Genomic DNA, 144179 nt, shown 5'->3' with positions numbered 1-144179 from the left:
ACTATCCTAAACAACAGTATACAAGGAATATTGACATTTGAGAGAGACATAAAGCGAGGCACAAAGCAATCACAGATGTTGATTGGGAGAGCTAGCTAAGACAAAATGATATATTGGTCTTTAGAGTATTTTGTCATTGTAACAAGATATTATCTTTGCCCATCTATGTGGATGGGTAAAGTGATGCTTTGCTATAGCCGCTGGAAAATGTTTGGGGGTGCGGGTACTGCAGCGCCCTCACTACCCCTACTTCCCGCGGCTACAGTGAGGGAAAAAAGTATTTGATCCCCTGCTGATTTTGTACGTTTGCCCACTGACAAAGAAATGATCAGTCCTATAATTTTAATGGTAGGTTTATCTGAACAGTGAGAGACAGAATAACAACAAAAAAATCCAGAAAAACCCATATCAAAAATGTTATAAATTGATTTGCATTTTAATGAGGGAAATAAGTATTTGACCCCCTCTCAATCAGAAAGATTTCTGGCTCCCAGGTGTCTTTTATACAGGTAACGAGCTGAGATTAGGAGCACACTCTTAAAGGGAGTGCACTTAATCTCAGCTTGTTACCTGTATAAAAGACACCTGTCCACAGAAGCAATCAATCAATCAGATTCCAAACTCTCCACCATGGCCAAGACCAAAGAGCTCTCCAAGGATGTCAGGGACAAGATTGTAGACCTACACAAGGCTGGAATGGGCTACAAGACCATCGCCAAGCAGCTTGGTGAGAAGGTGACAACAGTTGGTGCAATTATTCGCAAATGGAAGAAACACAAAAGAACTGTCAATCTCCCTCGGCCTGGGGCTCCATGCAAGATCTCACCTCGTGGAGTTGCAATGATCATGAGAACGGTGAGGAATCAGCCCAGAACTACACGGGAGGATCTTGTCAATGATCTCAAGGTAACACACTACGCCATGAAGGACTGAAATCCTGCCGTGCCCGCAAGGTCGCCCTGCTCAAGAAAGCACATATACATGCCCGTCTGAAGTTTGCCAATTAACATCTGAATGATTCAGAGGACAACTGGGTGAAAGTGTTGTGGTCAGATGAGACCAAAATGGAGCTCTTTGGCATCAACTCAACTCGCCGTGTTTGGAGGAGGAGGAATGCTGCCTATGACCCCAAGAACACCATCCCCACCGTCAAACATGGAGGTGGAAACATTATGCTTTGGGGGTGTTTTTCTGCTAAGGGGACAGGACAACTTCACCGCATCAAAGGGACGATGGACGGGGCCATGTACCGTCAAATCTTGGGTGAGAACCTCCTTCCCTCAGCCAGGGCATTGAAAATGGGTCATGGATGGGTATTCCATCATGACAATGACCCAAAACACACAGCCAAGGCAACAAAGGAGTGGCTCAAGAAGAAGCACATTAAGGTCCTGGAGTGGCCTAGCCAGTCTCCAGACCTTAATCCCATAGAAAATCTGTGGAGGGAGCTGAAGGTTCGAGTTGCCAAACGTCAGCCTCGAAACCTTAATGACTTGGAGAAGGTCTGCAAAGAGGAGTGGGACAAAATCCCTCCTGAGATGTGTGCAAACCTGGTGGTCAACTACAAGAAACGTCTGACCTCTGTTTTGGGGGTTTTGCCACCAAGTACTAAGTCATGTTTTGCAGAGGGGTCAAATACTTATTTCCCTCATTAAAATGCAAATCATTTTATAACATTTTTGACATGCGTTTTTCTGGATTTTTTAGTTGTTATTCTGCCTCTCACTGTTCAAATACACCTACCAATAAAATTATAGACTGATCATTTCTTTTTCAGTGGGCAAACGTACAAAATCAGCAGGGGATCAAATACTTTTTTCCCTCACTGTATGTGCTTTGCTACTAAAATGAGCAAATCATGGCCGAGGTAGACTTCTAAAGGATACATACATTTGTGATTCAATTCTATACAGGATATAGTATAAATGGTGAATATTGAATAGCGTAATCAGAACCTGCATGTACAGTATGTGCATCAGACACCCTCAACCCACCAGATGAAATACTCAGTGGCCTTTTCCACTCCTCCACATCCTTACCCCTTCAATAGGCTTGATTAGAGGGTACTGACCTTTGGGCCTCTTCCGAAGGTCAATTTGCCGCTTTCTGTATGAGGCCACTTAAATCACTTCTCCCATCTCCATCCCCATGTCCTTACTCATGGAAAAAGGTTAAATATTTCAGTCCATGTGCTGTGACCCCTCTATAATAGAGTACATATATAAGAGTAGTCCTACATATAAAAAGTACATGAGTAATGGTACTGGCTGTTCTGATGCAACATGTGTGTCTAAATGCTGTATAGTAAGAGCTCTGATACAGATATAGGATCTTCATTTGAGCCAGTTTGCTACAGCAGGAACATTTTCCTGCACCAACAGGAAATGTGAATTATTTTGTAGATTATAATTCATGGACATTTTTTGTAGGGGTTAATACATTTTTCATCCAGTGTGACATTTTAAAGTGGAAATTACAAACTTTAGAAGGCTTTTTAAACCTTGAATACACTACAAGTTTGCATTTCCTGCTGTGTACGAAAATTCACAGGCAACAAAAGAGTGATCAAATTAAGATCCTACATCTGTTTGTCAATGTACTGTATAATTATTGTTTAACTAGACTACTGTATAAGAGACCACGCTACTTAAAATTCCACTTATAGTGGAATTAATACAGAGTGGCAATAATGTATTCAACAATGATGCTGATGCAAGATGCCCAATTAAGTTGCGTAACTCTTGCATTCTAAACTTGCGCTGCATAACAGTATATTTGCTATGTAACAGAGCATTTTCATATAAGCTGCCAAAAAGTCACCCTCACTCAGCCTGAAATAACACCACTGCCAGTCCGCTGTGTGTGTGTGTGTGTGTGTGTGTGTGTGTGTGTGTGTGTGTGTGTGTGTGTGTGTGTGTGTGTGTGTGTGTGTGTGTGTGTGTGTGTGTGTGTGTGTGTGTGTGTGTGTGTGTGTGTGTGTGTGTGTGTGTGTGTGTGTGTGTGTGTGCGCATGCGCGTGTGTGCATGTGTTTGTGTGTGTAAGCACTAAACCCCTGAAGCCCTAAAGCCTAGGCCTGTGTGTGTATTATCAGTGGAGTGTTTTAAGTGGAGTGGATGTGTTGCCGGGGGATAGACTCTAGGGACTAGTCCATTTATTCACTCTGAGTGTGGACTCACTGTGCTTACGTTCCGTGAGGGGAGTCCAGGGATGTTTCTGCCATAATGTCACCATAAGGAATCTAAAGGTCTTTCCCCACACTGTACTATAGTGGAATGACATTTCACAGCCTGCCTGTAGCTACTTTTGAACATCACAACATAACATGGCCGTCATCAATAACCACAACTGTTATCCCCTATGCATGAAGAATATGATCGTTATGATTAAGAGAACAATGGGATTATATGTTTTCAGATGTGATGTGTACCTATGCGTGTGTATGTTGTGTGAGTGCTGGTCCAGTTTGTGATCTCCTCTGAAAGAATGATAGAATGCGGGGTGGCACGTATTGTATAAGTAGAGAACTGTCTGGCCTTGCAGAGTCCATATCCCAAATAATACATCACATCAGTGTTTACAGAGATGGCCCGATAAGATCATGATCTCTGTCTTTCAAACCTCTCTCTCTCTCTCTTTCCTTCAATTTCTCCTCCATCAATAACCAGCATTGTCTGTGTGATTATGACCAGTGGCCTGGAAAGACAGTGTCTGTCTTAGGGCCCCCTCAGGTAATACAAACAACATTATCACCCTCCCATTATAATCATCATCATTATCATTATCAGGGCCATAATAATTCACCTTTATAAACTGCCATAAGGGAGTACCGGAGTTCATTAAATGGCTGTCAAGAATGTCCACTGTATTCCAAATGTTCTCCTCTCCCTGGGGATAGCTAAGCTTCCCAAACAGGCACATGACCCACACCACGCTGTATCGTGGAACATGATAAACATTATGATGACAGCAGCAACACAAACTCCAGAAGCCTGCAGCTCACCTAGTTAAAAGAGCAAGAGAATTTCCCTTCACTTCTTTAGTGGCATTTTCCATACTCAATAAGGGTCTACTCAGAGAAAATGCACTGGGGTCCACTCCTGGTTGGAAAACTATAAATAGATGAAAACATTGCGGGCTACAGAAAGGCTGAGCTGAGGACGACATCAGGGCCAGCAAGCCAACTGCATCACCTGGCAAATCAAATCAAATCAAATTGGTCACATACTCATGGTTAGCAGATGTTATTGCGAGTGTAGCGAAATGCTTATGCTTCTAGATCCGACAGTGCAGCAGTATCTAACAGGTAATATCTAACAAATCCCACAACAAAACCTAATACACACAATCTAGTAAAGGAATGGGATAAGAATATATAAGTATAAAATATATGGATGAGCAGTGACAGAGCGGCTAAGATGCAATAGATAGTAAAGAATAGATAGTGAAAAATACAGTATACATTATATGTATATATGAGATGAGTGATGTGAGATATGTAAACATTCTTAAAGTGGCATTATTAAAGTGACTAGTGTTCCATTTATTAAAGTGGCCAATGATATCAAGTCTGTAGGTAGGCAGCCGCCTCTCTGTGCTAGTGGTGGCTGTTTAACAATCTGATGGCCTTGAGATATAAGCTGTTTTTCAATCTCTCTGTCCAAGCTTTGATGCACCTGTACTGACCTCGCCTTCTGGATGGTAGCGGGATGAACAGGCAGTGGCTTGGGTGGTTATTGTCCTTGATTATCTTTTTGGCCTTCCTGTGACATCGGATGGTGTAGGTGTCCTGGAGAGCAGGTAGTTTGCCCCCGGTGATGCGTTTTGCAGACCGCACCACCCTCTGGAGAGCCTTGCGGTTGTGGGCGGTGCAGTTGCCATACCAGGCGGTGATACAGCCCGACAGGATGCTCTCAATTGTGCTGCAAGCCAACTGCATCACCTGGCATCACAGGCTACAGAGAGGCCGAGGATAACATCAGAGCCGGCAAGCTAACTGCATCACCTGGCATCAAATCAAATCAAATTAGCATCACCACCATCAACCATCATCTAACTCAGTTTAGGAGCCTGAGATCCCTGATTTACTGAGGGACTCCTGGTCTATGGCTATGACAATGTTGTCCTGTCCTTTGTTCTGGTATGTGTTCTATGTGGAACCCAAGTAGGCTAAGTCTACCGTGTAGCCCAGCACTACTATATTTACGTTTGTGCATTTTATAACCATTTATTTAGAGTACCGCAATAGAACTACATTTTCAAACTTTTTTTTGTGTCATCCTTATCACGACTCAGGATATGACCCAGATGCAGACAGAGGAGGCAGATACAGTTCTCATAATATGTATTATACAAGGGGGCAGGCAGAGGTCAGTAATCCAGGGCAGAGTCAATGAGGTACAGAACGGCAGACAGGCTCAGGGCAGGCAGAATGGTCAGATCCGAGAAGACTAGAAAACAGCAACTAGGCCGACTCGAAACCGGGGAAACCACGCTGGTAAGACTTGACGGGACAAGACGAACTGGCAACAGACAAATAGAAAACACTGGTATAAATACACAGGGGATAATGGGGAGAAATGGGAGACACCTGGTGGGGGGAGGAGACAAGCACAAGACAGGTGAAACAGATCAGGGCGTGACAATCCTCGATGATTTGAAATGCTTTATCCACATGTGTGGTTGTATTGTGTTTGAAACGGTCAAATAATCTATAGGGCTAAAAGGTTTCATTGGGGTTCACAGTATGATAAAGCATTTTTATTCAAACCTTAAAGAGGTCATGTATTTTGGGAGGTGAGGTATTTTCATAATAACTGTCAAGGGAATTGAGACAGGTAACATATTTTCTCACTATAGAAACCATCCAAGGTTGCTAGGCATAAGTAGGTTCTAGTCATTGAAAATAATATTTCTATTAATACACTATAAACGATCCTGGTTTTGAAACCGAGGTCAGCGCCAAACAGACAGACATCTACAGGAACTAAGATTGCAATGACATAAAGACGTCATTAGAGTTACAAACAGTTCGTTAGATTGAGAGAAATGGCTACATTGATCTGTTCCAATAAAAGTCGATGTTGCTAGATAGACAGGGGTAGCTAGATCCTATAAATAGAAATCTACAGAGAGAAGTTCCGCTGATCAGGATCATTACTGTTGACTTGAAAGGTGGAGATACTCTCATTGATACAGACTGATGTCAAAACGTCACATCACTGTCAGTTTCCCGTTGCTGCATCCTACAGCCGACTTGTCAAGTTGTTACCCTCTTGTCTATTTACACGTTCTCTCCCCGGCTTTTTAGACTGAGGATGTCTCCCGCCGCTTCTCCCCCCCCCGTCAAATGACAGAAACAAACCAATCAGGAGCAGGTTGGTATCTGTGACCTGCTGTTATCTGTTCTACTGTTATGTTTCTGTCTCTTGAGTTGAACCGTGTTGTAATTAGTCAACTTCAGATGACTAAAAGTCCCGTTAAGCTTTAACGTGATCACCATGCAAGAGTATAGCATATTTAGAGGCTTTGTAAATTCTTTATGATAATCTCACATTTTTAGCTGTTCACTGACAGACAGCTGAGTCACCACATCAGGACCCACTAGAGTGGCCTAAGATCACATGGGTATCATACTGATTGACTATGCATTGAATACAGAATGCTCTGTTTTGAGATTGGTAGATTGATTCTACTGCATCTCACTCTAGGGGACTTGATTTCTTCTACAACTATGATCACGGATCAGCGTTCAGACTTCTTCACACCAGTGATTTGATGCATTTTGAAGCTTGCATTTACCTGACAGAGTAAATTAAATTATACACAGGGATAATGATAAGTTAGACTGCTACCAAATTGTTGTATCGTGCTTGAAATGCAATTCCTTGCTCCTGACATTCTGTAAGAGGGTGTATTATACTCAAGGCTGTCTCTATCTTTTTGGCTGTCGCTTTGTTTCTATCTCTTCATGCCTGGCAGTCCATCCGTCTGCCACTTTGTCTGCCTCCACTATCTCTCTGTCAATATGTCTGTCTGGGTTTTGGTTGTTTCTCTGTCTCCGTGTCTATTCACCTGTCTGTCTATCTGCCCGTCTACCTGCCTGCCCCCTACTCTGCTGTCTGTCTGTCTGTCTGTCTGTCTGTCTGTCTGTCTGTCTGTCTGTCTGTCTGTCTGTCTGTCTGTCTGTCTGTCTGTCTGTCTGTCTGTCTGTCTGTCTGTCTGACCCTTTTCCCTGTTTCTTTGCACATGGATGCCTGTTCATCTGTCTATAGAAATGCAGCCTTGTTGTTTCATCTAGCCATGGCCCATCCACCCTATTTTGTCATTCCTGTTTGCCCCCATTCTTCCCCTTGTCAGGACTGCTGCACTCTCACAGCGAACCCAGAAATCCACCCCCAGGCAGTGGCAGGCACACTCATATTCCACTGCTGGTGCTGTACTTTGGCTGGCTTCTATCCTCCCATTAGAATAATTTTTGTTTGTCTCATTCCTTTTTCTCTCTCCCTCTCCCTCTATCTCTCTCTCACTCTGCCATACACTTACTTTACCTCTGTGCTATTCATTATTCCCATACACCCCCTGCCTCTCTCTCTCTCTCTCTCTATCTATCCCTATCTCTTTCTCTCTCTCTCTCTCTCTCTCTCTCTCTCTCTCCCTCTCTCTCTCTCTCCATATACCTCTCTGTCTTAGGGTGCATTTTCCTGCCAGGCTGATGAGTCCAGTTGTCAGTCTGCAATGGAAAGAGGAAGGGAGTATCAGCTGGAGGGGTGGTATATATACTCTATTCTAGTCAAGGCAATCCTATTCAACTATTGCTGTACATATACATTCTATCCTACGTATTCTTCAGATATACTACATATTCTATCCACATCCTGTCCATAATGTCTATACATCCCATATACTCCAGACTCCAACATTGCTCATCTTAATATTTCTATATTTCTTAATTCCATTCTTGTACTTGTAGATTTGTGTGTATTGTTGTGTACTGTTAGATATTACTGCGCTGTTGGAGCCATGAACACAAGCATTTCACTACACTTGCAATAACATCTGCCAAATGTGTGTACAACCAATAGAATTTGATTTAATTTAATTTGATTGGGGAAGAGTGTGTGTCTGTGTTCCAGTGTGTGCCCAGCAAACTGGGTACATTCCCAGAACATTAGCTGATGGCCTTGAGACATTCCCATTAAGTTATAGTTAGGTTTTGAGCTAACATTAGGATGATAGCGTGCCACAAACATTCAAAGAATGTTTGGCAAAACATTCTAATGAAATATCCGTGGAATGTTCTCCTAACATATGCTACAATGATCATAAAATCATAAAAACTACCACAGAACATTCCCCTGAGGTTCTCATTAGGTTGCCAGGGAAAGGGAACACAATGTTCCAGCAATGTTCTCTAAACATACTGCTGCAACAAAATGTGGGAACAATAGAAGTGGTTCTGAGGAACCATTACAGGAACGTTCTGCTAATGTTGATGGATATGTTACATTTTATTAAGGTATTGCCCAAACATACAGTACCAGTCAAAAATTTGGACACCTACTCATTCCAGGGTTTTTCTTTATTTTTACTATGTTCTACGTTGTAGAATAATAGTAAAGACATCAAAACTATGAAATAACACATATGGAATCATGTAGTAACCAGAAAAGTGTTAAACAAATGTGTCACATCCTGATCTGTTTCACCTGTCTTTGTGCTTGTCTCCACCCCCCTCCAGGTGTTGCCCATTTTCCCCATTATCCCCACTATGCATTTATACCTGTGTTCTCTGTTTGATGTTGCAAGTTTGTCTTGTCTCGTCAAGCCTACCAGCGTGTTTTTTGGACTCCTGTTTCATTGAGACCCTGTTTTCTAGTTTTCCCGGTTTTGATCATTCTGCCTGCCCTGACCCTGAGCCTGCCTGCCGTTCTGTACCTTACGGATTCTGCCCTGGACTACAGACCACTGCCTGCCCTTGGCTACCTGTCCTTTGCCTACCCCCTGTTTATACAGTTGAAGTCAGAAGTTTACATACACTTAGGTTGGAGTCATTAAAACTTGTTTTCCAATCACTCCACAAATTTCTTGTTAACTTCCCTGGGCTAGGTGGGACACTTGCGTCCCTCCTAGTCAACAGCCAGTGGAATCGTGTGGTGTGAAATACAAATACCTAAAAAATGCTATAACTTCAATTTCTCAAACATATTACTATTTTACATCATTTTAAAGACAAGACTCTCGTTAATCTAACCACATTGTCCGATTTCAAAAAGGCTTTACAGCGAAAGCAAAACATTAGATTATGTCAGGAGAGTACCCTGCCAAAAGTAATCACACAGCCATTTTCAAAGCAAGCATATATGTCACAAAAACCAAAACCACAGCTAAATGCAGCACTAACCTTTGATGATCTTCACCAGATGACACTCCTAGGACATTATGTTATACAATACATGCATGTTTTGTTTAATCAAGTTCATATTTATATCAAAAACCAGCTTTTTACATTAGCATGTGATGTTCAGAACTAGCATACCCACCGCAAACTTCCGGTGAATTTACTAAATTACTCATGATTAACGTTCACAAAATACATAACAATTATTTTAAGAATTATAGATACAGAACTCCTTTATGCAATCGCGGTGTCAGATTTTAAAATAGCTTTTCGGCGAAAGTACATTTTGCAATATTCTGAGTACATAGCCCGGCCATCACGGCTAGCTAATTTGACACCCACCAAGTTTGGCCCTCACCAAACTCAGATTTACTATAAGAAAAATTGGATTACCTTTGCTGTTCTTCGTCAGAATGCACTCCCAGGACTTCTACTTCAACAACAAATGTTGTTTTGGTTCCAAATAATCCATAGTTATATCAAAATAGCTCCGTTTTGTTCGTGCGTTCAAGTCACTATCCGAAGGGTGACGCGCGAGCGCATTTCGTGACAAAAAAATTCAAAATATTCCATTACCGTACTTCGAAGCATGTCAAATGCTGTTTAAAATCAATTTTTATGCTATTTTTATTGTAAAATAGCAATAATATTCCAACCGGGCAACGTTGAATTCATTCAAAGGCTGTAAGAAAAAATTTGAGAATTCTCATGAACGCGCATCTCCAGTGTCACTGTTCCCAGCCTGACCACTCACAAAATCTCCTGCTGTTCTTCGCCCAGAGACAGGAGACACGTCATTCCACTTTCTGGCGCCTTCTGAGAGCCAATGGAAGCCTTAGAAAATGTCACGTTACAGCAGAGATGCTGTATTTTCGATAGAGATGCAACAGAAGGATAACAAATGGTCAGACAGGGCACTTCCTGTATGGAATCTTCTCAGGTTTTGGCATGCCATATGAGTTCTGTTATACTCACAGACACCATTCAAACAGTTTTAGAAACTTTAGAGTGTTTTCTATCCAAATATACTAATTATATGCATATTCTCGTTTCTGGGCAAGAGTAGTAACCAGTTTAAATCGGGTACGTTTTTTTATCCGGCCGTGTAAATACTGCCCCCTAACCCCAACAGGTTTTAACAAACTGTAGTTTTGGCAAGTCAGTTAGGACATCTACTTTGTGCATGACATAAGTCATTTTCGCAACAATTGTTTACAGACAGATCACAATTCCAGTGGGTCAGAAGTTTACATACACTAAGTTGACTGTGCTTTTAAACAGCTCAGAAAATTCCAGAAAATGATGTCATGGCTTTTGAAGTTTCTGATAAGCTAATTGACATAATTTGAGTCAATTGGAGGTGTACCTGTGGATGTATTTCAAGGCCTACCTTCAAACTCAGTGCCTCTTTGCTTGACATCATGGGAAAATCAAAAGAAATCAGCCAAGACCTCAGAAAAAAATTGTAGACCCCCACAAGTCTGGTTCATCCTTGGGAGCAATTTTCAAACGACTGAAGGGACCACGTTCATCTGTACAAACAATAGTACGCAAGTATTAACACCATAGGACCATGCAGCCGTCATACCGCTCAGGAAGGAGACGCGTTCTGTCTCCTAGAGATGAACGTACTTTGGTGCGAAAAGTGCAAATCAATCCCAGAACAACAGCAACAGACCTTGTGAAGATGCTGGAGGAAACAGGTACAAAAATATCTATATCCACAGTAAAACAAGTCCTATATCGACATAACCTGAAAGGCCGCTCAGCAAGAAAGAAGCCACTGCTCCAAAACCGCCATAGAAAATCCAGACTATGGTTTGCAACTGCACATGTGGACAAAGATCGTACTTTTTGGAGAAATGTCCTCTGGTCTGATGAAACAAAAATAGAACTGTTTGGCCACAATGACCATCGTTATGTTTGGAGGAAAAATGGGGACGCTTGCAAGCCGAAGAACACCATCCCAACCGTGAAGCACGGGGGTGGCAGCATCATGGTGTGGGGGTGCTTTGCTGCAGGAGGGCTTGGTGCACTTCACAAAATAGATGGCATCATGAGGATGGAAAATTATGTGAATATATTGAAGCAACATCTCAAGACATCAGTCAGGAAGTTAAAGCTTGCTCACAAATGGGTCTTCCAAATGGACAATGACCCCAAGCATACTTCCAAAGTTGTGGCAAAATGGCTTAAGGACAACAAAGTCAAGGTATTGGAGTGGCCATCACAAAGCCCTGACCTCAATCCTATAGAAAATTTCTGGACAGAACTGAAAAAGCGTGTGCGAGCAAGGAGGCCTACAAACCGGACTCAGTTACACCAGCTCTGTCAGGAGGAATGGGCCAAAATTCACCCAACTTATTGTGGGAAGCTTGTAGAAGGCTACCCAAAATGTTTGACCCAGGTTAAACAATTTAAAGGCAATGCTTTCAAATTCTAATTGAGTGTATGTAAACTTCTGACCCACTGAGAATGTGATGAAAGAAATAAAAGCTGAAATAAATCATTGTCTTACTATTTTTCTGACATTTCACATTCTTACAATAAAGTGGTGATCCTAACTGACCTAAAACAAGGAATTTTTTACACGGATTAAATGTCAGGAATTGTGAAAAACGGACTATGTATTTTGCTAAGGTGTATATAAACTTCCAACTTCAACTGTATTTTTACCACTACATCACTGATATTAATACAGAATCGTAAGTAATATTCTAGTAACTTATGTGAATGGGATAATACGATAATCTGTGCTCCATTGACGTCTGTTTGTGCGGAGATTGATTAGTAATCCCTAGGAATACAAATGTGAACGCTATGTAATTTCAGAAAATAGATATCTATGTAAAGAGTTGATGATTTTATGCAATTCATCATTACAAATGATTGAACAGTTGCTGATCCTACTTGTCAGTGTGATCATTTCAATTTTTTTCCCCTTTTAGGGGTATAACATTACAATTGTATAGCTAATAGGCTATGTGTTTGTAGATCGACTGAGGTGAACGATCCTAATGTTTCTAGTGGATTTGCCTTTTTACTGAAATCCATAAATTATTATCCAAACTATGGCTATATGTCTTAGTACATATGCACATCTACTGTATGTACACCTCACAGCATTCTGCCAGGCAATAATTGAACATTATTTCTGAAATCAAGATTGTAGGGAAAATAGAACTCAAAACATATCAACTTTACAGTATATAAAGAAGATTAGCGGAGTAAGAAATAATAGAGGATACTTCATTTTCTAGATTTAGTTATCATCTCTTTTGCATAGACAAAGACCACAACCTGGAAGTCAGAAGATATTTGTGTTAGTCTCATCCCAGTGGTGCAGTGGTTCAATTTCAGAGAATAACATTCCAAAGCTCCCAATTTCAATCCCCGCTTGTGACTATCAACAAAATACAGTACAACTATGTTTGTACAGTAATTGTCATGTGATTCCAAATAATTAGGGTTTCTCAGCAAAGTTATTCTTAGATATTTTTTTTCTTGATCAGGTCAAATAAGCATAGATTGTTAATTTGTTTCCAATTTGGCACACAGAAACTTGAGGCTATGAGTAACTTGGTGAAAAAGAATGGCCCCGATCGGCCTATAGGTGGCGCTGCTCTAAGCAGTCTCACTTAAACCCTCATATCCACCGCCCAGTTTGATCTAGTGACCTGAAACTATGTATGTAAAAGAGACACAGGTGAGGACAGTTGTCTTACCTCATGCTGAACAACTTGCCTCAACGACTTGCCTCAACTTGCCTCAACGACCTTCATTAATTCTGAATGGTTGATTTTCCTCCATCTTGAAAATGTTGGAAAACCTTTGGAAAACATATTCTCATGAACCATAAGTCCAAATAACAATTCTGTATGTAGGCTCATGGTACAGCTCTTAACTTAGTTTGAGAAAAGCTAGGGGTTTGGTTAAGAGATGGCTGAGTTGTTGATAAATCAGGAAATCTGATTTTACTTGTCCATTAAAATCCTTTGTAAATCCACTTCACAAGGGCCCCGCAACTTGAACAATGACATGATTAACTATGTTAAGTTTGGCATTAGTATCTTAAAAAATAAGGAAACTATTAACAATTCACTTTTTTGTAACACTTATGCTTAAAATAATTTTTAAATCTTCTCATGGACTAAAAGTCAGATTCACTCCAAATTTGGTCTTTGGACTCATCACAAGAATCCCTAAAGAGTTTGAGAAAATAACTATGATGCATTAAAAGGTGGCCACATTATACCAGTAGATACATATTAGCACATAATGCTAAAATATGCACAACAACATACTTAAAAAAAATCTTCTTCTCATGAATAATAGAACCAAATAACACAACATGTGGAATGTAGGCCCATGTTACATGTCTTAACTTAGCTTTTCTCTAACTAAGGGATTGGTCAAAAGATGGCGGAGTCCCCACAACGTTCCCATCAGACTTTTTCCATAACATAATAAAACATTCTGGAAACATTTAAAGAACAGACTAAATGTGTTCTGGGAACGTTTCAACGTCAGGCGAATGTTTCATACAATCATCAGCACAACTGGACAGTTTTTGTGTTATGAGAACATTTGTCGAAACCTAACAAATGTTCTAGGAACTTTCATCGAACCAATTTTGTTTTGCTGTGTGTGTGTGTGTATTTGAGTTGCATTTGAGTTGCATTTGAGGTTATGCTGGTGCTTTGAATATTTATCTGTGAACATGTGCGTGAGTGTGCAACAAGATCTCATGGTTTCACCAATTTGACTTCAGATTCTGACATTTTTCCACCTTTCTCCGAAACGTCAAATTTCTAAGTTGCTCTAGTGAAACATTCTTTACTGGGTTGCTCCTCCTGCTATGGCTCCCCCTTCATTAATTCTGAATGGTTAAGTTAAGGGTTAATAAGGTTTGGAATAGGGTAAAAATGTATACAAAGAACGAGTGTCTACCGCTGGGATTGAACACGCGACACTCGGAGCTGGAGCTTGCGGCTTACGTCCATCTACCATCCCCTTCCATAACGACATAGCAAAACCCAAGCCTACTTGATGGTAATAAACCTCAATCTTGCCCCTAGAGGCAGGTTTTGAAAGCATCTCCTGACGTCCTCGGGACATGCATGGACGTCCAATTTCGAAGTGAATCTTGAGTGAACTGGCTGGAATGTGACAGTTGATGGCTTATGTTTGAAAGCATGAATATGTGAGTGTGTCTACAGGTGTTGTATGTGTGAGCGTTGATGTATGTGCGAGAATTATGTGCGAGTACGTGTGCGTACGTGTGTGTGTGTGTGTGTGTGTGTGCTTATGTGTGTTTCGGAATAGAGGCTGTGGTTCCAAGCACATCCACTCAGCCTCTCTGTTTCTGATGGCTTTTAACAGAGAGCACTGACTGCACGGCACAGCACGCCATGACACATTTCCTGTGATAATCATGACTCTCTCTGATGGACGCAGTGGGCTTCGCTGGGAGCACTCTGACGTTACACTCTGTGAAATGTGTTTGGGTGGATGCGGCACATCTTTTCAACCCTAATGCAACGTTTTCATGCACACGCCCTTTCCAACAGCTCCTACTGTACTGCAGCACAAAAAAATCCTTATAGTGTATAATTTAAGAAACACAAAAAAGCTTAAGTCTTCATGTGTAACCATGGTGATGAATAAAATTGTCAGCATGTGTTTAAGGAGGTATCAAAACAATCATCTTCAATTGAAATGTGAAAATAATTTGAGGCCTGTGTTCACTACAACAACAAGAACACAGAGTGCATCATGGCATGAGGCAGCAGTATCGTGTCCATATGGTCCATATTGTGTCCACAAAGCCTTTACTCCCATGTGTATCATTTTCTGCTTCAGTCCCATTGTGACTGAAATGTTTTCAGCCTGTGTGTGTCTGTGTGTGTCTGTGTGTGTTTGTGTGTCTGTGTGTGTGTTCTGTCTCTGTGTGTGTGTGTGTGTGTGTGTGTGTGTGTGTGTGTGTGTGTGTGTGTGTGTGTGTGTGTGTGTGTGTGTGTGTGTGTGTGTGTATATAAGCTGCATTCTAAAAGACTGGCTCTGGTGCTGTGAGTGAGCAGTGCTTGTAAGGGGACATTGTCCAGAGACGCTAATCAACCCCCTTCTGTCCCAATCGTTCCTAACCTCCATCCGTCACACCCGCACAGACTTTATGGTGAGCCAGACAAAAAACAGCTGCTGTACTGGGGTTAAAAAGGCCCTGTTGTGTAGGGTAGTGGTGGGGGGTCAGGGGGTTGCTGGTGGTTGGTGGACAGTGGATGGCTCATAGTCAACAGATAGCCAGCTATCCATCTGCCTGGGAACACAAAGCCTGTTCTCAGTGTAGCCTCTCTGAGCTGGACAATGGGCAGCCCTCCATGGCCGGACCCCAGGCAGCTGCTGGTTCTTCCGGCATGTCCAGGGAAGGGACACTCTGAGTGCCTGTGGGTGGATGGGGGCCCAGATGGGGATTGGGTGGTGAAGGGGAAGGGGTTAGAGCCAGGGTTGGACAGTTCAAATGGCAGCGGTGTTGGGGAGCAGCAGCATCGTCAGTCCATTAGAACAGCTGCTGAACAGGTTGTGGGTTCTCCAGCCAGAAACAACAGGTGCCAAAACTTGGTGTGTGCGTGTGTGTGTGCACATGCCCCCTACTGCACAGCTGTGTGAATCATACAGGAGGGGAGGAGCGCTTAATCAATAATAGCATCATAAAAGGTATGGAGACTGAAAAGATTTGGCATGGGTCCTCAGATCCGCACCATCGAGAGCATCCTGACTGGTTGCATCACTGGCAACTGCTCGGCCTATGACCGCAAGGCACTACAGAGGGTAGTGCGTATGGCCCAGTACGCAGATGCAGGAATGCCCACACGCAGGAACACCCCTAATTGCGGGCCTCAATTGCACTCTTCTACTGTCAGACGTGATATACTATCATCCAGAGGTGGGACCAAGTCATTGTTTTACAAGTCACAAGTAAGTCTCAAGTCTTAGCACTCAAGTCCCAAGTCAAGTCCCAAGTCAAGACAGGCAAGTCCGAGTCAAGTATCAAGTCAAGTCTCAAGTCCTAAACTTTGAGTTTCGAGACCTAAACAAGTCATAATGTGCTCTTCATCAAATGAAATACCATTTCATATTTTGAACAAGAGTAATAGTATATTACATTTACGCAAATCATGAATGCTTTTAAAAATATCTATATATTTATTACTTTCCAAATAAACGTTATATTTCCATGGAAATACATGGGTAGCCATGAGAAAGACAGCCCCCCCCCCCCCCCCAATAGTGATCGACTATCGAGGATCACTATGGGGCCCAATCGGGCGATGTAGGCTTGTACCCAATCGCCCAACCTTAACACACACACACACACACACTCTGTGTGGTTACAGTAGGCTAACGTATGTCAATGGTTTTAGGAACAGCAGTAACATCAGGCAGGATTTAGGCTACCAACTGCCCAGCCAGTTGTAGCTCAATCTTAGGTGCAATGATCACGTCCCGCACTGACTGACTGTGTGGAGGCTCATTGATTTAACGTTACGTTAGCCTACATGATACACCAGTAAAGTAATAAAATATATAGCTGTCGGCTATATTAGCTACGACTTACCGTTCTTTGTTCAGCTTCAAATGTCGAACAAAGTTGGAAATTGTTGCGCCTCCGTCTGTAATTTTCTTCCCGCATGTTTTGCAAGTTGCAATCCGTTTTTTGTTGATACAGTGTCGTCTTTATATTCGAAAATAATAATTTGGGGTATCATGTTTCCAAGGGCTCCATCTGAATTCACCCGCCAACGTTCCTCCGCACTGCTACGCACAACTTTTTCTCAGCTGGTACAATTTGATTGGCTGCTGTCCGATTCAAACTGTAATCCGTTAAATGAAGAGTTGATGCACTGCACACTTTTTTAATAGCATCATTTTTAATATTTGGGCTTGAGGAGGGTATCAAGTCAGGTCGAGTCATAAGGCTCAAGTCCAAGTCAAGTCACGAGTCATTGGTGTTAAAGTCAAAGTCATGTTGCAAGTCATCATATTTGTGACTCGAGTCTGACTCGAGTCCAAGTCATGTGACTTGAGTCCACACCTCTGCTATCATCTGTGAGTCCTGCCACAAGTTAATATGTAGCCTTTAATGAAGACAGCAGTGTCACATTATCACACACAAACACACACATCATTAGAAACAACAGATCATTTGTTGTGGTGTCACAGGATCCAACGAAAGTGGCGCCCCTCCTCGGTCGGGCGGCGCTCGGCGGTCGTCGTCGCTGGCCTATTAGCTGCCACCGATCGTTGTTTCTGTGTCTTTTGGTTTTGTCTGTCTGTTCCGCACCTGTTTTGTGTCTGTCATTAGTGGGGCCTTATTTAATGTGTGTTTTCAGTTGGGGTTTTGTGCGGGATTGTTTATTGTCCACTCAGGACGGTGGCCGTGATTTATACATTTTTACTGACAGTTTTCGTCAGAAGATTTACCGGGCTGCGCCCCTTGCTTTTTGTGCTGTGTGAATATATTTTTTTCGTGTTTATGGGAATGTGTTTTTCCCAGGCAGACTGTATGTAGCGCCCTGTGCCTCGCGGCTTTTTGTGTGTGTCAATTTATTAAAAGACACCTCCAGCACCTGTCTCCTGCATCTGATTCCGCCTCTACACCAGTCCAAGTCAACTGTGACATGTGGAGATCGAGAGGAATGTCAGGAAAAAGAGTCAAAACAGATATTTTATTCATTATCCGCCCAAAGGCACTCATTACCTGTCCCAAACTCCCTTGTAGTAAAACAATGATTCTTCTAAGGATTCTGTTTGAGATGAGCTTATCCTCTTTAATGCCTGCACCACGTCTCATAGAAGGTCCTCCTAACCTTGAACTGACAAGTCGTGTTTGGGTTGATTTCTATGCTTGGCACCATATAAGACATATATATTTTTTTTTTCATTTAACCTTTATTTAAGCAAGGAGTAATGCTGAGACCACGGCCTCTTTCACACAACATGAAAAGCAAAACACAATCATATTAAATAAACATATTCTTCAGTATAAGGCTCTGCAACATCCACCTGAATTGCCCAATAGGCACCAACTCCACCAACTTTAAGGAGTTTTAGAAATCATTCCACGTAATAGGCGCAAAAAAACAAAAAGCAGTTGCAGATTAAAGGTATCACCAGCTTAGCCATTCCTGAGTCCGGGTCTGGTAACTTATACGTCTGAAGGTTAACAATGAGGGAAGGTATGACGGAAGTTTTTGCAAGAGGGCTTTATAGACAAAAAGAGCGCAATGCGTTGATCTACAAGACATCATAGGGGCCAGCTTACATTCTGATACAAAATGCAATGATGTGTACTGAACCTATTGCCCGTAATAAAGAAGACACCATACAAGACATCTAACAACCAGCTGAGAATGTGCAGATAAGCTAGGTTGGAGTGAAATCGAACAAGCACTTGCTTTTGAATGGCAAGAACTCCCTGTTCTATTCCAATCATTTCTAATATAATATCACAGTTTATATTATTTACTTGCATTGAATTAGCGTACGTAAACGCATGTGGTTTTAAAGTGGAAGTCACCGCAGTGTTGAGCACTCTCTGAATCCGACATCAATCAGGTATTGGTTCTCTGCCATGAGACACAACCGTAACCCATCATAGAAGTCTGACACTTTACAGTGAACAGTGCATGTTCCACTGTGTCAACTCTCCCTTCATTCTGAGAAGGATCTGACAGCTACATTCCTTTCAGACCCTGTGTGGAGACGGAAGACGTGAAGTTAAAGAAGTCTACAGTAGGACAGGAATAGTATAATATAGGCTACAGTCTGATGCTGTATATTACCTTTATTCTAAGGGAGTATGTATCAATACTATGAGTATATATACAGTATACATATATATATAAACAGAGACTCATATATATATATATATATATATAGTGTACATCTTGTCTGTGACTCAACTGGGTGATAATGTATGCTATGGAGGTTTAACTCCCAGCTAATGAGCACTGCTTCATCTCTGTAGCGATCCTGACCTTCCAGTTCATTGTCCTATCACCAACCATTTGACCTCTGACCTTCTCCGTGGCCGATGGCTGATTTAAAAAACGTTCTTGTGACGAGTTACTTGTAGCACGTGTATGATGAGAAACCTAATTTGAGCCTGGTTCTGGTGGTAGGCTATAGAAAATCAAACTTAGTTCATTCTTCTCCCTCCCTTGGTTGGCATGTGATTGTCTAACCCGGAGGGTATTGAGAGAGATGTGCACTGTTGCTAAATTTATCGGCCAGAGGAATGTGCTCCTGTTTAATCTCCTGAGACCCATGCTAGCGTGCCCGTATGTGTGTTTGTTTGTTCAAGCATGTGTTTATATTTGTGTGTACCTGCATGTGTGCCTGTTTGCGTGTGTATATAAACAAGCGTGTTTTTACACACTTACAAGAGAGATCTCATTCTCAATGTGACGTCCTGATAAAAAAAATAAGTGTGTACGTGTCATGCATACATCTGTATGTGTGTGTGTGTGTGTGGTGTGTGTGTGTGTGTGTGTGTGTGTGTGTGTGTGTGTGTGTGTGTGTGTGTGTGTGTGTGTGTGTGTGTGTGTGTGTGTGTGTGTGTGTGTGTGTGTGTGTGTGTGTAGCGCCACAGTCCTACAACACGGTTGAAGCCTAATCTCCCTGATACCACCATACATATAAGATAATGCTGGTGAGCTTGAAATGCCTCAGGGCTTATCGTCCTCACGCTTCTTTCACTCTCATTGGCCTTTTGTTGTGTCCCTCCCTCCCTCACATTCACACACACAGACGAACACACACACACGCGCGCATACACACACACACACACACACACACACACACACACACACACACACACACACACACACACACACACACACACACACACACACACACACACACACACACACACACACACACACACACACACACACACACACACACACACAGTTTTTCATTGTAGCTGTTACTTGCTGTCATATGTGTTGAGTCTCTGCGACAACAACAACCATGTATTCAGAATGACTAATGTATTCAGCAGTGCCTCAACAGGATTACTCATATGTCACTACCTGCAGGGCAGCTGTGCTGCTCTGTTCTAGTATTCGGTGTGTGTCTCACTTGTGAAGTAGAGGCAGAAGACGAGGATTACAGCTGCTGATGTGCTAAGTGATAATGGCAACGTATGTTGATCCTGTTTGATTATTTACTTATTTGCTTAGTGGATCGAAAATAATAACATGCGGGGAGGATTGGAAGTCGACAAACAAAATCACTTACTCACTTTGCACATTCTGACTTACCGAAATCCACACGCGCACACTCGCCCACACACATGCACGCACACACACACACACACACACTGTTATTATTTTGCCTCAGACACAAACTGACAGACAAGGCTGCATCTCTCCAGGCTTCCTGCTCCTCCTCTCCTCACCTTCTGACTGAATGATATACACCTGTGACCATAGAGTGGGAGCCAGGAAGAAGGATCCTGTCAACGTCTGTCAGGTAGACGTCCTGCTGTGACTAAAAGGTCACGCTTAGGTGCTTTCACGCATAAATTCCCTCAATCACTGAAACGGACTCACACACACGCACGCCCACGCATGCAAAACTACACACAAATACATACCTATGCACACATGCAACTCCAAATACACACGCACAGGTCTGCAGAAGTGCACGCAAGCATACGTTCATGAAATTCACAAGCTGCTGTATAAGGCTTGCAGACCTGGCTGCTTTTCCTCCACAATAAGCACTCAAGGATTTCGGCCCCACTTCTATTATTTCATCTTTAAATAGGATGCAGATACTAGTCACTCTTCATGTTTCATTTGGCTTCCTATGCACTGCAGCACAGGTAGAAAAGCCTTAAAGGGGAAGGATACGTTTTCTACCCTCAGCACTGACTCTGTACTGTAGTTACACTGTCTAAACCTTTTAAACATAATAATGTACATAATATACTCTGCTTCTTTTCTTCTTTTTTACAGTGCTCCTCATTAAAGGGGCAAGAGGACCTGAATCCAGACACTTTAGTGGGCCCCTAGTATTTTGAAGAGCCATCAGGAGAACATGGTTACTCCAGTCAAGACTCTGATTCATCTTGATTGGACATTTAAAAGTTTAGTGGGGCCGAAATCCTTCAGTTTTAAGATCCACTCAGGAGATGTGAACTGTGGTTTCTTAAAATGGCCTTGAGTGCAGCTTGATAATGAGATCATACAGAATTACCTTTAGTAAAATTGATTGGAGGTAATCCACAGATACTCTGACAACAGTGGGGGTGGTATGTACTCTCTTAGAGCAACCTCATATACTGTACTGTATTTGTTCAGTATTCCTGTTACTCAAGATCAAACATACAATATCTGGGTCATATCTTAGTTATAGTAAAAAAAAATGTAATAGAAATTTGAAGGGGTAGATCAGCTTTAGTATCGGAGATAGATTGTAGCTTCCGTCAGTGTATTGTCTGCATAATTTCCAATCCTCCATATATATTTTTTGTAAATATATACAGTTGAAATCTGAAGTTTACATACACTTAGGTTGGAGTCATTAAAACTTGTTTTTCAACCACTCAACAAATTTCTTGTTAACAAACTATAGTTTTGGCAAGTCGGTTAGGACATCTACTTTGTGCATGACACAAGTAATTTTTTCAACTATTGTTTACAGACAGATTATTTCATTTCACAATTCCAGTGGGTCAGAAGTTTACATACACTAAGTTGACTGTGCTTTTAAACAGCTCTGAAAAATCCAGAAAATGATGTCATGGCTTTAGAAGCTTCTGATAGGCTAATTGACATAATTTGAGTCAATTGGAGGTGTACCTGTGGATGTATTTCAAGGCCTATTTTCAATCGCAGTGCCTCTTTGCTTGACATCATGGGAAAAGCAAAATAAATCAGCCAAGACCTCAGAATTTTTTTTTTAGACCTCCAAATGTCTGGTTCATCCTTGGGAGAAATTTCCAAACGCCTGAAGGTACCACGTTCATCTGTACAAACAATAGTACGCAAGTATAAACACCATGGGACCACGCAGCCATCATGCCGCTCAGGAACGAGACGCGTTCTGTCTCCTAGAGATGAACGTACTTTGGTGCTAATAGTGCAAATCAATCCCAGAACAACAGCAACAAACCTTGTGAAGATGCTGGAGGAAACAGGTACAAAAGTATCTATATCCACAGTAAAACGAGTCCTATATCGACATAACCTGAAAGGCCGCTCAGCAAGGAAGAAGCCACTGCTCCAAAACCGACATAAAAAAGCCAGACTAAGGTTCGCAACTGCACATGGGGACAAAGATCGTACTTTTTGGAGGAATGTCCTCTGGTCTTATGAAACAAAAATAGAACTGTTTGGCCATAATGATCATTGTTATGTTTGGAAGAAAAAGGGGGAGGCCTGCAAGCCGAAGAACACCATCCCAACCGTGAAGCACAGGGGTGCCAGCATCATGTTGTGGGGGTGCTTTGCTGCAGGAGGGACTGGTGCACTTCACAAAATAGATGGCATCATGAGGATGGAAAATTATGTGGCTATATTGAAGCAACATCACGAGACATCAGTCAGGAAGTTAAAGCTTGGTCGCAAATGGGTCTTCCAAATGGACAATGACGCCAAGCATACTTCCAAAGTTGTGGCAAAATGGCTTAAGGACAACAAAGTCAAGGTATTGGAGTGGCCATCACAAAGCCCTGACCTCAAAATTTGTGGGCAGAACTGAAAAAGCGTGTATGAGCAAGGAGGCCTACAAACCTGACTCAGTTACACCAGCTCTGTCAGGAGGAATGGGCCAAAATTCACCCAACTTATTGTGGGAAGTTTGTGGAAGGCTAACCGAAACGTTTGACCCAAGTTAAACAATTTAAAGGCAATGCTATCAAATACTAATTGAGTGTATGTAAACTTCTGACCCACTGGGAATGTGATGAAAGAAATAAAAGCTGAAATAAATAATTCTCTCTACTATTATTCTGACACTTAACATTCTTACAATAAAGTGGTGATCCTAACTGACCTAAGACAGGGAATTTTTACTAGGATTAAATGTCAGAAATTGTGAAAAACTTAGTTTAAATGTATTTGGCTAAGGTGTATGTAAACCTCCGACTTCAACTGTAACTATAGGCATAAAGAGGTACTAGAAAGCTTTCTAGTGTGGTAGGAAGGAGTCCTCGTCAAAAACAAAGACGGTAACACTTTACACTAACTTGCTCTATACCTGTGTAGTAACACTGTAATTACAGTAGCAACATTGCACCAAGTTTTTCAGCTTCAAAAAGAGAGAACTGTTGTGTCATTGAGACACACATATCTTGAATACTTTCTGGTCGTGTTTCCAGATGTGCAAATGAACTCTTCAGTCCACTCATTCCTGTGGAACAAGCACGGTCAGAACAGTACACACTGCTATTTTATATTCAGGAGTAGCAAACCAAAGAAAAACCTAAAACAGAAAAATGTATTTTGAACAATTGATTACAAAACAATCAATGTGTATTCAACACAGCTGTTGCAGTGCACAGTAATTTCAATACATACAAAATAGCCCATGGGTATGGGAACCGGGAACAGTGTTAATGCACAGTGTTTTCAGATGTGGATAATGGCTGTAATACGTGCTCCTGCCTCCTGCTCCTCCCATTGGTTTTTGGGCAGAAAACAACAGTGAGTGTGAGTCTCCCTCCACTGCGCTACACTGTGGCTGGATGTTAATTACAATGATAATGGCTCCTATCTGCCAGCTGCCAAACCACAGCCTGTTTTTTATTTCAGTTTTTCATTTCGTGAAGCAGGCGTGGGAGGACAGCCTGATAGTGGCTGTTGTTGTTATTTTCCACTGCGAACAACAGTTGCATTGATAGCAATGAGTCCTAATTAAAATAATTGTATTAATCATGCAAATTGATGACGTCTCAAAAAAGACACTGCTTTCACAGACTGGCAACAGCGATGACAGCCACTCCCAGCTCCCCTCTATAGCACTGCAAGCCAGTGCTGTGATGGCAGGAGCCCATAGGCATGCCGTGATGGTGATTATGGATGCTTTGCCTGTTATTCTCTAATGCAGAGGGGAAGTTTCTTTCAGAGTGTGCCTCCAGTTCAGTCAGTGATTGCAGCAGAGGTGTTTGCTGGCTGTCTAGACTGGGGGTGTGATAATAATGGATTAACAGCATTTATAGCCAAGCGCTTTCCACTGGGTCTCCAAAGCACTTTACATCACATGGGGGAGCTGACCCCATCCACCACCTGGCTGGAATAGCTAGACAAATCATTAGTCGTAACACACCCAATACTGTCAAATGTATCCTTTATTTAACCTTTATTTAACTACTCAAGCCAGTTAAGAACAAATTCTTATTTTACAATGACAGCCTATCCAGGCCAAACCCTCCCCTAACCCAGACGACGCTGGGCCAATTGTGCACCGCTCTATGGGACTCCCGATCATGGCCGGTTGGGATCCAGGATCGAACCAAGGTCTGTAGTGACGCCTCTAGCACTGAGATGCAGTGACTTAGACCGCTGCACCACTCTGGAGCCCGAATAGAGACTCTTTGGTCTTCAACATAAGTTATTGTGTTTGTAGCAGGAAGAGAAGCAACAGTTGGCCAGTGGACTAATAGTGGTAGAACTACAGCACTGCATCAACCACACATTCAGACAATCTGTTTCAAGTTGCCTCTTCCTTCAGCCTCTCTCTGTGAAAACAGTCTTATTGAACACCCCTGAAAACTCCCACAATCCACTATCCTTCCACTCTCATATTCAACCAAGCACACTGACATCGCACTGTCCAAGGTACATTTAATTAATTAATGCCAATCTCCAACAATGGTGAATTCACCTGCCGGGACTAATGTGTCTGTGATAGATACGTATGAAGGCCTCATCTGCCCAACCAATCCGGACACAATTAAGACAGTAATTGTCCGCAGGCACAGCGAATGGAATTGCCCCACTCCGGAAATGAAGTTACTTTTGAAAGCATAAAGAAATAGAGAGAGAGGTCTTCATACGACCCTAGCTGCTATCTCCTCACAGGCAGGGAGTAATATTCCTCACCATGGCAACAAAATGGAGGCCTTTCGTCATGCTTAACCAGCCATGGTAATCAGGGGAAACTTCCGCCGCACCTTCAATAATCATAGGGAAATTCATCTTTTTGTGCCATTTTGTGCCGTCATATGACTTGTACAGGCAGGAGAGATGATTGTGTTGAGTCCTCCATGTGTAAGCTGAATGAGGCAGCTAGTCTCCTACTATCTGGTGCATTATGAGTTTGGGAACAGCCTCATTCACGACTGGGTTTTAAAGTAAAGCCCCTGCTGCTGACAGAAAGATATTGCTCAATCTGTTCCAAAAACAGGGCAGTAAATCTAATGGGACTGGAAGCTCACCAAGATCCACACAACTGTTGGGTATTGTCAGGGGCGGACTGGGACCAAAATCGGCCCTGGCATTTCTAACACATCGGCCCATTGCATTCCTTGAGGCCCCAATTATTAACCAGATAGTGATCATTTTGCACACAAAAAAGATATAGTTAGACAGGCAGACTAGGCTAAAACCGTGCCAGCACATTCGGCATTTCCTCAAAATGCCAGATGGCCAGTCCGCCACTGGGTATTGTTGTGAAGTCTGGTCTAGAAGTAGAACAAATCCCTGTCCTCAACCCAACCCCAGAGGTTTAGGCAAAATGGTTAGGTCTTACCATAAACACAGTATTTAATTAACAGCTAACACAAGCCAAAATGTTGATGTATTGTCTTTATCGTCTTTCTGTTGGACTACCACTCAGGATGTATTTACTGCAATGCATTTCATTGCACAGTTCACACAGTATCCTGTGCATATATGATGAATAAACTTTGATTTGACTGGATTTGGCTTCTTCCTCCATAACTTTTTAAACTACCAGACTACCAGAGTAGTAGCCTTGCAGGGGCACTGCACTGCTGCTGACTGTGTCCTCCAACCTCTCTGTGTGTGTGTGTGTGTGTGTGTGTGTGTGTGTGTGTGTGTGTGTGTGTGTGTGTGTGTGTGTGTGTGTGTGTGTGTGTGTGTGTGTGTGTGTGTGTGTGTGTGTGTGTGTGTGTGTGTCTCACAGGGGTTAGGATGAAGGAAAGAGACCAATCTCAGTGTCTCTGTGATAATTGAAAAAGTAATTTTCTTCTTCATTCATATCTCACATGGCCTTTCCATCACTTCCCTAACAACTATGAACTATGACCACAATTAGATGCCAACATAAGAGGAATGTACATTCCCAAGCGGATAGCTCAAAGAAAATCCTCATAACTTCACCCACACTGTCACATTTGGCATTAAAACCCCTGAAAACGAACTGAAAATGGGTTTGAACGTTCACTAAATAATGAAGTCGGACAGAGACAATATGAATGGCATAATTTGTTTTCTGAGACACTCCATCGTCCTATTGTTGGTGTTCATTTGAACCCATTATGAAGTGTGGTTTTCTCTCACCTTTCGACATCTATCTACCCTTTAAATCACTTTCTCATTTATTCAGAGAAACATGTCAAGTAGCAAAACAATCAATGTCTCAGCAGATAACTGGCAATTAAATGAGAAGGAAGTCACAAGGTCGAGCACAGTTCTTAAATGGGCACCCCAGTGTGAAATTGGTTGAGTTAATTTCCTCAATCCAAGTCACTGTCATGGGCCAACCCACACAAACACACTATATATACAAAGGTATGTGGACACCATGCAATCTCCATAGACAAACACTGGCAGTAGAATGACCTTACTGAAGAGCTCAGTGAATTTTAGTGTGGCACCGTCATAGGATGCCACATTTCCAATAAGTCAGTTTGTCAAATTTCTTCCCTGCTAGAGCTGCCCTGGTCAACTGTAAGTACTGTTATTGTGAAGGGGAAACGTCTAGGAGCAACAACGGCTCAGATGCAAAATGGTAGGCCACACAAGCTCACAGAATGGGACTGTCAAGTGCTGAAGCGTGTAATGCATAAAAATAGTTTGTCCTCGGTTGCAACACTCACTACCGAATTCCAAACTGCCTCTGGAAGCAACGTCAGCACAATAACTGTTCGTCGGGATCTTCATGAAGTGGGTTTCCATGGCCGAGCAGCCGCACACAAGCCTAAGATCACCATGCGCAATGCCAAGCGTCGGCTGCAGTGGATTAAAGCTTGCATCCATTGGACTTTGGAGCAGTGGAAATGCATTCCTTGGAGTGATGAATCAAGATTCACCATCTGGAAGTCCGACGGACAAATCTGGGTTTGGCGATGCCAGGAGAAAGCTACCTGCCCTAATGCATAGTGCCAACTGTCAAGTTTGGTGGAGTTGGAATAATGGACTGGGGCAGTTTTTCATGGTTTGGGCTAGGCCTCTTAGTTCCAGTGAAGGGAAATCTTAATGCTACAGCATTCAATGACATCCAATTTGTAAGTCGCTCTGGATAAGAGCGTCTGCTAAATGACGTAAATGTAAATGTAAATGTAGATGATTCTGTGCTTCAAACTTTGTGGCAACCATTTGGGTAAGGCCCTTTCCTGTTTCAGCATGGCAATGTCCCCATGCACAAAGCGAGGTCCATACAGAAATGGTTTGTCGTGATCGGGGTGGAAGAACTTGACTGGCCTGCACAGAGCCCTGACCTCAACCCCATCGAATTGGAACGCCGACTGCGAGCAACGCCTAATCGCCCAACATCAGTGCCGACCTCACTAATGCTCTTGTGGCTGAATGGAAGCAAGTCCCCGCAGCAATGTTCCAACATCTAGTGGAAAGCCTTCCCAGAATAGTGAATGCTGTTATAGCAGCAAAGAGGGGACCAACTCCATATTAATGCCCATGATAGGTCCCGTGTGGCTCAGTTGGTAGAGCATGGTGTTTGCAACGCCAGGGTTGTGGGTTTGATTCCCACGGGGGACCAGTACAGAAAAAAAAATGTATGAAATGTATGCATTCATGCTCTGGATAAGAGCGTCATGTAAAATGTAAATGTAATGATTTTGGAATGAGATGTTCGACGAGCAGGTGTCCATATACATTTGGTCATGTAGTATATGTTCTCAAAGATTGTGGATTTCTCTTCCAGTACACTAGCTGCAAACCTTTTATTCTTCTAATTCAACTATTCTTCTTCATATTAGCCACACGAAAGACTGTTGTCGGAAACAATGATTGATTCATGGTCATTTTGTGACTAGATCTCATACATGTGTTGTCATATTTTCAGAAATACGTCCAAATGTCATAACAGATGCCTGATAGACAAACCAAAATGGTTACTCATACGCCATGTGAAGAAGTGCCAGGTCAGGAGAGGACTGAATTCAACCTCTTAGATATAGCCGTCATAGAGAACAGAGACTTGTCACTGGAGTTTTTCTTTCACACATTCTGCCTTGTGTGGTGAGCTGGTGGTTTGTGGTCCAGTTGGTTAGGCCCTAAGTGTTTTTCAGTGTACAGTATGTTCTCTGGTCAATGAAGTGGAACACATGACAGGAACACATATATGGAGTATGAAGGTGGGTGCAGAAAGACCAGGTTAGACTGACATTGGGTGTCCCTGGCCTAAACTGACCCGTCTGACCTCTGAGCTCTCTTAACCTACGCACACTCATGCACATATACACACAACTACACAAACACTTATTTTTATTTGTTTATTTTTTTTTACCCTCTTTTTCTCCCCAATTTCCTGATATCCAATTGCGATCCAATTACAATCTTTTCTCATCGCTGCAACTCCGCAATGAGATCAGGAGAGACGAAGGTCGAGTCATGTGTCCTCCGAAACATGACCCGCCAAACCGCGCTGCTTAACACCCGCCAGCTTAACCCGGAAGCCAGCCACACCAATGCATTGAAAGAAACACCGTTCAACTGACAACCGAAGTCAGCCTGCAGGGGCCCGCCACAAGGAGTTGCTAGAGCGCGAGGAGGTAAGTAAAGCCCCCTCGCCCTATGGGACTCCCAGTCACGGCCGGTTGTGAACGAACCCGGGTCTGTAGTGACGTCTCAAGCACTGTGATGCAGTGCCTTAGACCACTGGGCTACTCGAGAAGCCCTCACACACACTTATAAGGCACATTCTGTATAAGACACACATTGATTCATTACTTTCACAACGCTTCTCTGTTGCCTCAGTGACAATCACACATCACAATCTTCAAGTGGAGAGGCTGGCTGAGTATAGGAGTTAAGAGGGATTATTTGGGCATAACTCTCTAATGAGGGCACTGAAAGTTTAATTAGATTAGATTTACATAAGAAGAGTTAAATGATATTGCCCACATGTTTCATTTGGGTGTAATTATAGTGGCAGGTTCTGGAGATGTATGGGTGATAGGAAAGCAGAAATTTTAATGTTGGCTTTTTGGCTTAGATTGAAAACAAGTAGGAATTATTACATTTGGTGAATTTCATATGAGATATTCTGTTCTTAAATTGTTCTTGAATGTCTCTTGATGATAGTTATTCCTCATGATGTATCACAATCTATTTCATAATTGCGCAGGGAGAAACATAAAGGAGAGGACATACTGAATTTAGGCTATTCCTCACTCCAGAACGAATTGAAAATTGTTACCGATATTGCGCATACTTTTCAATTACCTTGTAATAACACTCTATTTGTTGATTTAGCCAATGACCGTTTCAACGACCCGCCTATTGGGTCTCTCTTTGTGCCATGGGTGGAGACTCCACGAAATTGACGTTGTCACTGAACCGTTGCTCAACACATTCCCGACTTGCTTGGAACGTAGGGCTCCAGAACGAGCAGGCGAACACGGGGTTTAAGAAAAGTTTATACTCGGAGTGCTGCGCGCAAGAAGGTCCTGAAACCGGCGATTTAATTGCGGAAGGTAACCAACCTGTCAACACATTGGCGTTCTGGGGCGTCGCTTCAGTCGCATGCTGTAACCTACTGGAGTTTATATGAGATAATGTCATGTTTTGTACTGTTCGGGAAAGCGAATGTTCTCTGTTCCGATCAAAGATATTCGAGCAACAGTGTTTTCTCCAACAAGATGCTGTGATGTGTTGTGAATAGGTATGGTAGCCTATTGATCAGATGTAGTTTATAGCATTATCAATACCACGTGACATTCCTTGCCAGCTTCTGAGACTGATACGCTCCCTCTGTGTCGTGTTTGTCTGGCATCTTTTATTGTGTCGGTGAATGTAGCCAGCCAACCTTCCTGACATTCATTCCTATGATACGTAGCAGATGAGCGTTTCAGTCTTGCCAGATGTGGTACATTTTGTTTCTGTCGAATAGGCGACGCATTGAGCTATATAATTGTTACCAGAATTGTCTCACACTTCTGCAATATTGCTGTTGCTTTTGAATCGACATTCTTTGGCTGTGACATGGGTGTACGCAACAACCCATCGGTGTCGGTGCGAGTGACTGGGCTAGGAGAAACTTGACTGTTTATTGATAGGAACTCAGGAATAACGGTGCATGCACCTCTATCTCCAAATAGTGATGCATGCGAGTAGAATAGCCTAGGCATGACTAAGTTTGGTATAAGTAGCCTAGACTATTGTTTTAGCTCATTCTAAAACATGAAACTCACCCTGTTGTCAATTCACCAAATATTTCAGTGGTTATTGCAATATGCTCAGTCTTACCGTATGCTACACTTGTGTCCTCTCCTGTGCGTTGTGCGTGGCTACCCGGACGATGCCGTCACGGTAATTAAAATTACAGTAGAAGTTATTTTGTAGTGGTGTTCGTTGTGAAAATCGATACGTGAGTGAGTCCCATAAGTGCCACACCTATATCAAATTCTCTCACACGAGGACTCATGGTGAGCGTCAGTCATGTTTCCTAATTGTAGACTAGGCTACGTGTAAAAGGGATTGGAGTTCTTGCTGTTAGGGAAAATCAATGTTTAACTTTCTGTTTCAGAGCCAGGGTTAGCAGGTCTTAATACCATTTCTAGCCCAATGACACCTCAAAACCTGCACAAAAAGTCTGAAAACTAGCCCATTTTTCTTCAGAGCAAGATAGGAGAAGGGATATCGACGTGAATTGTAAAGACATTAGATGCAAAATTCGGTTTTCATCGAAATAAAAATTATTGCAATTGTAATTACGAATTCGATATGTTGCAAGAGAAAAGATAAGTTGCCCTTATTAGACTAGCCAGATCATTTTCCATCAATGGAAGTCGATGTAACTTGTTTGACTGCTATGATTAAGCACAATGGTGTATGGTATATGGCCAATATAACACGGCTAACAGGCTGACTACACCGCTCGCGTTGCGTGCTCTAGCGTTGCAAAATACATTTAGAAATCTATATTATTCAAATATTGCAAACTGCTTGCGGCGCCAACGAGTTTCTGCGTTGCCAAGGGCTAAAATGAAGTCAGTTCCATTTGTGATGCAGATCGCGCTGCAAGTCCTGCCTCTCCCATCTCCTCATTGGTTTATAGAAGCAGGTACTCACGTACCATCTCCTCATTGGTTATATATACGTGGGTGACTGAAAGATGAACGAGGTCAGTGGCGGTAATGCACCTAATTTATGAAAGTTGCCTATCGCAATATAAAGTCAAGCGAAGAAAAAGCCTATGAGGAGAGATGACTAGAAACAATTCGGTTGACTGTTTTATGTGTGGATTAATTGTCGAAGCAGAGGACCATGTGCATTTCAGGTAAAATAACAACTCAATGTTTATATCCCAGGACAAATTAGCTAGCAACAGCAATCTAGCTAAATAGGACAAATTAGCTAGCAAGTGCAAGCTAGCTAGCTAAATTGCCATAAATGTTTAATGCTTTTCGACCAGTCCCCAAATTAATGTAATTGGTTCAGAGTTTGTTTTGATATTTTAACCTGCGTGTCGTGATCGCATTTGGTGTAGGGGGACAAAATTAATTGATGCACGACGGCGCACGCGCACAGCACGTTTGCGTTCCGTGTAAGGGCTGTTCTTTAGCACGATGCGACGCAGAGTGCCTGGATACAGCCTTTAGCCTATCATCAGTTATAAATGTCCCATTTACGAGATTGACTTGTTGTCATTTCAATAGGCATAGGCTACAGACTAAAATCTGGGTTTATGATTGTAATTCAACTTTGCCATGGTTTGCTTAGATAGATGCAGCTAGCCTATTGCCCCTGATAGGCCTACATCTTATTTCAGATAGTTTACAGTAACCTAGGCATGATATAAGCAAGATGTAAATTGAACATTTTAGCAGCTTGCTTAGTTCAAATTAACATACTAATTTATTCAACATTAATAGCTTGATGATTTCGAAGTAAGAAGTGCTTGTGTTTCCCAATAGCCTGCTGGAATAGGCTACTGAGGATGGGGTCATAATTTCAACCACTGAATTAAATACTAATAATATGTATACGAACTGAACTGCATGTCAACAACAGACAGTATTTTTTTGAACCTGTAGCCTAATCTGACTAACTGTTACAGTCAATATAATGTGTTCTAACAACTGATAGAGCTTTTATAACTTCCAAGTTAATTAACTAAACATGGCCATTTAATAATTGCATAATAACACAAGGTTACAAAAACAATACACTGAAGTTATAGGCTATTTATTACATCTGTTTGCCAGCTCCAGGTAGGCTACACAAGTGGCAGAAATTGATTTGCAATGGTAGCCTACAGTAGCCTACAATGGCATATAAATGAATAGGCTACTTGATGGCCAACAGATGCAAATGTATCACTCTCCACATTTTATGTCAGTTTCATTGAGGACATTTCCCCATAACAGAAGCACACCAGGGAGTTCCATAACTTCCACTTCAAATTTCCACTTGCGCATAATGATAAGTTAAAGAGCCTACCTACAACTGGTAAAAAGTTGTCACAATGTGCAGGTTTGCTGCTGTCTCCTCTCACTCACATGACTCAGCCAATAGTGGACTAAGCGGCATACTGCAGTGCTCTCTCAACACACACACACACACACACACCCCTGCTTCATTGCCTGATAGTCAGCAGCAGCAGGTCACAATGAATAGATTTGTATTTTTTGAAGAGAAATGCCATGGCGGCCACCGTGCATGTAGTAGTAGCTCAAAATCCTGCAACCTACGACCAATACATTTTCACCCCCGACAGCGTTTTCAAAGTAGCCCAATTTGCTGGAATACTACGGACATGTCAACCCTGTTCGGAGCACATTGGGTGAATGGAATTTGATTGGATTTTTGGTGTATTCTGAAAACGCAACCTGGTCTAAGATCATTTCATATTATTCTGTATGTAAATCCAAGACACTCCATTTAGTTTGATGTGTTACGTTTCGTATGGTATGTTACAAATGTTACTAATTACAATTCGTATTATATGTTACGAATTTACAAAATGTACAATATATTAAGAATTAGCAAAACATATGATATGTTACGAATTCTAGCTAGGTGGCTAACTTTAGATAGCTGGCTAATGTTGACTGGGCTAGGGGTTAGCGTTAGGGGTTAGGGTTAAGGTTAGGGTTCAGTTTAGGAGTTAGGTTAAGGGGTTAAGGTTAGCGTTGAAACTATTCCTTTGAAGTTTTTCAATACATTTTAATATTTGTAGAGACTTAAGTAAATACCTGTAGTCAACTTGTGCAATACCTTGGGAGACAAAGCAGATTGCGTACTTCATTTCAGCTGTCACATTATTTTACATTATAAAGATTACGTAGATCCCCAGAACAGTTGAGCCAGTCACGTGTTCGTTTGTAAATAGCACCAGGGGAGAAAGCGGAAGCAGGTGAGTCAAGCTGTGTATTGACGGGTCGCATTTAATAATGAAAGTCAAGTGTTTTTTTTTCTCTGCAATAGAGTGATCAGGGACTTGCAACTATAGTTTTCCTTCACAGAAAATACATTAGTGCAACACATTCAGCAGAAAATAGCTTAATTTTCATCAAATGGCAGCAGAAGTGCAACACTATTTGACTGGCAGGCACACAAGTAAATGAGCTTACAAAGAAAAAGCAAGGTATTTTTTTGCAAAATCGATGCATAGCCATCATATTTCTAATGTTTATCATAGAAAGAATATAGCCAGCAACATTTCCTAATGTTTCGCTTAAAGATAATCTTGCATTTAACCGAGAAAGGTTGTCTGGCTACACTGCGAAAGTACTGGAGAAAAGTAGCTACATGTCAGTCATGGCGCTGTCTGCTGATAGAATGCCTGTTCGTGAATTCTCATCCGAGTGGAGAAGGGCAACTGAAGCAGAAAATTAGTCTGATGCCGAACAGAAATTCCAATAAGAAGCATTTTACGCCTGCATTTACAAAACCCCGCAAAATATGCATAAAAAAAAATCTGTGTGAAAAACATAGAATTTTGCATTAACCTGAACCCTATATTTAACTTGCTAGTTCATCTAAGTTTCAGAAGTCAAATCCATTTGGATTATTTATTTGTACAGCTGCCACTATCTTGATTTTCATACGTTTTTTTCTCCTCTTTGTTTTCGGCCCATCTTCTCCTCCCCCTCTTCTCTGAGCAGAGCAGGGAGGCCTGTTGCCCTAGAGACTCCAGATTCCACAAAGACACCAGGTGTACACATGCTGCTCCAGAGCCAGTACTGTTCTTCCTTCAGACAAGCATGCGTCAAAACGTTGTTAATTTGCACGTCTCTCATTCACATTCGCTTTTAAATGTCCAAACTCACCAAAAATGACATTTGGTAGCTCCTACCTATATATGTATAACTTTGGTCTTTGCAATTTGTTTATTTTCGTTTGTGCTCGTTAGCATATTTAGCGATCAGCCTCCATGGAAATTCACTATTATTTGTGCTAATTTTGTTAGGATTCTGGTAATAGACGCCCAATAGGCTTTTTTTATTTTTTTATTTGGGAGCTCCCTAAACCGGTAATACCATATATCCCAGTATAAGAGAAGGACGGTATGATGCTATGATAATCTGGATACTGCCCAATCCTAGGTTAGGGGAAGGGTTAGCGAACATGCTAAGTAGTTGCAAAGTAGCTAAAAAGTAGTAAGTAGTTGAAAAGTTGCTAATTAGCTAAAATGCTAAAGTTGTCCGTGATGAGATTCGAACTCGCAAAATTTTGCTTGCATTATACACCCACCCACCCCGGCCAACCACCCTTTTCCATCTGTTTTATGTAACCATACCAAACGTAACATATCATACTAATTTGAGGGTCCCGTAATATTTTATTTTTTTAACCTTTATTTAACTAGGCAAGTCAGTTAAGAACAAATTCTTATTTACAATGACAGCCTACCGGGGAACAGTGGGTTAACTGCCTTGTTCAGGGGAAAAACGACAGATTTTTACATTGTCAGCTCGGGATTCAATCCAGCAACCTTTCGGTTACTGGCTCAATGCTCTAACCACTAGGCTACCTGCCAATTTTCATTTACTATGTTACATCTAGTCTATGAGATTAGGCTGGAAAACGAGTTGCTAAAAGAGCTTGTGACAGTGGATGCTCTGCTTTGCTGTCTACAAGCCCCCATCAAGCACCTATCAACTGCCACCGCTCACTCCATCTCGCGCGGACCTACTACGGCCACTTTAGTCGTTAATAATTATACCCTTTATGAAAATAGAGTATGGTCATTTTCTTGTCCAAATGCTGTAAAATTGCCGTCATTCAGTTGCTCATTCAGCAGCTCTCATTTCCCTCCTCATATTATACCTGTGATATATAGGCTACAGCATTTTCCCCTCTCCAAATAGCTTTTTTCTTCTCCCCATAGACATTTCCATGTGGCAAACTATTCCTCTTCTTTGAATTACTATCATAATGGTTTTCCTCCTTTCCCCCTTATTACATCTTCACGTGCATCTTGGATGGCAGTAGCCTTTGAAGACATTAAGCCAGGTTGCTATGGGTGCTAATGAAATCTCATTTCTAACTGGTTGGTTGGCAACTGACGTCAAACTTGGGCAGATCTCAACACCCATGATAGTTTTCAGGTTATCAGGTGAATCCAGTCGTCCGTATTTCAATACCTAGATGTCTGAATGCTTATGTGAAGTGTCAAATATAGCCTACCACATCACAAGATGGATTATAGCCTAGTTATCTAGGGACAACTTGAGCCAACTGAAGCCCGGAGACAGGTTTTTACCCAGGTGACTGACATAATGTGTTTGTCAGGTGGAAAATTGAACGAACTGGAAGTTCAAACGTAAAGCTTTTAAAGCAGTCGCTGCATCTTGTTGCATTAGCTATTCCTTCCATCCTCCTGTTTCTCTCCACTTTGCTGATCAAGGCTTAATGTACTGGGAAACTATCAGAAACATGCCTATAGCCCCATCTTGCCCTCTATTAAGTGAAGTTTCATATTGCCTTCCGGCATTTCAGAGTAAATGTAGCCAGAGTCTGTGTATAACCTTGATCAGTGGTTCCCAAACTGCTTACAGCACTTTTACAGTTGCCTTGCAGTGTTTGTTGACACTGTTGTTGAAACTGGCCATCAAAATCACTTCTCTTCAGAGGGGTGTGGCGTCTTGCCCATATGCCAGAGCAGGAGGAAGTACTGCCAGGGCCCCGGGTTCACACAGGTCCACAGGACTGTCAGGGGATAATAGTTATAATAAGGTATTTGAGTGGGCAGGAGTCTCTGTGTGTGTGTGTGTGTGTGTGTGTGTGTGTGTGTGTGTGTGTGTGTGTGTGTGTGTGTGTGTGTGTGTGTGTGTGTGTGTGTGTGTGTGTGTGTGTGTGTGTGTGTGTGTGTGTGTGTGTGTGTGTGTGGGGGGGGGGACTTAAAATCCTCCAAAGTCCCCACAAGGATAGTATAACAAGGAAACTTCTCCCCATTTCCCACGTCCCCATGAGGACAAAGGTTATTTTTAGCTTCGGGGTTAGATTTAGGGTTACAATTAGGGTAAGGGGTTAGTGGTTAGGTTAGGGTTAGGAGTTAGGTTTATGTTTATGGTTTGGGTTAGGATTACGGGTTAAGGTTAGGGTTACGTTTAGGGTTAGGGGTCAGGAAAAACAGGATGTAAATACATTTTAGGTCCCCATGAGGATACAAGAACTAAACGTGTGTGTGTGTTCGTTCGTCCGTCCGTCCGTCTGGCGTGTTGGTAGTTGTCTCGTGTTGGGGGTTTAGTTTGTTAATTAGTACTCTAATTATACTGTCACGCCCTGACCGTAGAGATCCTTATTATTCTCTATGTTTGGTTAGGTCAGGTTGTGACTCGGGTGGGGAAGTCTATGTTTTCTGTTTCTTTGTTTTTGGGCCAGTGTGGTTCCCAATCAGAGGCAGCTGTCTATTGTTGTCTCTGATTGGGAATCATACTTAGGCAATGGGCAGGCGGGGGCTTCGGGTACTGTAAACCAGATGGCTATTGTCAACAACATCCCTCAAAGGTCAAGGAAGATTCACTAGGTCAGGTTCAAAGTTAAACTCAACTACAAACAACGCCAAGGCCTCTAATAAAAAAATAAAAAAACATCCCAATTAATAAATAAGCTCTTCAAAGCGAAGATAATGTCCATATGAGCACAGCTTTAGCCCTGTAAGTGCAGCTCTGTGATGGTCCTTAGGGTATTGTTCAATTTAAGGATCACTTTGCCTTTAAAGCGGCTGAATGTCAGGAGCATACTAATTGCATCAAATGGGAAGCAAAGGCACAGTGTGAGACGAGTCCTGCATGTGCCAGAACTGAAAGACTATACTTATTCAATGAAAAAAATACATTGCAGACACTTTTAAGGTAAGCCGCTATTCAAGATGAAAACGAAGGCCCCTTCCTCTTATGGTACCTCTGAAATCATGAGACCAGATTTAAAGGGAATATGTCAGTGGTTGCCATGGAGAATTTCAGCACATTCCAGCCGCAGGTGTGAGTGAATGTGATTGAAATTGGACCACTCAGAATAGCTTAGAAGTGAAACCCTTCAAACAAATTCACACACACAGCCCCCCCTTCTCTCCCCTCCTTTCACTCTCTACCTTACCTACACACATTCCAACCATCCATCCAACTGCTGCCAGCAGTGTAAGAGCGCTAGCCAACATTATCTTTCTGTTTCTTTCACCCATATCATCAGGGAAAACCTGCAGACGGAGCCTGACACGCTAAAGGCATTTCCCCTGTGGAGCCTTTCTGCTTATCCCCTACCAGCTGCTCACGTCGCGATATCACCGACTCCCTTCTCCCCCCTCCCCCCTAGTCTTCACACTCCCCTCAGCGAAGCTTCAGGGATATTGCAGCCCCACTACTGCCTGCCAACACGCCCCCCCCACCCCACCCAAGCCCTCACCTCCCTTGACAAGCCCCCAAACTCTCCAGGATTCATCAGTGGAGTGTGTCAATTCTCTCCCTGAGTGAAGCGGGTGTAATCGTGAGCGGCAGATTCATGACAGTGTCGGTTTAATAAGTGTCCTCTTGTCGTCAGGTTTGGACCATGACAGTGACAGTATGATAGGTGTTACGGTTGGTGTAAGTGGTGGTGAAAAGGAAACTGGGTTGTGTGTACGTGAGTGGAGAGTGCTTTGCTTTGCCTGGAAGATGAGGTTTATAATAGACAGGTTCTGTTAAATATGCTGGGCTAACCGTCAGGGGTGTTGGGCGAAGGTTTGACGTTCCGCAGGGCTCAGGCTGACAGCAGTGTCTGGTCCTTTCAGAGGAGACTGGTTTGAGGCAGTCAGCCTAGCTAATCTCATTCCTCCACCATAGTGGAAGTCCACACTCTCTCTTTGTCTCTCGTTCACGCCCTCTTTCCATCTCTCTATGTCTCTCTCTCTCTTCCTCACTCCATCTCTCCCCTCCAACCCATCCCTCACCATGCTGGAATTACCTACTCTCTTTTTCTTTCTTTTTCTCCCTCACACACTCTCCATCTCTCTTCCCCCTCCAACCCTGCTGCTTGTACTCTATCTGTCAGGGACCAGTGAGAGAGATGGCAGGTTACACCTGGAACAGCTAGTCCTATAGTCTCCCACTGAGAGTGAGGTCTGCTCTGGTCCTCTTCCTTGCACACAGTGTGTGTGTGTGTGTGTGTGTGTGTGTGTGTGTGCGTGCGTGTGTGTGTGTGGCCTTGTCTGTAGAGGGCACACATTTGAGGGCACACATTTGTGTGGGTACATGTGCTCTGCATGCCTGTTATTATGTGTGCATGTATTTTACGATGCATTTGTGTTTGTGTATGTGCTGATCAGTAACAGAACTGGCAGTGGATACTGGATATGACCACTGTTGGCAAAAGCAGGTGTGTTATCCCTATGGTTATGTAAGGCCCAATTATTATACAACCTGTCAGTTTGGTGTTTTTCTCTACATCCCTCCGACCAGGATTTCTCCCCCGTGCTCCGAGCAGTATTGTCCCACATCTACTGTTGTCTGAACACTACACTGCCCTCGATAGTCTGACCCAAATACTCTATGTATTCAAAGCGACACAGTTGTTCAAATACCTTGTAGAACATTCTAGTGCTGTGCATAACCACTTAACTATGCGCTTTATACACTAAAGCTAGGCCTTTTTGCAATAGTCTGAACACTCCTGATATTTTAAACATTGTCCTGCATATAGTTGAAACACTATACAAACACTATACACAGTGATTAAAGAGTGACTGAACGCACCGATTCTGCATGTTTTTCTGTTGCTCATTAAGATTTTAGTCTTGGGGGTGTGGTTCGATGTGGCAGTTACTTAAGTTTGCCCCTCATTGGACATCATAGGAACAAAGCCAGTATCACTTCCTCAAAATAGTCAGAATGAATCTAAGATAACTCAAGAAATCTGTAAGTCATTTTGATGTTTTTGCCTAGGAGCTTTTAGTTAGCAATTCTACTAGCTAAGGTGTTTGGTGCAGTATTTCTCAAGTCAAAAAATGTGTGACTCTGTTGTCTTATGGAAACAAAGTTTGATCTGCTGTGCTGCTGGCCAAGTCTGTCTCACTGTCTGTGTGCAGCTGTACGATTGGATAGACCACAATCACTGCAACTGTTTATCCCATGGTAGTCGGCAAGTGGGTATTGTCGAAATCAAAACCCAACCCTTAAGTAAGTCATGACTAACTCATGTACATAAATCTCACAAAACTCTCTTTTGAATTATACTGACTTTATGACAAAAATGTAACTATTTGCACTTTTTAGTCAATTTTGGCATTGGAATAAATGTTCCTGACTAATATTGATGTCACATATGTCATTTTCAACTAGAGAAGTTATTTGAGTTCAGTTCTGCATTAAAGAGTGCACTACATGGTCATCTTCAGAGTTAACTGTACCCTTTATTCTGAATAGCACAAGGTAGTTCTAGTGCAAAGACTTCACAGCATCATACTGAAGACATGACACTCTTGACACTCAACTTGACATCTTACAGCAGTCAAAACACTGCTACTAGTTGCGCTAGTCAAAACAACACCAAATGATTTATAAAGAAATACATGCAGTAGTGAAAATGCTGCTTTGCCCACATTAGTTAAAACATATTCTGGACTCACACACCATCAAATGGCACCCTAACAAGAGTAATTTTCAATTAATCTTTAAAGGAGAGAAGTGGTTGATTATTTCAGCCTCTGTATTTACGACACAATATACTGAGCCAATTCCCTCCCCCTGTTTCTAAGAATGCTTTTCAATTTATTTCTTTACTTCCCCTCCACCTTTCCTCCTTTGTGTTTACATATTGATTGTTTTGACATAAGCCTTCATTTATTTGAATTATAGGGGATGGCAACCTAATTGAATTGGCACATTGTGGTATAATGACGGTAGCTCAAGGAACAGAACAATGAGGCGCTCTCGTCAACGTGCATCGATTGGAACATGAAAAAATTTGAACTGACTGACTCATCCGAAATGGTTTGCAAACAATCCACTTTAGCCTTGAATGACCACATCCGTTTCTACACTTGCTATGTCAATGGGTACGTCTCCCCCGCTTGTTGCACCCCCGCTTGGTTTCTTCCTCCTCAGCTCTGGGCAGTTTGATCTGTTAAGTTACGCAGGGCTTAACGGTCCCCTGTTTCTCAATTCAATTCAAGGGGATTTATTGGCATGTTAACATTGCCAAAGCAAGTGAAGTAGATAATATACAAAAGTGAAATGAACAATACAAATGAACAGTAAACATTGCACTCACAGAAGTTCCAAAAGAATGAAGACATTACAAATGTCATATTATGTATATATACAGTGTTGTAACGATGTACAAATGGTTAACGTTCAAAAGGGAAAATAAATAAGCATAAATATGGGTTGTATTTACAATAGTGTTTGTTCTTCACTAGTTGACCTTTTCTTGTGGCAACAGGTCACAAATCCTGCTGCTGTGATGGCACACTGTGGTATTTCACCCAGTACATATAGGAGTTTATCAAAATCAGGTTTGTTTTTGAATTCTTTTTGGATCTGTGTAATCTGAGGGAAATATGTGTCTCAAATATGGTCATACATTGGGCAGGAGGTTAGGAAGCGCAGCTCAGTTTCCACCTCATTTTGTGGGCAGTGTGCACATAACCTATCTTCTCTTGAGAGCCAGGTCTCCCTATGGCGGCCTTTCTCAATAGCAAGGCTATGCTCACTGAGTCTGTACATAGTCAAAGCTTTCCTTAAGTTTGGGTCAGTCACAGTGGTCAGGTATTCTGCCACTGTGTACTCTCTGTTTAGGGCCAAATAGCATTCTAGTTTGCTCTGTTTTTTTGTTAATTCTTTCCAATGTGTCAAGTAATTATCTTTTTGTTTTCTCATGATTTGGTTGAGTGTAATTGTGTTGCTGTCCTGGGGCTCTGTGGGGTGTGTTTGGGTTTGTGAACAGAGCCCCAGGACCAGCTTGCTTAGGGGACTCTTCTCTAGGTTCATCTCTCTGTAGGTGATGGCTTTGTTATGGAAGGTTTGGGAATCGCTTCCTTTTAGGTGGTTGTAGAATTTAACTGCTCTTTTCTGGATTTTGATAATTAGCGGATATCGGCCTAATTCTGCTCTGCATGCATTATTTGTTCTACGTTGTACATGGAGGATATTTTTTCAGAATTCTGCATGCGCAGTCTCAATTTGATGTTTGTCCCATTTTGTGAATTCTTGGCTGGTGAGCGGAACCCAGACCTCACAACCATAAAGGGCAATTGGTTCAATAACTGATTCAAGTATTTTAAGCCAGATCCTAATTGGTATGTTGAATTTTATGTTCCTTTTGATGGCATAGAATGCTTTTCTTGCCTTGTCTCTGAGATCGTTCACAGCTTTGGGGAAGTTACCTGTGGTGCTGATGTTTAGGCCAAGGTATGTATAGTCTTTTGTGTGCTCTAGGGCAATGGTGTCTAGATGGAATTTGTATTTGTGATCCTGGCGACTGGACCTTTTTTGGAACACCATTATTTTGGTCTTCCTGAGATTTACTGTCAGGGCCCAGGTCTAGGTGCTGCTGTAGGCCCTCCTTGGTTGGTGACAGAAGCACCAGATAGATCATCAGCAAACAGTAGACATTTGACTTCAGATTCTAGTCGGGTGAGGCCGGGTGCTGCAGATTTTTCTAGTGTCCTTGCCAATTCGTTGATATATATGCTGAAGAGGGTGGGGCTTAAGCTGCATCCCTGTCTCACCCCACGGCCCTGTGGGAAGAAATGTGTGTGTTTTTTTACTATTTTAACTGCACACTTGTTGTTTGTGTACATGGATTTTATAATGTCGCATGTTTTTCCCCCAACACCCCTTTCCATCAATTTGTATAGCAGACCCTCGTGCCAAATTGACTCGAAGGCTCTTTTGAAATCAACAAAGCATGAGAAGACTTTGCCTTTGTTTTGGTTTGTTTGTTTGTCAATTAGGGTGTGCAGGGTGAATACGTGGTCTGTCGTACAATAATTCGGTAAAAAGCCAATTTGACATTTGCTCAGTACATTGTTTTCACTGAGGAAATGTACGAGTCTGCTGTTAATGATAATGCAGAGGATTTTCCCAAGGATGCTGTTGACATATATCCCACGGTAGTTATTGGGGTCAAATTTGTCTCCACCTTTGTGGATTGGGGTGATCAGTCCTTGGTTCCAAATATTGGGGAAGATGCCAGAGCTAAGGATGATGTTAAAGAGCTTTAGTATAGCCAATTGAAATTTGTTGTCTGTATATTTGATCATTTCATTGAGGATGCCATCAACACCACAGGCCTTTTTGGGTTGGATGGTTTTTATTTTGTCCTGTAGTTCATCCGAGGTAATTGGAGAATCCAGTGGGTTCTGGTAGTCTTTAATAGTTGATTCTATGATTTGTATTTGATCATGTATATGTTTTTGCTGTTTGTTCTTTGTTATAGAGCCAAAAAGACTGGAGAAGTGGTTTACCCATACATCTCCATTTTGGATAGATAATTCTTCGTGTTGTTGTTTGTTTAGTGTTTTCCAATTTTCCCAGAAGTGGTTAGAGTCTATGGATTCTTCAATTACATTGAGCTGATTTACAGTTCCTTCTTTTTCTGTAGTGTATTTCTGTATTGTTTTAGTGATTCACCATAGTGAAGGCTTAGACTCAGGTTTTCCGGGTCTCTATGTTTTTGGTTGGACATGTTTCTCAATTTCTTTCTTAGATTTTTGCATTCTTCATCAAACCATTTGTCATTGTTGTTCATTTTCTTCAGTTTTCTATTTGAGATTTTTAGATTTGATAGGGAAGCTGAGAGGTCAAATATACTGTTAAGATTTTCTACTGCCAAGTTTACATCTTCACTATTACAGTGGAATGTTTTGTACAGGAAGTTGTCTAAAAGGGATTGAATTTGTTGTTGCCTAATTGTTTTTTGGTAGGTTTCCAAACTACATTCCTTCTATCTATAGCATTTCTTTATATTACTGAGTTCCTTTGGCTTTGAAGCCTCATGATTGAGTATTGCTCTGTTCAGGTAGACTGTGATTTTGCTGTGGTCTGATAGTGGTGTCAGTGGGCTGACTGTGAATGCTCTGAGAGACTCTGGGTTGAGGTCAATGATAAAGTAGTCTACAGTACTACTGCCAAGAGATGAGCTATAGGTGTACCTAACATAGGAGTCCCCTCGAAGCCTACCATTGACTATGTACATACCCAGCGTGCGACAGAGCTGCAGGAGTTGTGACCCGTTTTTCTTGGTTATGTTGTCATAGTTGTGCCTAGGGGGGCATATATTGGGGAGGGAATGCTGTCTTCTCCAGGCAGGTGTTTGTCCCCATGTGTGCTGAGGGTGTCAGGTTCTTGTCCGGTTCTGGCATTTAGGTCGCCTCAGACTAGACTTAGACTTCATTAACATATGGGGATTCTAGTGGGGGGATATAGGTAGCTCACAGGAGGACATTTTTCTCTGTTAAGATAATTTCCTTTTGAATTTCAAGCCAAATGTAAAATGTTCCTGTTTTGATTAATTTAATGGAGTGAGTTAGGTCTGCTCTATACCACATTAGCATACCCCCTGAGTCCCTTCTCTGTTTCACACCTGGTAGTTTGGTGGATGGGACTACCAGCACTCTGTAACCTAGAGGGCAACCAGTGGATCTGTCTCCTCTATACCAGGTTTCTTGTAGGATGACAATGTCTGTATTTCCGATTTCTTTGATTAAGTCCAGGTTCCTGCTCTTTTGGCCAAAGGCAGATGACCTCAGGCCTTGGATATTCCAGGATGAGATAGTGAAGGCTTTGTGTTCCATAAAGTGTCCAATGTTGTTGGTCGTGTGGTTTGGCCTCAGGGCAGAAAGTGTGAGCAGAGCCTGCTGAGCATCTGGTACATGCCATGGTCTTGGGCTATTGTAAGAGTGGGGGTTGGGCCTGTTTGCCCACTCACGGCCTGGACATATGTGTGACTTCCATGTTGAGGCCCTCTTTGCAGGGGTGCGGTGCATGGGGTGGGCAGGAGGGGCATAGGTCTGAGGGGGCCTAAATGGGGTGTGGGCATGGTTGACTTGGGGGGTGGGGGTTGATTGGTTGGGGTGGGATGTGGATGTGGTCTCGGCGTGGGTCTTCTATGTGTAGGACGGGGGGTCCCGCAGGTCTGGGAGAGTGTCTCGCTGGTCTGGTCTGTTGCTCCTGTGTGAAGTTTTGGGGCTGCGTTTGAGAGCGATGTCCTTTAGGGTCCGGGCGAAGGTGGGCACTGCTGCCTTGTATAGGTGGACCTGGTCATAAAGGCTGTTCAAGTCCAGGGTGGAGTGGTGGGCCAGGTAAACATTTGGTTTTGAGGCACAGTCACAGGAAATACTTGCGTTTTCCCACTGTATGGTAGCAGGGTGGAAGTCTTTTCGTGGTAGCAGGGTGGATATAACCACTTGTGCATTGGGGAAAGTAGAAGAAGCTTTTTCAATCACTCCCTTCAGTGCTGTGGCCACCCTTTCCTGCTGTGCTCTCAGGTCATTTGTGCCTGTGTGTATTATTATGTGGCTAGGTGAACCTAGTTGGTCCTCAGACAGAAGTTGTAGGGCGCGCTGGGTGTTTGGACACCAGAGTTTAGACACATTGGGTTTGGGACAACATTTATTTTCTTGTATTTTTTTCCCATTTAAGTCCATAAGGAGTACAATCTGTGTCTTGTGTATGTCCTCAGTGGGTGTGGGGGGGTTGTCAGGAGGTCTATCAGGGTGGATGACAGGGGGGGTGCTCAGAGGGGGTGAGATCCCCTGGGCTTGGGGTTCTTCATTTGTCTGTCCCGCTGTGATGTAGACGCTATGGTCAGGGTCTGGGGTGGACTGTTCTGCTGTGATGTCGACGCTATGGTCAGGGTCTGGGGTGGACTGTTCTGCTGTGGTGTCGACGCTATGGTCAGGGTCTGGGGTGGACTGTTCTGCTGTGATGTCGACACTATGGTCAGGGTCTGGGGTGGACTGTTCTGCTGTGATGTTAACGCTATGGTCAGGGTCTGGTGTGGACTGTTCTGCTGTGATGTAGACGCTATGGTCAGGGTCTGGTGTGGACTGTTCTGCTGTGATGTAGACGCTATGGTCAGGGTCTGGGGTGGACTGTTCTGCTGTGATGTAGACGCTATGGTCAGGGTCTGGGGTGGACTGTTCTGCTGTGATGTAGACACTATGGTCAGGGTCTGGGGTGGACTGTTCTGCTGTGATGTAGACACTATGGTCAGGGTCTGGGGTGGACTGTTCTGCTGTGATGTTAACGCTATGGTCAGGGTCTGGGGTGGACTGTTCTGCTGTGATGTAGACGCTATGGTCAGGGTCTGGTGTGGACTGTTCTGCTGTGATGTAGACGCTATGGTCAGGGTCTGGGGTGGACTGTTCTGCTGTGATGTAGACGCTATGGTCAGGGTCTGGGGTGGACTGTTCTGCTGTGATGTAGACGCTATGGTCAGGGTCTGGGGTGGACTGTTCTGCTGTGATGTAGACGTGGTCAGGGTCTGGGGTGGACTGTTCTGCTGTGATGTAGACGCTATGGTCAGGGTCTTCTCTGCGGGGGTGGCCACCTCTCTTGTGGATAGTTCTCTGTCACTTCTTTGATTAGGTAAAAGTCCAGCTGAAACGGTTTGGTGTTGCCCTGTACCATTACTGTTCCAAACTTATAGAGATTTATATTAGCTGATTCAGAGTCCTCGTTGTCTAGTATCCTGAGTTTCCACCCCTCGTTAACAGCCCCTCTCTTAACAGAGGGGCAGTGTGCTAATATAGCACTGTGCCATGCCAGGGGATGGTCTGGCTAATATAGCACTGTGCCATGCCAAGGGATGGTCTGGTTAATATAGCACTGTGCCATGCCAGGGGATGGTCTGGCTAATATAGCACTGTGCCATGCCAGGGGATGGTCTGGCTAATATAGCACTGTGCCATGCCAAGGGATGGTCTGGTTAATATAGCACTGTGCCATGCCAGGGAATGGTCTGGTTAATATAGCACTGTGCCATGCCAGGGGATGGTCTGGTTAATATAGCACTGTGTCATGCCAGGGGATGATCTGGTTAATATAGCACTGTGCCATACCAGGGGATGGTCTGGTTAATATAGCACTGTGTCATGCCAGGGGATGGTCTGGTTAATATAGCACTGTGCCATGCCAGGGGATGGTCTGTGTTAATATAGCACTGTGTCATGCCAGGGGATGGTCTGGTTAATATAGCACTGTGCCATGCCAGGGGATGGTCTGGTTAATATAGCACTGTGCCATGCCAGGGGATGATCTGGTTAATATAGCACTGTGCCATGCCAGGGGATGGTCTGGTTAATATAGCACTGTGTCATGCCAGGGGATGGTCTGGTTAATATAGCACTGTGCCATGCCAGGGGATGATCTGGTTAATATAGCACTGTGCCATGCCAGGGGATGGTCTGGTTAATATAGCACTGTGCCATGCCAGGGGATGATCTGGTTAATATAGCACTGTGCCATGCCAGGGGATGGTCTGGTTAATATAGCACTGTGCCATGCCAGGGGATGGTCTGGTTAATATAGCACTGTGCCATGCCAGGGGATGGTCTGGTTAATATAGCACTGTGCCATGCCAGGGGATGGTCTGGTTAATATAGCACTGTGCCATGCCAGGGGATGGTCTGGTTAATATAGCACTGTGCCATGCCAGGGGATAGTCTGGTTAATATAGCACTGTGCCATGCCAGGGGATGATCTGGTTAATATAGCACTGTGCCATGCCAGGGGATGGTCTGGTTAATATAGCACTGTGCCATGCCAGGGGATGGTCTGGTTAATATAGCACTGTGCCATGCCAGGGGATGGTCTGGTTAATATAGCACTGTGCCATGCCAGGGGATGGTCTGTGTGGAAGATGAGGTTGCTGATGTTCCCATTTTTATTTTAGTCAGCAAAAAGTGTCTCTTGATTTTCCATAAGACGCTTCATTTTGTGCTCTTTTCTTGCGTTATCATTCTTTACATACACAGGTTACTGTATTTTAATTACCTCTGAACAGCGGGAGCTAGCTTCTAAATCCTCTCTATTTGGTTGGAGTAGACTGTGTGACTCTCCTGCCATCGTTGGGCTAAAGGGCTTTGACACCTCTCACTTGACACGTCAGTGCTAATTGAAGTCGTATCAAGCTTGGCAGCCTAAATTTAGCATTCAGTCCTTATAAAGTAATGTAATGTATTTTCTTCTTGGCTTTTGGAAATAAAATATAACTTCAGACTAAACATTACTCACCCAGTTGCAGGTTGTATGGTGTTTTTGGGTTTCTGTTGTTTTCAAGATCATTTGCTGTATAGCTTTGGAATAATTATATTTGGTAGTTGTAAGCCTTCCAGGTGATTCTGTAATTCCGTCCAAAATCAGGTTGGAGGTTTTGAGTTTTGATTTGGAGTGAAGGTTAGTTGTAGAGGGTAGCATCCTGTATATGTTCCTGACAAAAAAATCCAAGTTTATCTAACTCTAAATCTATATTTTTTTAAGAACATGGGGAAAAATGCAGGAGCTCATCTGATCATGACCTCTCTCTCTCTCTCTCTCGCTCTCTCCCTGTTTCTCTCTGTCTGTGTGTGGAGGAAGAGTTCACTCAGTGTGCAGATTATTTCTCCCATGAGGCCGAGGGGGTGAGGAGAGCCCCGTCTGTCAGATCTGCCCTACGTTGCCTTGTGGTTACCGTGCCAACCCCTTGGGTCGGAGGGAGGGAGGGAGGGAGGGAGGGAGGGAGGGAGGGAGGGAGGGAGGGAGGGAGGGAGAGTGAAGCCGGGTGTCTGCAGGCTGTCAGGTCTCTGCCAGGTCTCCCCGCGACAGACCAGACCAGACCAGCTACATCTCCACAACAGCCAGCGCCTGTTGTTTTCAGGTTAATGTCTTATTCAAATGGCCTTTGCATACACTGGTCTTGTAGTCTACGCACTCACTTCTGTTCTCGATCTGTGTGTGTGTGTGTGTGTGTGTGTGTGTGTGTGTGTGTGTGTGTGTGTGTGTGTGTGTGTGTGTGTGTGTGTGTGTGTGTGTGTGTGTGTGTCTGTGTGTGTCTGTGTGTGTCTGTGTGTGTGTGTGTGTGTGTGTGTGTGTGTGTATAGGCCTGCTGAGCCATACAGAATACAGTTGGCTCCTGTGCATAAAGTCAGGATGACTGGAGGACAAGAGGGCGTAGGAGGGCCCAGGTTTTGGCCTACAAGCTTCTCTCTCTCTCTCTCTTTCTGTCTCTCTCTCGCTGTCTCTCTATCTCTGTCTGTCTCTCTCTGTCTCTCTGTCGCTCTGTCTCTCTCTGTCTCTCTCTGTCTCTGTCTCTCTCGCACTCTCTCACTCTTTCTTCTTTATCTTACCATCTATGACCACCTTCCCCCACTGATGCACTCTCCCTGTCTCTTCCCTTTTGTCTTCCTTCCATCTCTCCCCGTCTTTTTCTCAGCCTCTCCCTCACTCTTAAAATGTTTCTCTCAGAGGTCCACTTATCTCTCTTTATCTGTACTGACCCTTAGTCTAGGAATGGCCTCTTGTCCCACTGGCTTTGTCCATATGTGACTGACCAGCTCGATGTGGTCCTATGTAGCACTCTTTTTTTTTTTTTACATTGGATAAAAGTAGAGACTTAAAGCTAGAAAGTGTATACAGTGCCTTGCAAAAGTAGAGACCAAAGATAACCCTTGAAGGAGCTGCAAAACTCCACAGCGGAGATTGGAGTATCTGTCCATCGTACACTCCACAGAGCTGGGCTTTACGGAAGAGTGGCCAGAAAAAAATAAGCAAACATGTTTGGTGTTCACAAAAATGCATGTGGGAGACTCCCCAAACATATGGAAGAAGGTACTCTGGTCAGATGAGACAAAAATGTTGCTTTTTGGCCATCAAGGAAAACGCAATGTCTGTCACAAACCCAACACCTCTCATCACCCCAAGAATACCATCCCCACAGTGAAGCATGGTGGTAGCAGCATCATGCTGTGGGGATGTTTTTCATCGGCAGGGACTTGGAAACTGGTCAGAATTGAAGGAATGATGGATGGCACTAAATACAGGGAAATTCTTGAGGGAAACCTGTTTCAGTGTTCCAGAGATTTGAGACTGGGACGAAGGTTCACCTTCCAGCAGGACAATGACCCTAAGCATACTGCTAAAGCAACACTCAAGTGGTTTAAGGGGAAACATTTAAATGTCTTGGAATGGCCTAGTCAAAGCCCAGACCTCAATCGAATTGAGAATCTGTGGAATGACTTCAAGATTGCTGTACACCAGTGGAACCCATCCTACTTGAAGGAGCTGGAGCAGTTTTGCCTTGAAGAATAGGCAAAAATCCCAGTGGCTAGATGTGCCAAGCTTATAGAGACATACCCCAAGAGACTTGCAGCTGTAATTGCTGCAAAAGGTGTCTCTACAAAGTATTTACTTTGGGGGGAGGGGGGGGAGTGGATAGTTATGCACGCTCAAGTTTTCATTTTTTTAAATCTTATTTCTTGTTTGTTTGACCCAAAAAATATTTTGCATCTTCAAATTGGTAGGCATGTTGTGTAAATCAAATGATACAACCCCCACATCCCCCAAAATCCATTTTAATTCCAGGTTGTAAGGAAACAAAAAAGGAAAAATGCCAAGTGGGTGAATACTTTCTCAAGCCACTGTATCATACACTGCAGTTGAGGAACAATGGGAAAGTAATTCTGCTTTGAAAGTTGATAAACTTGTAACCCCATTTTTGAGAAAATGGCCCTGGAATGTTTTGGTACACCTACTGGAGAGCTCTTCTTTGTCTACACCATTGGAGGCTCCACAGAGGAGGAAGGGGAGGACCATCCTCAGTGAATTTCATAAAAATACAAATAGTGAAACATTAAAAGAGTTATCATTTTTAGATAAAACTAAACTAAATATATTCACATCACCAAATAATTGATTAAAACACTGTTTTGCAATGAAGGTCTACAGTAGCCTCAACAGCACTCTGTAGGGTAGCACCATGGTGTACATTGACCTCAATACAAAACCTAGGAGGCTCATGGTACTCACCCCCTTCCATAGACGTACACAGTAACTTCCGGAAGACGCCCTCCAACCTATCAGAGCTCTTGCAGCATGAACTGACATGTTTTCCACCCAGTCAAAATATCAGAGAATGAATCTAGCACTAGCTAGCACTGCAGTGCATAAAATGTGGTGAGTAGTTGACTCAAAGAGAGAGAAAGACAATAGTTTAATAGTTTTGAACAAATTAATTTCTTCCAAAATGAAGGAGAAGTGAGAGCGAGAGCTAGCTATATTTGGTTGTATTTTTTCTTACTTTCACTTAGCTAGTGAATGCAGCTAGCTAGTTTAGCCCACTATGTTAGCCAGCTGGCTATGGCTATCCAACACTGGAATTCTTCCAAGTCAAGGTAAGCATTTGGTTTTATTAATTTATTGCCACCGCTTTCTGACTGTACACTGTACTGCATGTTTGTAGAGGGTCTACTAACGCATTTGGTATAGTAGCTATGTTGACTATGACGTGACGACAATGCAGGCTGTGTGTGATGGTTATAGCGATCATGATATGAAGGTTTGGCTTGGAAAGGTTTTTCCGTCTGGTCACAGACAGATGATGTGTTGTGCACTGATGTCCACAAGTGAAGGAAAAAGGTGCGAGGAGGAGAGCGCGTAGATAGTTGCTGTTTTCATGTGGATACTATGAAAGTGAACTGTGTTTGCGTGTGATCACGGGTGTATTCATTCCACCGATTCTGGTCAAAAACACTTGTTAAACGGAAGCAAACGGAACGAAACGGGGATAAAAAATACCTGAATTTGTCCAATAGAAATTCACATTTGCAACTGTTGGACTAATGATTACTCCCTAGATCGGCTAGATGCAGGCAAGAGTGTGCAAGGCGGTATTGAATGTGTCATAGGCTATGTTGTAGCAACCTCATGATGGGTACAGGGAAAATTCAACTGTCATGCAACTGCCTAAACCTATCGATGTTACATTGAGCTGGGTGAATGGAATATGAATGACAACCATCCAACATGCTGTAATAGAAATAAGGCCTTAAAAATAATCATCTTCCCTCATCTTGAACAACACCGACCGCCACTGGTCTACAGACATTCAGCATCATTCAAACCCTCTTGAGCCTTAGCCCCACCCATCTCTTTAAGTATTCACATTTGAGGCCATGTGCTAAACAGAGTGAGTTAGGTAGTGTAGTAAACAACCAAAGATTTCAAGTAGTGAAAGTAGTAGCAAAAATACACTTTATCTAGTCCTTGGCTTATAACCTCATCCAGTGTTTCCCAACCCTGGTCCTCCAATACCCCCAACAGTACACATTTTACATATAACGTTACCTAGCAAGCCAGCCAGCTAACGTTAGCTAGCTAACAGTATGCTTTAACTTGCAATGTAAATTACTTTCTGACAAAGCTAAACATGTATAATATCTGAAATTGTACCTAACTAGACTTACCCGTATACATGGATGAACGCTTCTGCCTCTGTCATGGATGCCATGGTTGCCCTTAGTTTGAAGATGTATAAAACACCTGCCTTCGGGTTACAACAGCCTTCTGTGTTCTCTTTTCGACTCCCTCTGCATATTTTCAATCAAAAGGCAGAATTTTCTCAATCTCCTTAGCTGTAATTCTCTGCTTCCACTGGGCATTCCGCTGATTTCAAAACTCGGTCAACTTCTTCCGTGACAACAACACTGTTGATCGCCGCTTGTTCCCCATCACTGTCACCAGAAGACTCTACAATGGCTGCTTCAATGAAAATGTTTTGACCTAAATCAGGGATCGTCTGATTCATTTTCAGAGTCAGAGAGAGTCAGCATGGCACGATCGTCCTTCACAAAGAATTCCATCACAACTTTTCCCCACTGATCTTTGTCGATAGTGCCTGTTAAATTCAGGGCAGCACTTTTTCAGTTCTTCATGACATCTTTCAAAAAAGACATGGTAGAAAGGATTATCTACACATACTGAGCAGCTCATGTTATAGACATAAGCGTGCTACATGGCATACCAATCTGAACTCACCTATCCATTATCTCAGCCAATAATGGCTAGCGGGAAGGTTCCTGACTTTTTCCATGGCTAAACCTACTAGGCCCGTAATTGAACAATTTTATTTGTATTTACAAATAGAATACAATTTTGTTATTAAGGCACATGAAAGTTCACATGTTCCAGAAGGCATTTTGATAAAAAAAAACAGTGTGTATATTATGGTCCAATGGATGTATGTTTTTGTGTGTATTTGTCAGTATTTTGTGCGTGTGTGTGTGTGTGTGTGTGTGTGTGTGTGTGTGTGTGTGTGTGTGTGTGTGTGTGTGTGTGTGTGTGTGTGTGTGTGTGTGTGTGTGTGTGTGTGTGTGTGTGTGTGTGAGAACAGAGCAGTGGCGATAGTGGTTAAGAGACATGACCTCAGATTATCCGGTGCTGTGTTTTGTGTGCTCATCAGGGGTTTTTGAAGGAAAGAGTGACGTATTGCAGGCCACAATGCCATCCCCTGAGGCTGTCTCTCTCTCTCTCACACACACACACACACACACACACACACACACACACACACACACACACACACACACTTTTACCTCTATCTGACAGGCAGTTTCTCTCTGGTCAAGGACAGCTCCCACATGATCTAAGAAGAAAGGAGGGCAGCAGGGAGAGATGGATAGAGAAGAGAGGAAGACAGGAGGAGATAGAGACAGATCTAGACAGGACAGAGAGAGAGCGGGAGATGGAGATGATCAGAGGACTTGGACTTGTTGAAAGAGAAATGAGGTGGTTGCCAAAGGAGGAAAACATGTTTTGTTGGGGAGCATTGCAGTTAGATATGCACCATTTGAATCACTGCTTTGTCACCGTGAAAGAAAAGTAGCGTGTGCATGTGTGTGTGAACATGTGTGTTTGAATAAGTGCATGGGCGTGTGTATGGTGTGTGTGTTCAGGCAGGCCCCAGTAGTCTATAACCCGTGTGTCTCCAGTGAGCGGATGTGTACCGAGCCAGGCCCCTCCAGTGAGCCCGTCGACTCCTTTCAATTGACGCCTCGCTCGGAATATTGAAAGCCCTGTCTTCTCCAATTGCCATCACTGTCTCCCCCCACCTCCTTCACTTTCTCACCTCTTCACAATCTCCTCCTCTCCTCTATTCATTCCGTGTTCCTTATCTCCTCTGCGTTTCTCTACCATTTTCCTTTCCTGCCTAACACTCTTTCTTGTTACTTTTTCATTCCTCTGTTGCGCCATATCCCTCCTTCTTCTCCTATTTATTTTTCTACTCATTATGTGCTCCCTTTCCCCCTTATTTGTCCAGTTCTCCTCTCTCTATCTCACCTCGCTTGCCCTCGGTCCTCACCTTCTTTGAACCGCTTCCACTTTCATACTCTCTCTGTTGCCTTGTCTTTTGCTCAGTCTGTCGGCGGCAGAGTTGGAATTGGCTGCATTGCTACGACATCATGTAGTGCTTCAGTATGCAAAGCTGAGAAGCTGGCTGGGTTTTCACACAGTGCAGCGACAGCATAATGTCCTCCTGGCATCGCACACCAGTGGATGAGGGGCTAAGTAGTCCCTGTTAGCAAACCAAGCTTGTTCATTTAGAAAACAAACCTGCATCTTTTATAGAAAGAACTGTGAGTTTTGGCAATAATAAGTTGCTTCCTGAATTCTGTTGTGCAGCTAAGACACACATTTTTGAAGGCCTCTCTCTCTCCCTCACTCTCTCTCTCTCTCTCTCTCTGATCTTTGAGATCCATTTTCTTCTGGCAAGGCAGGCTAGTATCTTCAAGTGTTTTCTCCTGTGCATGTTATATTATTTTCCAGACAAGCTCAATAAGGATTTTTTGGGGATTTCCTCTGCTCCCTTCAAACAGAGGGAAAGTAAATTCTATATCCATCCGATATAGAAAATTGGATTAATGTTGCCTGTAAATGAAGGCTTTAGCCCTCCGCCTCCCTCTCCCTTCACTATTTCTGTCTTCCTCAGTCACTCTCACTCTCTTTCTGTCACTCTTTCTTTTCTATTCTCATCTCTCCAATTTTCCCGCTCCATCTCTCTTTCACCCCTCCCTCCCTCTCTCTTTCTTTTCCCCTCTAGTTCATTCTTTACGTTTCATCTTCTCTGTATATATCTTTTTTCTGCTTCTTTGTCCATTTCATGCAGCCCTTCTTCCTCTCATCTCATCTCTCTCTCTCTCTATCTCGCTTTCTCTCTCTCCCCCCATCTTTCTCTCTCTCTCTATCTGAGGTCTCTGTGGTTGGGCTCTGCTTTCCATCCCGTGGGCACAATTCCAAAGCGAGCCGTTTAGGCGCTCGGCTGATTTATTTTAACGCCTAGTGTGTAATCGCCACATATTCGCCCCGCCCACCAAGAGCCAGCACTCTGTTTTTCTTCTCTTCTTTGGACTTCTGAGTCCTTCTCTTCATTTCTCTCTCTCTCTCTCTCTCTCTCTCTCTCTCTCTCTCTCTCCTGTACTAAGTTCAGAGTCCGTCCCCCTCTTAGCCGTTGCTGAGCCTGGCAGGGATCGGTTTGTCTTATCCGTTTATCTGTTCCTCGGGGCTGTGGTAGGGGGCTGAGGGTAAAATGCAGGGAATGGGGGAACTAAAAACAACACATCAAGGGAAACCTGGAGAAGGAGAAAACAAACATTTGGCTGCTACATCTCGGTCCCTGGAGCTTTTTTGCTTGTATGAAGGAGGACTAGATAGATGGATAGACGTCTTATCCGAGTGTGGAGCGTGGATAAAAGGTTCTGCTACAAAAAGGATGTTATCTGCTGGGTAAAACGCTCGTCTCCCCATATCGCACAATCAAAGAAGAGGCTAGCTGTGGTTGGTACCAGGGGGAAGTAGCAACACAAAGCTGGGGATGAAGCTTGAGATGGAACTTGAACGCCCTGGTTGGAGGGTCGTTGTGAAACTCACACCACGTGGCATTCCTCACAATGTTCACAATGTTCTTTTCCCCTTTCTACTTTGCCATTGAAAGTAAACAAGCCACAAGAGTTCACAGAAGTGAAGTTCTTTTCAGCTTGGTTTAAAATGACTGAGTTGATTTTGGCATGTTATTTGGAGCATGCTCGCAGGGGTCCGTGCAATTTTGCCAACAAAATTAGATTTGTAAGCCATATTTCTGGTTGCGTACTGGACTCTCGCATCCTAGTTATCCATAAAAGGTATTCAAAACCTGTGTGGAGAAAAGGATGTGGGGAAAACCTGGTATAAAACATGTCGGCAAATTGGCACCAATTTACTGAGCTGCTATCAGTGGTTATGGCCAGGGCCCACCTGTCCCCCACCCTGCCATGGCCAGGGCTTAACCTGACCCCACCCTGGCATGGCCAGGGCTTAACCTGACCCCACCCTGCCATGGCCAGGGCATAACCTGACCCCACCCTGGCATGGCCAGGGCTTAACCTGACCCCACCCTGGCATGGCCAGGGCATAACCTGACCCCATCCTGGCATGGCCAGGGCATAACCTGTCCCCCACGCTTAACCTGTCCCCAACCATGGCATGGCCAGGGCATAACCTGTCCCCCACCCTTAACCTGTCCCCAACCCTGGCATGGCCAGGGCATAACCTGTCCCCCACCCTTAACCTGTCCCCAACCCTGGCATGGCCAGGGCATAACCTGTCCCCCACGCTTAACATGTCCCCAACCCTGGCATGGCCAGGGCATAACCTGTCCCCAACCCTGGTATTGCCAGGGCATAACCTGTCCCCAACCCTGGTATTGCCAGGGCATAACCTGTCCCCCACCCTTAACCTGTCCCCAACCCTGGTATTGCCAGGGCATAACCTGTCCCCAACCCTGGTATTGCCAGGGCATAACCTGTCCCCCACGCTTAACCTGTCCCCAACCCTGGTATTGCCAGGGCATAACCTGTCCCCCACCCTGGCCCCCACAGTCCTCCAGGCACTGCACTGTAGTGAGGAAATGCAATGGAGAATTTGGATTATTTGATTTATTGTTGTAAAGCCTGGCTTTCTCTCCCCGAACCTCATCCATTTGCCTTTTTTTCCCTTCTTGTGCTGCTGAGTCTGCTGTTTCTCCTACCAGTGACCTTTGTCCCCCTAGAGGCACTTTCTGCCATGTCCAGGCTTTTGCTCTACTGACCTTGACCCTACTGACCCTAGTGGTTCCATCCACACTATCTATCTAGCATTGGCTCCACTGTACCACAATGGCCTGAATTCCAGTCTGTGTCCACCCCTTCCCTGCTTTTCATTTTCATTTCCTCAGCTTTAATCAACCTACAGTGAGCTAGCCACACACAACCCTCCCACTCATACTGTTTAAAGTCATCCTCCGTTGGCTCGGGGATCTCTTCCCATTTACTCGTAGCACAGGAAGGCATGCCAAAACGAATAAGGGATCTGATGAGTGAAGATAGCTCATACCCTCCGCCTTCTTCTCTCTGAAGACCTGATGCTTTGATCGTTCCCCTCCGTCAGCTTTGAGCCCGACCGTCTGGGCCTTTAAACCACGCTTCTCCCTCGTTCTCATTAACTGGCTTGTAAACGCACACGGACATATCCTCAAGTGCATTGACTGATACACACATAGATGCAGACACGCACGCACACACACACACACACACAGACTACAGACTAGCGTGGGAGCTGCAGACAGGCCCACTCATTGCTTGCAATTATACTATGTCAGCAAACTTGCTGCTAGTGGCTAATGACTCACTCTGTCCATATCGGTGTGAGAGATCCTATAATGCTCATAGCACCGACAGAGAGAGAGCAAGAGAGAGAGCACGAAGAAAGAAAGAAAGAAAGAAGAAGAGAAAGAAAGAAAGAAAGAAAGAAAGAAAGAAAGAAGAAAGAAAGAAAGAAAGAAAGAAAGAAAGAAAGAAAGAAAGAAAGAGAGAGCTGGAACGTATGATGGTGGTTAGGTTAGCATCTCTCCCACTCACTCTGTGCTTAGTTAAAATCCTACAGAGGGGACAGATCAGAGGGGGTGGGTGGGAGGGGGAGGTTAAGAACAGAGGGAATTTCCTGCCTCTCTACTTGTAACACAACAACACACCATACCACAGCTGCAATGTCAGCCCATTGGGGAAGGAAGGCATGAGAGGACAATGGGAATAGTGTGGTATAAATTAGATGACATATTTGTTTTGTTCAGGAGACTATTATAGAATAAGCTACAGTCCAAGATGGAGTACATGTGATCACTATGTATGTTATGGTTTAGTGTGTCTTTGAGATGACTGCCCATTTGGTAGAAGGGAAGAGACCTGTGGTGGAATGGTAGGATGAGGGTTGTAGTCAGATTGCAGATGTGTTGTGTTTGCAGTTAAACTGGATGTTTTTTCATTTTTTTTATTATTATTTGAGAGTTTAAGGCTGCCTGACCAATCATATCAGTGCAGCTTACGGTCCGCTGAATGAGAAGCTTTTGAAAGGGAGAGCTTAATCACTGTAAAGGTTTATTTCTATTGGCTCTCGTTCAGTCTCAATAGAGAAACCTTCATCCCTCAACCTTCCCAAGAGCACTTGATATGAGCTATTGAACTGGCAAATCACATCCAGAAACAAGGTCTAGAGGATCCATTCCAATGTCGACAACAAACAAATCGGATAAAAGAGCCCTTTGTCAACATTTACAGACGCAATAACCGCTTCAGAGGACCTAGACTAGTGTTACACTTAATAGTCTGATTGGGCTTCGTCATGGTCTTCCTCGCTCTCACTGTTTTCATTTCAGCACGCTGCTGCAGTGCACACAACACAAAGGAGAAGGATTTAGTAGAATATTTCCCATCTTGTTGAATCTTTGACTGGATATGTAGGCTAAATCATTTGGCTTTAGTTAGCCTGTGATTGGGTGTGCTTCTATCAGTGTCCGTAAGTACACCTGAGATTGAATGTGTGGCCATGTGTAAATTCCATTTCCACTATGTAGATTCGTGACCAGCTGTAGACATGTCCCTGATATAGACTCCTCTGTGCAATTCAGTAATACGTGACTCTCCTCACTCTCTCTCTCCGTGTTTATGCAGCCATTTCATATTTCACGAGGCTCTGATACCTCCACATGGTCACTATGCAGTCGGAACAGAAAGAATTCAAGGTTTGTCAGAAGCTGCTATGTAAATCAAATGAATCACGTCTTGGTCAGAAACCACGATCGTGCCTCAACCATTTAAAGTGTTTATCCGAATGAACAGACAGCCAGACATTGGATTGGATATGGATGGTGCTGTAAATGTCATCCCCTGCCTGATCTGACCCAGTAGAAATGACAGCGAGACTCCGCGACCTTCAACCTCCCTTATTTACTTTAAATGCAGGAAGTGTTGCTCCCCCTCAGGGCGTCAATTACATGCACGTTGAGATACCACAGTGCACTGCACACATACGCACTCACTCACTCACTCACTCACACACACACATTCACACTAACACACACACTTACTCTTGCAACACAGAAACAGACACCACAGCGCCCCAGCGTGACACTCACAGAATCCATCATGGATATTAGCAGGGGGTTCGATCTCTCCCGTGTTTACGTTTCATCGTTCTCTCATCATTCCCCGGGATCCCCATTCCTGCCGTCAGATGTCCTGATGTTCTGTGGGCTGACAGCCTCCATCCACCAGAGAGAAAGCAGAAGCACTATTGATCCCTGCCTTGCGTTCCCATTGATTTACCTGCAGGCAGCACTTTCCGGGTCTTATGGATTCAATAGGATGCCATTTGGCCTGTAATAAAGACCACCTACAACAAACAAAAACATTTTGACTGCTCACTGTGAAGGTTATTAGACATTTTTTACTCTGAAACGAATGTATTTACATTCGTAATGATGTCTGATGTAGCAATGGGCATTTTGGACTGTTCGAGTAATCTTGTTATTTATTTTTTGAGTACTCGGGTACTCAAATGAAAAAAAAATATATGTGTCGCATATCAGTTTGAGAACAATGTAAAAAAAAAAACATTTGAATTAATAAAGCCGCATACAAACATGGTCTGTTGAGTAAGGCATCTCCAAGGTGCAGGTGTTTCAGCCTTGCTCAGTGCTTTCTGTGGTTGTGGGGCAGCCATCAGAGAATGCAGAGCATAGGGGTTGGTAATATTCTCTAGTTGCACCGTGATTGGCTCAGTGTTCTGTCACACTTGGGGACACTACGTCACCGCCAAATCTACGGGGAGAGCTCGAAATGAACTGTTTCGCTGCCATACAAGGCTCAGCTGGTAGCCAGGTGTAGCAGTGGTAAGGTGTTGGGACTGCTGTTGGAACTTTTTGTAGGCCCTAACAGTTTGTGGGCACCGTTTGTCACCTTTATAGTGCAATTCATGTATTGTTTAGTGTTGTGTTGTGTTGTGGCTTTGCTGGCATGCATCCCAAATTTTGGGGGGGAGTTTGCCCCACCAAGATTTACATGCTAAAATTGCCAGGGAACATGAAACATTCAGAATAATCCATTTCCTCTCCAACAACACTCTCCCACTCAGAATTCTACTCGGATGAAGTTATTGACGAATGTGTTTATTTTATTCGTATCTGACTTTCGAGGTTCCGTTTTTCGCAATAAACTTGTTTCAGTGGACCATAGCTTTGGCCTTGGCTGAACAGACAGCACAGTCTGAGGCTTGTGTTTTCAAAAGCATGGTTGGCTGAATATATTCCAGAAAGAGTTTTCATGCCCTTTAATTTGCATTTTATGTTTCACACTGTTGCGCAGGTTTATCCCTCTTTCATTTGTTACTGTTGAGTGTACCTCATTTCGTTTCCATAACTGCATGTCCAACGGCAGTTTACCAAACCAAACACAGGCTATATCGTTCAGTATCCGTTCTTCCGTAGTCTGATTCTCTGCAACCTCATGTAGAGTATTTCTTGAAACTATGAATAGCTTAGCTTGCAGACTCATAACGAGCGAGGGAGGCGTTGATAAGACAATGTAGACGGAAGTCTTGTTAGGCTCAAATACGTTTTGCATTCGTTAATTAGCGAGTTTCCTAGGGATTCATTCCCTCTCCGTGTCCCATGTGCAGAACTTGTCAAGATGAGAGGGATTGTTCTATTCGCCGCCTCTCAAGATCACCAGTCACAGCCATGCTGGCACATATCCGTCATCCCAGGGCCGCTATGCAACTCCCTCCCTCCGCTCGGCACTGCTAATAGCAGCGGATTACTGAAGACTGAAGATGAAAAGGCTTTCATTCCCCACAGAGACGTGTGTGTGTGTGTGTGTGTGTGTGTGTGGCATGGCAGACTTGCTTGTCCTGTTGAACTGAAGCTACTGTGCTGGGATACAGGCAGGAGATAAGAGGAGGTCTTTTCTTTCAGCATCCCCTCCCCACACCTCATTAGCAAACAAGGCTTCCAGGGGACATCAAAGGCGCAACCATCACACACAAAAAAAACGCATCCCGATTCCCAAGGATTTTTATCGTCTAAATTTAGATTGTAAAACCGCTGTTGAATTGACGCCAGCCGACATTTCATGACGGTTTTCAGAAGGGGATGATAATAGGATTTTTCACTTTCGATCGTCACCCTGTAGCTCTGTTTTCCTCAAATCTTTGGTGTCTGTTTGAAGTTGTGGGATGTATCGCTCAACTGCTTAAAGCCACACTGTCTGTCTGTCTGGTGTCTTTGAATTGAGCCACCAGCTTCAGGACTTTTTTTGACGTCTTTAGAACAGAAAGCTGCAGTTGTTGCTGTTTGTTTTGCCTATGTTAAGTAGCCCATTAGGGGAATATTACGATTCTTGACAAAAAGTCGGAAATTGTTTTTCAGACTTCATTGAAAAGTAGGGAGGTCTCCTCTTGATGTTACCTCAGTCTAGTGGCTGAGTCTGGCTGGGAACTGGAACTGGGTGCGTTCGGAAGAATGGCCGACTAATGAATTCATGACACCGTCGTGACAGGATCCATTTGTTACCTGGCCTTGAAACGTTTGGCCCGATGGTGTCTTTTTACCTCATCTCTGCGGGGCACAGAGCATGCCAGTTCAATTTAAGATTAGGAGAGAGGGAGAGAAAATAAGTTGTTCCTCATTGGGGGCATGTGAGGTTAGGCATGTCCTTTTGTGAACCCGAAAAAGCTGTTTTCGGATCTCTGATTCGACCTGTATCCTCCTCTCCCTTGTGCTCGGGTTCCTTGTGAGCTGTGCCCACTTACGTGGCAGAGATGAGATAATTAGCCAGCCATGTGAGGCAACGCTACTACTCTTACAGGAACAAAGTCTCTGTAAATTACTGGGAAGAAATAATTTGCTGTCCTTTTGGTCTGCTTCATTTATCCTCTAGCTTTGTAGTTTGTAGCACACTAAGTTCTTATGCCAACTCATTATCACAGAAATGTATTCCGAAAACTCCTTTGAACAGCCAAACTCATCACTTTTATCGTGCTTGTGTGAAGGGCAGTTCTTTTGAACTAACTTAATAAAAGTGAGAGCAAAAGGTAACTGGCTATAACGTCTTGGTTAGTTGGTCTAATATAATAGTCGTTCACATGGAAACATGAGTCGATGATGCTACGTTGATCTACTAATTCCTAATATTCTCCTATCCTATTCTGTGAGTGCACCATGTTTAATCACCTCGTCGATCTCCATAAGTACATTAGTGACATCCTTTCAGTTGATGATCACCCCGCCATCCTACAGTGATCAGTCTGTATTGATTGATGATTATTCATATTAGATCAGCTACCCTATGGAGTTCGTTAACTGCTGGAGTGTAGCCGCTTGCAGAGGATGATGTGATTCAGCTAGACATGTTGTGTGCACTTGACTAGGTAGGCTAGATCTCTAGGAATATCTCGGAATGATCATTCCAAGTCATTTAGGATTTTTAATAAGCAGAAGCCTGAATGTTTAGAGTGAGACACCTCACTCAACAGAAGTTTGACCCACATATGTATAGTTTCCCGCTACCCTACCTGTCTAGGCCTACATCCTGTGGAACTGCACCTGTCATGGCTCAGTGTCTGCCAGTGAACTATCATTTCCTATAGGACCTAAAGGGCACTTCCTGCTGAGCACAGTATGTAACCTCAGGTTTACTAAAGACTCTTTAGATCCCTGAGCTCCCGTACATACTATACCCTCTGACTCAGAAAATACCTTATAGGAAGATAAGGGAGTGCTGCTTGGTTATAGAGTCTATAGAGGTACGCGGGGGAGAGGAGGGGAGCAGACGGCATTAAGGAGTTGTGAGAGAGGAAGATAGAGTAAATACTGCAGAGGTTTTGCAGTTTGACTCAGCAGATACTATTCTCAGAGAGAAATGGGGTTGGATGGGGAGAGAGAGGGAACTGAGAAATGGGGTTGGATGGGGAGAGAGAAGAGAGAAGGAACTAAGAAAGGGTGGTTGGAGCAAAGAAAGAGGTGGGTAATATTCTGTAAAGTCAGAAAAGGAAAACATACAGTTGCTTCTGTATAATTTGGGGAAAGAATGTGAGGGAGCAAGAGAAGATATTGCTTGTAAAGGCTTTACATATAAAAGGCTTCTTGTATATGTTTATCCCTTATAAACAATATCTTCTCTGAGTACGGTTACATGCACACAATACTGGTACAGTGGGGGGGGGGAAGTATTTCATCCCCTGCTGATTTTGTATGTTTGACCACTGACAAAGAAATGATCGGTCTATAATTTTAATGGTAGGTTAATTTGAACAGTGAGAGACAGAATAACAACAAAAATATCCAGAAAAACGCATGTCAGAAATGTTATAAATTGATTCGCATTTTAATGAGGGAAATAAGTATTTGACCCCCTCTCAATCAGAAAGATTTCTGGCTCCCAGGTGTCTTTTATACAGGTAACGAGCTGAGATTAGGAGCACACTCTTAAAGGGAGTGCTCCTAACCGCAGCTTGTTACCTGTAAAAAAAGACACCTGTTCACAGAAGCAATCAATCAATCAATCAATCAGATTCCAAACTCTCCACCATGGCCAAGACCAAAGAGCTCTCCAAGGATGTCAGGGACAAGATTGTAGACCTACACAAGGCTGGAATGGGCTACAAGACCATCGCCAAGTAGCTTGGTGAGAAGGTGACAACAGTTGGTGCGATAATTCGCAAATGGAAGAAACACAAAAGAACTGTCAATCTCCCTCGGCCTGGGGCTCCATGCAAGATCTCACCTCGTGGAGTTGCAATGATCATGAGAACGGTGAGGAATCAGCCCAGAACTACACGGGAGGATCTTGTCAATGATCTCAAGGCAGCTGGGACCATAGTCACCAAGAAAACAATTGGTAACACACTACGCCGTGAAGGACTGAAATCCTGCAGCGCCCGCAAGGTCCTCCTGGTCAAGAATACATATACATGCCCGTCTGAAGTTTGCCAATGAACATCTGAATGACTCAGAGGACAACTGGTGAAAGTGTTGTGGTCAGATGAGACCAAAATGGAGCTCTTTGACATCAACTCAACTCGCCGTGTTTGGAGGAGGAGGAATGCTGCCTATGACCCCAAGAACACCATCCCCACCGTCAAACATGGAGGTGGAAACATTATGTTTTGGGGGTGTTTTTCTGCTAAGGGGACAGGACAACTTCACCCCATCAAAGGGACGATTGACAGGGCCATGTACCGTCAAATCTTGGGTGAGAACCTCCTTCCCTCAGCCAGGGCATTGAAAATGGGTCGTGGATGGGTCAACAAGGGTTTTGCCACCAAGTACTAAGTCATGTTTTGCAGAGGGGTCAAATACTTATTTCCCTCATTAAAATGCAAATAATTTTATAAAATTTTTGATATATGTTTTTCTGGATTTTTTTGTTGTTATTCTGTCTCTCACTGTTCAGATAAACCTACCATTAAAATTATAGACTGATCATTTCTTTGTAAGTGGGCAAACGTACAAAATCAGCAGGGGATCAAATACTTTCCCCCCCCACTGTATTATTGTGAATAGTCAGATTAATATAATAGTTCAATTAAAATGTTTACATGCTCTGCAAGAAGAACGATTTTCCTAATAATCCTGTTTACATGGATACATCTGAAATCAGGCAACCTGATGGCTCTTTGATAAACACAGAAAATTGCCAATCAAAATAAACGTTCTACCACATGTTATTTTTGAGAAGAATATTTGATTTTGAGTTCGGACATATAAAGTTTGTATGTGAAAAATATACTGAGCATAAATATAAACGCAACATGTAAGGCATTGGTCCCATATTTCATGAACTGAAATAAAAGATCCCAGAAATGTTCTATACGCACAAAATGCTTATTTCTATCAACTTTTGTGCACATCCCTGTTAGTGAGCATCCTTTACCAAGATAATCCATCCACTTAACAGGTGTGGCATATCAAGAAGCAGATTAAGCAGCATGATCATTACCTTGTGCTGGCCACTCAAAAATATGCAGTATTGTCACAAAAACCAATGCCACAGATGTCAACATTTTTAAGGGAGTGTGCAATTGGCATGCTGACTGCAGGAATGTCCACCAGAGCTGTTGCCAGAGAATTTAATGTTAATTTCTCTACCATAAGCCGCCTCCAACGGCATTTTAGAGAATTTGACAGTAGGTCCGACCGGCCTCACAACCACAGACCACGTATAACCACGCCAGCCCAGGACCTCCACATCCGGATCCTTCACCTACAAGATCCTCTGAGAACAGCCACCCGGACAGCTGATGAACATGGGACCAACATTTTACATGTTAATTTTACATGTTCAGTATATTTTTTACCACGCATAATGCTGAAATAATCGCTGGAATTTTGTCACTCAAAACTGGAACTTTTTCCTCATGTAGTCTCACAGCCGCATCTTTTTCTGTTCTTTGCTGTAAAATGAACAATAAAGTTGCATTATATTCCATTGGGCACTCGCAGATTGATTACCAGAGCCAAAAATAATAGTTTGAAGTGTTTTTGAGGAAGTTTGGGCTTGTGATGCAGCATTGCTAACATTGTTTTGGCTGTTTACATTCATGAATTTTGACTATGCTTATACGCTAATTCGTCGCCGTGGCAGAACTAAATAATGTATTCTTGTGGATTCTGTCACCATGGCCTTCAGACAACTCAGGTAAGGGTAATTCGACCCAAATATAGATTTGACCTGAACTATCCCTTTAAGTGACATTTGAGCTGCTGTCAGGGTGATGGTGACAGAAGGGTGTTGTAAACACCTGAATGATTTAGGTACAGAGGACAAAAGCAGAACTCTGCACAGCATCCACGCTCCAAACTCATTTACAGCTCAGTGTGATGGTTTCTCTGGAGCTCAGTGTGATGGTTTCTCTGGAGCTCAGTGTGATGGTTTCTCTGGAGTTCAGTGTGGTGGTTGTGTTTCCACTGGAATATTTAGGTCAGCCTGACATATCAAGGTACTGCATGTTACTCTAACTTACTACCTCTACATCACAGTGGCACTGTCAGTCACCAAACAAGGGACCACTTCTTAACATGCAGTCAGCTCCTCACAGGTCTAGGAACAGAGGGTGAACAGAGCAACAGGGAGGGGACAACAACAGCAGCAGCAACAGCACTAGCACCTTTTCAAAGGTCTGAGAACAGTGGGAGCGTGTCAGTGAGTTTAGAATAACAGCAGCAGCACCATCTTTTCACAGGTCTAGGAACAGTGGGAGAGCATTGGGAAGGGAACAACAGGACCAGCCCTAGGCCCTCTCTCTCAGATATCATAACATAGCTTAAGTCATGACAAAATGTGTAGAATTGCAGGAAACAAGCTTCAAAATCACAACAAAAATCTCTCAAACCCATAGCACAATGTGTAGAATTGCAGGAAATGAACTCGAGAGCATTTTTTTCCTCTGCACCTTCAAGAGTGGGGCCACTAAAATTATTTCCTGCTAGGTGTGGGGGGGGGGCGTCAACACATTTTCATTTAGGGCCCACAAAATCCCACCGTAGCTTTTCACCGGTCTGAGAACAGTAGCACAGCGTGTGGGGAAGGAAAGTTGGGAACACTGGCTGGGTTTGTAATTGGAGGCTGACCGGGGGGGAGTGACAGTGTCATCAGATCCGCTCCAGGAGTTTGGCAAACACGGCGTATCTGCAGCCGACTGTGATGCCAAATAAACGGCCGCTGCTTTCATCTGCATGGCCCGGTGTGTATTGCGGTTAGAGAGAGAGAACGAGATAGAGAACGAGAGAGAGAGAGAGAGAGAATGAGAGAGAGAAAGAACGAAAGAAAGAGAGAGAGAGAGAGAGAGAGACTGTTATCTCATTATCATATCCTGGAGATGAGTCAGCCATGGAGAGACGGGATGACCGTTGACCTTGTCTGCACACACACACACACACACACTGTCAGTCGCACACACACATCCACAGTGAAGTATAAGTACCGAGGACCCGTGAGTCAGCCGTCAATACATTTGTGTGTCATCAACATCAATACGTCTTACACACATGCAAACACATCACACGCACTCTGTTGACCTGCAACCTACAAAACGCACACACAAACACACACTGCCAAACTTGCACAGACCCTTAAGGTCTAATAGAAGAGGGTAGATCTGCTGGTGTAGCGTTGTTCAGCTGTGCGCCGTCCAAAAACATCCTCCCTGCGCCTCAGAGCCCTGGCAACAGCAGCCTTGATGTACTGTGTGTGTGAGTGAAAGAGAGAAATGTATACAAGAGAGAAGTAGAAACATACAGGGAGCGAAGCCAATAATTATTGATACAGCAAGCAGGGGACTTATAAAGGTGAAAGAAAGAATGGGATGGAGAGAGAAGAGATTACGTTAATATAATCATGACCTTCACTGGGACAATGGACAGAAAACAGGAATTTCCCCTCTTCTGCTCTTTCCTGCCCAGGTTATTTCTGGCTTTGACCTATGGGGATACACACACACACACACACACACACACACACACACACACACACACACACACACACACACACACACACACACACACACACACACACACCTTAATACTCTTCAAAACAACTGACCGAGATTAAACCCTGCAGTACGTGGTGTGTATAGCTACTTTAAGTAGTATCACAGTTGTATTCTAATGTAAAAGGAAATAAAAAATATCAGTCTCTTTCTAAATCACAGAGCAGGGGCAACCGACAAGGTTTTTCCCTTTGAACCAAACCAAAGCCTTCAGATAAACTGAATGAGCGAACAGACCGTATTCATTAATGAAGAAGGTTCATCGAAGAGTATTATGCTAACCGTGTATTATTTCATTATGTCAAGGCAGTTCTGTAAAAAGACATTTTGAATTCCACCACAATGTTTTTAAGTGCTTTTTAATGAACTAAATACCATCCCTGGCCACCGTTGGCTAGACCAACTGGCTCTTGGGGCTTGTGTGTGTGTGTGTGTGTGTGTGTGTGTGTGTGTGTGTGTGTGTGTGTGTGTGTGTGTGTGTGTGTGTGTGTGTGTGTGTGTGTGTGTGTGTGTGTGTGTGTGTGTGTGTGTGTGTGTGTGTGTGTGTGTGTGTGTGTGTGTGTGTGTGTGTGCGCATCAATATCAGACCCTCCATGGTTAGTTTGATTAATGACTTGAGGAAAACAGGCGGTGTGGCATCATAACAACAACAATTAAAAAAGCAATTTCCCAGAAGCCTTGTGTGTCCCCAAGCGACAGTGAGAGAGTGGTGGAGTTGGTTTTTATCTTCTCCAGAATAAACGGAGCGAGGGGGGGGGGGGAGACAGAGAGAGACTTTAGAGAGGAACAGTGGTTTGGAAAGAGGAAAAAGAGAAAAAGCATTTGGTGGAAAAGCAATTTTTTTATAGAGGGTTGAAGGAACGATTGAGAAAATACAACATAGAGAGTTTAATGGTGTGGCTAAAAATGAGCAAAGAGATTAGGTGTCCTTGGAGTGCGAACAGGAGGGATGGATAGAATGAGAGATAGGAAAAAGAGGTTGCGAGAAAAAGGCGCGTCCGTGGAGATTACAGAAACAAACTTAAGAATGACAGGAAAAACAGCTTCTGTCAGAAACACCCTTGTGCTAAAGAGAATTGTCAGTTTGTCTTAGACAGTGGAGGTTTCTAAATGTTTCATATCGAGTCCTCACATTCAGGTTTTTCCTCTCAAGGTGCCGCTGAGGTAAACATTGAACGGTAAACTTGAGAGAATGGTTCTCTGAAAGCCTGTTATGACAGTCCAAATGCCCAAATCTGCTTTTTATGAGTTATGCTTCTGTTTTCATGTCACCCTGCCATTTTGTGTCAGACAGACAGGCTTCATTGTCTCTAAGTGGGGGTGCGGATCGAGGCTCTCACTCAGTAGCATTGGCTCTATGGGAGATTGTGTGGTTGGTGTGGAAACTGGAAGTCTTTCATCTACCTGTCAGTCACGCGGAACTCTTCATTACGTTGTGAAGGGGGTGATGATGAAATGTATGAACCGTTTTCCATGCCTGGAGAAAAGCAGTTACGCTTTGCTCATTTGTTTTGTTCTCCGTCTGCCTTCCAGTCAGTTTAAGCTCAGTTAAAGAGAGCGTATTTGTCATCATTTCTTAGCTAGTTCTCATTCGGTATGGAGAAAATGTGGTTTATATATAGGCTAGCATATTGAGTTTTAGATATCTCGCTTTGAACAAGATCAGCATCAGATACACATACATGGACAGTGGACACACACACACACACACACACACACACACACCTTCCAAGTAGCCTAGATCACTCATTATATATTTATCACTTTATTTTATGTGCTGTTCAGTAAGTGGGTAGCAAATAGATCTGAGCTATTTGGCAGAATAGCCAATTCAGACATTGATTAAACCCAGAGGAGAGCAAAAAAAAGGATTTCCCTCCCAAAATTAGGGTCAATAATTGATTTAGCTCCTTCCAGCGAGTACTTTGCAGCTATTTACGTCAGCAACAAACACGCAGAAAACCTCTCTGTTGTCTCTTGGGGAATATTTGTCACAAACAGCAGGGGACAATGCTCTTTCCCATAATGCATTTGGATTATTTCTCTGCAACACCACCGCCACCCTCCTCCCTCTGTCGCTCATCTCCACCATTGGCCTAATTATAGTCATGAATTAAGCATTGTTTGGCGAACGGAAAGGAGAAACCTTTTCAGGGAGAGACGCTCACCACTTCTCAAATGTCACCGTCTCCCCCCCCCACCCACCCCCACCCCCACCGGCCCACCCCCCACCCGCCCTGCAGTAGTTGGGTCGGGCTGTACCGAAGGGACGGGATATGGAGTCTGTCCCATTTACGCCACTCTCAGTCCTTACTGTCGTGCTGCACAAACTTAGTTCCATTTTATGGGGACACTTAATATTATATTGACATTACTGTGACATTTTACATCATTTGGAGTGTCTAGTTTAGTTGTGTCTCACTTGCATGTAAGCATTGGACAAACAAATAAACAGCCAAAGGTGTTTTTAGAACTTTTCAGTTGTTACCAAGCAGATCATATTCTAGTTGGGTATACAATGAGTTATTCCAGTAGACGCTCCATTGTTCTTCCTTGAGTTATCCCGCAGGAATAAGGGCATTGTAATGTAAAGTTGCTCTGGATGCATTTGTTTTCGTTTTTTCTTCAGATTTATTAGCTCTCTGATGGTCGTTTTTCCATGTATGTCATTTAGCAGACGCTCTTATCCAGAGCGACTTACAGTAGTGACTTTATACATTTTCGTATTTATTCCTACTGGTCCCCCAGGAAGAGTAGCTGATGCTTTTGCAGCAGCTAATGGAGATCCTAATGAATACCAAAATACTAACCCACAACGCTGGCGTTGCAAGGGCCATGGTCTACCAACTGAGCCACACAGGACCATGATTCATGGCCTAATGTTCTCTCTTTCTATTTTTTCCTCTCTTCCAGAAAGTTTTCTCCAAAGGCCAGTTTTGAGACTGGACAGTGATGATGTCCATGCAAAGTAAGTATTTTGTTAAAGACTCACTGGCATCGTTTAATCTGCAAAGAATTGTCCTTGATTAACCAACGTTTGGAGCACGGTGCTGCTGTACCCTAGAAACACACTGGCAACCATCCACTCAGTGTCCCTTCGGAGTGGCTGAGCATAAATATAGTGTCTTGAGGGAAACAACGGACCACTGGCTCTCAGTCAATCAATCACACTATTTTTATTACCCCTTTTACATATCCACTCTGTCACAAGGTTAATCCAGGGTCTAGGATTGTGAAAAGTGATACTTAGATGCTATGTCACTCTTCCAACCTGTCCCCTCTCTCCTCTCTCTCTCTCTCTCTCCTCTCTTTCTTTCGCTCTCACTTCTCTCTCTCGCTCTCTCTCTCTCTCTCTCTTCGCTCTCTCCTCTCTCTTTCTTTCGCTCTCACTTCTCTCTCTCCCTCTCCTCCCAGTGAACGAGGCAGAGGGCTCGGTGAAGGTGGCTGAGTGGCAGCAGACATACTACGCCCACGACTCCGGCATCCAATCAGGCGCCACCACCGTGCGAGATGACGAGGGCACAGAGTACAGCGCCAAGAAGTATGCCGTCACCACCACGATGGTGGAAAACCCTACAGGTATAAGTTATCTCTCTATCTCTCTCTCTCCCTTTCTCTCATATTCCCACTTCCCCCTCTCTCTTTCCATCCCCCCTTTCTCTCTCATTCCATTGTTCCCTCTCGCTCTACTTCTCTTTCAGTCTCTCTACATCTCTTTCTGTACAAATAGGTCAACCCTTACTCATTCAATGTCATAATCATGCTGTGATTCACTCACTCGCTCATAGGCCATCACATACGTACACAGGCCAGTTTAGACTGGCTCCATGTCTTAAAATAGGCATGGTTCTTCTTCTGAAAAACTAGGGACTCACTGACTAGGGGCTAGAAACTCTTTCAAAATATCACTAGTTTGAAACACTATCTATGGATAAATCTATCCACGTATCCGTTGATCTCCCCCTCCTCCCTTTCTTCTCCCTCTCTCATCCCTCTCTCATACTTCTCTCATCCCTCTCTCCCACCAGAGGTGGAGGCCCAGTACACTCTGACGCGGGCCCAGCGGGTGAGAGCGGCCATGTTCCCAGAGACCCTGGTGGAGGGCGAGGCGGTGCTGTCCACTCAGACTGACCCCGGTCAGCAGACCAACGTCCAGCGGCTAGCTGAGCCCTCGCAGCTCCTCAAGACCGCAATCGTCCACCTCATTAACTACCAGGATGATGCCGAGCTGGCCACTCGCGCCGTGCCCGAGCTCACCAAGCTGCTGGCCGACGATGATGCGGTAAATAACGTCTAAGAGTTAACAGAAATTAACTTTGTTATAAATCCCATTTTCACAAAGCACAGATGTTAACACATGAATGCATTAAACAACACTATTTCCAACGTGCTCCTATTAAAAACAATCTGAACCTTCAATCAATATTAAGAAGTTAGTGATGCAGTTAATCAGTAGTGGAAAAAGTACTCAAGTAAAATTTTCTATCAAGATACCTTGATAGAAAATGACTCAAGTAAAAGTGAAAGTCACCCAGTAAAATACTACTTGAGTAAAAGTCTACAAGTATTTGGTTTTAAATATACTTAAGTATCAAAAGTAAATGTAGTTGCTAAAATATAAGTCAAGGGTCACACTCCAACAATCAGACATCATTTACAAACAAAGCATTTGTGTTTAGTGAGTCCGCCAGATCAGAGGCAGTAGGGATGACCAGGGATGTTCTCTTGAAACGTGTGCAAATTGGGCCATTTTCTGGGAAAATGTATGGAGTAAAAAGTACGTAATTTTTTTTAGGAATGTAGTGAAGTAAAAGGAAAAGTTGTCAAAAATATAAATAGTAAAGTACAGATACCCCCAAAACTACTTTAGGCAGTAGTTTAAAGTATTTTTACTTAAATTTTATACCACTGCAGCTAATCAAATAGAAAATATGGCCAAGGATTTCAAGATTAAAGACCTTCCAATGGATGACCTTGTCCTCACCCCCCCCCAGCTACCTGCTGGGAGCAATCTTTGATCAAACTCAATTACACTGTTTAAACAAATAGGCTGATTTGGAAATTATTCAGCCAGTAACTATTGTAAGAAAAAAGTGTGTACTGTGTGTATCTAATGTACAGTGCCTTCAGAAAGTATTCAAACCCCATTACTTAAAATGGATTAAATTGCAACGTTTTGTAATGCCATGGCAATTATGTTTTTAGAAATGTGTACAAACTAATTAAAAAATGAAAAGCTGAAACGTCTTAAATCAATAAGTATTCAACCACTTTGTTATGGCAAGCCACAATCAATTCTGTTGTAAAACGTTGCTTAACAAGTCACGTAAGTTGCATGGACTCACTCTGTGTGAAATAATCGTGTTGATCATGATTTGTGAATGACTACCTCATCTCTATACCCCACACATACAATGATCTGTAAGGTCCCTCAGTAGAGCAGTTGAATTTCAAACACAGATTCGACCACATCGATCACTCCACCCATCAACCACTGAGGAGCATGCTCTCGCTGCCCCGACAGGTGATATTCTGCCCAAACTCTATATACCATTGGCTTTCAAACCTTGTTCCTGCAGCTACCCAGTGCCTCATTTGGGAAACCAAGTGAAATCTGGTCCGGAACATCAATAGTAACATGTTTTCGCAACAAAACATATTTCACTAAACTGTTGACAGCCCGTCTGCGCGCTCAAGAAAATGAATAAAGGCGAGAGCGGAGGAGATGGAAATGCGTGATGGTGAGATATTCTGTATAGCTGAAGGTAATGTGACTCTCAATTAATTATGAAAGTATTTTAAAAATCCCTATTAGTAGGCTATTCAAAATCAGGCTAAATGTAAACCGCCCTGCACAAACAATGAACCAAGAGCATTGCCTTGGGCTGGCTATATGTTCTCTCCAAGACTAATGGATAGACATTTTGGAGAGTAGCGTAAGGTAACCAGTCCATCCAGTATGTATAATAATACGGTCCACACTCAAAGGCGATTATTCAAATTTGTTTAATTTTGGAGCATAAGCTAGACCAATTATGTACCAAGACATCTTAAATCAGTGTTTTTTATGTTTTTCTGCCATGCGTAATATGCGCTAGGCTATGTGTTGTATAACAGCACAATCATCTTTTATTTTTTTTTCAGGCTTGGGCTCATAGCCTATGCGTAAGCTTTAATATGCATATGAGTGTTTTGAATTAATCATCACCTTAGAAAGGCTGTCCATTTTGTTGTGTTAGGCTTTCAAACAACATCCACAACAATCATGTTTTACACTGTTTCAACCTGCTGTTGAACTTCTTAGTTCAAATTGATCATCACAGTGAGGTGAGTTTTAAAAGTACGATAGGCCTACTGTTTTGATGATAAGTGTTTGATGTGCTTTTCGAAGCATTTTCATGGATGTCAGAGTGGTTAGAGGGACAATAGAGCCCTGAGTACCAGGCCATTAGGACCTGATGGTAGATGACAAATTGGGTACTACCAAAGCATGTCCAGAGTGCATAAAAGGAGATTAATGTGACTCAACAGTCACATGGAATTTTACTGTGGTCTTGACTCATGACTGCCTGTGTGGCAGTAATATGGTCACTGCAACAGCCCAAGTCCTTCCTAGCTCAGCTGTCAGAGAGGAAGGAAACCACTCAGGGATTTCACGATGAGGCCAATGGTGGTTTAATGGCTGTGATAAGAGAAAACTGAGGATGGATCAACAACATTGTAGTTACTCCACAATACTAACCTAATTGACAAAGTGAAAAGAAGGAAGCCTGTACAGAATACAAGTATTCCAAAACATACATCCTGTTTACAGCAAGGCACTAAAGTAATACTGCAAAAAATGTGTCAACGCAATTCACTTTTTGTCCTGAATACAAAGTGTTATGTTTGGGGCAAATCCAATACAACACATTACTGAGTACCAATCTCCATATTTTCAAGCATAGTGGTGGCTGCATCATGTTATGGGTATGCTTGTAATCGTTAAGGACTGGGGAGTTTTTCAGGATAAAAAAATAAACGTAATGTCGCTAAGCACAGGCAAAATCCTAGAGGAAAACCTGGTTCAGTCTGCCTTCCACCAGACACTGGGAGATGAATTCACAGTTCAGCAGGACAATAACCTAAAACACAAGGCCAAATATACACTGCAGTTTCTTACCAAGAAGAAGACAGTGAATGTTCCTGAGTGGCCGAGTTGCAGTTTTGACTTAAATCTACTTGAAAATCTATGGCAAAGACCTGAAAATGGTTGTCTAGTAATGATCAACAACCAATTTCACAGAGCTTAAAGAATTTTGAAAAGAATAATGGGCAAATGTTACACATTCCAGGTGTGGAAAGCTATTAGAGACTTACCCAGAAAGACTCAAAGCTGTAATCTCTCTCAAGGGTCTAGAAAGTATGTAAATGAGATAAATGTGCAAACCTTTCAAAAAACATGTTTTCACTTTGTCACTAAGGGGTATTGTGTGTAGATAGGTGAGAAAAAGGTTTATATTTAATCACTTTTTATTTCAGGACATAACACAACATGTGGAATAAGTAAAGTGGTATGAATACTTTCTGAAGGCACTGTGTCTCATGTACTATAGAAGTACTATTATGTCCTTAATAGTGACATTGACTCTGTCACTGTTGTGTGCTGTCCCTCCACACACGTGAGCACCGTCCTGCTGACTAGCATTGATCCAGTTCCATGCTTGACTAGCTCCTAGCTCTCTGTGGCTCTGGCTGTGCTTGTCAAGGTCGTGACTGAGCCCATTAGATTGGACCCCGATTAGGACTACCCCAGAAACAAATCCTCTCTAGGTTGATATTGTCATTTAACATCATTTCAGCTGTCCTTACGTGATTCAGTGGACAACATTGCTTGAGTTGAGGCCTATGTGGTCAGTTCTGATTGCGATTGAAAGTCATGATGGACCCAGTCCTGCTCTGTCTTCTACTCACAATTCAAACTCAAGACGTGGTCTGTTCCTAAATCTTGTTATCAATGACCATGTTCGATGTACCAATGAATTGCTGAAGTGCAACGTTTAAAAAAAGCCATAATCCTAAAGAAATGTGCAGACCTAATAATGGGTCCCAACCCAATGCCACCATTTTGCATGCGCAGAAATGGACAAATATGCAACGTCTCATTCCCCACAGGTGGTGGTCAACAAGGCGGCCATGATCGTGAACCAGCTGACGCGGAAAGAGGCGTCTCGCCGGGTGCTGATGCAGTCCCCCCAGATGGTGGCGGCGGTGGTGCGGGCCATGCAGAACACGGGAGACATGGAGACAGCCCGTTGTGCTGCCAGCATCCTCCACAGCCTGTCCCACCAGAGAGAGGGCCTGCTCGCCATCTTCAAGTCCGGGGGCATCCCCGCCCTGGTCCGCATGCTCAGGTAGGAGAGGAGGGAGGGATTAGTGGGTGGATGGATGGATGTTGAGGGGTAAATGGGAGTGGATAGATGGAGGGAGGGAAGTGTCGACAGATGTTTGGATAGATTGTTGGTAAAAAGTTTGATGTGAAGGAGTAGGTATGGATCGGTGGATAGAAGGATTGGTAGATGTTTGGATACTTTTATGGTTAAAGTGGAGAATGGACTGGTTGGGGTGAACAGACATGGATGGATGGATGGATGGATTTATATTTTTATAGGCATTGTAGGTTGGTGGTTTGATGGGGAGTGAATTAGTGTAAGAAAGAGAGAGAAAAAGCAAGGGGGTGAAAGAGAGAAAAATAGATACTTGTAAGGTAGAATTCAGTGTTAGAAATAAAGGGATTTAGGCACACACTGTTCTGGCCTGTCTCTGCATCTGCAGTTGTGTACATGCTGTGTGTGCTCATTTGTGTGTGCGTGTGTGTGTGCAAGCATGGGCGTGTGTGTGTATGTGTGCATGCGTGCGTACATGCTTATGTGTGTGTATCCAATCCACCATGTCCACTACTGCCTGAAGGCTAAGATATTCGCATATCACATTATTAGCCATCAGAAATGAGGTGTCATCCTGTGCTCATTAACTTGGCCAAACTGGTTTGCACATCATTTCAACCTGACCACCAGGCTCATTTTAACCTCACGATAAGTGGCGGCCATTTTACATAGGCATTTCTCAGGCAGAGAGTCCCTTTATCTCTGTTCACACAGTATAAACCCTGTATAACAGTCTAGGAGGCATCAGACAGAAACTAAATTAAGACATTTAATTAATTCAGAAACAAAATGTACATAAATACAAATGGACAAACCTCCCTGTACAAGACTGTCAAATAGGGACATAGATGCAGATCCATGAAAGAGAAATATGTGTTTTTTAATGATACAAAGAGCGGCAAGGGCAAATTTAAAAAACAAATTAAAGCAAATGAAATTCAGAGGGAACTAATTGGGAAAAGAAAGGTCATGCTAATTTCTCTCATACCTCCCTCTCTTCATCTGGTCTCTGCCTCTCTATTTCCCTCCCTCTCCCCTCTCTCCCTGCTTCCCTCCCCTCCCCCTCCCCTTTCCTCTTCCCTCAGTTCTCCCATGGAGTCAGTGCTGTTCTATGCCATCACCACCCTCCACAACCTGCTACTGCACCAGGAGGGAGCCAAGATGGCGGTGCGCCTGGCTGACGGCCTGCAGAGGATGGTGCCCCTGCTGAAAAAGAGCAACCCCAAGTTCCTGGCCATCACCACTGACTGCCTGCAGCTGCTCTCCTATGGAAACCAGGAGAGCAAGGTGCGTGGTGGGGGGGTCCTTGGCGTGTATGCATTTGGATCATCATATTTAGCATAGTGGTATTGGCACGGACTACCTGCATCCCTTCACTGCAGCCAGGGGAGAGTGTGTGTGTGTGTGTTTTGGCGTATATGCGTGTGGATAATGCTTGAGACATCATATTTGGCATAGTGGTATTGGCACGGACTACCTGCATCTCTTCACTGCAGTCAGGGGAGAGTGTGTGTGTGTGTTTGTGTGTGTTCTTGCAGTGTGTGTATGTGTGTACTTGTAGGTCTGGATTATGTGTGATCCCTTTTAGTGCCACCTGCAGCTGCACTGCAGGGGAGCAAGGGTGTATATGCACGTGACGTGTGTGTGTGTGTGTACATGAACACAGACACGTACACTGTACTTGGCCTTACCACTGGCTGCCTTCAGCTGCATTGCTACAGAGTTTGGACATTACATTACATTGCATTATGAATTGTCTCAAATATGATTGTTAGAATAATAATACTAGTGTCAGTAATACCCTGTATTACATCAGTAATATACTGAATATTAAGTGAATATAATTCAATCAAATACACATACTGCTATTATTATTCAAACAATCATATTTGAGACCATTCATAATGCAATGTAATGCAATGTCCAAACTCTGTAGCGATATTTCATTGTATATGACAGTGTTTTTGCATTGTTATTCCTCTCAGCTTATTATCCTAGCCAACGGGGGCCCTGAGGGGCTGGTCTTCATCATGAGGAACTATAATTATGAGAAACTGCTGTGGACCACCAGCCGTGTGCTAAAAGTTCTCTCAGTGTGCCCTAGCAACAAGCCCGCCATAGTGGAAGCTGGTGAGTGTGTGTGTGTTTTTAGGGTGGGTGTGTGTGTTATGTGTGTGTCCGTACGTATGTGTGTGTCTGTGTGTGTGTGTTGTCTCATCCTATCCATAAAGGAGCCATCTTTAACCTCCTCTCTCATCCTTCCAGGGGGCATGCAGGCCTTGGGACAGCACCTGACTGGCTCCAGCCAGCGCCTCACACAGAACTGCCTCTGGACCCTGAGGAACCTGTCTGATGCTGCCACTAAACAGGTCAGGAAACCATAGAGTCCATTTTGAATCAGCATAGACCGTACCATAGACTAATACAGAGAGTCTATAAAGAACAATACAGTATGAATGAACAAAGTCATCGATCACGTGACACCATTTATTCCTATGTGAAGACTCCATATCGCATTGAAGCCAAATGAAGTTGGTTAAGATGGCGTCTTATGGAGACGTACCACGCACAGTTTGAGCTACTCCAGGAAGTGACGTTGCAGGCTAGCTCAGTGCTGCCCCATTTCATTGAGTAACTCAAGTTGAAAGCCGACCAGGGTACTGCTGGCTGCCATTCGCAACTAAACTATCCTTATAACTTCTTCTGTGTGCGATTTTAAGATAATCGATACAAGGACATACATCTGGTGTATTAGAAAGGCAGCTATTGGTGCCATGATTGCCTTCAAAAATGTTTTTTTTTTTTATGTATGAAAATTGACTATGAAGAGGGTCATTTTTCCATTCACCATAATGGGAGATCCTGTTTTCTGCTAACAATCCTGTGGTCGGCCTTGAAATTCTTTGGTTTCAAAGAGGCAGTCGTTGTCCCATGATGAAGACAGTACCATCGAGTTCTACAGAGACAGTAACATAGTTGGAGTTCTACAGTAAAACATATAATGAACAAACAAAGGACGGACAAATAAAGGATTCTCGACCCGCCTCTCTCTCTGTCTGTAGGAGGGCCTGGACGGCCTGCTGCAGGTGTTAGTGGGACAGCTGGGTTCGGACGACGTCAACATGCTGACGTGCGCCACGGGGATCCTGTCCAACCTCACCTGCAACAACTCCCGCAACAAGGCCCTGGTCACGCAGTGCGGCGGCGTCGAGGCGCTCATCCACGCCGTGCTGCGGGCAGGAGAAAAGGAGGATGTGGCCGAGCCCGCCGTCTGCGCCCTGCGCCACCTGACGTCGCGCCACCAGGATGCCGAGCTGGCCCAGAATGCTGTGCGGCTGCATTATGGTATTCCTGCCATCGTCAAGCTGTTGGGGCAGCCCCACTACTGGCCTGTGGTGAAGGTGAGGGGGGAGATAGTTGGTTGGGGAGGGGATGGGAGTGGGGAAGAGGTGAGAAAAAGGTATACTGTGCTTGTTTTGTCTGGCTCATTGTTTTGTCTGGCTGGTAGCTCCATTACTGAACTTTGGTGAAGTTGAAGGTGAGGGGTGAAAGATCAAAGAGTGAAGTTTGCAGGCTGGTTGTGGTTGTTTTGTCTGACCAGTTGATCTTTTGTTTATTGTTTTGTCTGGCTTGAGTGTTCGGTTGTTTTGTTTGGCTGGCTGTTTTGTCTTTGTGATTGTTTTGTTTACCTAAATAACCGGTTGTGGTACATCCATTTATTTATGTGTCTATATCCAGCAGCTGCAGTCAGACTTTAATGATGCCTCATTTAACGGGTGCTTGAGTGAGGTTAAAATCATTACATACAGCCACCACTCATTGTCCCCTTCTTTGCAATGTATGATGCACTTTACATATTAATTAAAAAAGAATTTAGACTTGAATTGGAAACGACATGGCTCTATTCAGTTCGCATTGCGGAAGTTCAGGTTTACAGCGTTATTGAATGTTCCAACTTTAGTGGAGGCAATGTTCCCGCTTTAGTGGAGACTTTATTCATAGTAAACATTTCATATGTCGGCCCAATCAGAAATGACCTTAACATTTCTATTGTGGAATCTATAACGCTTCAGCGATACATATTGAATAGAGCCCTTCATTTAGTTGGAACTGTTGTTTGAAAATGGTAGTACTTTAATAAAGGATTACTTTTAAATGAAAGCAGGTCAGAGGGGATGTTTTGGAGAATGTGAGACCTGCAAATGGGAAGAAGTTGTTCACTATGCGAGATGTAGTGCAGGCAGGGTACTGGGCTGTACCCCGAGGCAGGGCACAGGACGTGCTTCCCATAATCCCGCTGGGTTGCTCTGGAGACCATTCGGCTGCCTCGGACAACACCCGCTGGCTCCCACTGTCCCCTCTCTGGCTTTTTGGTTTTGTTTTGGAGAAAGCGAGGGAGGAAGGGAGTGAGAGAGAGAAAATACACAAAGATTAAGTAAAATAGAAATGGCTAATTTGAGTGAGTGAGTGAGTGAGTGAGTGAGTGAGTGAGTGAGTGAGTGAGTGAGTGAGTGAGTGAGTGAGTGAGGTGAGTGAGTGAGTGAGAGAGCTGCTCACAGGCAGTAAGTGTAGCATGCTTCACACAACAACGTCACTGTGGAACAATGATAACATCGTCCGGGATTTGGCAAGGCCTTCGATGTCATTTTTTAGCAATGAAAACAAGATAGGTTGGATTTTTTTCTGAATCCAGTGGCTACCTTATAAATTCATATCAATGTGTTACCGTTGTCTGTTTCATCAGGGAATAGTGCACACCCATCTTTGACAGCAGGTGGATTTAAGGATAGCAAGAGAGTTAAATGCTCAACTTGCCAGAATAACCACTCTCACAACGAAATAAATCAAGCTAAAATGTCAGCCTAGTATGAGGGTAAACCAATGTCTAACATTATTAGCAATGCTATTGATATACAGTAGATATAGTAAGATGATAGTAGGCATAATAGTAATATCAATACTAATACAGTATAGCAATAGTTGGATACTAGTAATATCAATGGTACGTTATCATTGTTTTAATGTCATCTTTGCTTTATGAGTGGTAGTTTTCCTCTCTTGGGATCTAGACAGTCAACTAGTATGATAAGGAACGTTACGTTCCCTTCCCCCTCCAACCCCGTGCTGCAGTCTCTGGTCTCCTCTGATTCGCTCCCAGCAAGCAGCATCCGTGAAGCACGCTTGAGTTCATGCCAATCGGATCAGAACACTTCAATGGTCGAGGGTATGTGTGTGTCCTGCTGTCCTGCTCTGTCGTTCCCATGGGCACTGGTCCACAAGAATGGCCCTTTATTTTTACCCCGATGTGCACTAGCCTCTCTGTGTGTCGTGTTTGTGTCCCAATAGTCCATCGGCGTTCTTTCCTTGTGTCCTTTCCTTCAATTCTGATCTGAAAGTATTTGATGAGGGAGGGAAGGCGGTGTGATAGGCACCTATCTAGTGTTTTCACCTGTCATTGGTCTTACAGGACAGAGGAAAGTCATCCATTTAAGAGTATTTGTACCCGCTCTGTGTGTGCATGTAGCCTATGCATGTGCACTTGGCAAGTAGCCATGTGTGTCTTCATGACTCCAGTGACACATGTCCCCCATCTGTAGCAGCAGGTAAACATTGACATCTCTCATCCTCTACTTCAACTGACAGAAAGGTGTTGGGGTTTTCTAAGGCCTATTGGCAACCAGCTATCCATGTATTGGCAGCCAGCTATCCATGTATTGGCAGCCACCTATCCATGTATTGGCAGCCAGCTATCCATGTATTGGCAGCCAGCTATCCATGTATTGGCAGCCAGCTATCCATGTATTGGCAGCCAGCTATCCATGTATTGGCAGCCAGCGATCCATGTATTGGCAGCCAGCTATCCATGTATTGGCAGCCAGCTATCCATGTATGGGCAGCCAGCTATCCATGTATGGGCAGCCAGCTATCCATGTATTGGCAGCCAGCTATCCATGTATTGGCAGCCAGCTATCCATGTATTGGCAGCTTGTTGCTGATTACTTGACCATATATACAATACTTCCCATTTTGGGGGGTATTAGGCTTTCTGAGTTCATTAGCTCTGATTGTATTTAGTTCCCACACAAAGAACATGAATGACCCACACACTGTGCTCTCTCCCTCACACACACACACACACCTCCTCTATCTCTGCCTCCTTCTGCTTTACGTCAGCCAAAAGGTTTGTCTGCACCAAGCTGTGCCTAATCACTCATTTACACATTCTGAATTTAAACCTCATACTGTGTGTGTGTGTGTGTGTGTGTGTGTGTGTGTGTGTGTGTGTGTGTGTGTGTGTGTGTGTGTGTGTGTGTGTGTGTGTGTGTGTGTGCGTGTGCGTGTCCTTGTCTATCCAAACTCATATGAATAAACAGAGAGAGCCATATAAATATGTATGCTGGAATGCACACGTGTGTATGTTCATCTGTGGCTGCATACACATACATGTTCTGTGCACAAGCAGGATCTAATCATTCATTTACAGGCTGAATTAGCCAATCGTTCCGCCCTACGGGGCATGCCTGAATTTTCCTCCTGATCTGCACTCCTCACTGACAGACAGCAGGGGATTTGTGTGTGTGCGTGTGCGTGTGCGTGTGTGTGTGTGCGTTGGCGTGTGCGTGTGTGGAGGATTAGGCAACCAGATCTCCATCACAGCACACGCCAGTGGAGGATTCTCAATCCAGCCGGAGCTCTTTTAATAAAGGGGATATTGTTATTTAATGATTTGAAATGAATGATGAGGTTTTTAAAAGGGGACTATATAAGATGTTATTGGCCCCTGTTGGGGCTAGGGGTCGGGGTATGGGAAATGGGAGGAAACAGGGCAGAGTTATGGTAAGCCAGACCATCATTTCAGGAGATGGCATCTCACGTTCTGTTAAATGTGATGCAGTTACATTGCTGCAGCGTGCATCACTTGCGCAGTCGAAAATATAGATGTATATCTTAGGGTACATATGCGTTCTTTCACATGAGATCCACACTGCAGTGCCAACTCCTTAATAGATGTGTACTGTATGCTTTCATACATGCACTCTCATAATCAAGTAGTATATCATGTATTTCTTCATATGGTGTTGTAGCAGTAACAGAGATAATATTGGTGCTTTTTCCATACAGCTACGTTTAACCCGCCCCCTCTCTTTCCCATAGGCCACGGTTGGCCTGATCCGTAACCTGGCGCTGTGCCCAGTCAATCAGGCCCCACTGAGGGATGCTGGAGCCATCCCCCGATTGGTCAACCTGCTGCTGAAGGCTCACCAGGACACCCAGAGACACGCCTCCAGTTCTCAGCAGACATACCAGGTCAGTCACGACACCATTCAACACATAAGACTCACTATCACAGGAATGCCACTGTCATAATCCATAATGATAGAAGTTATGTCACCTTCACCACAAATATGTAAGTCACTCACAGTTACAGCACATATACAGAGTGAGTCACCTCCGTTGCAACCCACATACCACAGATGAATCCAGTCCATTACATGCTAGCCATATCACACAATTCAAACACACAGAACATCCCAAGGCAACCTTCTTTCAACACGATGCACATCAAATCACAAACATTCCAAGACTGCATTCTCTGTGTTTGAAACAGTTCCTCACACTGTAAAACAAGTAGGTTGTATTTCAGACTCAGTAAAAGGGTGCCATGTGCCACACAGGGTCCCAGCAGGATAGTCCATGTGGTCACCACCATGCCCCAGCTCCAGCACACGCTCCATCCCAGAACTCTCCAACCCAGTGTAGGCCAGTTGGCTTATGGGGAGACTCTGTGACAGAGATCCATTTCAGTCCACTGGCCCACTTTGAACTCTGAGCTGCACAACAATACTCACACGTATAGACAGAGAGCTGTGGTTAGAGGGAAAATACGAAATGTGGGCTAAGTTCGTGAGAGACGACCAGGGAGTTTTTCACTGATTCGTTGTCTGTAAAAGGTTTACTTAAACTTGAGGCAGGATACGCACACATACACACCCTCTCAAGTCTGTTACTGATTTTATGCGGTTTTGAAGCCATTGGGAGCTTGGCCAAATGATTTGGGATACAGTGCTCTCTGTATGATACAGTGCTCCGTTAGTGTCAAAGTTGTATTGTTAAGATTGTCAAACCAGCTTACATGAAGTAGATCAGACACACACACACACACACACACACACACACACACACACACAATGTTAAATGATGAAAACAAACCCATATATCAAAGTATCGTCACAGAGGATTTCACAAAGTCACACACACACACACAGTTCCTAACTCTCTTCCCCACTCTCCTCCCAGGATGGTGTTCGTATGGAGGAGATAGTGGAGGGCTGTACAGGAGCCCTGCACATCTTGGCTAGAGACCCCGTCAACAGGGGAGAGATCGCCAGCATGCAGACCATCCCACTCTTTGTACAGGTTAATGTCTAACACATTGAACTCTCAGTTGGTGTTGTATGCACTTGTGTGAGAGAAAGTGGGGAAAAAAAGAGTGAAAATGAGCGAGTGTGAGTACTTGTGAGTTTTGGTGTATTTCAGCAGATGTGTCTGAGCTCTCCCTCCCTCTCTCCATCTGTCCGTAGCTGTTGTACTCGTACGTGGAGAATGTGAAGCGTGTGTCTGCGGGGGTGCTGTGTGAGCTGGCCCTGGACAAGCAGTCTGCGGAGATGATCGACGCAGAGGGAGCCTCCGCCCCGCTCATGGAGCTGCTGCACTCCAATAACGAAGGCATCGGTCAGTCTCTTCAGAAACAGCAGCTTACGCTTTAGTGGATTTTATACAGCTCTCTTTTTTAAACAAACACTTGGGCTTTCAACAAACAATCATATATCTGTTCTTTAAACAAAGACTTGGGCTTTCAAAACAGTCCCATGTACAGTGCATTCAAAATTATTCAGACCCCTTGACTTTTTCCACATTTTGTTACGTTACAGCCTTATTTTAAAATATATTTAAATGTTTTTTTTCCTCATCAATCTACACACAACACCCCATAATGACAAAGCAAAAACAGGTTTTTTGAAAATTTTGCAAATGTAATTCAAAATAAAAAACGGAAATATGACATTTACATAAGTATTCAGACCCTTTACTCAGTACTTTGTTGAAGCACCTTTGGCTGTGATTACAGCCTTGTAATCACTGGGTATGACGCTACAAGCTTGGCACACTTGTATTTGGGGGAGTTTCTCCCATTCCTCTCTGCAGATCTTCTCAAGCTCTGTCAGGTTGGATGGGAAGCGTTGTTGCACAGCTATTTTCAGATCTCTCCAGAGATGTTCGATTGGGTTCAAGTCCGGGCTCTGGCTGAGCACTGAAAGACATTCAGAGACTTGTCCCGAAGTCACTCCTGCATTGTCTTGGCTGTGTGCTTAGGGTTGTCTGAGGTCCTCAGTGCTCTGGAGCAGGTTTTCATCAAGGATCTCTCTGTACTTTGCTCCGTTCATCTTTGTCTCGATCCTGACTAGTCTCCCAGTCCCTGCCACTGAAAAACATCCCCACAGCATGATGCTGCCACCACCATGCTTGACGCTTGGCAATCAGACCAAAGAGTTCAATCTTGGTTTCATCAGACCAGAGAATCTTGTTTCTTATAGTCTCAGAGTCTTTATGTGCTTTTTGGAAAACTCTAAGCGGGCTGTAATGTGTACCATAAAGGCCTGATTGGTGGAGTGCTGCAGAGATGGTTGTCCTTCTGGAAGGTTCTCCCATCTCCACAGAGAACCTCTAGAGCTCTGTCAAACTGACCATTGGGTTCTTGGTCACCTCTCTGACCAAGGCCCTTCTCCCCTGATTGCTCAGTTTGGCCGGGCAGCCAGCTCTAGGAAGTGTCTTGGTGGTTCCAAACTTCTTCCATTTAAGAATGATGGAGGCCACTGTTCTTTGGGACCTTCAATACTGCAGACATTTTTTTGGTACCCTTCCTCAGATCTGTGCCTCAACACAATCCTGTCTCAGAGTTCTACGGACAATTCCTTCGACCTCATGGCTTGGTTTTTGCTCTAACATACACTGTCAACTGTGGGACCTTATATAGAAAAGTGTGTGCCTTTCCAAATCATGTCCAATCAATTGAATTTACCACAGGTGGACTCCAATCAAATTGTAGAAACATCTCAAGGATGATCAATGGAAACAGGATGCACCTGAGCTCAATTTCAAGTCTCATAGCAAAGGGTCTGAATACTTATGTAAATAAGGTATTTCTGTTTTTTTATTGTTAATAAATTTGCTAAAATGTCTAAAACCTTTTTTCGATTTGTCATCATGGGGTATTGTGTCTAGATTGCTGAGGATATATATATTTTTTAATCCATATTAGAATAAGGCTGTAATGTAATGGCATTTGGAAAAAGTCAAGGGTCTGATTACTTTCCGAAGGCACTGCACATACAAATAGACACACACACGCACATGCCTCTCCTACACTCTTACAAAAAAAGGTGCTATCTAAAACCTAAAAGGGTTCTTCAACTGTCTCCATTGGAGAACCCTTTGTAGAACCCTTTCCACAGAGGGTTCTACCTGGAACCAAAAAGGGATCTACCTGGAACCAAAAAGGGATCTCCTATGGGGACAGCCGAAGAACCCTTTTGAAAACCTTTTTTCTAAGAGAGTGTACACACAAACCTCCTCACTTTCTCTCTCTCTCTCTCTCTCTTTCTCGCTCTCTCTCACACAAGCATATGCACACAGACCACAACCAAATATGACATCTTTCTCTATCTCTCCCTGGGCTCTCTCCATATCCTTTTAATAATGTGTGCTGACTAATCAAACATGATATCTTTGCCTCCCATCTCTCTTTGCCCATCTCGTTTTCTCAATGTTGTCTTATGTACCTCATTAGCATTTTGGGTACTCATCATAACTGTCATAGCATAGAGGCAATGACAAACAACCTCTTGATATCGCTTCCTTCTTCTCTCTCTCTCCCTCCCTCACTCACTCACCCTCACCCACCCCCTCTTTCTCCCACTCCCTCTTTCCATGTCTCCCCGCACCTCTCCCTCACAGCCACCTATGCAGCAGCCGTTCTCTTCCGTATTTCGGAGGACAAGAGTTCTGACTACAGGAAGCGTGTGTCCGTGGAGCTCACCCACTCACTGTTCAAACACGACCCTGCAGCCTGGGAGATGGTAAGCCTCTGCCTCTGACGCCGCCTACAGCCTGGGAGCGATCAGTACAAGGATCAGTAGTGGCTGGCCCTGTTTGAACACCTTTAAGGTTCATCTCAGTTGTCTATAAGGGCTTGACTGGCTTCCACCCTTGGATTGCTTTAAACCAATCCAATATTTCTCAGATCAGTCATTGCTTCAGGGAAGAACTGTATCAAAATCCAAATACACACAAGTGGACATGACACAATCGATACTGCTCAGTAATCTATCTGTATGTTTACCTTTCATGCTCGCATTACCATAAGAATGAATCCCCAATAACTAACTCTATCTAGTGTTTGCACATCATTTCAAAACCTGCATGCCTAATGCACTAAGTATCTCCGAGCCCCACACATCGCCACAGGCTCCCAAAGCTCATTGGATAATTACCGCCATCGAGGCTCACCGATTGGATTAGTGGCAGATCTGGCATAGGTTTTAATCAATCACATCGAGCTGGGAACCTGCTGACTCATCAGATTGTCAAGGGGAACAGAGACAGGGAGGCCCAAAGCAGACAGGTCTACTGTTTACACTACATCCACCATGAGGAAGTATTGAACTCCAAAGTGTTAGATTTACTGACTGGGCGTCGTTGGCACCAGATGTAAAGTTATCGTCTGCCTCTGTCGTTTTTTAGAAGGGCATTATCCGATAAAAGTATAGTGTTGAAGTTAGAATGGTACATATTTACTTCAATATTTCTCAATCTCGCTCTTTCTCTCCAGGCCCACAATGCTGTACCCATGCAAGCTGCATACTTGGCGGATGGTGAGTGTGGACCAGTCCTATACTACAGTACAGTACACCAATGTAACACCACTGTTGTATATGATGCTAGATTATAAACCAGGTGGCTCAAGCCCTGAATGCTGATTGGCTGAAAGCCATGGTATATCAGACCGTATACCATGGGTATAACAAAAAATGACTATTTACTGGTCTAATTGCGTTTGAAACCAGTTTATAATAGCAGTAAGGCACCTCAGGGGTGTGCGGTATATGGCCAATACACCACGGCTAAGGTCTGTATCCAGGCACTCCTCGTTGCGTCGTTGGTAAGAACAGCCCTTCGCCATGGTATATCAGCCATATACCACACCTCCTCAGGCCTTAATGCTTAATTATACTACTGCAACGAACATCTTACATTACACTACTGCGTTTCACCAAAAAATGGCAAGAGAGAGATAGATCGATGAACCAGAAGAGAGAGAGGCAGAGATGATTTGACACCCACACACAAACCAGAGTCGGACCTCATTTAGGTTAAGTGCCACTTGATTGGTTTCCTGTCACAGTGGCTGTGACGAGTGACAGTGGACTGTGTGCACCAGAGGGTGATCATTAAATCAACGTGCAAGCATTGTCACAGCAAAGTCTGCCCTCGTCTCACTAGTCACGCACACACACATTTTTTAACATAATTGGGGGGGGGGGGGGAAATCGCAAATAATTGAGTTTCTCTCTCATGTACACACATACAGATACAAACACACACACAATAGTGAGCATCAGAGAAGAGGAGGAAAAGGAGAGGCATGTGTCTATAGATAGCCGGAGCAAGGTCTTGTCCTTTTCCCCTGAGCAGTCCTTCAGACCCAAGGGAGTGTGGGGGACCCCTGTTGTTTATATAATGCACTCGGCCCCCTGGCCGCACTCCAGAGAGTGTGTGTTTGTGGGTGTGTGTGTGTGCGTTCATGTGTGTGTTTCTCTCTGATGTGTCTGCTCCCGCCATACCCTGGAGAAGGGGGAGGGTGTCAGGGGGGTGGTAATGGGGGAGGAGGGGTACACTGTAGGATGTCAGTGGGGATGTCATTAAATTCACGGAGGTATCTGTCTATTTCCCCTCTGGTCACATTTCCATGTCATTTCCATTAACTGGCCATCTATCGTCGTCAAGCGATCTCCCGCACTCTATCCCGCTCTCTCTCTCTCTCTCACACACATGCTGCTGAGTTGATACCCACTCTCTCTTTTCCACTGCTCGGCTAATTCTCCTTCCTGTAATTGCGTAACACTTCTCTATAGAAAACACTGGCACTCTCTCTGTCTCTCTCTGGGGAATTTATATTAGTTTTTTTCCCTAGCTCTATCGGTCACTACTATCTCTTTGCCGTCATACAGCGGATTTCTCTAGCTAATCTTAGGTCTCTGTCATATGTCCTAGTTGTGAATCTCACTGTCTTCCTCTCCTCTCATCCATCCCTCTCTCACCCATCCCTCTCTCAGTAAATCCTCATTTCAATATCTTTAATTATAATTCTGAACTCTATCCCTCATATATCCCCCAGTGTGTGTGTGTGCGCACGCACGTGCGCGCATGCATGCGTGTGGTACACTAGTCCCCATCCTTCCAGAGCACTGGGTCCTTTCGATGCTGATGCTTAATCCATAGCGCAGTGCTCACATTATTAAACAGGGTATGAAATAGCATTAATGGAATAGAATAGAGGTGAAGGTGAAGAGATGATTATTCCTGTTCTTCTTTCCATCCGTCACAGGAAAACGCCTGCCGATGGGAGCAAAGCTCATTTCTGACTGCCTGTCTAATAATTTGGATGCTTGTCTGTCAGTGTCAATACTCCAAATGAGCTTGCCTCTCTGTTTGCCTGGGTATTCTATAGTTGTCTAATTTCTCTCTCTTTCCCTCTCTATCTCTCATCTCTCTCTCCCTCCTTCCCTTAGAGCTGGATGGAGGCTACCCCCCCTATAGCTACTCTGACCTGGGCATGGGCGGGATGCCACTGGAAGCAGAGATGCATGAGCAGTACATGCCTGAGATGGTCTACGATCCCCGACAGGCCTACCCAGAGCCCCTTTAACACACAGGGCCAGGTCAGTGATGTAGATGCTACCCAGAGCCCCCTTTAACACACTGGGCCAGGTCAGTGATGTAGATGCTACCCAAAGCGCCCTTTATCACAGGGCCAGGTCAGTGATGTAGATGCATACACACAGCTACACAGAGCTCCTCTAATGCACCGACTCAGCCCGTACTTTCCCCCAGTACACACATTCACACAGACACTCACACGCCCAGAATGGCAGTAAAACACAGCTCTGTAGTTATATAGTACACAAATTAATAACTCAACATACCATAATTGCAACGTTTTAAGACCACACGAAACATTGGATTATGTCTAAATAACTGCCTCTTCCATTGAAGGCACAAAATGGAAAGGGTGAAATTGGCGTGAACACCATGGAGGGACAGCTGAACGAGGATTTCACCACAAAGGGAAACTCCTATTTCATGGGGAGACATTGGCCAATCAGGGGCTGTTGTCAGAAAACACAAGAAAAAGAAAAGAAAAAAAACAATAACAAGAATTTAGTGTTCCTCAAAATGAAAAGTTGCTTTGTTACAGTTAATGTGGAGGGAAATTGAACTTTAACTTGTAGATGCTGTGTTGGTTTTAGGCGTTTCCTTGCATATTTACATTGCAGGTTATTATTATTTTTCTTCATGTGTATAATTTACATGGCGGTATGCAGAGCCACATACAGTAGTCCTCAACAATAACCAGTAACATTGAGTTCAGACAAGAAGTCCTGTTCGCCACATTATGAGACCGGTGGCTAATTGGAACAGCAGCAGTCCCTGTGCTGCCTATAACTGTCTATCCCCCCAGTCCAGTCCATGATCCAAACTGCTGAGTCTGAGGTTCCGAGACAAGCACCCTGTCCCCTGAATGTGTGTCCACAGCCACTCTCTCCCAGCCGAGTGGTCTCCCAGGCACACTAAACTACAACTTCAGCTGGTGCGGTTGGTTCACCTCTGTTCCTGTGGACCGGTCTTGCTCACCAACAGTTATAGACACTCAACCGACACAGTATACATATGCATCGCGGACTAATACATTGTGCTTCAACATAAAACGTGTGTATGATCCAAAACGTCATGTCTGGCAGGCCCGCACCCTTTTACAGCTACTACAACTGACGTTTCCTCAAAGTATGTGCGTCGTTGTGGAGGTGTTTTTCTTTTTATGTCTTGATTTTTTGCGGGGGTTGGGGAGGCGGGTGGGGAGTTCTGAGGTAAGAGGCAGGGGAAGAATGCCAAAGAGATGTATTTTGTGACGATGATAATCATATAGCTTTCTGTTTATTTTCTATTTTGATTGGGTGGGGGGGTTGTGTGGGGGGAAGCAGTAATCGTGATCCTGTTGTTTGTAGATTGTGTGTTCTGTAGCGACCCCGCTGCACATTCCTACCTTCCAAACGATAGAAAAGGCAAAGAGAAACGAGGGATGATAGAAGGATGATGTTGATAAGCGATGAGTGTACCATATGAATGAAGGGGAAATTAACACTATGAATATGAATTTTTACAGAACATTTTTAGTTTGAAACTTTTTTTCAAATAAAACAAACTATATTAACTAGCCTGTCTCCTGTGTATTTGTATGGCTAATTGGATCCTATTTAGCCCTGAGGTCATTGTTGCTTTCACTCACTTTCAGTCAAGCAAGGTCCAAACCCCCAGACAATAAAAACCATTGCAGGCTGGTGGTGAAGAATCCAAAGGAAACTGTCTCACAGCGCCCTCATGTGTCCCTAAAAAGCAGGATATCTGCCTTCTCAGAGTACCACATTCACGTTTCAAATAGTAATAACAACCCAAAGCTTATGATAAATATACTGATAACTGACCCCTATTCATCTGTGCATGTAACGGAGGGAGATCGTACCGGATAAACTCAGCCACAGCTTGAAACGGTGCCATTGAATCGGACCCGGGTTACGGCTCCACTGTTAACCTTCATTACTGTGCGTCACACATTCCAAGTGAGAACCAGTATGAAATAAAGTGTATAAAGAGAAGGTAGAGAAACAGCATTGATTATAGGGATAGGATTTCTGGGACAACATAAGAGAAAGGAGGCAGTGTGTGTGTGTCAACTTCATACAGTATAGGCCTACTGCCACCAAGTGGTTGTTGTGATACTTCACAGCTGGGCAGGGTGTCTGACATTTCCATCTCACACCTGACTCTTTACTATTTGGAAAGCATGAAATTGAAGGAAAAAGTTTACAGTGCACCTCAGAATATGAAGATAGGTACAACTAGAAGTTGCCCTCTTGCTAATTAAAGATAGTGTTTTAGTTACACATAATGCAGATGCTTAGATTATGTGTGGTATAGTTTCTTCCAATCCTCCCCCAACCTTGCATTCAAGAACAAGATTTTCAGCCAGAATGATTGTTGCTGTCATAAGAATGTATAAATCGCCTCATGTAACACAGCATAATTCGATACCATTACAGAGAAGTTCTTCTAGCCTGCCTCCATTTTGATGTACACTCCAAGATCGTGGATAAATGAAGATGTCTTAGTCAGGCAGTTCACCAGTGGCAGTGTCATAATACCCATTAAACCTAGCGGTCAAACAGGAAAATGATTCCAATCATTTTCCCACCATACATTTTTCCCATAGGGGATTTTAGAAACACTTAAAATAAGGGCTGTGTTTCATGTAGGCTTACCCTGGCCTGACGTTTTGATAACCATATAAATCTCTCTCGGACAAGGTGACTTTTATCAATATTTTTGCCTCTATTTACTCTCAAATCCCTGCAAGCTCCTGCACGTCATCTCTAGCTGACACCTTTGCTAACAGGTATCGTGTCAATTTAAAACTTGCACAAGACACAAAATAGAAATGTTCAATTAAAGATTTTAAAAAGAAATTTGTGGTATCCAATTGGTAGTTACAGTCTTGTCTCATCGCTGTAACTCCCGTACGGACTCATGAGAGGAGTCCTGTGGCGGGCCGGGCGTATGGATGACACGGTCTCCAGGTTTACGGTGTGTTTCGGAGGACGCACGGCTCTCGAGCGCAAAGGGACAAGGACATCCCTGCCGCCCAAACCCTCCCCTAACCAGGACGACGCTGGGACAATTGTGCGCAGCCCCATGGGTCTCCCGGTCGAGGCCGGCTGCGACAGAACCAGCTGCGACTCGAACCAGGATCTCTAGTGAATTCATTACTACATTTAACTAACATTAGATGGCATATCCTTTTTGGTGTGTAAATACAGGCAAATAGATTGATTAAAGTCACCTTGTCCTAGAGAGATTTACAGTTATCAAAAATCTGTCAGAAAAAAAGGGGGAAAGCTTGCACAAAACACCCATATTTTAAGTGTTTCTAAAAACCCCTATGGGAAAAATGAATGGTAAAAAAAACGATTGGATCCATTTCCGTTTGACCGCTAGGTTTTATGGGTATTAAACTAATTGTACGCTGTACAGTAATATCACAGATAGATGAGACAGATATTTTACCGGATGTATAAATGTGAGACATCCGGTTGGCGTTTCCCCTCACTACCAAATATTGTAGCGAGAGGAAGCCCGTTTGCCAGCAGTGGGAGAAGATTAAGCTAGATGGATTTTGGCCGACATTCTGCTAATTTCTCATCAATGAAACATTTGATCTTCATACAGTTTTCTGTTTCCAAAACTAGAATCTATAACAAACAGAGTGCACTAAGTTTCGTAGACTTGACTTACCTAATTGTTTATAGAGATTACTTTGTTTAGGACGAGTGCCCTAGATAGTGGGCGTTTTCCTAATGAACGTCATGCAAATTCAGTAAGGCACAAATGGTCTTCATCCTCTTCTTGGCGGTAGCTAGCTTGTCCCAAGTAGATATGTAGCTGGCTAGCTAATTCACAAAAAAAAATAGCTTAAATAGCTAGAAATCGATTTCTTTGCAAGTTTTCCCACTCCTAGTACTCCTTCTGTGAATCAACTTTTATCATGATAAGAAACATATGTCATCAATAAATACCTTGTTGACTGTAAAATGGAAGGGAAGAAAATCCCCTTTCCAGTTTCCAACAGATGTTGAAAGGTATGTAATAAATAATAAAGACGCATTTGGAGTAATTACTGCATGGTGAGGCACACGTCGGTGGTTGTGTAATCAGTAGAGTGCTGTATCCATGACTACCCATCGAATCAATCAAAGCAATGTTCACTGATAGATAAAACATGTTAGCTACCAGTAATGAAACAAATCTATAGCTGGGTTTAATACGACTAGCATGAGGCAGCATAGCTAGCTAACATTACTGTAGTTTACCAACGTGCCCAGCCATATTACATTCAAGGTCCTCCCAGGGTATGCTGCACAATCAATAGAACCCATCTGTGACACTGGGTCATTGCAAAGTAATTTATCGAGTTGTAGAACACCATTAAGTACCTCTTAAATTATGTTAGATCTCTGTAAAACATTTTATAGGCAACTACGTATGTTCTGTTGCCCTATGATCAGATTAAGTAAGAATACCACAAAATATAGTCTACTATAATTATATGCATCTTCAGAAAATTGACAAAACTCAAAAGGTTGTACATTTATGAAATGCCTGTTAACATGGTGAAAAATGTAGAACATATCAAAACCATGAAAGTAGAGCCTTTCCTCACATTATGCATGCATCCCTTCAATGGGATAATGGTACAAAAAAAACACCATGTGTCGCATTAGCGGAGAGCTTCAACAGATCTATCAGCTTTACGATGGCAGCAACAGAAAATGTTTCATAGGATAAAGTGTGTGTCTTTATTCTAATGTACTGTAGAGAGTACATTAATTCATACAAACGCTGTTCGTCCGTGCTCATCCATGTTCTAGCGATTTCTAGCTCTTCGAGTAAACAAATAACTTACGTCCAGTTCTCTCAGATGTGCGGTCCTGAATGATTATCTAGCTAAACTAGCTAGTTACTCTGCAGAATCGGATTTATTCAGCTACAGTTAACGTTAGCTGAGAAATATATAATAGTGTATATATCGAGCTAGCTACTATTCCTCTCTTCTTGCCCATGAGAAATTATAACATGTACCGTATTAAGAGAAGAGTAACGGGTTAGCTGTTAATAACCTCACTCAATTACATTTTACTAATAGTCTCCACTATTGATTCGCAAAATGACAACTGTTAACTAAGTTAGTCGTCATCTAGTTTCTTACAGCTAATTTAACGTTATTGATTTAGCTAACGTTAACTGTTCCTCAACATGTTTTAACGGAAAATAGCTAGCCAAACAGTTAACGCCCACTACAAAATGTTTTAATATCTAATGTATATAACATGTATAACAATAAACTATATATTTGTAACTTACTTTTCTATCTTGGTGGCGTTATAACGGTCTCAACAACAAATAGTTACTTAGTTAGCTACATCAACTCAAGTGTTGTTGTTTTTTAAATTAACAAACAAAAGAGGAATAGTCACATGCAAACAAGCATACATACAAACTATTTACATTGCCAGGAATCCTAAACAAACAAATCATATTCATTAATAATACAAGTTTTAACTGCCTTTTTGTTTTTCATTTTAGTTAAAGTAGTGCCATATTGTTGAAATTAATTTATAAAGTTAAAAAAGTTAGGTTTTGTTTTAGACCATTTGCATTTGTGAATATGAAATGTACCTAATATTATTAGCAGTTAAATTAAATATACTACATCTTTATCAATGTCAGAATTTCTGAAATAAATCATTAATTCAAAACCATTTCACTGTCTTTTGTATTTCTTTACTTACCTATTATTTAGCTAATACCTTTTTTGCACTGTTGGTTAGAGCCTGTAAGTAAGCGTTTCACTGTAAGGTCTACTACACCTGTTGTAATAGGCGCACGTGACAAATAAACTTAGATTTTATCGTCTGCATCTCATTTTGAACTTAATTTGAATATGATAACGATGTATTTTATTGACGCCACGAAGCCATCTGACTGACTAAATCAACGCGACTTTGAAAACCCCATCTCGACACTTGATCCCACCTACTCGGCTCACTGTCCTCCCATTGGAAACGACAGGATTTGTTTCCCCCGACAGGACGTGGTCTATCTCAGTAGAACATCTTTGGTAATATTGCTGTCGCTAATATGTATTATCACAACGGGTGATTGCATTGAGAATTCACTTCCTGGAACCACTCGTTAGTGCCCTATTGTCCCCACCCTGCTCTCCCCGCCCAGAAGATGTTTCGCCTCTGCCCCCTCCGGGGCAATAGGTAGCCCAGAGTGGCTCCACCCCGAATAAATTAGGGAGTGGGGTGTCTCGCTTTCTTTGCCATCTCTGGTACAGTGTACATTTTACATCTGCACACTTCCATCTTTACTGCTTCAGCAAATCTGTGCTGCAAGTGAAGGGTGTGAGAGTGAATGCAAGAGTGGAATATCAATGGCCAGCTTGAAATGTATAATACACTTCAGATGAAGGAACTACCGAGAACGAAGAAACAAATATGAGTTAAAACGTCAAATATCAAACGAATGGGCTGCTAAGAAATTCAAGTAAGTGAAGCAATCTAGCCAGCCTAATTAAGCTAACTCGCAAGGGTTGCCAACTCTGGCAGGCTAACCCAGCTAGCTAGCTCGCTACAGATCCTGTAGTTAGCTAATATGACAGCCATTAATTAACACATTAGCCGAACATGATAGCCATGATGAGCTCGCGCCATGTATGTCATTTATATAGCTGAGATTCATAGCTAACGTTACGTTAGGTTAGGATGTATCGTAGCCATGCTTTATTACAAGATGCTAGCTAGTTGAGCTGTTGTGTATGGAGCTAGCTAGTTATCCTTTTGCAGCAGGGCCGCCGCGATGGCTTCAAGTTTGTATGCTAATTGGTTAACTAACTAACGTTAGTTTGTCAGCATGCTATCTAACGTTAGTCAACTAATTGTTATGCTAACTATTGGCTAATCTGACCTAGCTACCGATGACCAGGTTTATTTGGAGATTTCACACGATTGGATTACTTAACGCTATCTACAGTCGGCTCATTTACATTCCACAGCAGCACTGACCAAACGTTAGATCTCTGCTAACTAGATAGGCCAACTTGCTAACGAAATGAAGACGTCATCAATAACAATGTCACATGAGCCCAGAAGGTTAACATTTATTAGATGGCTAGCTAGCTACGTGGTTTTAAATATATTAATAATAAGGGAAGCAGTCAAATCAAAGGGGACCACCTCTACTTAGCTAACTGTTCTAGTTGACAAATTCATGCTAGATAACATTATCAATGGATGAGACTGAAATGTCACTAGATGACTCTGAAACATGTTTTAATGCATTATTGCAGGTGGTGACAGTTTGTATCTGAGAACAAGACTTGTTCAGTGGGTCAAGATGCCGATTCCTCCCCCTCCCCCTCCACCCCCAGGAGGCCCCCCTCCACCCCCCACCTTCAGCCAGGTAAGAACTTATTGAAGCCTGGAATGTGTCACCTGTAAATGTTTACTGTGCAACTGTGTGGGTCTAAGAGAGAACTGTATCAATCAAACCTATGATGGGGACATATTTAATGGGTTTGAGCCATGATGAAGGCCTAACTCCAAACCATGATGTAGGCCTAGCTCCAAACCATGATGTAGGCCTAGCTCCTGTGTAGTTCATATGAATTAGTGGTCCAACCAACTTGACATCTCGTAGGTCCCTTTTTCAAAGGGATTTATATTCACTGGTGTTGTGAAGCTGAATTTGTTTCACCTTGTGCGGAGAGCACTACTGAAATCTGGAAAAAAGCTGTTCTCGTGGCCTGTGATTGTGCGTGCTATCCTCTCCCTGACAAGCCCAATCAGAGGCTGTGTCTCAAATGGCACCCTATTCCCTTTTTATAGTGCACTGCTTTTGACCAGGGCCCATAGGACTCTGGTCAAAAGTAGTACACTATATAAGAAATAGGGTGCCATTTGCAATGTACTCAGAGCCCTTCTGGTTTATTCAAGTGATTAGCGCTGCTCGCTCAAGTAATCATCCTCAACATCTAATTCACATAATGAGCAGTGGACGAACCAGGCCTATGCAGACAGGGATGCGTAACGCTATGGATTTATGCAATGGGCAACTAATTAATGACTTGATGTGAAGGACTCACGAAATAGAAATCTTATTCAAATTAATTGTGCTGTTAGCCCCTATCAAGAACAAGTTCTACCCGGCTAATTCCCTTGCACCAACTGTGACATGGCTTTCTGCAAGCTGTTACCTGTCAGGCTATGTATAATCTCGGTTAGTTACGGGCAAGTCTGTGAGCCAAATAACCCCAACCCCCCCCCCAAAAAAAATCCCAAATTGCCTGTGAAATTGTGATTCGTCCAAAGCACCCAATCTAATGCTGCTCGTTATCTCACACATCCCGTTGTATCATAACAGATCTACTGTATCGTTTATGTAGTCAGTCTGTTCTCCGGTAGCATAAAGTGTGCTGTGGTGAGCAGAGGACACACACTCTCTCTCTCTTACCCTCCCTTCGCAGGCCAACACCACCCCACCCAAGCTCAATCGAGATGAGGCCAAAGGCAGAGGAGCCCTGCTCGGTGACATCCACAAAGGGGCCAAGCTGAAGAAGGTTGGCGTGGTCAATGACAGGAGCGCACCCATCTTAGAAAGTAAGGCCACAGCACCACTAAGGTTCACCCTGGTGTCTCAGATCTACTATTCTGGTGGTGTTTTACTGACTCATATGATTGGATAGAAGTAAGAAGCACAGAACTGATGAGGCTAGGGTAGTGCATGGAGCACACTCACTGGGGGTCAAGGTTTATTTCGCAGGAGTGAAATGGGAGACCGTGAGGGTAATTATACATGTGATAGGTTACTATTGTAATGTATGTAATTGAACCTTGTTTTCCCTGTCCAGAGCCTAAAGGAGGTGGTGGTGGTGGTGGTTGTAATGGAGGTGGAGGAGGCTCGTCAGGGGCCATTCAGCCAATGGGAGGTCTTTTCCAGGCAGGTGTGCCTAAATTACGACCAGTCGGAGGCAAGTATTTAATATCCTAACTGTTATGGTGTCACTTACAAAGATTTCCCCAAAAAATCTGGACCGCTGAAGGACTGGTCCGTTAAACTTATATCGGGCGGAGGGTTTAGAACAGCAATTTAATTCCCTTCCATTATATTTATTGCTGACAAGTTTGGGAGCAAGCTAGTTCGTCAAAGCACGATTGCAATAGGTGAGAAATTAGCACTGGTTTTTGACTGCGTAGGTAGGGCAGACCGTCAGGTTTCAGGGTTGTCATTGGGCAGGGCTGTTATAGATCTGACACAGGCACGGCTGAAGGAGATTTGCTGATTCACAATGAGTTCCCTAACCTGCACGTCTGCATTGGTCTTAGATTTCATCATATGAAGGGCAGGGCCTTACCATCTGTCAGGGAGAAAATATTAGAAAATGGATTATGATGACTAAAATAACCTAATAATACTCTACCGTTCTGTATTTACTCTGCACCGAGACATGTCCTCATGTTTCTCTGTTCATGTATACATTCATCTTCATATAAATTGCTGATGACGTGACGTGACACTTTTTTTTTGGTGCAGATGGCTCGGTTGGCAGGTCAGCCCTGACGCCTCCTGGCACGCGCCCCGCTGCTCCTCGTCCTCCTGTTCGGCAGGACAGCACAGAATGCTCAGCCCAGCAGGCCTCTCCCCCGGAGCACTCCCGATCCCAGAGGCCCTCCCTCCCCGACCTCTCCCGCCCCCTCAGCGGAGGCAGCCCAAACAGTGGCATGAAGCACAGCTCCTCCGCCCCTCCACCTCCTCCCCCTTTTTCTCGCCGGGGCAATGCACCCCCTGCTCCGACTCAGAAGGCGGCACCAGCTGCCCCCTCTTACAACCGGGAGAAGCCCCTCCCTCCCACGCCAGGACAGAGGGGGACTTCCCCGGTGCCGGCCCGCAACAGCGCCCCTCTGCCTCCTTCTCCCAACAACAACCGCCGGCCCCCGACGTCAGGGGGCTCCTCAGCATCCTCCTCTTCCTCCTCTCTGGGTCCACCTCCTCCCCCGTACCGCCAGCCCATGACCAACGGCCCCTCCAGCCCGGTTAACGAAGCCGCCCCGGAGCTACCTCAGAGACACAACTCCCTCAGCAAGAAGCCGTCGCCCGGACCTGGACACACTCCAACCCGGGGGCAAGCTCCACCCCCGCCCCCCTCCCCCTCCCCGCCAGGCGGACGCCCACCCCCTCCAGTCCGTGAGCCCCCCGGCAGAGGAGCAGGTATGTTTTTACCATTGCTCTCCTTGTTCCTCTACCTGTAATAGGGCTGGGTTAGGGCCAGCTTTAATGCTTTCTACTGTTTGTTATGCATAGTTCAGTTACATAATTCGGTCACATTCTCGCTGTGCTGTGTCGCACTCTATTTATTTTTTTAACCTTTATCTCCTCTTGTCAATCACCTATCATAATGTGAGGCAAGCGAGGAGAGGTGATTTGTTTATTAGTGTAGAGATGAAATGACTGTCGAATAAGCTGTGGCAAGGCGTGGCGCCTACAGTCAGTATGGTGTCGTGTCATGACAGGCCTACAGTGTTTTTCTAGCGTTCCTGTCTTGCTGTTGTGTTGTAATGACTGCTGGTTAGCCAGTGTGGCTGCTCTGTTATTCCTTAATGACCGTATCGTTTGTTGTCTGTACAGCGCCACCCCCGCCTGGGTCCACTCAACGAAACGGGGGTCGGGATGCCCCCCCTCCACCACCCCCCTACAGAGGTAGCCCTTCAGAGCCTCATAGCCGTGGCAAGCCCCCCCCTCCTCCCTCCCGTACCCCTGCCGGACCCCCGCCCCCTCCCCCACCTATCCGCAATGGACACACCTCCATTTCCCGCTCCTTTGTAGGTGAGTCGTCTTCCTCATACTGCATCACCTGACCTCAAATTCGGTTTCCCTCTACATTAACAACCAACTCTCATTTTGTTAGCCAATCTACTTTGGAGACTTTTGGAATGTATAAAATGTTTTAGTCCTAGTAAGTATTGAATCTGTAAAAGTGAAGGGAAAACTATACATCTGAGTTTGGTAAAGGGTAAACTGTCTGTATTTTATTTGTTATATAATACGTTTTTATTGGCTCCTTCGGGTGGATGACATTTTGAATTGGATCAATACAAAAGAGAGGAATGAACTACCATCACTTCACTCTTCCCTACTGTTCTTTCCGTCCTCTCCCTCCCTCTTGCCCTTCGTTGACCTTCAATGGCCTTGACCACCAACCCTGACCTGTCATCTTCCGAACTTTCTCTCCCTACAGATGACTTTGAGTCCAAGTATTCTTTCCACCCACTGAATGACTTCCCTGCTCCGGAGGAGTACCGGCACTTCACCAAGATCTACCCCAGCAAAGCCAACAGAGGTGAGGGCTCACTTATCAATGTGACACAATAATGCCAATAAATAATATGCACACATTTTACACACACATTTTCTGGTGCAGAGTACAACATTTTTTTTTTTACATGAAAGGAATAGCAATATTTTCCCATAGGCCTATAGTTTATTGTAACAGTTTATTGTTTTGACTGTGTCTTTGGCAGTGATGAGGGGAGCTCCACCTGCACCACCTGTGGGAAGGTGAACACTGTGAGACCACTTCACTTCTACTGTACAGGAGACAAGGGTTACACCACACACACTACTTTCTCACATAGAACCTACAGCATATAACATACACTGACACGCTTCTCATTTGATAACATTCCATTTCACTTAAGCTCCATAAGCATTCACTCACGCGCTCGCCCTTGAGAATAGCCCAGGAATGTTTGCTATGGCAGTCATGCTCCATTTTGAAGGTGGAGTTGGCAGCTTACTTACGCCATTCCCAGCCTGTGTCCGGGTGGGTGAACTTGACGTGTTTTGTCACAAAGGCATACTTAACCCATTGATGGTGTTTCCAGGCTCGTGTGTGTGTGTGTGTGTGTGTGGACGGGGAACACTTTGACACTGGTATGAAAGACATTCACCTCCATACCACACAGACTGTTGCGATTGTCAAAATGGGAAGAAAAAAAGGTCATCAAGAGTATGCACTGTGAGAGCCCACATCACCATGAAACGGGAGAACACCAGTGACTCTACAGCCTGGTTCTAAGTGTCTAAAGGTGATTGACTTTTTGTGACCACTGCACCCCTTGCTGATGTAGGGAACTGCTACTGTTTGAAAGTTCTCTCAGGTATACGGTTTGTGGAACAGAGAACTGGAGATGATGATGATGATGATGATGATGGTGGTATTGGAAAGGCATTATTAGATGAGACTCTCTCCAAAAGTGCCAACTGAGTCGGACCTGACCTGGGAACAGCACATATTCCCCCCATCCTTTCTCCCTGCTGCAAGGATGTCGTCGTTTCTCTTATGAATGGTGGAATGGACTGACAAAAGCAATAGTTTCATACGTTCTCTGTGAAAGTTGGCAGTAATCAACACCTGTGACAGTGACGATGGTTGGTTTGTGAAAAAGTCTTCCTGTTTAGAATGATGATGCACATGTATGGGATCTTGCAGCGAGGAATCTCTCCCTCCCTTCCTCTCTACGCTGAAGAAAAGTCTAACCAGATAGCTGCATGTTGTCTTTGTTTTCAGTTTGTCTGTCTTGACAAAATGCATGAGGGGTGAGCTTGTTAGTTGTCCTAAATGCACAGCAGAAAGTTATTATGCCTTCTAACACTAGTCTGCATCACTGAAACCATTTCACGACAACTAACTCATACAAACACTACAACACTCACTAGCTTAGTGACGGAGCCTTTCCAATGCACTGCATGCTACAGGATGCTGAACCAGTACGTGGACACGAAAATACTAAACCTGAACCCAGGCAATGAGTCGGAAGCAATCCAAGAGTTTATTGTTCAAAATTGATAGAGAGAAATTATGTTGAGGGGTAAGTAAATGTATGCTTTCAAATACAAACCTTATCCTGGAACTCGGCAGGATAAGGTTTGTTGATACCCACAATAGCCACTTGGTGGCAGTATTTGATGTTTTTCCATAGGGAGACGTGGGACCTACAGTATATGCTTGTGATGCAGTACCCCTTCAATTTGTATTTTTTTTTTAAAACATACAAAGTTGTGTATTATGGATTTGGCCAATGTTGAGTGATGTCTGTGTACCGAATTTTGGGATCTTCTGCTGAGGGTCGAATGGACAAACTAATGACAACGGCCATGTTGTTCCAACTCAATCATAGTTGTCTACGTTCTGTTTTGAAAGAAAAAAAAATCGACTTGATTTCCCAGAGGAACATTTCTGTAATGTAGTCCTTACATTTCTTTGCTTAATGCACTTGTGACCACAAGCCTGAAACAAATGCACGTTGTTACACAGGGAGGTGAATCTTTAAGGCTGGTACCTGTGATTTTTGTTCATGTGTTGTGTGGGTTTAGTCTTGCTCCTTATTTTAAAACGGCCCTGCACCGTGACCGAACCCCCTTAAACTGTCACTCGCTATTTAATTTTTTTTTTTCAACCCTTCGCTGGTCTTTTGCCTTATTATTCGCTGTAAGAGTCAATTCAGGATTTGTAAAAAAGAAAACAAAGCTATTGTAAGTTTCTACACCTCATGGGTAATACGGTAGTCATGGCTATTGTTCTACTTTTATGTATAAAGCTTGTAATATAGTGAATAAAACGGGGATAGATAACGGCAGGCTTTCGTCAGAATCCAGTGACAAACTGTTAGTCTTCTGCCTTCTGTCCCCCTTTAGATATTCCCTCTGTGTCACAGAGGGCCTGTGTGGCCATTCAACAGGAGCAGTATGTACTCACATTGAGAGAACCTCCTTGTTCGTGTCTTCTCATCCCCCATTTCATACTTTCATAATTATCTTAATCCAGGCCCTGGTTCCTTCTGTACATTTCACCCTTCTGCGTCAGACATGTACCAATTCAATGAAAATGTCGGGGGGGGGAATAAAGTATACTTTTCCTGTCTCTGTCCAGTCCATTGTCATCTGTTATTAGTGACGTTATGCAATAACGTGTCACAGGTTTTGGTTGAAGGGATAGTAAACCCACATTACAAAATTACTATTTGGTTTTATTTTAGGGGGTAGATAAATTGTCTGCATCATTTACATAAAAAAAAAAAAAGTCCTTTATGTTCCACTAATTGGAGTAAACTAATGGGCAACAACACTTAGCTTATACACAAGTATGTGGACACCCCTTCAAATGAGTGGATTTGGCTATTTCAGCTATACCTGTTGCTGACGGGTGAGTAAAGTTGAACGCACTGCCATGCAATCTCCATAGACAAACACTGACAGTAAAATTACCTTACTGAAGAGGTTGGTGACTTTCAACGTGGCACAGTCATAGGATGCCACCTTTTCAACAAGTTTGTCAAATTTCTGCCATGCTGGAGCTGCCCCGGTCAACTGTAAGTGCTGTTAATTGTGAAGTGGGAACTTATAGGAGCAACAACGGCTTACCTGCAAAGTGGTAGGCCACACAAGCTCACAGAATGGGATCGCTGAGTGCTGAAGCACGTAAAAATAGTCTATACTCTGTTGCAACACTCACTACCGAGTTCCAAACTGCCTCTGGAAGCTGTCCATCAGGAGCTTCATGAAATGTGTTTCCATTGCTGAGCAGCCGCACACAAGCCTAAGATCACCATGCGCAATGCCAAGTGTCGGCTGGAGTGGTGTAAAGCTCGCTGCCAGTGGACTCTGGAGCAGTGGAAACGCGTTCTCTGGAGTAATGCATAGTGCCAACTGTAAAGTTTGGTGGAGGAGGAATAATGGTCTGGGGCTGTTTTTCATGGATTGGGCTAGGCCCCTTAGTTCCAGTGAAGGGAAACCTTACCGCTGTGCTTCCAACTTTGTGGCCACAGTTTGGTGAAGGCCCTTTCCTGTTTCAGCATGACAATGCCCCCATCCACAAAGCAAGGTCCATACAGAAATGGTTTGTCGAGATCGGTGTGGAAGAACGTGGCTGGCCTGCACAGAGCCCTGACCCCAACCCCATTGAACACCTTTGGGAACAATTGGAACGTTGTCTGTGAGCCAAGCCTAATCACCCAACATCAGTGCCCGACCTCAGTAATGCTCTTGTGGCTGAATGGGGGAGAGCAGACATTTCCATATATTTTTGTTAGCTGCATGTGTGACAACTCCATGCAATTAGTATATTTGAGTTTAGCCATAATGTTTTATTTGTTCTGTCTTTTCTCTTGGATTAAACTGAAATTAAAACCAACTTTCTACAGCTTATTTTAAAAATAGTAATATTTTAGAGATGATTACATTTTCAAATAACCAAAAGTGAGAGGTTGTAATCTGGAAAAAGGCCATTCTTGAACAAGAGGTGAGACATTCTACTAATCTGTTAGAGAACCAGTTCAGATTTAAGTATAACTTTTGTATGACTGAAGCCTTTGGTGAGAGATCTAATGCTTTAATATTTAATCATTTCTGCCCCCCGAACCATGCTGGTTAAGTGTACCTTGAATTCTAAATAAATCACAATGTCACCAGCAAAGCACACCCACACCACCTCCTCCATGCTTCACGGTGGGAACCACACATGCGGAGATCATCCGTTCACCTACTCTGCGTCTCACAAAGACACGGCGGTTGGGAACCAGAAATCAAAAATTTGGACTCATCAGACCAATGGATAGATTTCCACCGGTCTAATGTCCATTGCTCGTGTTTCTTGGCCCAAGCAAGTCTCTTCTTATTGGTCCTTTAATAGTGGTTTCTTTGTAGCAATTCAACCATGAAGGCCTGATTCACGCAGTCTCCTCTGAACAGTTGATGTTGAGATGTGTCTGTTACTTGAACTCTTTGAAGCATTTATTTGGGCTGCAATATCTGAGGCTGGTAACTCTAATTAAATTATCCTCTGCAGCAAAGTCAACTCTGGGTCTTCCTTTCCTGTGGCGGTCCTCATGAGAACCAGTTATCATAGCGCTTGACGGTTTTTGCGGCTGCACTTGAAGAAACTTTCAAAGTTCTTAACATTCTGCACTGACTGATCATGTCTTAATGATGGACTGTTGTTTCCCTTTGCTTATTTGAGCTGTTCTTGCCATAATATGGACTTAACTTTTAACAAGGCACACCTGTTAATTGAAATGCATTGCAGGTAACTACCTCATGAAGCTGGTTGAGAGAATGCCAAGAGTGTGTAAAGCTGTCATCGAAGCAAAGGGTGGCTACTTTGAAGAATCTCAAATATAAAATATATTTTGATTTAACACTTTTTTTGGTTACTACATGGTTCCATATGTGTTATTTCATAGTTTTGGTGTCTTCACTATTATTCTACAATGTAGAAAATAGTAAAAAATAAAGAAAAACACTGGAATGAGTAGGTGTGTCCAAAATGTTGACTGGTACTGTACATAACTTTAACCATTGTGTAAGAAATTCTCAAATTGATGTTCCAGGCATTTATAAATAAATTTCAGTTGTACATTATCAAAAGCCTTTTGAAAGTCAGCTATGAATACCAGGCCTGGTTTCCCAGATGTTGCATAGTGTTCTGTTGTGTCCATTATCTCCAATCTATCATCCATGTAAAAAACCTGTCTGATTAGGATTAATTACAGTGAGGGAAAAAAGTATTTGATCCCCTGCTGATTTTGTACATTTGCCCACTTACAAAGAAATGATCAGTCTTTAATTTTAATGGTAGGGTTATTTGAACAGTGAGAGACAGAATAACAACATAAAAATCCAGAAAAACGCATGTCAAAAATGTTATAAAATGATTTGTATTTTAATGAGGGAAATAAGTATTTGACCCCTCTGCAAAACATGACTTAGTACTTGGTGGCAAAACCCTTGTTGGCAATCACAGAGGTCAGATGTTTCTTGTAGTTGGCCACCAGGTTTGCACACATCTCAGGAGGGATTTTGCCCCACTCCTCTTTGCAGATCTTCTCCAAGTCATTAAGGTTTCGAGGCTGACGTTTGGCAACTCGAACCTTCAACTCCCTCCACAGATTTTCTATGTGATTAAGGTCTGGAGACTGGCTAGGCCACTCCAGGACCTTAATGTGCTTCTTCTTGAGCCACTCCTTTGTTGCCTTGGCTGTGTGTTTTGGGTCATTGTCATGCTGGAATACCCATCCACGACTCATTTTCAATGCCCTGGCTGAGGGAAGGAGGTTCTCACCCAAGATTTGACGGTACATGGCCCCGTCCATCGCCCCTTAGATGCGGTGAAGTTGTCCTGTCCCCTTAGCAGAAAAACACCCCCAAAGCATAATGTTTCCACCTCCATGTTTGACGGTGGGGATGGTGTTCTTGGGGTCATAGGCAGCATTCCTCCTCCTCCAAACACGGCGAGTTGAGTTGATGCCAAAGAGCTCCAATTTGGTCTCATCTGACCACAACACTTTCACCCAGTTGTCCTCTGAATCATTCAGATGTTCATTGGCAAACTTCAGACGGGTATGTATATGTGCTTTCTTGAGCAGGGGGACCTTGCAGGCGCTGCAGGATTTCAGTCCTTCACGGCGTAGTGTGTTACCAATTGTTTTCTTGGTGACTATGGTCCCTGCTGCCTTGAGATCATTGACAAGATCCTCCCGTGTAGTTCTGGGCTGATTTCTCACCGTTCTCTTGATCATTGCAACTCCACGAGGTGAGATCTTGCATGGAGCCACAGGCCAAGGGAGATTGACAGTTATTTTGTGTTTCTTCCATTTGCGAATAATCGCACCAACTGTTGTCACCTTCTCACCAAGCTGCCTGGCGATGGTCTTGTAGCCCATTCCAGCCTTGTGTAGGTCTACAATCTTGTCCCTGACATCCTTGGAGAGCTCTTTGGTCTTGGCCATGGTGGAGAGTTTGGAATCTGATTGATTGATTGCTTCTGTGGACAGGTGTCTTTTATACAGGTAACAAACTGAGATTAGGACCACTCCCTTTAAGAGTGTGCTCCTAATCTCAGCTCGTTACCTGTATAAAAGACACCTGGGAGCCAGAAATCTTTCTTATTGAGAGGGGGTCAAATACTTATTTCCCTCATTAAAATGCAAATCAATTTATAACATTTTTGACATGGATTTTTTTGTTGTTATTCTTTCTCTCACTGTTCAAATAAACCTACCATTAAAATTATAGACTGATAATTTTTTTGTCAGTGGGCAAACGGACAAAATCAGCAGGGGATCAAATACTTTTTTCCCCCTCACTGTATATGCGCTATGCATTTTGCCAGAATTTTTTGCATCATAACACTGAAGTGTAGGGGGCCTCTGATTTTTTTCAATGGACTGCATCTTTATTTTTACCGTCTTGGGTCCTGTTTCAGTAGTAATGAAATCAGACTACCTTGTTAAGTATCTGATAACCACTCCTATAAAAACGGTACATTAAAACATACTAATAAAAGGTCCTCTGAGTACATCAGAAAAGGTTTGGTATATCTCAACTGCTATGCCATCCATCCCTGGAGTTTTCCCAGACTTAAAGGCTTTAATTGCACCAAGAAGTTCCTCCTCTGTAATTTGGCCTTCACATGAGTCTTTCTGTACAGATGTTAATTTTACATTATTAATAGGAAAACATCCATACAATATTAACCCCCCCCAAAATGTTTTTTTTTTTTAATAATCTTTGGTTAGTGGAGATGTAAGAGACAAATGAAAACATATGCTTAAAGTACTTTGCTTCCTCTTTCAAAATATGGTTTGGTGAATCATGACTGACCATAATTTGTAACAAGTTTCAGCGTTTGGTAGCATTTGTTTGGTAGCAATGTTTGGTAGCATTTCTATGTTGAAGATTAAAAAATAATTTGGTACATTTTTCCCTATATTCTATCCAGTTCACTTTATTTTTATAATATATTACACTTGATCTTTCTTGAATAAGTTTTTCCATTTCTTTTAATTTTTCCTCTAACTTATTCTGTGCCTCTATGGTAGAGTTTATATTGCTATCTATCTGTACTGTTAGTCCTATTTCATTTTACATTTACATTTTAGTCATTTAGCAGACGCTCTTATCCAGAGCGACTTACAGTAGTGAATGCATATATTTCATACATTTTTTCTCCGTACTGGTCCCCTGTGGGAATTGAACCCATAACCCTGGCGTTGCAAACACCATGCTCTACCAACTGAGCCACACGGGACTATTTCCTTTGTTAATATGAACTCTTTTGACCTAAATTGCTTTTGTTTTAAAGATTAGTATTGAATTGCATTTCCTCCTAAAGGCACATTTAAAAAAGTGTTAAAAGTTAATTTGTGGAATTTCTTTCCTTCTTCGTGCGTTTCAGACAATCGGTTGTGTTGTGACAAGGTAGGGGTGGGATATAGAAGATAGCCCTATTTGGTAAAATACCAAGTCCATATTTTGGCAAGAACAGCTCAATCATTCTGTGTGTGGCCGCTCTGTGAGCCAATACTGTATGTTAAGTGAAAATTGAGAAAGAGGCAGTAGCCAAGGTTAAAATGACAGAATAACCCAACAGCACACAGGTGTCATCAGAAGAGGCTTTATTTAGGTGCGTAGTAACCGAGACCAGAGTGAAGGGCCTCCCCATGGTAAAAAGAGCAGATCGACTCCCAAACCCTTAGCCCCTACCTCCTAAACAAGTGATCGGTGTAAGCAATATAGTGATACTTCCATCTAGCCCATCACAGGGCACAGTGGAGGTCTTACTACATTACCACCTATCCAAATCTCCCAGACCTACACATTGCCTAGGGGTTAAGGGTTGATTTGATACAACTGCTCGGATATAACCTTGGGCTACGTCTAATGACACATCTGAGTTTCAGGAGAGATGACTGTAAACACTGACTTCTGTACAAAAACAAAACCCCACGCGAGTCAAGATCCCCCCCACCCCAGGCCTCCCAGTCGCTTAAGAAAAACAAAACAAAACAGAAGAAATATGCTGTACAATTCATCTCAACTACAGTAGCAGACTCCATTTCTGTCTCCATTTACACCCGTTCTCAGATTTACAAAACAAATAAAATAATCTCCTTGCATCTTACATAAAATAGAGTCTCCATATTATTTAGCTATTTACACATAGAATATTTACATTACAGCTTTATCGTACAGGCATTGCCAGGCAGCCCTCCGCGAAGGTCGTGACCCAGGCATCCTGAGAGAGTCGCAGGCAAACAAGTGGTGTCAACGTCACTGGGTCCAGTTGTTCGACTCCATATACTTTCTATGAGAAAATTAATCAATCAGCATAATAGAAACTATGGCGCAGTACAAGTGGCCATGATGATGGTACCATGCCTATAGAATAAAACGGGCCTTGGTTCTTTTGTTGAGAGTTCTGCGACAATGGCTTTGTTAAATTGCGATAAAAAAATTATATTGAACTGAACTATACTGAACATTTTATACAATCACAAACAATTCTCATGCTGAAAATGTGCCCTGAGGTCAGGCAAAAGTGCTTTGTTGTTACAAATTCTGTTGGCCTCCCATCATCTGTACATAAAGAAGGGTTTGTCTTGTGACGGTGAACCTGCGGCCTCAGTCTGAACCCCCCCAAAAGAGTGGAATTATCAAGAGCTGTCAATCAACAACTGACTCAACCAATGAGAGAGATCTTTGACGTGGGGAGCCAATAAGCCTGCAGCACATCATCGGGTTCAGAGACATTTCATTCCACCATCTCCCGAAATATCACATCTTCTTGTTACATGGTGGAAGCTTTTGTTCAGAGGTATAAACTCGGTTTATTTTAGCCCAGAAGTACTAGTATGAACTAGCATAGGAGTATATTCTTTATTCTCCAACTGTTGCTGACTCGTTGAGGGCTGCCGCTGAGCTGTTGGTGGTAAGTGCCCATGTTGGCTGGAGGGGAGGGGTCAAGAGTTAGGTTAGAGGTCACGGGGTTAGATTGTCTCACGTCTGAGTACTTCACAGAGAAAAGGTGGGACAACAGCAGGAATACAGTCTGTCTGGGGGTCAAATGTCAGAGACATCAGTTTAACTGGTTTAGTAAAACAAAGCCAGCCTTTCCACATTTGGTCTAACCATCCTGGTTTGGGTAAGTTCAGAAAGGTCCAGTTGTGGAAGGGGGTTTGGTGGCAGTGCAAACTGGACAGGCTTCACTTGGACGTGAAAGCAGAAGCATGACTTGGTGTTGGGGAAACAAAAACAAAACAAACAAAAGCTTACTATTCATTCATCCTCATTTTCTGTACAAAATGGCTGTCCAATCTGCTAGTCGAGTCAGTCCTGAAACCTCGTGCCCTCCTCACACAACATGCTCACAAAGTCACACGCACAAGGCTTCAAAGAAAAGAGTTCCAGTCATTTTTCTCAGCCGTTTCCAGCAGTCTGAGTATTGTACACAAAATCAGCGGTGGCTCGTGACAAGCAGACCGGGAAGGGGGCTGGAGGAAGCCAGGAAAACACCCAGCATAGCAAGGTTACAAAAATGGCTAGCTGATTCAGCCAATCAGGGTTGAGACCATTGAGGGCAGAGGTGCAATGGAGAAGGGGGGGTAAGGTGGGTATGGGGGCGATCTCCCTCTTTCTCATCCCTCTCCCACTCATTCGCACTTTCTCTCACATGTCTTTGGGCTCTAGCTTGCAGGACATTTCAAAGAGTAGGTTCTGATTGTCGATGACCTGCAGCTGGCGAACGTAGGCCTTGGTCTGGAGGTGAGAGGGGGAAGGCTCTGCATCCAGAGCTACGAAAGAGAAAGAGGTCAGTTCATTAGTTAAACATACCCCCAACAAAATCATTTATGCAGTAATCATATTTACCCCCTAGATCAGGGTCCCCGGGGTCAAATTTGGCATGCAGGTGGTTTTATTTGCAGCCCCAATTTCTTAGCACAAATATATAGGTTGGAGCTGATTTCCTGGTGTTTTTAGACGCACACACCAAATCTAAAAACACTAGGAAATCAGCTCCAAGTTATTTTAATTTAAGCAACCCTTTCCCAAGTATTCCCACTCATAACAGAGGCACATTGATCGTATTCAAATCAAGGTAAGGTTTTAGTCAAACATATATGTTTGGGATTCTTGAGATCAATTTGCATATTATTTGTAATTATATTCCCGCCCCCCTGTCCACCCGCTCAATAAATCAAAATTCTCAATAAGTCAAAATTCGGCACAAGGCTGAATCTAGTTGATGATCCCTTCACTAGATGGTAGAGAAGCTGCTGTAGCATGCAATGTCCTAATCTCACCACCGGATGGCGGCAGACAGCCCTACTATTTCCACTTGACCTAACAAGAGGATCGCAGCAGCATCTGCTCACGGTGAGCCCACACAACGCAGCAGGCAAAGAAACTGGTTTGATTCAGTTCTAACCAACAGTAAAAAACACTTTGTCAGGCAGGCTAACAATATTCACAAATGGTCCTTTCCCATTCTGGGCGCAGAAAATCCTCCTTGGATGCGCCGTTATCCTCCTCTGTGCCACCATCACAACAGCAGCAGCAATCTATAGGATTAGATGGCCATTTACTCCTGAGCCCAAAAGGGCCATTTTGAAGCCATTTCCTTTGGTGGGGTTTTCAATGGGTTTGTGAACGTGGTGTATGCCTGAATGTAGCCTATAGCTGGCGGAGAACACAAGGTTAAACGTCTCCCTGTGTGCTCTAGCTCGCTAAGCAGAAGTAACCTGTACTTAATGGAATCAGATGACCATTGGCAAAAGTCACTCAGCTGGACAGAGGGAGAGAAAAAAAAGAGAGATGGGGAGAAAGAGATGATGAAAAAGAGAGGGATAGAAATGACGGGGTAATTCAAAAGAGCGACCCCTGGGTCACCCAACGAAGCACTCCATACAGTCCATTAGGGTACAGTGGTAATCTCAGACAATGTACCGCTGTAACTAAGCCCTCTAGGATTTGCGCATCTAAGCACAGATTCATTATAGCACTGTGTACAATATAATACAGCCCTAAAAAGGGTTTCAGCACTTCCTGTAACTGGTCTGAGTATCCTGACTGAAGGCTATGGAATACTTCAGAGTGAAAATAAACCCCATTTTGAGAAACCCAGAGTGAAAAGAAATCCTATTTTGCTGCTTTCAGGTAGAAGCTATTCAACTTCAGGTTCTGCACACCAGTTACATCAAGTCTTGTTTGTGTTCTTTACATCACAAAGGAGCTTAAACCCTGGAAGCCAGGTGAATGAATTTGTCCTCTAATAGACAGAAGTTGTCCCCAGTCCCGTGTGGCTCAGTTGGTAGAGCATGTTGTTTGCAAGGCCAGGGTTGTGGGTTCGATTCCCACGGGGGACAACAACAAAAAACATTAACCCAGCCTTGGCTTAGGCTCCGGTCTCATGTTTCGAGTTTTAAATGTCACGTACACTAGTACAGTGAAATACCTTTCTTGCAAGCTCCAAACCCAACAATAGCTTTAATCAATATCAATGTAGCAGTAAAAATAACATAAGGTACAGTACCTTATGTTATTTTAGTGGTGTTTAACATTGTGTGGTGTATGTGTCATTAGCCAGCGCACTGTGTCAGTAGTGTTATCATGAGGAAACATTTTTTAAATATCTAGATTAGCATCTTTCTGCATATAATATGCTTGTACAAGTGAAGAATCTTCAGCAGGTATAAACCTCTATATGTGGAGTTGTATGTTGGTAGGCCAAGTTGTTCATGTGCTGTGAAACCTATCTTTATGCCCCAGGTCGATAAATATACAGAAATAAAAAGGGTGGAGATGGCCAATGTTCTACTGGGTCTCTTTGCGTAGGGTCTTATATTATGTCAGCAATCTCTTGTGTGTGTCGATTGTGTAACAGCGTTAGCGGGATTTGTGCGAAACATCAATGATCTTAGTGTGGCTAACAGCGTCGCGCTTTACTCAAACTAATGAGCGTACGGCACAGATTGCTAATGCCATACAAATTAATTACACTGACTCTTGGCGATGCTGGCTCTAAAAATAGTGGACCAGTCTGTGCGATATGTTAGGTAATGCTAGACTATGCGATACCAACATTATCGAGTGTTTGGCATGTCGTGCTAATAATGATTTTGAACATTTAACATGCTAGGTCGTGATAGTGTTTGGCGCTGTACTCTGTGCGGTGATAATGTTATTGGGCGTTTATGCACACTAGGCTATGTAATGAACGATCATGTTAAAGTGTTTACCTCAACATTATGGCGTGGTTAGCACGCAAGGCGGTTTGTCAGACAGTAATATCATTACGTGTTGAGAATGCCTGTGTGCGTGTGTGTGTGTGTGTGGTGGTAGTGATTGAATGGCCCCGAGGGCTGTGCTGTTCTAAACAGATGGTAGGGTGGAGCTCGGCTCCTTCAAGACTATTCTTAACAGACAGGTGTGCCTGTGGAGAGAAGCGTGGCCATTAATGTTTACCTAGCTGAGAGCTCCTGTATCGTCTGATGCTCCTCACCATCTCTGCAACTTTATGCTGGAAGAGAGAGGAGACGCGTGTAGTAAGACAGCAGTCAGGGGAAATCAGGGGTGGTAACTGGTTGACCAGGGAATCACGCTGATTGTGCCGAATTGAAAATACATGTATTTCTTTGGCTTTTCTGTCAATGGCTGAACATGTACTCACCATCTTCTCAAAATTGACAAGCTCCCCATGAAACGACTTGCAGCTCTCGTGGAGGAAGGTCAGATCTGAGAGAGAAAAAGAGAGAGAGAGAGAGCGAGAACGAGAGAGAAAGGTAAACACACAGTGAAAGCAGGGAACAATTATGTAATGGCTTGTCGACACTCGCCCCAGCGGCTGCCCTTGTCTGCCGGTGCTTTAGCCCACAGACGGAGGAGAGGTAGGACCGAGAGAGACGAGCCAAAGAGTCAATCTGTGATCTCTCAATAGGAACTGGAATTTGCGGGTGCTGGGTGAAGGGGGGCATGTTTAATCGAGACGCTACGCCCAGTCAGGAGGAATGTTCTGAATGCTGCTGATGGCGCTAGACCTGGGGAAGGAGGGTGTGTGGCGGAGGGAGGGAGGGAGGTGAGGCGATACGCTAATGTGACCTTTTTCACCCCTGGACTAAAGATGCTATGAGCAGAGCTTTATGAGCTGCACACTGGACAGCAGGCACACCTTCTCTTCCAAACCGACACACATATTTAAACACACACACAGAGCAGATGCACTTTGCTAACCAACTCTCTAATCACACAAACACACAGCAAGCATATGTATATTCCTCCCTCCCTCACTCACTCCCCCACCATCCACCCACACACACAGAGAAGTCAGAAGCACCTTACTCTTCAACACACACACGCCTGCTTGAACAGTTATTTAACCACAGAGATAAACGGCTAGCATTCTGAACTAGCGAGCAGGGTACCAGGAAGCCCTCACTGAGCTGTTAGGTTACGCACAATAATACACTCCTGCTATAACATCCATAACATTTTGAAAATACTTCACCTTGCCACCTAGGTCAGAGTGAAATATCACGGAGAAGGATATGAGTTTGTACAAGCATTTAAAAGATGGTCCATGTCGAATTTCTCTCCTATGTGGAAGCTAGGTGAATTGCAACAGGAATAGGCTGCATTCAAAACCAATCTCCCCCTCTTCCCAAAGTCTTTTACTTTGGTTTTGGTCCACCAGGTTCAAACAGCTGTAAAAACTATGTTTTTTATTATTGAAAATATATTTCACGGAGATTTAGATAGTACAATGATTCCCTACAGTATTCAGTGCTTGTTTTCTCAAACTGAAATTGTGCGAACAGTGTAGAATATTAGTAACCAGGACATGACAGAGCAATTTCTACATGGCCACTTGACCTGGTTTCCACTAGATAAAACACAGCCAAAATAAGCTTTCCCATTTTGACAACAGACACCGCTCCTGCAGGAGAAATCAATAGATGCATATCACAGAACATCACAACACTGGTGGGTAAGTTACTGTGAAACAAATCATTCCACTATTGCTGCAGACATATTATGGACATTTTCTGATTAAGATTTATTTTTTAAATCTTATGTGTTGCGCCATTAAGAAACATTCAGCAATACATATAACAATGCTTATGCTAAGCTGCTAGCCAGCAGTTATGTATCCTATCCATAGAGAATGATAGAGTACTCTAGTGCCCAAAAGCCTATTTTAGCATGGGCAGCGCCATTGGGGACTTTGACGCTTTTGTAGTCAACTAGGTGGGACTTGCTATGGTTTAAAGGGATAGTTCATGGATTGCCGTACCGTGTTCATAGACTGCTTACAGGGTAAGGAAACCAATGTGTTATTTCTTCATTTGGGTGAACTATCCCTTTAAGGGAGGATCACATAATTCTAACCAGGTCATCAGGATGGATCAGCCAATGAATTATACTTGTGTGCAAACATTCCATAACTGCAGGTAGCAATAAAAAGCCAACCTTGGTTTTATACCTGTTCAAACAACACACTCCAGATGGGAATATGGACCCTTTCAGTTTGTTTACCAACTCATGAAAACAGTACAAGAAAATTGACTACAACAAAATGGAGATGGCCTCAATGGCGCTGCCCGTGCGCACAGACGTCATAATGGGAAAGATACAAAGATGAGTCCTCTATCATTCTCTATGGTCATATTAGGAAAAAGTGGAAGCATCTAGCTGTGAAAGCAGTCGACCTGGTAGCCATAGGAGTTGGTTTTTACAGTATGTACATTGTCTTGTACGTTTGTCTTGTTTAAGTTTATGGTCCTCTGTAGCTCAGTTGGTAGAGGGTTCGATTCCCGGGACCACCCAAACGTAAAAAGTGTACGCACACACTGTAAGTCGCTTTGGATAAAAGCCTTATAATTTTACATTAACATTTTTGTCATTTGGCAGATGCGCTAAATGACTACATTATATTAGAGCCTGGTATACACAGCTTTCAAATAGAAAAGATTCCACATGTTTTTGGTGTCTAGGTGACATTGACAAGAGATTTTATACCCAAGGGGGAGGAGAAATGGACAAAGAGCGCGATAACGAGAGGGAGCGACAACGAGACAAGCACACACTAAGTGTAATATACCACACATTAGGGAAGTTACGCACACACAGTGTTATGGTGTAGAATAATGTAAGTATATATTGTATGTAGTCTATAACCAATCTATTATCACAGTGATGAATACAGCTAGCCTATAGAATAATGGCAGTGGTATTTTGTTGACCCAATTTCAGAACAGATCCGATACTTTGTTGATCTAAAAGAAAAATGAGAATTCTCTTGAAATGATTAGATTTGAAAGAGAGGAATGGAGAGAGAGAAAGAAAAAAAAGAGTTGACACTCAAAGCGGGGCACGTGGCAATGGGGGAGGGTGGTCAGGGTGGAGGGGAGGGGGGTAGAGCTCATTATGGAGCTGATCACCTGTGGAGGAGGTGTGTGTTCCCAAAGCAGAGAAATGAATGCCACCTGGTTGTGTGGATAGACAGGGTCCCATGTTGAGTTAAGAGGGTGCGAGAGCGGGAGAGAAAGGAAACGAAAAGAGAAAACGTGCCTTTCTTCGATAATGAGGGACCTCTTAAGTTGGAGCGGTAGGTTATGAAGTGCCTCAATGCCGATGTGTGCCTCAAGTATGTGCTCATGTTGCACGTGTGCGAATATGCTGGATGTCTTTGTACGTCTGTATGTGTAAGTGTACGACTGTGAATGTACAGCAGTCTTTATTCATTCCTCAAGAGGATGTTACATGTAGACTCCAGCGTCGGCTGCATCTAACATGAAACAAGTACGATCGTCGCATACTTGTGTTGCCCAGCAGGGAGACAGCACGCTGAGCTTTGTGTTTGTGCAGGATTGAGGTAGCCTGAGTACCATTCTCTTCAGCTAACATTCCACTGCCATTCCAAATGACAAGGAGTAGCAAGGAGTGGAATGTTAGCTAAAACTGACTGGTACCCAGGCTAGGGTTGAGGGAGAGATTAACTACGGGTGTTAATTAGCAAGGCGGGGCTCAACGGCTGCCTTCTAATCACTCTACACAGCATCGTGTGTGTGTGTCAGAGATGTTATGAGCTCACATCTGGACAACATCTGGGGGGGGGGGGGGGGGGCGCTGTGTTGGGGGAGGGGGGTGGTGGTGTAGATGTTTGTGCCCCTGTTTTCAGCACCACACACAAACACAGTGCAGTGTTTCCACAGCTGTGTTTTTGTATGCGTGTCCATGGCCAGAGAGAGGCCTTGAGTAGTGGCCCGGCGTCACTGATTTAGTCTGTGGTTTGAGCCAATGGCAGCCTGTGTGGATGGGGTGTGTGTTTCAGTGCGTTTTGTATTAGTAAAGATTTCACTTTTTTGGCGGTGAACATATGCATTTGGGCAGTGGAGAGAGAGAACTACAGTGTTTGTGTGCATTTACTTGCTGTGTGTGTGTGGTGTGTGTCACAGGAGGTTGGTGGCACCTTAATTGGGGAGGACGAGCTCGTGGTACTGGCTGGAACGGAATAGGTAGAATGGTATCAAATACATTAAACATGGTTTCCCATGTGGTTGATGCCATTCCATTTTAACAGCCATTATTATGAGCCATCCTCCCTTTAGCAGCCTCCACTGGTGTGTGTGTGTGTGTGTGTGTGTGTATATGTATATATATATATATATCTCACCTTTGAGCAGCAGTGGTGTGAAGGGGATGAGAGGGGGTCTGAGGCTGCCCATCAGGTCTCTGTACGACTTGTGGTTTCTGGATGGATCCTGAAAAACAACAACACGTTCACTCACCCTTCACTAAATGTGCCTTATAAATGAACCCATAGCCACATACAGATTGGGGTCATTTACTTTTTGAGGTCAGAAGACCTCTTATGAATCTTGACTGACTGAAATGGAACTGAGCCCAACCCTGATATACAGTAAGCCCATATTATAAGGACTTCCTTAACTGTCCCCTTGGAGACCCCGAACAGCCACTCACCGCAATGCTTTCAAACTGCTGGAACTGCTTCCTGAACTTCCCAGGGAGTCCCTGCCACAAACCACAGACAAATAGTTCCCAGACTTATAAACAAATCCCTACGCCAGTGTGTTTGCTGACGTGTCAGCCTTGTGTGCATGTTGACTGTGTGTATCACAGGAAGTTGGTGGCACCTTAATTGGGGAGAACGGGCTTGTGGTAATTGCAGGAGCAGAATCAGTGGAATGGTATCAAATACAAACACATGGTTGCCAGGTGGTTGATGCCATTCCGTTGACTCCGTTCCAGCCATTATTATGAGCCATCCTCTCCTCAGCAGCCTCCACTGATGTGTGTGTGTGTTTTACCTCCCAGGTGAGGCGAAGGCGGCTGACTGCAGGGTTGTCCAGCCCCAGGACCACAGCTAAGAAGGACAGCAGGTCCTGCTGCTGCTTACACCTGGAGTACATACACACATATGTTAGATATGACTAGACAATAACACACTTCACCATAAACTAACACCATAAAACACATTGTTAGGAATGACCAAATAACACTACTTGTCACTATTCTAAACTATTATTGTGGCCATACACACTATTAAAACACATATCATCAATACAGCACACCGAGTTGTAACATAATTCAATAGGACTGACAGACACCCGGAACTCACAGAGCTGCGATCTTGATGAACTTGCGGAGGAGCTGCACCCTCTTGGGCAGCGACTGGCACTGCAGGATCTCGGTGGCGACCCAATGCTGCACCTCGCTGCATCGCTGCAGTACCAGCTCAAGGTTGAGGGGGCGCCAGCGAGCCTGCTCGCCGTGGAACACATAGCACACAAACTCCACCTGGACATACCAATGAAGAAACGTAGAATAAGTCTACAGCATCGGAAATGTAGGTAGACCCCACACAGCATAAAAAGTTCTTATCGTTGCTAACTTTTTTTTGCAATTATTTGGCAGAGGTTCTGCCCAGTACTATCAGCTCCACCAATCACTGACCTCATGCACGCAGCTGAAGAGCTCCCAGTCAAACACCACCAGCTGAGTGGCTACCTCCTCAGCACTCATGTCATGTAGTTTACTGTCGCCGGGCGACCAGTGGATCTCCTCAGGTAAGGGAAGCTAAAGAGAAACAAATCAAATTCTCGAATCTTACCAGAGAAGCTTTGGACTAAAACACCACTGTTTCATCTCCTTGGCATATTTTTTTTATATTGGTAACTTTATGAGAACTATAATGAATCAAATGTAAACAATGTTTAGTGCTATCCAAAATGGCCACCAGCCAGGGCTTTTCATTCCACTCCATTGTTAAGTGATAACTCGTGCTCTAGGACTCACCAGGCTCTCCAGCTCAGAGGGCTCGCAGGCAAACAGGTGAGTGTTGACTCCCAGGGTGGTGAAGACGGCCTCGTCGCTAGGCCGGAAAGCGGCCTTCTCTGAGAACACAACAACACACATGAGCTCACACATCAGCACACACGCAATGGATTAGTAGAGATTCCAGCGAACACATAACAAAAAGCACACAGAGACATGCCAGAACATCAACAAACTGTTTTCATCTCCATAGAGTCAAATCACTTTGGCAGCTTAGCTCCAAGCAGTGGTGGGTAGTCATTTGTGGATTTAAATCTAAACCTCATTTGTGGATGTAAGCATCGCTGTTCAAACAATCATGTCAAAGCTCGCATTGTCTGATTGGGTGTTTTGGTTGTTGCTGTGTTTTTTCCCTGCAGAACGCAAATCAAAAAGTAGGCATGGCGAGAAATAATCGTAGGTTTAATGTATACAGTATCTGTGTGTGTGTGTGGGCCAGTGTGTGTTTGTGTGTGGTCCTACCCCCGGCGGAGGTGACAGCCACCAGCAGCAGGTTGCCAGGTTGGGTTGGCTGGTCTTCACTGTACTGCAGCTTCTCCCTGACCAGCGCCAGGATCTCCCCCACGCGGCATGACAGACGGCTGCGGATCGTCACGTACGAGTGGTCCGGCGTGTACACCCTGCAAAAGACTGTGCGCGCGCGCGCACACACACACACACACACACACACACACACACACACACACACACACACACACATTTTAACTTCACCCACATGGCTCTAGTGTGTACAGCATCTGTCCCATATCCTCATATCTGTTTGCCTGTATCTGAAGACCTTAAAGGAAAATACCACTCAAAAAACTGTTGATACGGTCCCAATTTTTGTTTTGCATGTGAGAAATTACATTTTCAAGATATAGAACTTTCAAAATACACAAAGTGTCACAGTATGATGCGTTTTGCATCCCATCCTGTCTCACTCACTCTCATCTGATCCCCGGAAGGCCTCTCTGGGCTGCAGACAGGCGTCGATGCGGCGGAAGTGGCGGAAAAGAGGACGGACCTGCTTCTTCCGAATCTCCTTGTCCTCCTCGGAGCTGCTTAGGAAAACAAAGTAGACGGTCTGTCAGTCCATGCATCCTTTCAAAGCCAGCTAGTTTGTAATTGGCTGTGATGGCTTGTGTGCTACAGTGGGATGGATCCAAAGGTCTGTATCTACCGTCGCCTGTAAGTAAGTAGATTGTAATTAATAGGGGCCATTGTTCTTCCTTATAAGGTCAGGGTAAACTCCTAGCCATATTTATAGGGGAAGGCCCCACAATAGTTACAGTGCGAGTTAGGAGGCTATAGGAGAAACCAAGGCCATTCAAATCAACCTATTACACTAATTAACAGTGATTGTGCAATAAAGGCTTTGACTAAACCAAGAGGTGCGACACAGCAACATCCAGCTGCAATGCCTTTCACAGCCCCAGAATACCAGAAACGCTAGCAGACTGGTGCTAAAAGATGGTGTGTGTGTGTGTGTGTGTGTGTGTGTGTGTATATATACGTGCGTGATTGCGTGTGTATCTGGCTGGGGTGGATATGTGACTTACGGGCATTGGAGAATCTCGGTCCAGCGCTGAAGCTTCAGCACGTCTTCCACGAGCTCAGGGAACTGACTGAGTTCTTGGACTGCACACAGATATAGCTCCTGAGGCAGAGGAGACAAATGACTTTCAGAGAGCGAGTGCACTTTGTGCCTCTGTCTGTGTGTCTACCTGCACTGTGTGGGCAGTTGCAGTTTGTCACAAGAAGTGCTGCTAGACAGAGAGAAAGAAAGCCAGACAGAACACGAGAGAGAGAGAGAGAGATAGGTAGACGACAGTGGAGACAGAACGGAGCAGTGTTAGAGGCCAAGGGGGTCTGTGTGAAGGAAACCGACAGAGATGTGTTTTTAATGTGAATATAGACGGAAAGATCGAAGAGGCCAAAAGCCTCATTTCCCAAGGTGTGTTCAGCTGAGTCATTTCCGTCACCATGACAACCTGGGCGGCCCTAACAGGCGGCTGCCAGAATCAACACTCCACACACAGCTCCCACCCAGAGAGAACGCCACAGCACACTGCCTTGATGCCAGGCCGCTTGGATGGAAGAGCAGGTGTGTGTGCGTGCGCTTGTAAAGTGTGTGTTTAACACTGCCGAGTTGTTAGATCTCACGCCATCGTCCTGCTGGATGGCTGTTTGTGTGCGCGTGCGTGGTGTATCTGTGTGTATGTGCACGTGCATGCGTGTGTGTGTATGTATTCCAAGAGTGTGTGCTGGACCAGTACCTTGGGGAAGCTGTTGGACCTCTCACCCTCTTCCTGCAGCAGTTCTCTGTATGTGTCCAGGTAGCGGAAGGCAACACTCAGCACAGCCTGCTTCCTCTCTGCCCCGTCCCAGCTGGGCCAGCCCTCCCCTGCCTTCCCCTTGACACCAAATCTGAACCCAGAGTCAAGGGAAACAAACGCTACAGAGACAGAGAATATCTACTGATGGCTGTCATTAGGAGATTGATATTGAAGTTGGGGAAGATATGGAATCATTTGGAGTAAGCTATTTTCTAGTACTTGTTTACTATCCACACCAAAATGATTTATATGTCATACTAGCAAAGGACACACACACACACACTTTGTAATTCTATCAGAGTTGCACAACATCGGTTACGAATACATTCACGCACACACCACACTGACAGACAGAAGGCACACATTAAATTACCACTCACACAAGCACATGCAGACGCTCAAAAACACCCTGTAGAACCTCTAATAAAAACTCACTGAAACACACAGCTGTAGAACCATGGTCACCTGACACACAGATGGAAAAACACAGTATTTCAGTGCGGTGTTCAGAGTCAAACAAGCAACTCGTAATTACAGCTTAGCCAGAGCAGAGAGCTGTGTGGCGAAGGCTCAGACACACCCATCCATTGCCGCCCCCCACACACACACACTCTCTCTCTCTCTCCTTTTCCCTCCAGCTCCCAGTCACAGCAGGAGGAGAAGAGAGCATCTTAGCAAATAGAGCAGTAAAGAGTTTGAAGAGCTCTGCACGGTGCAGCACCAGAATTAGTGTGATATTGGGATATTTTTCCATCCTGTGACTTGATGGTATACCATCACAGGTCTATGTTGGACTCGCCACCAAAGAGGAGTCATACGGGCACACGCATGCAGACACGCATGGGGAAACCTGACATCCTATCCTAAATATAAGAAGGGACTACCCACCGGACTCCACGGCTAAACTGAAGGGGACTATCCCTGACACCCTCCCCTATTTCAGACCACAATCCAAGTCCACCACAGGCCTGTGACCTACAAAACTCACACGCTGAACAGTATTTACCAATGCCTTGGATGACATTCCAGATCTAGTCATTCTATATCTATGATCCCCTGTTCACCTGCTTCTCCCAGCTCCAGAAACCGCAACCTAACCCTAAGGCCAGCTGCTGGGTTTATATTGCACTGCAGTATCTTATTCTCTCGGTTTTGTTCTATTAGGTTAAGTTCTATTGCTGGTGTGGGAGTTTGGCCCCAGCCTCCACAGTGGCTTGGAGTCCCTCCAAAGCTCCTCAACATAGCCGGGGTTCTGGGCTTTGATCGCTCAGCCACTACAAGTGTAGTGTATGTGTGTGTGTGTGTGTGTGTGCGCACGTGCATGCCTTTTGAGTGTGTGCGAAGGGTTTGGGATGAGTTACTCAGGGAGAGTGACGTAAAGGGAGGGTTTGGGATGAGTTACTCAGGGAGAGTGACGTAAAGGGAGGGTTTGGGATGAGTTACTCAGGGAGAGTGACGTAAAGGGAGGGTTTGGGATGAGTTACTCAGGGAGAGTGACGTAAAGGGAGGGTTTGGGATGAGTTACTCAGGGAGAGTGACGTAAAGGGTTTGGGATGAGTTACTCAGGGAGAGTGACGTAAAGGGTTTGGGATGAGTTACTCAGGGAGAGTGACGTAAAGGGTTTGGGATGAGTTACTCAGGGAGAGTGACGTAAAGGGAGGAATTCTCAGTGTTCCTAATGGAAGGGGAGGCAGCATTTGTTTTCATTTCCAGAAGGAAGCCAAACGTGTTTCCACAACAAAAGATCTGATTAGGGCCAGCGAGACTGAGGGAGAGGTGTGGATGGAGAGAGGGAGAAGAGAAAAAGAATAGGTGGGAGAGAAAGACAGCGGGAGGGAGGAGGAGAGGGGAAAGGGTTAAGAGGTACAATGGAGAACAGGCTGGATCATTGATCATGTGTAAGAACACCCCTCACACACACACCCCTCACACACACACACACACACTGGGGCGTCCCACTAGGGCCCAGACAAGCTGCATTAATGGCAGCGAGGCATGCGGACGGTCTTTCCCAGAATGCCTTTGTGTTGCAGTCTCCGTCGAGAGTCCCATTGTCGTCTGGAGGGCCGCTCGGGCCTCTAAAACACACACAGTGAGGGGATGTGAGGGAATCAGTGAGGAAATGTAGGTCAGACACACTGAACGGGGGTTCTGGGAGAAAAGGAGGGTGTAGTGTCCATCCACACTCTGACAAACATAGACCACTATCCCTTACACACAGACATGCACCGACAGACTCACAAATGCACACAGACACACATACTATCTGGTGGAATACATACTGTCTCATCACTAAAGATGAATGTCTTTACCTACACCCTTCAAAAAAGCAAGCGATCATAATGGGGGGGAAAGGGAAGATTCTAAAGCCAGAGATAGGCAGGATAATATCATTGCTCTAAATATGTTAATTGTAGATAGGCAGAAGCCTCATATCATATCATGGTCCACTGTAATGTAATAATATGGGAAACGGAGTTAGCCACTAGGCAGACGTTAAGTAGCAGTGTGGCTCATTGCCAGTGAATGCACTACTACTGCGACCCAAATTCCCAGCTCTGCGTCAGGGAATGTTGCTCAACTTTACTGAACCCCCTGTGGTGGTGCCAAAACAGAAACACTGTTCCTTGGCTTGGTGCAGACGGGAGCCAGAGGAGTTGTTGTTACCAAGGAGTTTTCGGTTCTTAAGCCTTTGGTCGAGTGCTCCTGCCAAGTTACGAGCAACAGCACTGGATAATCTTACTCAAATTGAGCGTCAGCCTGACTGAGTAGCCTAATATGGCTTTGATACTGTAGAAAATATAATTATTCATAAAGATTTTTTTTATTTGTTATTATTATTAGTTTATTTTAAATCGGCTAATTTGCAAGAGCTTTTACTTGAACACTGTGTGCATGTTCCATAAAAAATAGCCCTTGCTTTTAACATAGCGAACATCATATGCTAGACTACTTAACATGTTGCTTCAAAAGAGAAAGAGAACCTTTTCTAAAGCAAAAAAAAAAAAACATTGTCCATGTTCAAATTCGGTGTCAAGGCTAGTTCAGTGCCATTGTTTATATTAGCCTAGCGAAGTAGCGGCGTTGAACATAACAGCATTATCTTGGCGCTAACGAGCACTCGGACAGGAAACCAGAAGTGGGCCACCCTCGCCTTGCACAGCGGATGGGAGTGCTCGGACCCAGTCTCCCTGCATCCCAATTCTTCCTGGGGATGTCTGGGAAGGGTGTGTAGGTGTGTGTGTGTTTACACATTGGGGCTCCCAGGTCAGGCTAGGCCAGGAAGGAAAGGGAAGGTAAAGGATACTGCTGGAGTAGGACCTGCTGGAACCTGTCTGAGGCCAGGAAGATGGGGTGTGTCAACATGAAGTCATCCAGGAGGGTTTCTGTGGAAACGAGAGAGAAAGAGAGAGGTAGGGAGGGAGAAAGGATAGAGAATGGAGGAAAGGGAGAGGGAGCAGAAAATAGGGAGGAAAGAGAGTAAGACAAAGGGATTATGAAGAGGGGATATTGGGAGATAGGAGAGGAAGAGAGAGCGGGAGAGAGAGAGAGAGAAAAGCATGTTAATTATGCATGGCTGTGCTTCTACAACCAGTGCAGCTGTAGCTCCACTGTACTTGTTTAACCGGTCATGCCCCAAAAGCTCAAATTTGATTATTGTGTCAGATAGAGATAAAAACGGGTGTCTGAAATCCCTTAACGTCACCTTTGTCTGCTGTTAAATCCCTGGCCCTGGCGCAGCGGAGGGGCTTCTGCTACTGGGCTAAGATAAATCCTGTCTCAGTGAAACCGCCACCTGGTCCTCTGTGCTCCAATTCAGTCTCCAGTCTCCAGCTCTACACACCAGAGGGGAGGCAATGTGGTGGCCTCTATTTATAAACCCTGACGGAGTCTCGGACCGGCTGGACTGCGGTTAAATCGCCCCAATCCCACTAAATCAGATGAGATTTCAATGACTCGTGCTATGTTGTTAATATTATTTCAAATGACAACAAACGAGGCGGACGAAATTGGAAAGCGTAGGCCTATTTCCTCTCTGGTTAGGGGAAGTTGTTATTCTGGAAAAGCAGTAGACGGAGGGCGGAGGGATCGTTCCCGGTGACAGGATATACTTTCCCTAGTTTACTGCTGGTGTTATGGGGATAAGCAGGCTCGTGGATACTTAACCTCACAGGGTCAGACATACGAGTTAAAGAGTGTTGTATTTTACAGACAGATATTAACACACTGACCATCAACAAGACACCACGCGCACACTAGGGGTGTGAGGATGTTGACAGTGTAGGCCTGCAGACGTGTCTGTTCAGGATATGTAAAAAAAAAGAAAAAAAAAGAAACGAAGGTTTTGATGAAAATGACTAGAAGCTGCGACACAAAAAGGGGCGCCACACATTCCATTACCCAGAGTGCATCATTAAGAGAGCACTCACTAGCCGTGCTAATCAAACTGCCCCCATGCTCGATCCCAGACTGAGACCGTCACAAACGGAGCCCACTGACCTCTGAGGGGGTGTGTGTGTGTGTGTGTGTGTGTGTGTGTCTGACAGAATTTGACACATGTTGGAGCGGGGCTGGGACAGTGGAATGGCAATACCTGCTTTGAATTCATAACGCGTAGAAAGCATGGAGGTGTTGCTGTTCGATCACTACTAGATTAAGACCTGTTCAGACCGCTCTTTCTCCTGGCTATTCTAACTAGATTTCAACAGGAAAGAAAGACAAATACTGTGTGACATTGGATATAGCGAAAACTACAGAACCAATTCTCTGCATGTGATTTTATTGCTTGATTGGAATAGAGGCTTCTGATCCACTCACTTCCTGAAGTATCCACTACATATGGTAATTAGGCGCTTCCAATGAATGACATATTTGTCAGTGTCCATGTGTGGATGACATTTAAATATGTGTGCTTGTGTGGTATTGTGCGTGTTCGACTGTGCATGCCAGTTTGTGGGCTAATGTGTGTGTTCAAACATGCTAGTTTGTGGGCTAATGTGTGTATCTGTAGTCCTTGCATGCTGCAGCGAGTGAGTCCACGCATCGTCGACCTCTTGGCAGTACTGGTTTCCCCACAGTTGCCTGGGAGATGCCACGTTGAGTGGCTGCAGTGAGACAGCCCGGAGAGGGAGCGAGAGAGAGAGAGAGAGAGAGAGAGAGAGTGGAAGAGCGGCAAAAGATGAGCAGAGGAAGCAAACGGAACGATAAAAAAAGAAAGAGTATGAAAGTCAGAAGACAGGCAAAGCAAAGAGAGAGAGAGAGGAGAGGAAAGAGAAAGCGAGAGCGCGCGAACGTGGGTGGCGGGTGAGAAACAAATGGGATGCAAAGGAGAGAGAACCAGAGGAAAGAGAGGAGAGTGCATGAGAAAAAGAGAATAAGAGAAAGAAGTGAGTGAGTGGGTGAGGAAGAGTGGTGAAGGGACGCGGGTCTCAATCACCTTCCCCATCACTATTCCCCTGGAGCTCTGTGTGTGACCACAGGAAAATAGCACATCCTTTCAACTCTACCTGCAAAGGAACAGCAGGGCGCTACAGAGCTAGCTATGAAGTGCAGCATGGCAGAGGAGACCATAGAAACTAATAGCATAGAGAGGACACATTCCCTGTTTGTTTCATGTGTAGCTTACATGCTAAAGTCTCATAGTAAGAGGCCAGCATAGATCTGAGAGAAGTCATCATGTTTGACTCATCCAATACGGCTGCCGGGCTCTCGGGCAGGTTGCCACTGTGTTTCATTGGTGACGTCTGTTCAGGTCATTCACCTTCTAGACGAGGGGGAAGACCCATTGTGACAGGCTCTTGGATCCACACAGTGGTAACAGAGAGAGATGGCCACTGATAATCTCCCTGCTCCTCTGTCAAACTAATACAGTGTCCAACCTCCACGACAAAGAGAGAAAAATAGCATGTGCCGGAGATGGATCGGTGCACGTAACAGGGTGGAGAGACATTTTCCCCACTCTCCCTCTCTCCAGAGCCTGTTCTCTCGCCTTCTCTCCTCCCGCCACGTATTATGCTGGAGCTTAAAGTGCAGAAAATCTCTGGCTCAGATTAGAAGTGAGCACACTGCTCCGCATGACAGGAGTGGGAGAGAGGAGCGCAAATCCAACTCCCACATAAACACAGAGACAAAACACATACGCCCAGAATCTCAAAACATGTGCACCCCCACGCACACGTACACATAAACGTGCGTGCACATTCATACAGAGGTAGATTATCCCAAATGGACACTACACATACAGGCACGTCCACAAACTCAACTAATTTACAGACTCTCTCATTCAAACACTTGTGCATGAATATAATTATTATAGTTTTTTTAAACACTCCCTCCCTGCAATGCCCCTGATCTCAGGGTAAAAGCACTACTACCCACCTCCCACAGTCTGTGCCTCAATCCAAACGGCAAGAGGGCTGTGGTGGTGGTGAAGTGGGCAGAGCATACAGCCTTGAAGTACACCCTGTCCTTCATCCCCCTTTCTCTCTGGCCCTGCAGGAAGCATAAAGGCTGGGAGGGGAGGAGTGCACACTCCCTTCAGGGGTGGAAAATGGCAGGATGGAGAGACGGAAGGAGGTTGTGGTTCAAGTCCCAGCTGTGGACCACCTTATACCAGGGTGGAAGGGGTTTAGCCTCATAACAACACAAGGTCTGGAGAACGTTCATAAAGCAGCAGCTGTACATGTGGTTTGGATCTGAACCAGTGGGACTGATTCAAAAACAAGACATTTACTCCTGAGGTGCTGACCTGTAGCACCCTCTACAACCACTGTGACCCTGCTGGTCATCTTGATGAACAATCTGTCCTTAATGGCCACGTACTCTTATAACCTCCACCCAGCACAGCCATTAGAGGACTGGCCACCCCTCAGAGCCTAGTTCCTCACTAGGTTTCTTCCTATGTTCCGGCCGTTCTAGAGAGTCTTTCCTAGCCACCGTGCTTCTACACCTGCATTGCTTGCTGTTTGGGGTTTTAGGCTGGGTTTCTGTACAACACTTAGTGACATCTGCTGATGTAAAAAGGGCTTTATAAATAAATTTGATATTGGAGAGACAGAAAGGCAGATTTCAGCCCATCCCTAGCTACCAGCCGAACTAGTCTGGTATGCAGTTATATAAACTGGGATATGCATCCCGTTTCTATGGTGACCTTATCTCTTTGACTGTACTCTACCTTACTATGCGCATACAAAAACACACGCCCTCTCAGCTCTCTCTTAAGTGTTTGGGTTTCAGCATGAAGCAGTCAGATGGAGAGGTAGAGAGTGTGTGTGTGGGCGAGTGTGTGTACTCTGCATCGGCCTGTGGGCGCTTGTTCCACTAATCTGGTGCATCTTCCCCATGCCAATTCCCATTCTCCACCTCCAAACACACAGCCGTTGAGATGCAAATTAACATCAGGGCAAATATAAAAACACATACGCAATCCTGTGTCGATACGGCAGTGGAAAAAGTCACACACAGATATGTATGGACAATCTGGATTTAATAAGTAACCCTAAACCAAAATGGTGACAAACACAGACATGCAGCAGTGGTTCCCTGCTGTTCATAGTAACCTAATTCAAACTGCACCCAGTAGCTACTCTGCGGCATCCCCTCCCCAACCGCAACCTTCCATTTTGGGCAGTGGAGAGACTTGTCTGGCCACTCGCTCCAGTGAGCTTGCAGCAAGGCTCAAATATGCACCCAAGGCCATCCAAGTTGAGGCAATGCCTTTGCCAGTCACATACTTGAAGGTTGTGTTTTTTTTTCACTGTTGTTTTTATTTCTTTACTTACCTATTGTTCACCTAATACCTTTTTTGTTGTTGAAATTGCACTGTTGATTAGAGCCTGTAAGTAAGCGTTTCACTGTAAGGTCTACACCTGTTGTATTCGGCGCACGTGACAAATCAACTTTGATTTGACTTTCCCACCACTGTGGTTAATGCTACAGGACACATTCATACAGTACCAGTCAAAAGTTTGGACATACTCATTCCAGTGTTTTAAAAAAAAAATTTAAGTAGAATAATAGTGAAGACATCAAAACTATGAAATAACACATATGGAATCATGTAGTAAACAAACAAAAAAAGTGTAATCAAAATATATTTTATATTTGACATTCTTCAAAGTAGTCATCCTTTGCCTTGACAGCTTTGAACACTTTTGGCATTCTCTCAACCAGCTTCATGAGGTAGTCACCTGGAATGCATTTCAATTAACAGGTGTGCTTTGTTGAAAGTTAATTTGTGCAATTTCTTTCTTTCTTAATGCGTTTGCGCCAATCAAACAAACAGTTGTGTTGTGACAAGGTAAGGGTGGTATACAGAAGATGGTATTTTACCAAATAGGGCTAAGTCCATATTATGGCAAGAACAGCTCAAATAAGCAAAGAGAAACAACACTCCATTCTTATTTTAAGACATGAAGGTCAGTCAATTATGAAAATTATGAACTTTTAAAGTTTCTTCAAGTGCAGTCACAAAATCCATCAAGCGCTATGATGGAACTGGCTCTCATGAGGACTGCCACAGGAAAGGAAGACCCATAGTTACTTCTGCTGCAGAGGATAAGTTCAATAGCGTTACCAGCCTCAGAAATTGCAGCCCAAATAAATGCTTCACAGAGTTCAAGTAACAGACACACCTCAACATCAACATTTCAGAGGAGACTGCGTGAATCAGGCATGGCTACCACAGTATTCTGCAGTGATACGCCATCCTATCTGGTTTGCGCTTAGTGGGACTATCATTTGTTTTTCAACAGGACAATGACCCAACACACCTCCAGGCTGTGTAAGAGCTATTTTACAAAGGAGAGTGATGGAGTGCTGCATCAGATGACCTGACCTCCACAATCACCCGACCTCAACCCAAATGAGATGGTTTGGGATGAGTCGGACCGCAGAGGGAAGGAAAAGCAGCCAACAAGTGCTCAGCATATGTGGGAACTCCTTCAAGACTGTTGGAAAAGCATTCCTCATGAAGCTGGTTGAGAGAATGCCAAGAGTGTGCAAAGCTGTCATCAAGGCAAAGGGTGGCTACTTTGAAGAATCTCAACTATATTTTGACTTGTTTACTACATGATTCCAAATATGTTATTTCATAGTTTTGTCTTCACTATTATTCTACAATGTAGAAAATAGTACAAATAAAGAAAAACCCTGGAATGAGTAGGTGTCCAAACTTGACTGGTAATGTGTGTGTATATATATATATATATATATATATATCTCTATCTCTATATAGATATAGATATAAAATAAGTGCACATGTACAAACACACATGGATGCCACGGGAAACACCCTTAAATCAATAGACTACACCAACAAAGAAAAAGGCTAGATGTTTTTCCTCAGTTTTAGTCTTTGCCCTTCAATGCAGCTGCTGTGACCTTTTGGCTGCTTTCACACATTTAACCATGTTGGAACTGAAGGTTGGGATTGATGGGTCTCTGTTTGAGCCTTTCTAACAGCAGAACACCGGAGGAGATGGCGACTGCAAACATATGCCTTTCACCCTTCCTCAATTTCTCCAACCGCACAATGCTTTTGTTGGAAAGTTTGAACTACTAACATTTTGCTCTACACACTGTGTGGTCAGAGCATACTCTCAGCTAATCCAGATAGCAGATGTTCTGAAAGAGCTGCATAACCTGGACACATACAAATCAGCTGGGATAGACAATCTGGACCCTCTCTAAAATTATCCGCCGCCATTGTTGCCACCCCTATTACCAGTCTGTTCAACTTCTCTTTCGTATCGTCCGAGATCCTTAAAGATTGGAAATCTCCCGCGGTCATCCCCCTCTTCAAAGGGGGTGACACTCTAGACCCAAACTGTTAAAGACCTATATCCATCCTACCCTGCCTCTCTAAAGTCTTCGAAAGCCAAGTTAACAAACAGATCACTGATCATTTCGAATCCCACCGTACCTTTTCCGCTGTGCAATCCGGTTTCCGAGCTGGCTACGGGTGCACCTCAGCCACGCTCAAGGTACTAAACGATATCCTAACTGCCATCGATAAAAGACTGTACTGTGCAGCCATCTTAATCGACCTGGCCAAGGCTTTCAACTCTGTCAATCACTGTATTCTTATCGGCAGACTCAACAGCCTTGAATTCTCAAATGACTGCCTCGCCTGGTTCACAAACTACTTCTCAGATAGAGTTCAGTGTGTCAAATCGGAGGGCCTGTTGTCCGGACCTCTGGCAGTCTATGGGGGTACCACAGGGTTCAATTCTCAGGCCGACTCTTTTCTCTTTATATATCAACGATGTCGCTCTTGCTGTGGGTGATTCCCTGATCCACCTCTATGCAGACGACACCATTCTGTATACATCTGGCCCTTCTTTGGACACTGTTAACAAACCTCCAAACAAGCTTCAATGCCATACAACACTCCTTCCGTGGCCTCCAACTGCTCTTAAACACTAGTAAAACTAAATGCATGCTTTTCAACCGTTCGCTGCCCACACCTGCCCGCCCGACTAGCATCACTACTATGGACGGTTCTGACTTAGAATATGTGGACAACTACAAATACCTAGGAGTCTGGCTAGACTGTAAACTCTCCTTCCAGACTCCTATTAAACATCTCCAATCCAAAATAAAATCTAGAATCGGCTTCCTATTTCGCAACAAAGCCTCCTTCACTCACGCTGTCAAACATACCCTCGTAAAAGTGACTATCCTACCGATCCTCGACTTTGGCGATGTCATTTACAAAATAGCCTCCAACACTCTACTTAGCAAACTTATCACAGTGCCATCCGTTTTGTCACCAAAGCTCCATATACCACCCACCACTGGGACCTGTATGCTCTCGTCGGCTGGCCCTCGCTACATATTCGTCGCAAGACCCACTGGCTCCAGGTCATCTATAAGTCTTTGCTAGGTAAAGCGCCACCTTATCTCAGCTCACTGGTCACCATAACAACACCCACCCGTAGCACACGCTCCAGCAGGTATCTCTCACTGGTCATCCCCAAAGCCAACACCTACTTTGGCCGCCTTTCCTTCCAGTTCTCTGCTGCCAATGACTGGAACGAATTGAAGAAAAAAAATTGCTGAAGTTGGAGACTTATATGTCCCTCACTAGCTTGAAGCATCAGCTATCTGAGCAGCTTACCGATCACTGCAGCTGTACACAGCCCATTTGTAAATAGCCCATCCAATCTACCTACCTCATCCCCATATCGTTTTTATTTACTTTTTTGCACACCAGTATTTCTACTTGCACATCATCATCATCTGCACATCTATCACTCCAGTGTTAATTTGCTAAATTGCAATTACTTCGCTAGTATGGCCTATTTCTTGCCTTACCTCCTCTGCCATTTGCACACTGTATATAGACTTTCTTTTTTTCTATTGTGTTATTGACTGTACGCTTGTTTATTCCATGTGTTGTTTGTGTCGCACTGCTTTGCCATATCTTGGCCAGGTCGCAGTTGTAAATGAGAACTTGTTCTCAACTGGCCTACCTGGTTAAATAAAGGTGAAATAAAATAAACAAAAATAAAATAAATAACAATGCACCTGCCATAGTTGCTTCATGCCTTCCCCAAACCCTCTCAGTTTATCATCATGTAGCATGTCCATCTTCCTCTGGTCCTTATGCTGGGGACCATTCTGGAGAGAGTATGCTTCTTGGCCCTGGATTGAGTGTGTGTCCCTTAAATGTAACCTGACAGTTCCCATGACAGTCAATCCTCTCTCTCTAATACAACTGTTCCCAAATCAGATTCCTAAGCCTGCCAAGTTGATTGGTCTACCATCCCCTACGATTAGGCCTGTCCCTGGGTCAGTATTCAGTGTTACAGGGGGAGGGACAGAGGAAGAAGGGTTGTTATTACTGCCGCTGGCTAGCGGCGTTTCCCCCAACGTGCCCGGGGCCATCTGTGCGCGAGCGTGTGTGCCTAATGTTGCACACCGCATGGCAGAGATAAGAACCACCGCTCCGGTCACATCAAAGGATGTCAAGTGGTGTAGCAGTTCACCAGGGTAAGTCATAGTCACAAACCGGCTGGCAAGGCTGCTGCAACCCGACTCTCACTGGATGGTCAATACGAATTAGTACCAAACTGCCAACTGAGAGAAAGAAGCCACTGCACTGATCTACTTGTCGTCACGCCACCTGGATAAGCTAGTAGATAAAGAAGTGCTGATTAGATGAGAACATCCTTATGCTATAGAAGCCAGTTAACAAGAGTATTTTGCTCAGTCTCTCTGTCCCCCTCTTCCTCCCACTGGCTGGCACACTGTCCATATAGTTTATGAAACCTCTAATCAGTCTCTCCCAAGTCTCATGTTCTCAAAACACTCATCTCCTTCCTTCCTGCATTCCCTCTGTTTCTCTTCCTCCCACTCCTCCTCCTGCTGCTTCCCTGGAAGTGCTGGTTGCCATGTGAACAGGTGCTGTGCTGGAGAGCCTCTTTTCCATGCCGGGCACACAGACATGCTCCAACCCACTCTCACACACTCTTATGCAAGCACATCAACGCACACATCCATCCAAGCGAAAAAGTACAGAAATGCAAACGCATGCATCCAAGCGCACACGCATGCAAAAAAACATACAGAGATTGAAACACATATACACTCACACACACACTAAGTAAAGGCAAGTCAATCATCCCTGGACCGCCCCATCGTGCTCTCCTCTCCACAGTGGTCAAGGTGCGTGGGCTTGAGAGGAAAGTGCAGGCATGTAGAGAGGAAGGGGAGGGTCAGCCGTCCCTCCTCTCCTTATGTAAAAGCATCCAAAAGGAGTGGGCACTACGCAGCCGCTTCTCTTTTAATCCCTCTTTCTTTCCATAAAAGAATCATCCGAATCCCTCCCACACAGCCCAATGCAATCGCATTTTCTCTCTGCACTTTGTCCCTTTTCCTCCGCTCCCTTCCGTTCCACAAGACTTTTCAGCTGCGTGGCTCAGAGTATCAGAACAACTGCCTAAGGAGTGTATCGCTGGATGTGGAATGCAAAGCAATGAGAGCATCAAGCAAAGTCAAAGTCTAGTTTAAACATCCCACTTGGCTTTGTGAATAACTGATGTGGAACTTGATACAAGACACGTTCCCTCTGCATTGCAAGTGTTTCAAAGCCAACATCAAACCCCCAAGTCCTCGTCATTCTGCAAGACAAACCAGCCATGTACTGTTCTGCACTGTAAGCAACTGCTGCAGCATCTCCAGTGCCCTGACACCCTCGTCTGTATCGACCATAGCCATTTTAACCCATTATTGTACCCATGGGTGACTGGTCTAAATCTCCACTACTTGTTTAGTTCCGTGCTTTTACATGCAATACTATAGTATACTAAGAATGTGTACTGTCCAAATACACAGGATGTGGAGTGGCAAATTCCCCTCTTTGTTATTATGATGATAGTCTATCCATCTGTTTTCATTTGGACTATTTATCAGACAATAATAGTGGGAATGGACTGTAGACGTGGGGTTTCCTAAGTTGTAACACGTATCACGAGTCAGACATGGCTTCATTAACAGACCGTTTTGCGAGACTGTACACAGCTAAAAATTGCCTAACCCTTGCCTCAACACGCCTGGTCCTAGAACCAATAGCGTGGTTGGACGAGAAATGAAACCACAAGGTAAACAGGGTTACGTAAGAGCATTGCCGTTGACCTCGAAAAGGACGGGACTTTTTAGGGGCTGTCAAAATGCTTATAATCTGTTCTTTACCTGCGGCACTGTGTCTCTCTCTCACACACACACACACACACACACGCGCAAGCAGAGGGCAGTGACTCAGAGGGTTTATGGTGTTCATCTGGAGCGCCACTCAGCCAACACTGATCTGGGACTGCTGATATGGACAGCCTGGTGCATAGTATCTCTGTGAGAGCACTGTGGTATGCAGTGGGAAAATGTTATATGGTGTGGAGTACTCAAGTGTGTCAGGTAGAGTGTCATATAGGAGTGTGTGAGACAGGGGGTCATAAGGTTGGGGAGCATGCAGTGTTCGGGTCGTAGTGGACCGTGTTGACATTGTTTCACCATAAACACATGTGCATCCAACAGACACACACACACACACACACTTCCTAATAAGAAACATTTTGACTAGAAGGCAGGATCAAGATCCAACCTAGATCCATAATCCAAAGATTAATTTCTGCTCCACATGAAAGGGTGGGCAGGTCCGCTATTGTTAACTAATCCTGGATTAGCCACGCTTTTTTTTTTTTTTTTTACATATTCTAGAACATCCCCATCCAAACAGCAGCAAACTTGGCCCTCCAAGAAACAGGTTAAACGAGAATAAACATATTTAAGCCATCTGGATTGTAGTTCACTAAGTGTTCATAACACCAACGCAGCTCGCTGGAGGGAAATAAATCAAAGAGAAAAATGAGTCAGACAAATAAAAGTCAAACAGAATAGTGACCTTTTGGAATGGACCAGATGAACTCTCATGAACCCTCTTCAGCCGTACGCCAACCAAGTTCCCTGCGTATTTGTCAAACTCAAAGCATACACAGATCAGGTTTAACATCAACCCATTTATCACTAAAATCTCCCATTTTGATTCATTCGGGAATCAGACATACATTCTGGAATTACATCTGCAGTTTCAAACATGACTATTGGCTGCTATACAGAGCCAATTCCATCTCTAGCACTACGATGCCGCTTCTCTCTTCTTATGAATGATGCAGTGGAGATAAGTCTTCTCCTGTAAAATGCTGTAGGGGGAAATTGACAGAAAAACAACAGCGCGAGAGAGGGGAATTCAAGCATGCTCAGTCAGTTTAACAGGAGCATACAGGATGACCTGGGGAGCAGGTTGGCGAGGTCAAGGGGTCATAGGACAGGAGGTACACCGGCCTTACAATGCATAATGGGGGATGGTTGCCCGCAAGCAGAATAGTTCTAAGATCATTTACAGGAGGTACATTGAACCCTTATGCACTATGTGAACCTAGGTAGAGCAGATTCCTCCTGCAACAGAGCACCAGGAACTGATATGGATTATCACTAAACAGTAGGTCTCAATATGTGTCCTCCACACAGTTCATTGCAGGTGTTCATTCTGAGACATTTCCTGATCATATTCTACTGATCTGTTCATTGTTGCCTGTAATAATGCCTGACCGGCACATCACAGTTGTACTTGATAAATCTATTGGATTTTCCAGAGAGATCTGGCAATTGTGTGACTGTGTGAAACCCGCATCACGCAACAACCAACACAACAGATAAATTGAGCAGAATTCAAGGATTGGCTGGGAGGGAAATCTGCATGTTACACAGGAAGCCTTGGCAATCTACCTTGGAAAACTCGGTTAAATCCTGACTTGTTGAAAGATAAGCAGTGGGGGGGAAAAAAACTCACAATGAGATGCATAGTAAAAATGGACACACTGGAGGCTTCACTCAAAGGTAGATATTGACAGCGGTGGTGTCATCTAATGCAGTGTATCGCTCACCAACCATCCCCCACAAGATAGGAATAAATCACATTATAACCACTAACGTACTTCACTTCAACAACTGCTTGGGAATCTTCTCTGGCACCATTCCAATAACCCATCACCAGCTCCATCACATACATATGTTTATGGTTGCTATATTACAGTGTATACAAATCTGGGCTCCGCGTTGGTTGCTTTCTAATTGTAATCCGTTACAGTTACCTGTTCAAAATTGTAATCAGTAGCCTAACTTTTGCATTACCCAAACTCAGTAACGTAATCTGACTCTGTTGAAGATTACTTTTCCCTATGGAGGCATTACATGCAAACCTCACTGGCTACATTGCGTGAGCGAGCGATGCAAAATAAAAATGTACACATACATGTTTTTCAATCATTTCACCCAACCAGCTCGCGTGCGTGAACGAGCGTCTGCGTAGCCAAGCGCTAAAGTAGAACTTGCTTCTATTTGAGACGCTCCACGCAAGGCCCACTCCAGAATAAAACAAATTGTATCGTCTGCTCTTTAGCTGCCAACAGAAACATTGTCTTTTAGGATGAGAATCATGACCTCGTTTTTAGAAATAAATAAATAAATGCACAAACTCAGCAGCCAATGTGCGAAGACTAGCGCTTTCCTCCATGGCTGATCATGAAGCAGCCAGTTTCCATATGAAAGACATGCTGCTACTGTAATCGGCAAGTGCAAATGAGCTCAATCAAAAATGTTTTTGTTTAATAAACCGAGGCTATACATTAGATTTTGGGCGACTTTCGTTTTTGGTTTAAGTGTCACAAATGTAAAGCATAAATGTGATTAATTTGGCGAGGTCTTATTTTCTGAGGGGTGAGAAACATCTGGACCTTCCATTTAAATAACAGGCTTTTATTGTTCTTAACGAGGCCAGACGTTCTTATGTAACCGTTGAATCAGATAGTATAACAAGGCAATGATGGGACGGAACCACCGCCAAATCCCTCATTCTACAGCCTGGAATAGATCACTGACTGAGTATTTGGGGTTTCTGTTATTGTTATGAGAAAAAGGAGGAAAAAAACAAAAGCTTAGTTATTTTCAATAGCCTATGTAGGCCTATAGACTAGGATATAGCCTAATCAAGGACCAAATGGTAGTTTGGGGTTCCTGGATGGGCTACATACCTTTGACAAGTGAATTTCTTGGCTAATTGGCCAAAGTGAAACGCAAGAACACCATGACTTGGTGTGAAACAGTTGAGGAATTAGTCAAACCACTGAGTGTGATGCTGTTGATTGACAAGGTCAATTTACCTGTGCAGTTGCCATATCGTTTGCCCGCCACACTGTCCAGGAGCGCCAGCGCCAGGTTGTCCGGCGTGTCCGCAGGCAGCGGGGTCCAGCTCGTGTCCAGACTCGCCTCGGAGCTTTGCTCATCACTAGACAGCGACGGGCTCCTAATGTCCGCAGTGGCCGAGGGCCAGCACGGTGCTTCCTCAGTGTCCGGGCTGAACACCTCCCTGGCCGGACCGCTCTCTGGAGAAGTTTCCCTGAAAAACGGAACCACCCGAGACAGGCTGGCTCGCCGCCGAGAAGCACCAGTGCCAGTTGCCTTCTCCCCAAAGCCACCAGCTCGAGTGAGCGCCGTTGTCTGTTTCTTCAAAAACTTTTCCAGGGGCTTCATTCCAGCCGGCATTTTGATACAATACCGCAATAAGGCTTTTTTCGATGGTGATTGATATTAACTGAATACCTCTGCAGGAACTAACGTGACTACATTATACAAGCATCCATGCGTAATTCTATTGACCGGTCTTCGTAGTAAGCTCTTGCATGGCGATAATTAACCCATTTGTCAAATCATGATTTTAAAAGGGCAGTGTAAAAATCCGATTTGTGAAGCAGCAGTCTATTGACATCGGCGACAGCGTGCTCACACACGACTGCGCGTTCTGGTTGAGTAGCTTTTATCGCAAAATATCCAAACCTGCTCCACAACAACCGCTCCCTGGCGTCTCCTCCACCTCTGCAGACGTTTCGGGCGCGTCAAGGAACAGTGTTTGTCAGTTTCAAGCAGCGGCCAAAATACACTGGATGACGAACGCAAGGTGACGAATAAACACACACTCAGCAGAGAATGAGATAAGCCGAAACAAAATATAAGGATAACAGCGGGGGTTGGTAAATAGGCGCCCCAGTAGCTTTTTAACCACCGACAAATGCGACGAGTCTCTGCCGCATGAGGTATCTCTTACTGCTGGCGTCAAAGCAATCTACTGCAGTAATATCGCCAGTGGGAATGGCCTCGGCTCCTCGGTATGTGTGGAAGCTTGTTCAGATAAGTAGCAGCCGTTTCCCTCTCCCCTTCTCCGTTTGAATGCAGTTGTTCGAGCTCTGCGTGGACAAACACACTCCCTCCCTCTCTCTTTCACTCAAACTCTTCGCGGGTGTGTGTATGTGCTGAATTTGGGACCGCTGCTATATTAACTCGCCCACTCCCTCCCTTCATCTGCAGTTACCGTCAGTGCTCCTCAGTGCTCGCTGAATGGCAGCTGCTCACTCCCACTGAAAACCAGGGCCGGCTCTAGGCATAAGCGACATAGGTGGTCGCCTAATGCCACCGGCCGCTAGGGGGCCACGACCAACAAAAAACAACTTTAATTTTTTGGGGTGTTGGGGTCTTAACTTACTATTTAGCGTTAGAATAGTAATATACACAAGGGGCAATTTCGAAATGTAGTTGTGCCTCAGCAGTCTTCCTCTAGTTATGTCAGTCACTGACAAGCACTCAATTAGCCCATGTCAGCTAACAATGTTTTGATTGATAAGTTCGTTTACGCAGCTCTCTAAACTTGTAGTAATCATGGCTGAATTACCAACCGGGCACTAAGGGTACGTTGCAAGCAGAGAAACAGGTGATACTGTATCAGTTGATAAGTCACATAGAAACTGTGATCTTGTACAATGTCGCATGGAGCAGAAATGGCATACAACGCCATGCTACATTTTTACAATAGCTACTTTACAATACCTCTATTTCTGATGATTTGTCCTAGTACTGTATAAGGACAATGTAACTGTAAGACTAACATATTTCTCAACATGCTCACAACCAGCCGTTGGATACAAAAACATTTTTTATGGTGCATGTCAAGTTAGTCAAATACTGTATGGACAATTACACTGAGTGCACAAATCATTAGGAACACCTGCTCTTTCCATGAAATAGACTGACCAGGTGAATCTGGTTGGAAGCTATGATCCCTCATTGCTGTCACCTATTAAATACACGATAACTAGTGTTGATGGATAGGAGGAGACAGGTTAAAGAAGGATTTTTTTTTTAATCATTGAGACATGGATTGTGTATGTGTGCCACTCAGAGGGTGAATGGGCAAGACAAAATATTTAAATGCCTTCGAGCGGATATGGTAGTAGGTGCCAGGCGCGCACGTCCGAGTGTGTCAAGAACTGCAACGCTGCTGCGATTTTCACGCTCAACGTTTTCTCGTGTGTATCAAGGATGGTCCACCCCCCCAAAGGAATTCCAGCCAACTTGACACAACTGTGGAAAGCATTGGAGTCAACTTGGACCAGCGTGCCTGTGGAACACTTTCGACACCATGTAGAGTCCATGCCCCGACAAATTGAGAGTGTTCTGAGGGCAAAAGGGTGGGCAACTCAATATTAGGAAGATGTTCCTAATGATTTGTATACTCAGTGTATGTTTACCATCTTCTATTTGTTCTATTCAGTGCTTCAAAAATAAGCTTTGAAATGTGTACCTTGTATTTTTTCTGTTGGATTAAATGGTTGTTAAAATAACTAAATGGAGAGGCCCATCTGTTTTGAGCCCCACCTGTTTAGCAAAAAAAAAAAAAAAACGATATATATTGTTATTTTGGCATTATGTGTCACCTATCAGTTCGCAAACAAAGTAAAAGACAAACATGGTGTCTTTTTTGCTTTGTTGAGTAAGGCAGCTCCAAAATGCAAGTGTGTCAGCCTAGCTCAGTGCTTTCTGTGGTGGTGGGGCAGCAAGCTGAAAATACATTGCGTCTGGGTTGGTAATGTTCTCTAGTTGCGCCGTGATTGGCTCTGTGTTCTGTCACTCATGGGGACATTACATTGCCGCAAAATCTACAGGGTGTGCTAGAAAATTCAAGCCCCTTGGGTGCTGCCATAGAGTTACATTAGAAGTGCCCATCCAAGAAGGCTCAAGGTCATTGGCCACAGATAAAATGTCAAATCACATATCTACTGTAGCTTTGATTGGACTGATCATGTCAACATTATACTTTCAAAATCTTAGCTAGCAAGCTAGCAGTCATCATGAATCACGTCGACAATCTACTGGCAAATTCCTTTCAATCCTTGTCATATGAAGAGAAATTACAGATAAAACGTATCGGCGCTCATTGGCCATTGGACATAAACATTACATAACAATTTGGAAATAACACATTTAACAATGAGTGGTTTGGAAGGAATCAATGACTAACTGCAATCATTGCAAAACAATCACTAGCCTGCTATTCAGTGGAGTGGATGTGTGGTCCAAATCTGGGTTTATGGGTCTCTTTTCTAAGTTTGAAAAAGATAAATATTCACATGCCATGAGCCAGAAAAGGTTGAATTCATAGGCCATGCTGTCAATTCAGCATGACTTCTGCCGTGTTCAAGACAACTGGGAACTCAAAAAAAATGAGCTCTGACTTGGAAAATACATTTTGAATGGTCCTCTAACTCGGAATTCCAACTCGGGAACTCTGGCCTCTTTTTAGAGCTCTGACCTGAAGATCACAGACATCATGATTCAACCTTGTTTTTTTTCCTAGTTCCCAGTTGTCTTGAAAGCACCATAAATCCTGAGAATGCCAGACTTTGATGATAACATTTTCCCACGAAGGACCGCTGCCCACCTTCCTGTTCAAGTGAGCACATCACAACAAGGTGAGTCCAAAAATGTATTGTATGCTGCTGCATAAATGATGTAATAGGCCAGGGAGATAAATATACTGTAGCTAAGAAAGTAAGACTAAGTGTATGTTGTGTAGTAAGCTGTTAGTAGCACATGTGCCTCACCCTAATAATTGGGTCCCTTTCCCCCTCATAACTTAGCCTACTGTTTTGACTTGGTGGTGCACATGTAGCCTATAGCCTGTTTTAGAGAAATGTAATCATTGAATATTGTAAGAGCTTTCATTGTCTGCTTATATGCCCCCTTTATTTATCCTATGGTTAGAATACTGAAAGAACGGCCCATGTTGTGAATTCTGTCGTTGTACATTTTAAAAGCGCTGAACAAATAGTTATATTGACAACGTCTGTCCTAGCTCGCTCGTTAATGTCTTAATCGAAATGACGGATTACCTCTTATCCACTCGTCGTTCCCTTATGCCATAGTTTGTACAGTGAGGGAAAAAAGTATTTGATCCCCTGCTGATTTTGTACGTTTGCCCACTGACAAAGAAATGATCAGTCTATAATTTCAATGGTAGGTTTATTTGAACAGTGAGAGACAGAATAACAACAACAAAAAATTGTGAAAAACGCATGTCAAAAATGTTATAAATTGATTTGCATTTTAATGAGGGAAATAAGTATTTGACCCCTCTGCAAAACATGACTTAGTACTTGGTGGCAAAACCCTTGTTGGCAATCACAGAGGTCAGATGTTTCTTGTAGTTGGCCATCAGGTTTGCACA

The 144179-nt window shown here is 43.9% G+C and overlaps 3 protein-coding genes across 7 annotated transcripts; 2 read left to right on the top strand and 1 right to left on the bottom strand.

The window, feature by feature from the left end:
* The first annotated feature begins 30174 nt into the window (after positions 1 to 30174).
* LOC106600820 (junction plakoglobin a) lies at positions 30175 to 91293 on the top strand. 3 transcript variants are annotated; one of them, XM_014192516.3, is made up of 16 exons: positions 30175 to 30309; positions 71041 to 71095; positions 71542 to 71706; positions 72156 to 72409; positions 76282 to 76520; positions 77639 to 77840; positions 78539 to 78683; positions 78819 to 78922; positions 79616 to 79954; positions 83709 to 83861; positions 84852 to 84971; positions 85136 to 85286; positions 87570 to 87691; positions 88444 to 88486; positions 90404 to 90553; positions 90888 to 91293. In XM_014192516.3, the coding sequence occupies exons 2-15, from the start codon at positions 71080 to 71082 to the stop codon at positions 90538 to 90540; spliced, it is 2190 nt and encodes a 729-aa protein (XP_014047991.1). In that variant the 5' UTR covers positions 30175 to 30309; positions 71041 to 71079; the 3' UTR covers positions 90541 to 90553; positions 90888 to 91293. The 3 variants fall into 3 exon arrangements, with proteins under 3 accessions (XP_014047991.1, XP_014047992.1, XP_082829764.1); XM_014192517.3 differs by lacking the exon at positions 30175 to 30309 and adding an exon at positions 30348 to 30497; XM_082973638.1 differs by lacking the exon at positions 30175 to 30309 and adding an exon at positions 32023 to 32114.
* A 5501-nt stretch (positions 91294 to 96794) lies between these two features.
* Positions 96795 to 104484, top strand: LOC106600821 (WAS/WASL-interacting protein family member 2). Its single transcript, XM_014192520.3, has 8 exons — positions 96795 to 97052; positions 97855 to 97967; positions 99031 to 99163; positions 99415 to 99534; positions 100098 to 100772; positions 101190 to 101387; positions 101800 to 101901; positions 102083 to 104484. The coding sequence occupies exons 2-8, from the start codon at positions 97902 to 97904 to the stop codon at positions 102121 to 102123; spliced, it is 1335 nt and encodes a 444-aa protein (XP_014047995.3). The 5' UTR covers positions 96795 to 97052; positions 97855 to 97901; the 3' UTR covers positions 102124 to 104484.
* A 5515-nt stretch (positions 104485 to 109999) lies between these two features.
* Positions 110000 to 141029, bottom strand: LOC106600822 (rap guanine nucleotide exchange factor-like 1). 3 transcript variants are annotated; one of them, XM_014192521.3, is made up of 15 exons: positions 139786 to 141029; positions 126375 to 126453; positions 123008 to 123158; positions 122291 to 122388; positions 121677 to 121792; positions 121212 to 121379; positions 120711 to 120808; positions 120369 to 120491; positions 120034 to 120212; positions 119723 to 119813; positions 119376 to 119426; positions 119068 to 119155; positions 115066 to 115130; positions 114861 to 114915; positions 110000 to 112189 (listed from the first exon to the last, which is right to left on the bottom strand). In XM_014192521.3, the coding sequence occupies exons 1-15, from the start codon at positions 140165 to 140167 to the stop codon at positions 112065 to 112067; spliced, it is 1869 nt and encodes a 622-aa protein (XP_014047996.1). In that variant the 5' UTR covers positions 140168 to 141029; the 3' UTR covers positions 110000 to 112064. The 3 variants fall into 3 exon arrangements, with proteins under 3 accessions (XP_014047996.1, XP_014047997.1, XP_014047998.1); XM_014192522.3 differs by having other exon boundaries at positions 121677 to 121789; XM_014192523.3 differs by lacking the exon at positions 139786 to 141029 and adding an exon at positions 126774 to 128222.
* Positions 141030 to 144179: the final 3150 nt, after the last annotated feature.

This window comes from Salmo salar, chromosome 03 (assembly GCF_965601325.2).
Source record: "Salmo salar chromosome 03, fSalSal1, whole genome shotgun sequence".
NCBI classification, from domain to species: domain Eukaryota; kingdom Metazoa; phylum Chordata; class Actinopteri; order Salmoniformes; family Salmonidae; genus Salmo; species Salmo salar.
This window is presented reverse-complemented; position numbering and strand designations above follow the sequence as displayed.

Bases quoted from the DNA above. Each gene is read 5' to 3' on its own strand.
- LOC106600820 (XM_014192516.3), top strand. The intron at 72,410-76,281 runs GTAAATAACGTC...CATTCCCCACAG, and splicing joins TGCTGGCCGACGATGATGCG to GTGGTGGTCAACAAGGCGGC. The intron at 88,487-90,403 runs GTGAGTGTGGAC...TCCTTCCCTTAG, and splicing joins AGCTGCATACTTGGCGGATG to AGCTGGATGGAGGCTACCCC.
- LOC106600821 (XM_014192520.3), top strand. From the start codon at position 97,902: ATGCCGATTCCTCCCCCTCCCCCTCCACCCCCAGGAGGCCCCCCTCCA. The intron at 97,968-99,030 runs GTAAGAACTTAT...CTCCCTTCGCAG, and splicing joins CACCCCCCACCTTCAGCCAG to GCCAACACCACCCCACCCAA. The intron at 101,388-101,799 runs GTGAGTCGTCTT...CTCTCCCTACAG, and splicing joins CATTTCCCGCTCCTTTGTAG to ATGACTTTGAGTCCAAGTAT.
- LOC106600822 (XM_014192521.3), bottom strand. From the start codon at position 140,167: ATGCCGGCTGGAATGAAGCCCCTGGAAAAGTTTTTGAAGAAACAGACA. The intron at 119,156-119,375 runs GTGAGTGGCTGT...GTTGTTTTTCAG, and splicing joins AGCAGTTTGAAAGCATTGCG to GATCCATCCAGAAACCACAA. The intron at 112,190-114,860 runs GTAAACATTAAT...TCTCTTTCGTAG, and splicing joins ATACAGGAGCTCTCAGCTAG to CTCTGGATGCAGAGCCTTCC.